Source organism: Ruditapes philippinarum, unplaced genomic scaffold (assembly GCF_026571515.1).
Source record: "Ruditapes philippinarum isolate M1 unplaced genomic scaffold, ASM2657151v2 ctg683_1_1_1_1, whole genome shotgun sequence".
Taxonomy (NCBI): Eukaryota; Metazoa; Mollusca; class Bivalvia; order Venerida; family Veneridae; genus Ruditapes; species Ruditapes philippinarum.
In genome coordinates, this window is record NW_026861864.1 from 468,936 (window position 1) to 613,114 (window position 144,179).

At 33.1% G+C, this 144,179-nt stretch overlaps 8 protein-coding genes across 10 annotated transcripts in view; 2 read left to right on the top strand and 6 right to left on the bottom strand.

Annotated features, from left to right (window-relative positions):
- Nucleotides 1-2,890: 2,890 nt before the first annotated feature.
- LOC132717171 (NF-kappa-B inhibitor alpha-like) lies at nt 2,891-4,372 on the bottom strand. Its single transcript, XM_060700595.1, has one exon. The coding sequence runs from the start codon at nt 4,319-4,321 to the stop codon at nt 3,290-3,292; it is 1,032 nt and encodes a 343-aa protein (XP_060556578.1). The 5' UTR covers nt 4,322-4,372; the 3' UTR covers nt 2,891-3,289.
- Nucleotides 4,373-20,822: 16,450 nt separating this feature from the next.
- On the bottom strand, nt 20,823-43,699 carry LOC132717151 (uncharacterized). Its single transcript, XM_060700558.1, has 9 exons — nt 43,577-43,699; nt 26,948-28,573; nt 26,235-26,694; nt 25,378-25,497; nt 24,508-24,680; nt 23,170-23,340; nt 22,562-22,744; nt 21,363-21,591; nt 20,823-20,967 (listed from the first exon to the last, which is right to left on the bottom strand). The coding sequence occupies exons 1-9, from the start codon at nt 43,608-43,610 to the stop codon at nt 20,823-20,825; spliced, it is 3,141 nt and encodes a 1,046-aa protein (XP_060556541.1). The 5' UTR covers nt 43,611-43,699.
- Nucleotides 43,700-46,728: 3,029 nt separating this feature from the next.
- On the top strand, nt 46,729-53,573 carry LOC132717172 (transcription factor EC-like). Its single transcript, XM_060700596.1, has 5 exons — nt 46,729-47,178; nt 47,791-47,983; nt 49,680-49,755; nt 51,419-51,566; nt 53,223-53,573. The coding sequence occupies exons 1-5, from the start codon at nt 46,867-46,869 to the stop codon at nt 53,487-53,489; spliced, it is 996 nt and encodes a 331-aa protein (XP_060556579.1). The 5' UTR covers nt 46,729-46,866; the 3' UTR covers nt 53,490-53,573.
- Nucleotides 53,574-54,385: 812 nt separating this feature from the next.
- Nucleotides 54,386-71,025, bottom strand: LOC132717173 (uncharacterized). The gene is made up of 9 exons (XM_060700597.1): nt 70,711-71,025; nt 67,964-68,202; nt 66,857-67,017; nt 65,129-65,332; nt 64,545-64,726; nt 64,128-64,299; nt 56,946-63,770; nt 56,518-56,691; nt 54,386-56,125 (listed from the first exon to the last, which is right to left on the bottom strand). The coding sequence occupies exons 2-9, from the start codon at nt 68,173-68,175 to the stop codon at nt 55,968-55,970; spliced, it is 8,088 nt and encodes a 2,695-aa protein (XP_060556580.1). The 5' UTR covers nt 68,176-68,202; nt 70,711-71,025; the 3' UTR covers nt 54,386-55,967.
- Nucleotides 71,026-102,695: 31,670 nt separating this feature from the next.
- On the top strand, nt 102,696-112,719 carry LOC132717174 (NADH dehydrogenase [ubiquinone] 1 beta subcomplex subunit 9-like). The gene is made up of 4 exons (XM_060700598.1): nt 102,696-102,855; nt 104,972-105,111; nt 109,558-109,613; nt 112,346-112,719. Exons 1-4 carry the CDS (start codon nt 102,740-102,742, stop codon nt 112,484-112,486), a joined length of 453 nt encoding a protein of 150 aa, XP_060556581.1. The 5' UTR covers nt 102,696-102,739; the 3' UTR covers nt 112,487-112,719.
- A 4,646-nt stretch (nt 112,720-117,365) lies between these two features.
- On the bottom strand, nt 117,366-130,924 carry LOC132717176 (PSME3-interacting protein-like). 2 transcript variants are annotated; one of them, XM_060700599.1, is made up of 7 exons: nt 130,797-130,924; nt 127,875-128,061; nt 127,045-127,143; nt 125,963-126,084; nt 120,646-120,767; nt 119,795-119,860; nt 117,366-118,293 (listed from the first exon to the last, which is right to left on the bottom strand). In XM_060700599.1, the coding sequence occupies exons 2-7, from the start codon at nt 128,011-128,013 to the stop codon at nt 118,074-118,076; spliced, it is 768 nt and encodes a 255-aa protein (XP_060556582.1). In that variant the 5' UTR covers nt 128,014-128,061; nt 130,797-130,924; the 3' UTR covers nt 117,366-118,073. The 2 variants fall into 2 exon arrangements, with proteins under 2 accessions (XP_060556582.1, XP_060556583.1); XM_060700600.1 differs by having other exon boundaries at nt 127,875-128,015; nt 130,797-130,905.
- A 2,851-nt stretch (nt 130,925-133,775) lies between these two features.
- Nucleotides 133,776-137,863, bottom strand: LOC132717177 (protein mab-21-like 3). The gene is made up of 4 exons (XM_060700601.1): nt 137,504-137,863; nt 136,473-136,680; nt 135,368-135,756; nt 133,776-134,853 (listed from the first exon to the last, which is right to left on the bottom strand). Exons 1-4 carry the CDS (start codon nt 137,693-137,695, stop codon nt 134,620-134,622), a joined length of 1,023 nt encoding a protein of 340 aa, XP_060556584.1. The 5' UTR covers nt 137,696-137,863; the 3' UTR covers nt 133,776-134,619.
- A 2,341-nt stretch (nt 137,864-140,204) lies between these two features.
- LOC132717178 (uncharacterized) overlaps nt 140,205-144,179 on the bottom strand; it is an 8,244-nt gene continuing 4,269 nt past the window's right edge. For both annotated transcript variants that reach the window (XM_060700602.1, XM_060700604.1), the window contains 4 exons: nt 143,796-144,179; nt 143,090-143,450; nt 142,075-142,475; nt 140,205-141,097 (listed from right to left, as the gene is read on the bottom strand). The exon at nt 143,796-144,179 is cut by the window's right edge and continues 222 nt beyond it. In XM_060700602.1, coding sequence (XP_060556585.1) covers nt 140,861-141,097; nt 142,075-142,475; nt 143,090-143,450; nt 143,796-144,179 — 1,383 coding nt within the window. In that variant the 3' untranslated portion in view covers nt 140,205-140,860. The remainder of the gene's footprint in view (nt 141,098-142,074; nt 142,476-143,089; nt 143,451-143,795) is intronic.

Genomic DNA, 144,179 nt, shown 5'->3' on the forward strand with positions numbered 1-144,179 from the left:
GACTTGTTGAACGTGGGTTGGTACGTAATTGCGTCAAAATGACATTATATTTGTATAGGCTGCAAGAAAATACGTGCATCAGCTTTAACGTCAATGATTTGATGATTTTACTCATGAATAACTTAATTTTTTTAGTAGTTTTTCGCATCCCAAAATTGTTATGAAAATTTGTCGAATTTTAAGTTTTAAAGTAAAATCATACCTCAGACTGTGATAATGCTTAAATTCTTAGATCTGCATGCTTATTTGCTTACCATTTCTCTCCACTAAGACTTTTTTTAACATACATGTATTTCTAATAAAGTACTACATGTGCTATACAATGGACAGACTTATAATTGCATACTATCTTAGAGTCATTCTATTTCTTTTTCTTCTTTATGGTTAAAAGCAGATACCTCAGAAATGAATCCATGTTTTTTTCTTCTGAGGAAAGGACAATTTTGTACAAAACGTAAAAATGGTGGTATTTCGATATCCGTACAAAGACTTAATCAATATGCCAAAAAAAATAGATAATAAATAATAAAAAAAAATTAAAAAATAGATAAAAAACATTTAAAAAGTGACTCATTTTTTGTCATTATTTTTTTATATACATATGTACATGTATTTCTAAAAGTACTACATGTGCTCTACAATAAACAGACTTGTTAAACTTCACAACAGCAGGTGTCAATTGCTGTGTGGCAGCTGTAAAAAGTTGCCCCGTACTTCAGCTTCAGTATTGTTACATTTTTCTGGTCCTTCGGGATCATTGATGCCAGCACTATTAAGTGTTGAGAATAGAGTAACGCTCAAGCCGGTGCAAGGGCTTCCGAGGGATCACTTCGTTTCCAGATCTTTATAATTGCATTAAAATATCCTAAATTCATTCTATATAGTTCAGTCATATTAAGCATTTTTCATATGACCGGACTTGCACACACCTAAATTAATGAAGTTTCCCGGATTTACGCATTAACGTTTTACTAAGCGTGCCTGAGTGTCAGTGAATACTTTTTTTTTTGAAACTGTAGCAGGACACAAAAAATATTTAAGCTTTTTAGATATGAAAAAAATATCGTTTTGGGAGCTTAACGTAGATCTTAAAATTTAAGTTCGGGTTAAACAAAACAGTGAATTTGTTTTATGTATGGTGTAAACCAGAGTACGGGATCACTTGCAGTCAAATAATTTTGAAATGTTTCATGTAAGAAAGGTATCAAACAAGGTAACATAAAATTGAATGTTTCTTCTGAGGGAATTATACAGAAAAAGATTGCTAGAAACGACAACCGATGCCTTCCTCTCCCAGTATAGCTGGACTAAAAAGAAAATGGAAATACAACATGTCTGTGTTGTATTAAAGAACGCCTGTAAGGAGACGACTACCATGAGCTATTGAAGCTCTCGGTCCATTGTTGCAGGAACCCGTCATGGACAAAGCTACCGTCGACGCCCCAATTAAGCTTAATTCACCATTAAAAGTATTAACATGTGATGTTTTCGATTCAGAAACATCCGCAGCAGTGATGATGGAACCTTCAATGTGACAATTTGTGCCGTTCCATGGAAAATCACTTTATAGCATAGCAACAGAGTGCAACACAGATAAAAGACATGTACATAACATTTAAGACCACCACATGTGCATAAATGAACGTAACTTTTCATGTCCATTATGTACTTTAAAGCAAACAAAGTCATTCTGCACGTGATCTTTGTTCTAGATTAATATTACGATAAAAACAGCCGATACAAAAGGTAAATTGTTTACAACAGGAAAGCAACGTTCCAGTTTCATAAATTAAATATCCGGGTTTAAAATAAACCTCTATATTATTGGAAAAATGAGTGGACAAGTTGAATCATATCAGCCAGTATTTTTTCATATCATCTCTCCTTCATTTACTGATCACACTTTATTTCCTTTACATTGTAAATACCCTTCGGTTTATTATTTTCGAGTAGGTTTCGTTTACTGACAAAGAAATATTTTCCTTGAATCAAACTATCAAAATAATGATGTAATTGCTATGTGTCTATATGCTTGTTCAAATGTAAGATAATTAGATATAAATTGAACTATATTTAACGTATACAATGATACAAATTATCATTTTTAAAAATTTTTGTTTTAGTTTCGTGTGTCCTTAATTATAGACACACTCAGCATGCTTATTGTTTGCTTATTGATGAACTTAGTATTCATAAGTACAGTTTCCCGACACACATATAGAATACATGTAGTTATTAAGTTTCTTAGCACGGGTTTAGAGATGTCATGCATTTTTCACATGACCGGACTTGCACACACCTAAAGTAATGAAGTTTCCCGGATTTAGACATACAACGCATGTATGTTTTACTAAGCGTTCCCGAGACCGGATGTAGGTCAGGAAGTTATTAGGTTTGATGTACTGAATTGTACACACATATAACATGCATACAGAATTCATTAATTTTTATGCGGCCGGACTTGGACACACCCCGTATCATGTCGTACCTATAGGTTACTTTGGGTTATGCACTTTTCCTGCTAGCATGATCATGCTGGTTTGCTTAAGACCGTCTTGTGTATTTCACTTTGTTGTGACAGAATGATAAAACTATGTTTTAAGAAATGCCTAGCTATAAGAAATATATGATTTCTGGAAAACCCTAAACTACGGACTTTAATTGACAATTAAAGTCCGTACCTCAACCAAAGCGTCTAGGTCGTAATTTGTCAGCTTTTGAAAAGGCAGGCCCCAGACATAGTCTCTGACTCAGTATGCACAAATGAGCACAAATGAGGACCGAGTCTGCGTTGATATTGATGTACTTGCTTGCTTATGAAATATGTAAGAAAATATAAAGACAACAACACAAAAAGATCACAGCAAAAAAAACCACAATTAACTCATGATAAGGATTTTAGATTTCTTTTAATTTTCACGTCAAAGATATCCATATACTGACATTTTCAGTAATTAAATATATCAGTATCTATTGCTCAGAATAAAACAAAATTGTAAATATATACATGTACATACAAAATCTGTATACATAGTATACATGAACATGGTTAAATGATTTATTTAACACAAACGATACCATTTCTGCATGGTCGTCTGCTTTACTCTGCAAACAGTTAATTATCTTTATTAAGTGTCAATGAGATCATGGTCCAATCACTTTACCCGTATATTTTTCACCTTGTCTTGCCACGAGAATAATCGTTCATCTAAATTCCGCTCCCAAAGCTGGAATCGACGATGCCGGACAACCATCTAAAACCACAGGGGGGCTTTTTCATGTCGACGGTTCAGACGTAATTATCATCATCAGACTCTTCAAAGAGATCATAACTGAACTCAGCACCTTTTGACACCAATTTTTTCACAATGTCTTCAGCGTTTCTCCAGAACGCTAGAACAAGGGGTGTTTCACCTTTAAAAGTTTTACAGTCTACGTCAATGTTACGGTGTGTGAGTAATTTTGTCACAGTGGCCATGTCTTTGTTTTCAGCTGCATAATGTAAAATAGTCCTTCCGCTTTTTGCATCGCCAATGTTGACATCAGCACCCTTAGCGAATAGATGACCCAAAATGTAAAATTCCTTGTATTGAGACGCGACATGAACGCAGGTTAATCCTTCACAGTTTCTTACCGCAAAATATTCTTTTCGTCCAGATACATCGTCACCAAATGATTTAACAAGGGCCATAACCGAGTCTCTATCTCCCATTCTGCATGCAATGTGAAGAGGTGTATTTCCTTGCTGATCTCTGAGAGTAACATTTGCTCCCTTTTCAATCAAAGCTTTCACAATTTCAGTTTGTCGTGTGAGCACTGCTAAATGAAGTGGACATTGATGAAGATAGTTTTGAATGTTCAAACAATCACTGTCAATTGCAATATCGATAAGAGCAAGTGCAGACTCGGACATGAGACTGACAATAGCTACATGGATTAAAGTGTCGCCGTCCTCATCAGTCGCGTTGAGGTCGATCTCTATCTCTGCAGGTTCTGGCTCTGGTACAGAGATCTGGGAACTCTCACTGTCGAATGATTTAAAACTTTTCATTGACAATCCCTCGTCATCCGCAGAAATACCGATATCCCTTATTTGATCACTAAGTTGGTTAATGTCCGAACATTGCACTGGGCATTTATCAATGCTCACCATGCTGTATACTCCAGAATCCTGGAAATTGCTTCTGAATTCATGTTCTTTATTATAATGTGGTATTTCATCATGAAATATGTCCTTCTTAAGCATTGGATTTTGAATCGCAAAGTCACATTCCAAATCATTGTCGTTACCAATGTCAGGACTGATATTTTTATCCGCCATTTTTCTTTCTTTTGCAATGCACTGTTGTCAATAACTTTGAAAAATGATTGCTTTACCAAGTTTTATATACTGTGCAAATGGGGATTTCCCAAGAGCTGTAAATAATACAGTAAAGTTTTTATCTCCGTTGGTTTCAAACACTTCACGCAAGCGTTAAGTGTAATTCAAGGTCATAGGATTTTACACTGGGAATTCCCATACAGTAAGGCCAAATAAACAAAAAGTAGAAAAATAGGTGACTGATGGAAGTTTACATTATCTATCAAACAATTATGGTCAAAGTTTATATTTTCTAATAAATCGAACAATTTTTAACTGACATATTTTTTTTTCCGAAAATAAATTGGAAATCATGTTTCAGGACGATTAACGAAAGAAAAAAGGAAATTTAAGAGGACGTATACCACATTTTCCCGGCAAACCGATGTGTAAATTTTATGACAGGGTCTTAATTTAGAGCTTAATACCCACAATTTTACTTTTCATTTAAATCAACCCCCTGGGGTATTTTTTTAAAAGTCGCATTATCATTTCCACGTAAAATAAGACGTAAATTTTTATATGCATTAAATTTGTTCACAAAAGACATCAGTAGAATTTTGTTTGTTATGGTTTTCTTATTAACAGCAGGGTCTTTCAAATTTCAAAGACCCTTTTAACAGTAAATGACTTATGACTGATTAAAAGGTTTTCCTATGCATTGAATTTGTTTTTGATATTTGTTCATATCTGTATACTGAATGAAATACTTTTAATATGGGAATGGTTACATGTATTTATTAACAAACGATATCATAAAATATGAAGTAATCAATATCGATCAAATAAGAAGTATTTGAATGCACGGTCTGATTTAGGTACATGTATTTTTTTAAAACGGAGGAACGCTACCTTTATAACATAGTAATGGCCTATTATTACTGTCTGAAAGCTATTCGTATGGACTTTTAAATAAACATGTATATGTATGACTTAAGCATTTCCTCAACATTGTGTTCATTTCTTTAAAAGTAATACGAAAGTGGTCTATACTAAACTGGTCCGGAATACTAGCATGTTTAATGAATTATTTTCCCTATACGTTTTTTAGTAATCAAATTTGTTTCCTATTTACTTCCATTTTGTGGTATTTCAAAGAAAATGTGATGTGTTTACAATAACCATTGAAACAACTCTTATGATTATTTTGTGAAATTTGACAAGGATTATTAACTGCATGTATGTATACTTAAAATGATTGTAAAGAATATACGGTATTCCCGGTTGAATAAAATACGTATTACATTCAAGGAGCTGAAGGGGCTAATATTCAATTTAATTGTTAAAAACTTAGTGGGTTTGCGACCAGCAAGGGTCCAGACCAGCCTGCGCATCCGCGCAGTCTGATCAGGATCCATGCTGTTCGCTGTCAGTTTCTCCACTTGTAATAGAGTTGGAAAGCGAACAGCATGTCGCAAACCCACTATGTTGGTTTTGTCGTGACGCGGCTTATATGTTGAATATGTATTAAACGTTTTAAAAGCAAAGAGTTATCTTGTTTCGTTGCTCATACTTCCGTATGCAAAACATTCTTTCTTTCTCTCTTTCTTCTTTTTCTTTCTTTCTTTCTTTCTTTCTTTATTTATTTTTTCTTTTCTTTTTTTCTTTCTTTTCTTTCTTTCTTTCTTTCTTTTTTGTTTCTTTGTTTCTTTTCTCTCTTTCTTTCTTTCTTTCTTTCTTTCTTTCTTTCTTTCTTTCTTTCTTTCTTTCTTTCTCAATTAAAGGAGGTCAAGAAGCCTAAAAAGATCAAAATTGTTTTTTTACATAAATCAATTGAAGCACTTAAATGGAAAAATGTGCACGGGATAATTAAGAAATACCCAGAATCAAATTAAATATTGATTCTTTTGTGCGATTCTTAGCTCGATTTTGTCAAAAGCGTTGCAACGCTTTTCATTCGTAGGTCATTTTGCACTAAAAAAATATCAGTCTGGAAAAACGGGGTGAGGGTATGATCTGAAAATTTAAACACAAGTTATTGGTCAATATCTACATTAAAAGGTACACAAATCTCGGAATATGTGCCCAGTTCCATCATAACAAAAACTTCAGTGCAGTCCGATTACAAAATAAATGAGCCGCGTCATGACAAAACCAACATAATGGGTTTGCGACCAGCATGGATCCAGACCAGCCTGCGCATCAGTGCAGTCTGATCAGGATCCATGCTGTTCGCTATCAGTTTCTTTACTTGTTATAGGGTCTGTAAGCGAACAGCATGGATCCTGATCAGACTGCGCGGATGCGCAGGCTGGTCTGGATCCATGCTGGTCGCAAACCCATTATGTTGGTTTTGTCGTGACGCGGCTCAAATATTATTTTCAGTTTCTTGAAATACGTGTATGAGAACGAGAGTAAAATAAAAATAAGCAAACATAAACTAGAAACTATGAAATACACAAGAAAGAGTTTTATAATTAAGTTCCCCATGCATGAATCATATCCTACTTTATAGACTAATTGAGGAAGCTGGTGCATTATATGTTTGAAATTTTTACAAAAACTTAGAATTTACAAGTTGTAAATCATTGAGATTTCCCTGGTTATTAAATGATGGTGTTTAAGTGGACGATATATCTATATATGTACAATAGTTTTTGAACTAATTAGGACGTATAAGCTCCCCTCTCATATACACTTTCTCGGTACTACTCGTATCTTAATGAGCGTTGAGTTTTTAAGTGCCTACCAGTATATATATTATATAAATAATAAACAATGTTTATATAGCACTTTACACAGCATCACGCGGATATATATGTTTGTTGACACGTTGCCATCGGTAGCTTAAGCCCATGTAATATTAAATTAGCTACGGTTTGATATTGTTAAGCAGTATCAGTGATTAAAAAAAACTTGTTTCGTTTAGAGGGAATAGTAAGACTATACGACACCAAAGAGAGAGCAGATCTGATGCATCATTTAAAGTTGCATGCCTCCAGATGTAAAAAATCAACTTTGAGAAAATGATTTTCAGAAAAAGCAAAACAATTCACAATACAAGAAATAATTCGAATGTTGTATTCAACTGATGACTGATTTTGCAGTATTTATTATCATATTTCTACTGCGTTACTTACGTAGTAATGACTATTTTTGCATATTCTTATTTATTTTTGGCAATTTTCGCAGATTTTAAGTGATGTTTGCAATGTGTAAATTACTTTCTTTATTCGTACAACAAAATTTTAATTTTTAATACGTTTTATTTTTTTATGAAAATAAGTAAGGGAATATAAGTATAAGAATCTGGAGACAATCTGCTTTAAATAATCCGAAAGCATCTCACAAGCTAATGTCGAGATAAAGGTCGGCAGACTGTTTCGTTAATGCACTTTCTGTATTCATTTAATATTCTTTGCAACATCATCCAATATGAAGCATGTAGAGAAAAATCCCACTTCTAGTTGACGTGACTTTGTTTCATCACAAACAAGGTATAATTATGACTATTAACGTATCGACTCATGGTATCCGAGACGTGAGTCATCTTGGTTTAAAATTGGTGATGGTTTAAAAATATACATTATACCGTTTTTAAAAGTCACTTTATATAAGATAGAGGCTAACTGGTTCGTAGGGTTATTTCCATTTAAAGTATGAATTACGATTAATATGACGCATGTATATGCTTCACAAGTTTTAATATCTATACTTATGCAATTATTCTATCCTCACAGAAGAATATCCTTAAACATACATACACCTTAGTAACTGTGTTCAAGCACCTTTAAACAAACAGTCGAAATAATATTTGATTGAATATTAAGATGATTTCATAACGATGTCGCATTAATGGCCCTATAATTCACAGCCAGAAAAGGTCATACTTCTTGAATGCATAAATAGGAATTTGGAAAGTTTCGTGTTGTTTATTTTAGCCCAAGATAAGATTTATGTTATATTTTATAGAGGTCAAGCAGGTAATGTTACATGCCATATATCTAAGCTCTTGACATAGTAGTTTCCCACAAGAAAAGCTTAAATAAATTTGTTTTTTAAAATACATAGGAAAGGACCAATTTTTGATCACAAGGGCATGTATTACATGCATATAAGGTTTGCAGAGCACCACAAGGTGATACTAGCAGCTGCAATGAGTCCGGTAGTTCCGGAGAAATAAATATTCAAGATATTTCTACTATATAAATACGTATACACGGCAGCTGCAAGGAAGGCCTTAAAACATACATGGATACCTTTTGTAGAGGTCCACTGGGCGATGCCACATGTCAATTATCTTAGCTCTTGACCCTTACTGTAGTCTTACATAAAAAGACTTACATTTTATTTCTGCAGAAGTCTATATAAACTAAATGATCCCAGAGTGAGACCAAATTTGAACCCAAGGACGGATATACCTTTGTGTAATGCTACATGTATACTTAACCTCTTTACGGGGAGAGGATCATGTGATCTACTTGTGCATCAAACTGAAATAATTTAATTAATTTTTGTTGAAGGCCACCAACCCAAGAATCTTTCTTCTGGATTTTGGTAAGAATCTATCATATTATTTAGGATTTAAGAATCTCTGATAACAACCGACAGACATCAGTGGTACATCAGTCAATTAAGGTTGTTTTTTTTTTGCTTCTTGTAAGGTAGAAAATCTGTTTCAACTATTAAGAATAAGCTTGCGTTTGTTAAATTTCGTGTACACATTTTGTTTACTGGCGTTATTTGACCGTGACAGTAAAATTTTGTAAACAACAACAAGAGGCTATTTATAGAAACACATATCTGCTTACGTATTTTAAATCAGTACGGTTTTTTATTATATAGATTGTTGATTTGTTTACACGATACCATATCATAGATAGTACAACACTGGGTAAATTGATACTTAGATATTTAAATTTGCATAAATAAAAAGAAATCTCGAGTATTGTTCCGGGTTGGTATACTTGCAATTTTATAATATTTTCTTGAGCCTATTTTTGTGTGTCTAATAATGAAATAATTATTTGTATACGTTATGCTACTCGTACATTAGTTATGTTTATTTTGTTTATTTACGAGATACGTGTAGGCAATATGCCCATGAGTACAGAGAAATATACCAGTATAATATATACAGAAACTTATGTTAAGGTCAAGATATTTCTAAAGTCATCATTGTATTTGTTTGCATGAATTGCTTCTAATTGTGTAATAGAACATGTTGTGCTCTAATAATATTGGTTGTTGTCAAAGATGTACTTTTTTCATAAAATAGTAATACATTATAGTGTACAAACGTCATACAATGTTACTGTCAAACCTGTGCTTAAGACCGCCTGTGAATAAAGACTATCCTGTAATTAAAAGCCACTCTTCAACAAACCTTCATTTGGTTTGATAGAACAGAGTAGCCTCCAAATAAAACCCACTTTTTCTTTTGAGGCAAAGTTTGGTTTCTATCTTGGAATACCTTTATTCACAAGTCTGACTGTAATAGTGATTGTATTTAAAGTGAAAAATGTAAATTAAACCACTTTGATGCCGACGTCAATAATCAGCTCTGTTGTTTCTCCAAAAAAATGCAGCTAAAATAGTACATTTCTGAAAATATGTTGTGAGTTCTAAAGGGAATGCGCTAAGTTTACACCATGAATCATATCACAGGAATGAAAATATATTGTCGGGGAATTCATGTAAAATGCAAGAAAGTTTAAGGGAATTTATCTTACAAAATAGCCAGTGATTCTGCTAAAACCCTAATCTTCAAGGGTTTACATGGGATCCCTGATTTCATTATCTTCATGTAACACAGAACAAAATCACGACGGAAATTCCATATGAAAAAAAAACACTCTATATTTTTTTAATTTCGTTCTATGAAGTTGTAATATATAATTATTTTATATATAAATTTTACTATTACAGCCAGTTAAATCAGAAAATATGCTATGCAAACAGTAATATTGTTTTGAATAGATTGATACATGTATATGGTAAAACACAATATTTATAGAGAAATATTAATCAGTTTTTATATTTTTTCTCAGGATTGTTCCTGCGTGGATGGCGGATAAACAAAATGTTCCATTTATAATTGGGTCATTTCATTTTTAAACAAAAATAAGGTCATCGGGTGCTTTTAGCAAAACCAGTCCGGCTTTATAGGCCCGGCTAAAAAAACTACCAGCCGTAGACAGTAAATCGTTGAAGTTTCTAAAGATGAAATCGTATCCAATCTAAAATTTAATACAAAAAGTAAAACTTTTATATACGCCAGATTTAAATATACATTTACCAAGTTTCGGTGTGTACGTACCTGCTTAATAAAAAGTTACAATATTTTAATATCACTGACGTGTGCAAAATATCTAAATATGGAACGTACAGTAATGTAATCTATTATATAGATTTAATACAAGGACAACATACTTGTTTAGATATTTGAACATATACATAATTATAATATACATGTAATTTATAGTTGGCGTTTGTGTTGTTTTTTTTTCTTCTGGTTCCCTATGATTTTATCTCTCTTCTTTTGAAGTATTTTGATGTTTTCAGCAAATTACAATAACAACTTTCATTATCTCGTTTGTTAAAAATTTTGTATTCACCAAGTTACAGAATAATTTTGAATGACCACACATTAGTTTCTATAATAGTTTCTATAACAACCAACATTTAAAAGTAAGTGTTTCGTTAAGATAGTGTTTAATCTGTATCTAATTAACGTCTGTAAAATTTATTTTGATAAACAAAACATTGGAAAACTGTCAGGTTTGAACTTTTATGTGCTGGGGGTTATGAGTATAGTAAGGCTTTACCGAGTATCCGCGTGCGTGCACTCCCTTCGCAGAAGAAAGTGAACGATGTAGTGTAATATTCGACCGATGTGCAAGAGAGTACCGCGTTCGGTGGGTATTTCAATATTCATGACAATATTTTAAACATAGTACATCATTTAGTAAAGCATACGAAACAATGATGGAAGAAATCGAAAGTATAAGAATGTTATAATTTGAATAAATTTATCTTTATGGTAGGCACATGATCATTCAAAGATACGTCTTTAACGATCAATACATTTCCTATTGCATCATAAAATTAGAATCCAATATTTACCACATGGCTACATATTGAATAATGCCAAATATGGTTAAACCATCTGAATAATATAGCCTGTCAAAATTTTTAAATAGAAGCATTTGTTAAATGCAAACTAGATATATGTATATCAAATCATTTATTCAAATATTTTTGTCATTTGAATGTCGCCCATTTGGGCTTCCGATTCCAGCGGGTTAACGTTTAACTTGATAGTGCCATGGTGTTATCTTACTGTACTGGTTGACGTGCGCAGAAAGATATTTACAAATATCTAAATATGGAACGTACAGTTATGTAATATAGATATGATTTAATAAGAGGACGAAATACTTGTATAGATATCTGAACATATACATAATATACATAATTATAATATACATGTTATCTATAGTTGGCGTTTGTGCTGTTTTTTCTGGTTCCCTATGATTTTATCTCTCTTCTTTTTGAAGTACTTTGATGTATGTTTTCCGCAAAATACAATAAATTTCATTATCTCGTTTGTTTCGCCAAGTTACAGAACAATTTCGAATGACCACGGAAATAGTTTCTATAACGAAAGACTTCCGAAAAGATAGTGTTTAATCTGTATTTAATTTACATGTGTAACATTTATTGTAATAAACTAACTTTAAAACATTGGAAAACTGTTAATTGAACTTTTATGTGCTGGTTTATGACTATAGTAAGGCTATACCGGATATCCGCGTGCGTGCACTCCCTTCGCAGCTCACGTGACTTCTCAAGAAAGTGAATCGACCGATGCACAAGAGAGTATTGTGTTCGGCGGATATTAAAATATTCTTACATAGATGTTACTCCTAGTACATCATTTAGTAAAGCACACTGATGGAAGAAATCAAAAGATATAATCTGATCCTATTGCTTTGAAAGTCAATATGGTAGGCACATGATCATTCAAAGATTCGAATGTTTGTGTAAATTACGTCATAACGATCAATAGAAGACGCATTCCATTTCCTATTGCATCATGAAATTAGACATAGCTACATATGGAATAAGGCCAAATATGGTTAAACCAACTGGTTTATTATTGCTCAATAATATAGCCTGCCAAAAATTTTAAATAGAAGCGTTTGTTAAATGCAAATTACATATATATATATATATCAAATCATTTATTCAAACATTTTGAATGTCGCCCATTTGGGCTTCCGATTCCAGCGGGTTAACGTTTAACTTGATAGTGCCATGTTTATCTTACTGCACTGGTTGACGTGTGCAGAAAGATATTTACAAATATCTGAATATGGAATGTACAGTTATGTAATCTATCATAGTAGATATGATTTAATAATATGACGAAATACTTGTATAGCTTAGATATTTGAAAATACATAATTATAATATACATGTAATCTATAGTTGTCGTTTGTGTTTTTTCTAGTTCCCGCTCTTCTTTTGAAGAAGTTTGATTTATGTTTTCAGCAAAATACAATAACAACTTTCATTATCTCGTTTGTTCGCCAAGTTACAGCGTAATTTTGAATGACTGACAATTGTTTCTATAACGACCAATTATTAAAAGTGAGTGTTCCGTAAAGACAGTGTTTAATCTGTATTTAAAATGCGTAACATTTATAAACTAACTATAAAATATGGAAAGCATTGAGCGTCTTTTAATAATAAACCTAAACGTTGTTATGTCCAAATAGGAATATATTGAGTCAAACTTTCCTGATACAATGTGCACTCGTGAATATATTATGCGGAACAATCCTGATCTATAGTCAACTGAACAATATATGATGTCAATATGTCTTTTTATGATTATAAGATGTGTATTTTTGAATATATTATGTGGAACCATCCGTATAAGGTCAAATAACTATATGTTATGTAAATATGTCCTTGTATGATGCCATGTCAGTCTGTCATTATAAGATGTCAAGTTATGAATTTATTCAGTGGAACCATCTTTATATAGAGTCAACAATATATGATGTCAAAGTTTCTTATATCATGTCCGATGTGCATTTTTCAGTATATTATGTGAAACCATCTTTAACGCTGCGGTCTCACTTACTCCCGGCAGAGCCCAGGACCATCCCGGTAAGTTATCGGGATGATCCGGGACGATCCGGGTTGAAATTATTGTTGCAGTCACACTTACCCCGGCAGCACTACGGTAGTTCCCAACTAACCACACATGATGCGCTCCGGATCATCCAGGCAGAGCCAAGGTGAAGCTACGGTTCATGCCGGTGCTTACCCGGTCCTTCCCGGATGACGCCGGATGAGCCCCGGTTGACCCAGGCAGAGCCCCGGTCGATCCAGGCAGAGCTCCGGCAGAGCCCAGGACGATCCAGGCAGAGCCCCGGTAGATTGAAAACGCCCGAAAATGATAGCATTGATATATAGTATTTATTTAATATAATATCTATAGTTACAGAATAGTTATTCATGATGGTTTTCTGAAAAATCCTTATGCCATACTGGATAGAAGGGAAATGGGAAGGGTTTTAATACAAACAAGTGCAATCATCGCAAGTGTCGTTATTCTTTTGAAATGATCCGGGCTTTGCCGCGGCTCTACCGGGATCAACCGTAGCTCTACCTGTAATTACCGGGGCTCTGCCGGCATATACCGGTGCTCTACCGTAGCTCTACCGGCTATATACCATACCCCGGATCATCCCCGGTTTGTGCCGGCAGAGCTACGGTGCTTCCCCGGTATCACCCCGATCGTTCCCGGCAGAGCTAAGGATGAAGCCGGCAAAGCTATACCTTCCCGGATCATCCCGGACCACCCCGGTGATATTCGGATAGTGGAATTTAACCCCATCAGTACAATGACAAAAGCACATGATATAATGATGTTTGCATTACATATAAAGCAGCGGTCATATAATAATAGATTCACATCGTATACTGAAAGATTGACATAACATATTGAAGAGTTGGCATTATATAATTATGCTGCCACATAATATTTTCATAAATGCACATCGTATAATAATAGATTCACATCAACCTGAAAATAGATATAAATCAACAAGCTGAACACAAGTCTATAATAAATCATTTCAACAAATTAATCTTAGATACATGATAATCTGTGAAAAGTTTTGTATCAAATACACAATCATTTTCAGTTGATGTTGAGCTAATAGTCAAGAAAAGTGAAACTTGGTAAATTTACAATCAACATAAATTCTATTTCTCAGTAGAGACAAAAAATTATCAATTATGTCGTATTTTGAATTAAACCTATTATGATCTTTAGCTCACAAATCTAGACATGGTTAAAATAATCAAAATGTTTACTTAAATTTGGCAAATCAAAGAATCGAAATCCTTTTTTCAGAAAAAGATATTTTCTTATCACTAAATATTTGTAATAAACTTAGAACAATTTTGTTTAGAGGCAAAAATGCAAGCATTCTAAAAATAAATGAGATACAGTTTCGATATTATTACAGAAGTAACACTTCGTGAATTTGCTTTTTTTGCAGTACAAATAATAATTTACATAAACCACATCATGTACTAAACGAAAACATATATTTCTATGACACGGTTCAACAGAATTGGAAATTTATGTTACGAAATACAGTGGAAAAATTTATTTGCGGGAAATTCTTACACATTTTATTTGATAATGGTAACGGTACCTTACAATGATAGGAGCATCTTAATGCTTGAAACAACACTGGCACGGACGCTCTGTCTACTGCACTATCAAGGCACATAAAAATACGATTAAACATTTTACTTTGTGTTTTATGTTTTTGGCTTCAGTCTGCCTTACATATTTTTCGCATTGTTATAAATGTGTATGCAAACAAAGGCTCAAATATTCGTCCTGTGACAGTACTTTAGCAGAAATGCCCCCAGGTTAATATTTGAAAACGAAGTGTGAAATATATAGTGTGTGCATATAAAACGTTTTTGAAACGTTTATGTTTGCAATATTAAAAGAATTCTGTTATATACATAAATTGAAAAGTTAAAAAGAGTTTAAAGTCAAAAATTTCCAAGAAGTTATATATGATCCTTTTAAAATTCCATAGCGGACTTAAAAAGACGCTAACTGAAAACCCGCTTGGTTTGCGTAAATATTGTTGTATATAAACCAATTCAGGACACAGCTGTGAAAATTAGCCTCCTTATCGATAGCAATAAGGCAATGGCTTACTTTTTAAGTCTGCCCTTCCATAAAAGGGCGGACAACTCTTTGTCCCTTTCTCGTAAGAGAAGGGGAATCCTGTGATGCGTGTATGTGGTCGCACGGTCACTATCCTTAAAATATATCCTCGATGCATGTATGTGGTCGCATGATCGAAAATTTCTAATATATCAGTTACCTCTCTTTAAACCCTAACAACATTGGCAATGTTATCAGGGGTGGTCACTCTAACCGGCCCTATTTTTAGCGCAATAGTAGCCTCCTTTTAACCATTTGCAATGATATCAGGGAAGGCCACTGTTATCGACTCGATTTTAAACTCAACATTAACCTCCCTTTGGAACCCTACCCCATTTGCAATGTTGTCAGGGGAATTCACTCTTACCGACTTTATTTTGAGCGCAACAAACAGTAACCTACCTTTGAACCCTTACGCCATTTGCAATGTTATCAGGGGAGGTCACTCTTAACCGAAACTATTTCGAGTGAAACAGTCATCCCCCTTTAGCCCATTTGCAATGTTATCATGGGAGATCATTTTAACAGAATCTATTTTGAGCGCAACAGTTATCTCCCTTTGAATCCTCATGCCATTTGCAATATAATCAGGGGAGATCACTTTAACAGAATTTAGTTTGAGCGCAACATTTACTTCCCTTTAAATGCTCACGCCATTTGCATTGTTATCAGGGAAGACCACTCTGACCAATTGTATTTTTAGGGCAATAGTAGTCTCCCCTTGACCCGTTTCACCATTTGCAATGATATCAGGGGAGGTCACTCTTACCAACACGATTTTAAGTGCAACAATAACCTCCCTTTTGAATCCTCACGCCATTTGCAATGTTATCAGGGGACGCCACTCTAACCGTCTAGATTTTTAACGCAACAGTATGCTCTCTTTTGAACCCTTATGCCATTTACAATGTTATCAGGGGAGGCTACTCTAATTAACTTTATTTTGTGCGCAACAGTAATCTCCCTTTGAACACTTACCCTATTTGAAATATGTTTTAAATTTGCCTATCTATTTAGTTTGAAAACGCTAATTTGAATTTTCCGTAGCTTTCGGCCTTTTGGCCTTCATTTTTTATTTATAGAAATAGATTCAAGCAAAACAAGGGAAGTTACGTAACGTCATTGAGCGACAATTGATTATTATATAGCTATATCTTAAAATAATTTATTATCATAAGAATACGTAAGTTTTTGTGACTTTTTGTTAAAAAAAATGCCGCATCTCATCGGAAAAGGGTTATTTTTAATCAAAATTCACGTAAAGTAAAGCTTGCACAGGAGCAGGCTCCTGTAGATGTTGACTTTGAATCCATAACATTGATTTACTCGAACACAGTTGGGATATGTTAAAGATAGATAAATACTTACTGTCTGTCAATTATGTTTTTATACCTACATGTATATACAAGTATGGATGTCGACGCGTTGAACGGTTGCCTACCTATTTGATTGGAGTAAGGCTATATCGGGTATCCGCGTGCGTGCGCTCCATTCGCAGCTCGGTGCATACATCCACGTTACTTCTCAAGAAAGTGAACGATAACGTAACATTTGACGATGCGCAGGAGAACCGCGTTCGGTGAATATTACCACTCATGCCAATATTTAAACATAGATATTACTCCTAGTACATCATTTAGAAAAGCATATCTAACACTGATGGGGGAAATCAAAGTAACTTGAATGAATTTATCTTCCTGTTGTTTTAAAATGAACAATGTTGGCGTATGAACATTAAAAATAAACCAGTGTTCTATAACGATCAATAGAAGACGCATTTCATTTCCCTTTGTATCAGTATTTATTCACATATTCTGTCATTTGAATGTCTTCCATTTTCATGATCATTTTTAAAGACTTGTCCAACACCTCTGTAGGTTCGAATTCTCTCATGCGAGACAGCTATCCAACTAACATACGGAGCATCTGTGGTTCTTACTCAGACACTCACTTGTGCCTGAAATAATGCATAGAGGAGCACCTCAGGTCTCATCCTACCACTTATGCTGGAAAGTCGCCATATGACCTCTTTTGTGTTGGTGCGACGTAATCCCCCGCAAAATAAACAAAAAAATAAAATAAGAAAAAAAGTACTTAATAATCATGATTATTCATGGTTAGTAAGATATATCAGAGTCGAAAATCTCTAAATTAGTATTGGTATGCAATGCTTTATCACATTTTCTGATTGCATACTCTTTATGCATGCATATTTAAAATCTTATTGTTAAATCAATGTCTTATTGGCAAACGATTCAATGGATTCATTATACTGGTTGGCAGTCCCTTTTTAGTGCATAAATATTTTAAACTGACGTATGTTTTGGAGGGCGAGAATTATAAATGTACATAGAATTTTTTAAGAAAATGCCAAAAATTTGTCATTAAGTATCGGTGTTATCTCTTCAACCAGTACAGTAAGATAAACTTTGCACTATCAAGTTAAACTTTAACCCGCTGGAATCGGTTAAACTTTGTCACCAATATATAGATCCATGCCAGCCTGCGGATTCATGTAGTCTGAACAGGCTCTTTATTTTTGTATTTTAGTTTTGCAATCCCTTAAACTTTGAATGGACTGTTCCATAATGAAAGCAAGGAAAGTCCATTATATACAAGGTGGATGGTTAAGTATCATGTTGACTTCAATTATCACAGTGGATAATAATTATCATTAGGATATATTGAAGTTGGCCAAGGTTACACATCAACTGTCGGTGTAATGTTATCTTTGTTTATATCTAGACTTGTCAATATCATATAGTTGTTTCATAACAGATGATATCAAGTATTGTTTTTAAACTGCGACATTTTTATATATACTCAATATTAAAAGTTATTGTAGATATTTTTTTGAGAATCAATCATTCAAGGATTATTAGCTATTATTTTTGTCTTAAAACTGCATACTTTCAGATGAGCCAAAGAATTCAAAAATACAAATTTTGAGAAAAAATTGTCCTAGGAAGAAAAGTTAAATACTCACACTTCAAGAAAAGATTTACATCTTATATGCAATGAATGACCGGTTTTGCAGTATATACACCGTATTTCTACTGAGTGACAGACGCAATAATGGTTATTTCTGCATATTCTGACGTATTTTTGGTAATTTTCGTAGATTTTAAGTGCCGTTTGTAAGTTGTAAATTACTTACATTATTTGCAATATTTTTTAATCAGGAATCACTTAACACGGTTATGTGATATATAACTTTAAATGCACATTATGCCTCAGAAACAAATGCTTTTTAACTTCTTTAACAAGGACAAACATGAACATTATGATGTTTAAATAATGGTTTTAGAGAATGTAAGATGCTTACAACCTAAAGAAAGTGGAGTTAAATGTGGAATAATTTGTCATTAAAGAAGCAAAATTTAAACGAAGTAGTATTTTGACTTCGATACAAAATATTCACTTAATCACTTTTCTGTTTATATTGCCACAAAGCAAACCGCCTCCGTGGTCGAGGGGTTAGAGTCGATGACTTCTAATCCAGTAACCTCTCTGACGTGGGTTCGATCCCCGGGAGATGCTTTGGTAGTTTAGCACGTAGGTAGGTAGTCTAGTACTGGTGTAACTCTGCAGGAACGATGGTTAGGAAACTACCCGCCTATATGACTGAAATATTGTTAGGAAAAGGCGTAAAATGAAACAAACAAACAAACAAACAAACAACAGTTAAAATGATGGTTCAGGTAATTTGGGGAAATTGGTCAAAAAAGCCCAAAAAATTTTAAAAAATTTAAAAAGAAAAAAAATTTAAAGCTTTTCTGAGGCTTTTTTGGGGCCTTTTAAGGAAAATTAAAATGAAATTTTTTAAATTGCATCAATGCGATTAAACAACAAAAACAGTACAAAAAAACTGTTTCCACCCTGAAAAAAGTATGGGTTTGGATAGATACAATGATTAGTGTATGTACTGCATGTAATAAAATTTAGGTAATATTTCACTGATATCAGGTTTTATTTATATTCATATTACATAAAAGTAAACGATAAGTTTATAAATACAAAATTTACTAAAACAATACATTTTTATCACTTGAACATAAAGTTTGACATGTTGATTTAATCAGCATATACGCGGTAATGTTTAAAACAAAATCTGAACATAAATATAAGAAAAAACTCTTTTGTATAAAATCACGAAGCACATATCATATTGCAATTCATCTAAAAAGGAAGTAAACCATGGATAAAAACAGATTTTATCACAGAAATTTGTGCACATTGAAATATCACAGTAGGCTATCACACTCGTCTTCACTAATACGTACAAGACAGTAAGAGTTTTCTCCCTTATTTTAATATAAGAACAGCTTCAAATGTTCAATTTATATGACGAAAAATATAAGTTCTAAACATGTATATTCAAACAAAACAATGTATACATACTTTTCTAAAGTATTATTAAAATTTGCAGTTATATCTTAATTTTTGCCAAGTTTATACTATAATATCATCGCATATGAGCAAAGATAAACTTTGTTTCCATCTATGTCGAAGTATGATAGTATATAGGCTCAGTTTAATAGATTGACCTTTGTTACAGCTGATGACCTTGGGTTTTGAAGTTTTGTAAAAACTACATTACAATTCTGATTCCTATTCCCAGCTAACTTATCTATATTGCTTCCTAACGGAGGTAAAATTGTTGGACTTGGCACAATTTTGTTAGACCCCAATTTAAAGAAAATGCGTTTCGGAAAACCTATTTTTTGGTTGTTGTTTCATAAATTTTTGTCCAAGACCTCTCTGGGGAGTACATTTAAATTGGGGTGTTTTTTTAAATGGGCCCAAAAACACAATGGGTGAAGAGATTGGGCCTCGACTTTTGTGGGGGCAATTTATATCAGGAAGGGTTTTTCTACCCATTTGGCGAAGTGATGGGAAATTTTAAAGATCTGGTTTAAATTTAAATTTTAAAAATTTAGCAGAAAATTCAAATGCAAAAATCTCTTTTTTCATTTTTTTTTTAAAAACAGAAAAATTTTTAAATTTTGACGTATTTTGAAAAATGCTTTGTTTCCCCTTTTAAAAAAAGACTGTTTCAATTTTAGAAAAATTTCTTTTTAGTTTGTCATAAAAGTTTAGAAGAACATTTCACTAAATATCCCATGTCTGACGTAACTTTTTACGTAAATTACACAAAATAAAGTAACACAAATTCCTGGTTCGAAACCTTTAACATTTTAAATACGTAAAAATCTGGATAAAGTGTCATCCTTCGGAAGGACCATACTAAACAACAACGTTAGGTAACTTTATCACCATTAAATAAGTTTTTACCTTTTTGCACTTTTTATCTATCTCTGCTGCATCTACCTCAGTATTTTCAAGTGAACACACTAATGATTTACTGTCTGGGCTATTCCAGGAATATAATCTGGAAAAAAAATTGAATCTTAATTTAAACTTATAGCAGAAATTGCATTTGGAAAAAAACTTCCTTTTCAAATGATTATTGTTACTAACCTAAAAAAATTTTGCCACTTGGAAAGACAGTCTTCCTTTTCTTTCACTTTCCTTTTAGAAATTTCAAATTCAAAGGATAAAGTAATAATTCATATGATAAAATATATAGTCACATAGTATTGTATGAAGAATATGTACATATATAAATTAAAAGTCAAGATAGAGTCACAAGTAGTGAATCCCGATGCAAAGATTTCTTATATAATGACAAAACTATCAGCCAAATAACAAACCTATTACTATAAAGTAAAACATATAAACAACCTCAAATATACACTGTAAAACACACACACAAAAAATTGCAACCTTTCTAAAATATCTTCATATTCCTTGTCACCTCGAGCAACATTTCCAGTCACAGCTAATTTGTTATCTTTTTCTAATGCTCTTAAGGCAAACAGTGTTTCAGTAAGCCTATCAGATCTAACATCTCCTACAAAATGACATACATCACCGCACACCAGACGCTTGACTAAACTGCTGTAACTTTCTAAAACTGATTTAGACTGCTCTTTTTTCTTCAAGTTCAAAACATCTGCGAAAAAGAAAAAAGTGCTAAGAAAAAAATTCTTAGACAACATATAAATATAAAAAAGATTCATTAGAAGAAAAACACAACTTTTCTTTTGTAGAATAAAAGAAAGTCCAGAAGTCTGCTGATCTGCGTGAATGTTATAAAATTGAGCAAATGAAATTATGCACCAAAACGAATACTTTATATTTTGGAAAAAACTGTTAAACCTCTAGGATTCTTTTAGTTTGCATTCTTATGACACTAACAACCAATTCTAGCTCAGTCTATCAAAAATTGTATCATGGAAATATAAATATAATATAAAGAAAGATAAAACCCCTATATCAAAGTCTGAGACATGAGTACATAAACATTAAGTTTAGTTGGACTGCAAAAATTCTAAAAGTGGCTTATTCAGTAATTCACTATTAAGTCTACTTTGAGTCAGCCCCGTTTGTGGTCTTAATAAATAGAGAAAATGTACTGTATGTGGTGTTACATTTCGGTCTTGTTCTATAAACATATTCACATACATAAATTACATACGCAATAAGAAATATTATGGCAAGAAAATAAAACAACAACCCCCCCCACAATCTAAAAAAAACACACACAAAAGACACGAAAACACCAACAACTAAGTCCATGTGTTCATTCGTTACGTTGAATTGTCTCAACAATGCGTTTTTCAAATGAAACAGATATGCAATAAACCTTGTGATCTGACATTATGCTAAAACAGACAATACTCTAACTACTTTGTTGATATTTTGTCAATAAATAAGAATTAAAGTTAAATATGTACTTCCTATATCATATTAATTCTTATTTATCGGCAGAATACCATGCTCCTGTGATCTAACTATATGCTAATGTAACAATATGCAATACGTCCACTGTAGAAGTAATAGGACAGTTGTACAGTCTGTATTTCATTTAATTACAATGCAAGATAATGTACCAATTATTAGTCAAAAATAATAGAAAATACCTTTTACGTTTTCTTTTTGGTCCTGAATCTTTTCAAAAAGTAGTTTTCTGTAGTTTGCGTTACTATCGATGTTCGTAACGCGTTCCTCTTTCTTCTTTTGTTTATTTTTCTTTGATTTATTTTTGGATTTTTCTTGCAATTTTTCTTTCTCTGCTTTATTCTTGTTCTCCTCAACTAGAGCTTCTGTGAACAAATAAAACGCATCCTTTTTATGGCAATAAAATGTAATAATCATACTTTTGGATATCTTTCTTATTTAGAAAAAGAACATATGAGTTTTTTTTTGACAAATCTAATCGCATTTTTGCTTATGATACACAATTCAAAGACATACCAGATATAAAAAATGTACAAGGCGGGTATTGAAAATATGCAAAGCGTACAATTAGCATAAGAAATCAAAACAGGTGTATTCTATATCTAAATATTTTCTTTTTAATTTAAGCCCTTTCAGTTAGTAAGCATTATAACCATTACAGGCGTCATATCCGGAGCTCATAACCTGCCGTATCCATATTTTTAATTTGGAACAGCCAATTTCTTAACAATCTTATGGATACTTAAGATTTGAATATACTTTTAAACGTCTAACATTGTCATTAAGTTACCTTTAAATGTACTGATAACCGTGGAGCAGGACTCAGGAGATACCTCGTTATAAAAGTTCAGCCATTTCTTTATCTCGCTCATCTGTAATGCTGGCGTTAATTTCTGGAAATTTTCAACAGAACACTCTTCTGTGTATTTTCTTGTAGGATCGGACTCACTGTTGGAGGAATCTGAAATATATTGATTATACTGGAAATGTGATCTCTTCACAATGTTTTACTGAACCTAGCATCATAAATATGATAATCTCTCAAACAGTTCAGGAGTTACTGAGTGGAAACAAATTGTTCACCCAAATATTTGACTTTAAACTATGACATTGACCTTTATGCGACCTCTGCACATCTCAGTGACATTAACATATGACTTAAGTATCACGAATATCACTTAAGTTGTTCAGATAAACTTATAGAAAGTGGACAAGAAAGTGTTGAAGCACAATATGAAGGACAGCCAATAAAAGAATTAGGGCATGAGCATTCTACAAGTTGTCGTAACATAAAGATATGAGCCGCATCACGACAAAACCAACATAGTGCGTTTGCGACCAGCATGGATCCAGACCAGCTTGCGCATCCGCGCAGTTTGATCAGGATCCATGCTGTTCGCTATCAGTTTCTCTACTTGTAATAGAGTAGGTAAGCGAACACCATGGATCCTGATCAGACTGCGCGGATGCGCAGGCTGGTCTGGATCCATGCTGGTCGCAAACCCATTATGTTGGTTTTGTCGTGACGCGGCTCACATAAAGATTTGTCCAAAAGTTAAACAAAAATAGAGTGTGCACCAGTAATCAATGATCCAAAACTTTGGGCATGAACTGTGACCTTGAACTGGAGCATTTGAATGTGGGTTTTGCATGACATATGAATGACATTCAACTGTAACATTTAAAAGCCTAAAATGTGAAGTATGCTTATCTTCTAAAAAACTTAAGTATCATGAATCGTGATAATCCTTCAAATGGTTTCAAAGATATAGAGTCGGCATAAAATTCTAATGGACAGACAGGCGAACAGAAGAACAAATGAACGGACTTACCACACTGGAGATTACTGACATATCTTTGATTTTTTGTGTCATTGGTACATGTAACCAATAAGATAATTCCACTCAAACTGACCGTCTCATTTTTATTTAAGATCAATGAAACCATTGAGTGTTGGCACATTTTTTTTCGCTAAACAGTCTAAACTTCAGTCTTTAAAGAACCCTGCACCAGAAATTTTTTGAATTTTTTGCAGTTATGCTTGGCAGATCTAGATGCTGCTGAAAACATAAATGTTTATACAAATTTGACTAATCTTCCACTTTTGAAAAACAAACAAATAAATTACCTTGAACTCGTCTGTTTGAATGTCGGTTTTCATCTTTGATGGCGTCCCTTGCACGTTGGAAGTATTTCAGTTTCTCTTTTTCTGACAGATTGTCCCATTTCCGGCTAAGTTTAGCATCCAGTTCACTCAAAGTAGCGTGAGGGTTAGACAACTGCATGTGCCGGCGATTTTCACTTATAAAGGTACAAAACATTTATCTTAACGTATTGGAAAGTAAAGTGAAAATGCATTATATATATCACTCTTACAAGTTATTGCGTCTTTCTTGATATACAATCAGTCTATGTGGCATAACTTTACCCCAACAACGAAGAATATACTAGTATAAATAAATTAATAAAGTTTTAAAATCTATCTTTGTTTTTTGTTTTCACTTATGTTTGTTAAAAAGACAGTAAGTGAATTAAATTGCTGAAAATCATAATACGTATAATTTGAAATTATAGCTTAAACATTTGAAAAAAGGGTATAAAGCTACACGTAATGAAATATTTTATAGAATTTATAAATGGTGAAATTTTGTTGCTCTCATATTTTTATGGTGGATTTTCAAAAAAAAAAAGATGAAACATAAAAATCATTCTGTTATTTAACACAAATAAATAATGTACATAAACAGGATGAACAATTCCAGAACAAAATAATTATTTTGCTGCTACTTTAAGTAGGGTTTTGACCGTTTAGCAATAATCACGTGCATGCGCCGTCCGCTCTTAAGGAAGTATACTATTTTTCATACAGGTATTTTAGATTTTTCCTTTCAAAATAAAAAAATTAAAAAAATGAAATAAAATAAAAAAAATGAATTTTTACAATACAGGCAACAGATAAATAGCTTCATAGTCTTCAATAGCTAAACTTTGGACTCACCTAGACCATAGTACGCATGCGTGTTTGTTCAACATTGGATTGGACAGAAGACTTCCGGCTGCCGACAGACGGCGTTCACTGTTAAGCCTCAACGTGATAGTACTTGTTGCTACTGGTGACCTTTATAGTACAAAAATGTTAAACTTAGCTTTTAGATGTATTCATAAAATATATAACATTTAGGTTAATGAGTATTGGGTTATGACTCTTTTTGACAACATATACAATTTATGTGTATGAAACAAACATTTGAGCCGCGTCACGACAAAACCAACATAATGGGTTTGCGACCAGCATGGATCCAGACCAGCCTGCGCATCCGCGCAGTCTGATCAGAATTCATGCTGTTCGCTTACCAACCCTATTACAAGTAGAGAAGCTGATAGCGAACAGTATGGATCCTGATCAGACTGCGCGGATGCGCAGGCTGGTCTGGATCCATGCTGGTCGCAAACCCATAATGTTGGTTTTGTCGTGACGCGCCTCATTTCAGGATGATTTAATGTTGGTAGGTCATCGTAGCCTACATTTTTTATCCATTGCATAACTTTTTATTTACATAAACTAATAAAAAAAGGAAACTTTATGACATATAAAATTTTATTGCGTTCAAAAGTTTAGTATGGCGACCTGAGTTATTCCTAGAACGTGTGCGATAACTGTTATAAGTTTGACAATGGATATCTAAAAATAGATGACAGAAAAAATTAACTTTTTGCCACATATATAATTGAACTTACACAATGTGTATTTATCATCAACTTTCGTATGAATAACGTTTCTGTGGAAAAGTTTAATATCAATTAAGGCTTGAATTTTTTTTTTTAAAAATCTAGCACTTTTTTAAATTTGTATACCATTTTCGTTGTTTTGTTGTTTTCTTTTTCGTATTCTTAGGCGTAGCAACCTCTTTTTCCGAAGACTGTGAAGGGCGTATTTTTGACGAAGACTGCTCTCTGTCTAATGAAACGATCTTCTGTTCCCTTTTATCACTTCGCCTTACCTTTTCTTTGTTGGCATTTTTCTGGTTTGTTTTTGACACACCTTGACCCTTCAATTTGCTATTAGTGGTTTGCTTTAACTTAATTCTCAAAGGAGGGACGGTTTTAGCACATTTCTTTTGTTTCTTCGTAAACAATTTGTGTTTAGAAGATGCAATTTTGATATTTGTTTCACTAGTAACAGATTCTTCTGCTAATTTCGTTGGTGGTATTTCATCTTCTATTGTATCAACGTCAGAAATTATTTCATTGGATTTTCTGTATTTGCTGTATTCATCTTCCGGTGTATCATTATCTAATTTTTCATTTTCAATGCCTAAAACAGCAGCAAAGGAAAAAATACCCTCCAAAACAGTGTTTAGAAATACGTAATTTATATATAATTAAAATTTAACATAGAAACAGAACAATACCCTTGCAAAAATTATAACAAAATATTCTTACACCAACAGATTTTGATAATTTGTATCCGGAAAATATTAACCTTTTATGAAGTCTAGATCCTAAACAATTTTATTCAGTAATTACAATTTGATACAATTTGAAACTAAACTGAGCATAACTATTACCTGAAAGTCTTTTTGAACTTCTTGTTATTCTTGATGGATTTTCTGAGGTAGATTCAACTCTGGCAACATCCTTTTCATTACTTTGCCCTTTCAGAAGACAACACGGTTCACTGATTTCTTTAAAGATATCATTTATTGTTTTTGAAATGCTTGGTGCCACATCGGTCAGTACTGCCGTCGATAGTTTATTATTTACTTCTATTGCTTCATTATCTTTGCCCTTTTTACCTTGATCAATTTTTTCTTCCGACATTTCTTCTTGAAATATATCATATTTGTTGTCGGCTGACAAGATCTGAGATAATGTAAGGGTTAACAAATTCTCACCGGGACAGTCTTTAGCTTTTTTGCTGTCACAATTCTCTGCTTCATCTTTATTTGCATACAAAATAGTTTCATTCAATTCACTATTTGAACCACAGTCTGTACCATCTTCAAATTGTGTTTTTGGACTTTTATTTACTGGTTCAAACGAACAATTAATACGTGTAATACTAACAACCGGGGAATGTTCTTCAGGTGGAACATAAGAAGTTTTGCTTTTACTTGGGGTTCCAGCCAATTTCTCTTTTAAACGCATACTTCTTTTACGTTTAATGCCTGTTTCAAAAGCTTGTTCTGTAGAAGAGATGTCCGTGTGTGTAGAAACTCGATCCTTAACAGGTTTAGTCAACGGTATAAGAATTTTATCATCATCTTTTTCAGCTTTGTTTGATTTTGTCTCCCCCTCCGGTTTGTTTTCACTGGCTGTTAATGTTTGCACGCTGTCCTCACCCGTTTTAGCAGCTGACGTTTTTGGTATTGGTGCTAATCTTTTAAAGGATATCGTTAGCGGGATCCCTTCCCAAAGTTCATCCTGACTGACTTCACTCCGTAGTTTCTTTCTTGGTGGAATATAGTCATCATCATCCGAGTCACTAGAGTCGGTGTCTGCTACATCATGTTTTGCTACACCTACATCATTTGGTTCTACGTCTTTTTGGCAATCTTTTTTATTTCCATCTGTTTTAAATTCATGAGTCACAGTCTTTGAAACTGACTTAGTTTCTTTCTCTATTTGGAAGGTTTCATGTACATCCTTTAATACTTTCGTATTATCAGAACATATTTTCTTATTAAGAGTTGAAATATTGGATTGTACACTTGTATGACTGTCATCAGTATTTGGAGTTGTCAGCAGCAAGCCCGGTATCGGAGATTCTGGTAAACTTTTGTGCTCATTACCAATGACTGGTTGTTGAAGTTTCACATCATGTTTAAGTGTTTTTGGGCTTCTTTCACGAAAACAATCCTTAATATTAAAAATCACTTTTCTGGTGCTCCTGAGTCTTGGCGAATCTTCTTTTACAGGGTTATGTCTCGTCCAATAGTCTTCCAATTTCTTCAGCTCCCGTTGGGTCGATGAATTTTCAGGTGTTGAGGTCAAAGATCGTTGACCCCTTGTTAACAAACCTGGAGAATTGGTCTGTTCCGATGTTGAGGTTACTGGTTTTCGATTACTTAATATTGGACTTGAAGAGCCTGGGCTGACTGTGTGCGATCTGCGACCGTTTATATTACCTGGTGAAACATTTGCTGAGATGGTTTTATTTTGCCTCCGCACGGGTGTTTTCGGATAACCTCTATCTGAAAGATGTCATATATAAAATTTATTATTAAATTCTAGTAAACAGTTGATATATTTTGGACAATAAAACTGAGAACATTAGTAATCAAAACACTAAAAATGCTGTTAACAAACTATTTAATGTAAAAATGAACTTGACACAATCTGATAAATGCACTTTTTGCAAAGAAGAAAAAGAGACTTTATCTCATTTATTCTGGAATTGTTCTGATATTAAAACTTTTATTTCATATGTGCAATAACTGTTAAAAGGTCATAATGTTGATTGGAAGGTTGATTGTAAGACATTTATTTTAGGGTATCAAAAAGGTGACCAATGTCAATTAATATTTTTTGTCTAGAATTAAAAAGTATATATTCTTGTGCAAGAGGAGAGAGTGATTACAATCAATACAAGGCGTTGTCTGCAGTTTAAAGCTAACATCTTCAAATTTTATAGTTAGTTATACAAAAGTTTAAACATCTATGTACTCATTTATTGATATGATAGCAAATAGATAGTATATTTTTGAACCAACTACTTATATCTCCTACGAGATAGTCAATTGTCGCATTATTGTAATTCATAGATACATTTACTAAGGTTTTGAATTTATTGCTGATTTCAGAAATATGAAGTTACGCATACACGCATGAACAAAGTTTTGAAACGAAATATGTCAATGGAGAAGCGCGCTGCACATTTTAATTCTCAATGCACATACACCGAAATTAAAGTAGAGAAATTGATATTTCATAAAAAAAGCATACATAGTCAAGCTTAATTCTGTTTAAGCTTAAAATATTATTATCAAAGTACAAAATTCTATATAATGCAATGGTATCAACTGTCTTAATAAACCGTAAAATCAAAGATTAAAATATTCTAAGAAAATATTTATCAAACCCACACTGTATTACCGGTGTAATTGATTACAGATTGCTGCAGTTCTGACACAAATTTACTGCAGGTAGGTTATTAACTTATTATGATTATTTATATTACGCAAATTATAAGGTCAATATTATTACTATAGACTAACTGCCCATAGACTGGAGATACTTCTTAATAATATTGGACACGTTTCCCTAATCAAAACAATATAAAGTCTGGGTATAATGTCATTTACATAAATAATTGAACTAGTATTACTATAGTTTGAGGTATATAAAATTAACCATTTTTCGGTCTTGAAATAACGGTGTTCCGTTAGGGCCATCGCGTTTTCTCTAAGAACGAAAACGCGAACATGACAGTACGATTATGACAATACGACAGTACGATGACGAAGCAGATAGCACGATAGTGACAGTCCGTCGTACATCGTACTGTCATCATCGTACTGTCGCCATCGTACTGTCGTACTGTTACCATCGTACTGTCGTATTGTCACCACCGTACTGTTATCATCGTACTATCGACTTCCTTTTATGCATGCGCATAATTAAATAAAAACACGAAAGAAAACGTTGATCGTGTAACAAAGTCTCATTTCACTGACGTTCCGTAAGCTAGCTGGATAACCTCCTCAAATGAAAGAATCCAAAGTCCACGTCGGGATTGGAACCCACAGCGGGGAGGGACAAGTGCTTTCAATCATGAAGACTCAGTCATAAAGCTCTTTATTTATGAAGATAGATATTGATTCTGTTGACTTTCGATTTTTGATAGAGTAAAGATGTTTTATTTATAAAACGCCGGTATAAGTCCTAAGTTTCACAAGCCATGTTGAGTGAATGTGAAATGCTTCGACAATGACAGTACGACTGTACGATGGTGACAGTACGATGATGACAGCACGACAGTACGATGGTGACAGTACGACAGTACGATGATGGAAGTACGACGGCACGATGGTGACAGTACGGCTGTACGATGGTGACAGTACGACAGTATGATGGTGACAGTACTACAGTACGATGATGACAGTACGACGGCACGATGGTGACAGTACGACTGTACGATGGTGACAGTACGATGATAACAGTACGATAATATCATGGTGACAGTACGACGGTACGATGGTAACAGAACGATGGGCTGTCATCATCGTACTGTCGTGTTTCTCCATCGTACTGTCGCATTGGCATCTTTGTGCTGTCGTACTGTCATGTTTCGCGCATTCCGTTCTCAGAAAAATAACGCGCTGGCCTGTAAGGAACCCTGTTAAAAATTAATTGGCTGTTTTAATTGTAAGAACGAGATATTTATGTCGTGGGAACGATTAAAAATTTTGTAAGTACAAGACAGCTTTCTCTCACGTTAACGAGATATTAAGTCGTTCCCTCAACATAGCTACCTTGCATTATTCTTTTTCATATCAATTCACATTTTTTTTTCAAATGCAATATTTTTTTAAACTGTACTTCTTTGGTTTTTTTTTATCTCGTTCCCATGACTACTTAACGAGACATATTATATCATGAGGACGAGATAAAAAAAAGAAAATGACATTTAAAAAAAAAGAAAAAAGAAAAAGAAAAGTTGTACATGTCACCTCTTTGCCACCGTAAAAATGCCTCGAGGTTAATATTTGCAAACAAAGTGTGAAATAATTATATCCCCCATATTAAATGCATAAATAACGTTTTTGAAACGTTCATATCTTGCAAAAATAAACTAATTCTCAAATATACATCACATGAAAAGCAGAAAAAAATCGTAAACTCAAGATTTCCCTAAAAATTATAAATGATCTTTCAAAAAATTCATAGCATACTAAAAATGACGAAAAGTGACAACCCGTTTGGTTTGTGTAACTTTAGTTGTATATATGTACCAATTTAGGACACGTGTGAAAAGTAGACAGTTCTTTGACCCTTTTTCCGTATGAGAAATGGAATCTTGTGATGCGTGTATGTAGTCGCACGGTCATTTTCCTACCATTATGTCCTCGATGCGTGTATGTGGTCGCACGGTCGAAGATAGATCTCAAACAAAAATGACAACACTTTAAGAAGTGTCTTGGTAAGGAACTTCCTTAGTTTAATGTTCCATGAACAAAAAAAAAAAAAAAAAAAAAAAATAAAAAAAATAGTAATACAAGTCTAACAAGGACTACGTCAAATATAAACTTATATAGGACTTTGTTATTTCTATAAATAAGGAAAAAACAAAAAACACTTACTGCAACTCTGTCATATTCAAGAATAATTAGCATTTTTACCTTATTAAGAAAAAAAATAAGCCTAGTTAATACTTTTTTTATTATTGATAAGGAATTTTTAAACCCTAATTAGGAGAAATAATAAGACTTTGTATGTTATACTTAGGAGTTGACAAATCAAATCTTAATAAGGAGAATCTAAGTCCTAATTATGAGCTAGGACTCTATAAGACCTAATTAGAGATTCAAAAGCCTAAATAGAATAAATAAAATCCGAATTTGAACTTCATAGCTTTTAATTATTTACAAAAAAATCCTTCTTAGGCTTATATTTCTCTTATAGAATTTTTAAATCTTTACATAAGACACCAGACAGTCCTAATTAGTTTTTTTTCCTCTCCAAATTAGGACTTTATTTCTTATAAAAGGAGTAATAAATTATAAATTGGACCATAATTTCTCGTAAAACGGCTTTAAGAAATCCTTTATCCCTTACATCTAGACTTCAAGAAATAGTAGCCTTCACACATTAAGATTTGCTTGTACATCTTAGTTCCCTGCGGTCTCCATTCCCTGCGGTCTGGAGACCGCAGGGTATTGGTACGCGTTTAACTTTTGAGGCATGGAGGAGCACGTGACCTGTTTTCGGTACATGGACAGTGATTTTCCTACTAATATAACAGACTCCGAAAAAAGGCCTCTTCCCAATTGAAATTTTCTTTAAAATCATGCAGTTTTCCCAAAAATCTGAACTTAATCCAGCTTTTTTTCTTCCCAAATCAGCTATTTTAGCGATGATTTTTCCCAAAAGCAAGAGGCTAAGGCCTCTTCCCATCTAAGTGAGAAAAATTACTGATGGAGGAGCATGTGATCTGTAAACCGTACATGATTGGTTAATTGACCTTTTCGAAAACCTGGCTAAATACCGTTTACCGGTACCTGACGGATTTACCTCTAGGGAATTAGTCAGAGTGACACCTAATTAAGAACAAAAAACTATTACGTGATATTTCTAATTTTCTATAATTATTTTACCGTTTAAGGTGGAAAATTTGAATGATGCGTTTGAAAATTATCAAGGTTTCTTTAATATGTATCTCAATTTTACAAACAATAAATTGTTTATACTGAAAATCTACAAAATTAAAATATTCGTAGTGGCATCTGTCATAATAAATAGAGACATTTTCTGCGTAAACTTGTGTGTTTACTTTTTTTTGCTCGGAATTATTCATTAAATGGTAGGCCTATTTAATCATTTTCTGAAAAAGAAATAATTGTTAGGAGTAACAGTTCCTTATTAGGCTATTATAAGTAATAACGTCTAATTTAATTAGGATTTTTTTTCATAGAACAAATTAAAATATTCTATTTTCTCACTCTAATTACGACTTTGTAAATTCCTTAATAGGAATCATGGGGGTCCTTATTTAACTCCAAAGTTGTAAATGAAAGTTAAGAGATTTTTTCTTCTATAATGGCATTTAAAACTGTTGATTGGAACTTTGTTTATAAAGACCTAATACGGGGAACTAACTCATAATTAGAGTTGTCAATCCGGCAAGGACACAGGTAAGGACCAACTTACTATATAAAAGTTTCTTAAGCTTTAATTGAGCCGCGTCACGACAAAACCAACATAATGGGTTTGCGACCAGCATAGATCCAGACCAGCCTGCGCATCCGCGCAGTCTGATCAGGATCCATGCTGTTCGCTTACAGACCCTATAACAAGTTAAGAAACTGCTAGCGAACAGCATGGATCCTGATCAGACTGCGCGGACGCGCAGGCTGGTCTGGATCCATGCTGGTCGCAAACCCACTATGTTGGTTTTGTCGTGACACGGCTCAATTATTTTATCAGCCTCTAAATGTTTATTCATATAGAATTAATGGTTAAATAAATAAACGCTGTTTAGGGCGTTTATGCGAAATAGACTGCATTTTTTTTATATTCAGATATTGTGATTGGACGAAAAAGCAGAGGACGAATAATTTGGCGTCCAAGATGAAGAATAATGAAGAATTTGATAATTTAAGTAAGTAGTAAGTATCCAGTAAATAATGGCATGAAACACTAACAGCATTTTGAAATGATCACAATTTTTGACATCATTTTGAGTTGTAAAAAAGAATAAATATGCGCAGGGGATTGTAAGTGTTCCAAAAATATTCTCAATTCTACTGTTCAAGTGATAGCGCGAGTTTGATAACAAGTAAATGAATGCAAATGATTTGTTTGGGGTGATAAAATAGAGAAGATGAAAATCCTTATTGAACACACAAAACGACAAAATTGAAAATGTTACAGGGTCGGTTTGTTCAAGCTACCATACACGCCCCAAACATCGGTTTAAATAGGAACAACATTTAACATGGCATGATATAGTAACATCCGCAGATCCGCAGATGTAGTCATACTGCAGTTACCATGGAACCTCAATATGACTTATATTTACTTTTTATTTAGCCATAAAAAGGGTGAATCGAATAAATGGGGACCAATGTTATAATATGAGGTCTGAATATCACAGACAAGCTGTCAAATGGCAGTAACGCTGACACTGTAATAGTTATATTAAGAATTTCAAATTTTACTGATTGACGAAGACATCACGTGCCCCACTTAGCATTATTTCAAGCACGAGCAAAATGACTACTTATGGTATTACAAAATATTCACTATAAAACCAACGTTGTACATACATGGTGGCGGGAACTTTTTTTTTACTTTTTAACGTTTAAAGTTGACACGCTATTAAAGACGTAGCCTCTTGATACCATCTCTCGTCGTGAGCAGATATCTTTTAATGTGCTGTTCTGTGTAAGTATTTCACCTACATGAACATACTGCTTTTGTTTAAGCCTTTCAACGATACAGTTGATTCTACCATAGGAACTCTGTAACAGCACCGCATATTGCGGCGCATAAATCCGAATCCGTACCGGCTTTACGTATTGTTTGTCCAGCCTTTAAATATATTTTCATATTATGCAAGCGGGTGGTCTTTAATCATCTAATCTCAATTTAATATAATCTGCTAATTCAAAAATCAGTCAAATTTACGGTATATTGAAAAAAGAATAATACCGTAAAATTTGACCAGATTTAAAAGAGACAGATTGGGTTTATTTGATAATATATTTTTGAGGCCATATACTAGGATATTACTAAAAGATATTTAGATGTAGCAGAAACGTTTTCAAAAAACCCTTACACGATCGAAAATATGCGCCGCAATCTGCGGTCCCGTTCTTGAGTTCCTATGGATTCTACTTTGAATTCGATCGAATATACATGTATTTTTAGATGAAGATGTCGGTGTAATAACATTCCCTCCAAAATGTAAAATAATTGTATGAGCAAAAAGAGAGTTTCTCCAGTTACCGTCATTCGAAAATTCATTTCTGCCTTTTCTCTAGTTTTGAAGCCTGAAACATTCTCAAGAAAAAAAATAATAGGTTGACATTTAGCAAGCATGAGCCTACTGTAAAGTTTTAAACGAAATGGAGAAACGAGTCCAAAATTACCAGATAGTATCCCAAGTCAATGGACAGTAAGTCTTCTGTACTGAGTATAACAATTAAAGTGTGCATATTTGCGTATGATAATTATGTAGACAACAATAAGCCCGTCTCACACAAAACACGGTTGGACACACGATTCCCATACGGTATACTCGGTTATACACGGGTTGACTGGTACGAGTTTTGAGCTCCAGCCGTGCTTGTGGATTAGTTGGCACGAATGAGACTCGAATATAGCACGAGTATGTACGAATTGAGCACGGAATTACTCGGTCAAGCAAGGTTTGAACATGATTTTCATACGAATACATACGACTGTTGTACGGTTCCAAGTACGGTCTAGTACGATCTGGTACGGTTAAACACGACTTATACTCGATTTACTCCGCCGACTTTTGTTCGAGTTAGGCTCGAAATATCACACATTTGTGTATGTTTTGATATAAATTAACCCATTTTGATGACTTTGCTTCATGAATTTTCGAAATTTCAACGAGAGTAAACCTATATATAGATCATTAACATCAATAAATGAATAAAAAGGTGAAGAAATGTAAAATGAATGTGTCTTTTTTCTGTGGTGCAGCGGTTGCTGGAGGGTCCACCGAGCTGGCATTTGAGTTTGAATCCCTGGGAGACATGGTTATTGTCGGTTGGTCCTCCAGCTTATCAGAGTCAATAAGTTGGAGTGGTCGGTGGGCCTGGATGGCTTTTCTTGTATTCCTTCTATGCGTCCAAACCTTCTTCTTTGGATACATTCTAGTGTGATGCAGCAAGTACTCTTGGTAGGGTGGCAGCAGTTAGTTGTGTTTTTGTAACGTTCTTGCTGAGGCCCTGTTAGAACGTACGAGGCCGTGTGAGACCCTGTATACCCGTACTTTACCGTGTCGGCCATGTATGTTTCGTATATGAACCGTATTGGTCGTAAGAAACCGTGTGTGCACTCGTTTGAATCGTACCGTGATCCTGTGACATTCGGGTGTTAATCGGGTGTTGGATGTAGGACTTGGGGACGGTCTCGAACGATTCCATACGATTTATATACGACATTGATACGGTTGGGCTCACTCGTGGAGTGGACTTCACATACGGCTGTATATACGGTCTCATACGGTCTCTTACGGTCGCTTATACGGTCATACACGGACATGGCATCCGTACCAGTTTTTTAAAAGTTTTAAAAATCATACACGGCTTACACGGATACACTCGAATGGCCCGAGTGTAACTCGGATAACGCTACGGTAAGTTCGGTTGTATGTACGGTTTACACGGGTGGCCAACCGTGTAAGTCGTGTGTCCTGTGTGAGATGGGCTTTATAGCATGATTCATTTTGTTTTATATTGAACTATGGGTAAATAGATGGGGACAGATATATACAAAGTTAATAGGTAAATAACATGTCAATAAATTTAACACAATATTTAAAACTATGTAGACCTTGTTATTAAAAAAAATAATATAATTATCTGTAATTTAAATGGTAAATAGGCATGTTGGGAGAATTGGGGTACGCACGGGTAAAGCCTAATAAGAAAACAAAATAATGTTAGGAGAATTGGATCACGTGGAAATCGTGATCAGGTAAGGTATTTCATTGACTAGTGGATATGTTGGGAGAATTATACCACGAGACAAAACGTATGTCATTGACTGGGGTATTTTATAAAAGGTAACAATGGATATTACATACTACATGGTATTTAAGTGATAGAGAAAATAAGTAATAGTTACCGCACGAGGAATAGGTCTGCATAGTATTTACAGACCCGGGTGGCGATTTGAAGACCGAGAGAGCGTAGCGATCGAGGTTTTTTTTAAAGGCCACCGGGTCTGTAAAAACTATGCAGACCTATTCCGAGTGCGGTAACTATCTTACCTACATGCTCTTTTGTTTTTCTATCCATACATAAGTTTTTAGCTCAGTATTTATTAATATTACTCTCAAGAAACATATAACTTATGTACTTTATCATGTTTAAGAAAGCATTCCAAAGCCAAGCAAAGATACCATCCGCTACGCTCTTGTAATTCATTCGTTCACAAATCAAGTGTTATTTGAATATTCTCGTGATTGTCGTGAGTTTCATTATGTAATAAGGCCAGGTAATGTACTTGTTGAGTTGAGTCACAGAAAATGAAAACAGAACTTGTCGAGTAGGGAAAGGTAAGATCATTATTTTGATACATGAAAACATAACATATTAAAAATATAAACAAATACTGAGGAAGATAAAAATGTTTTCTAATCATACAAACGGAACACTTTATCTTTATATATAATAAATTTTATGGTAAATAGATGATCAGGCTATTTCTTATATAATTAAATAATACGATTTTTTCAAAGGAAAGTAAAAGACGGGGTTCTATGAATAAATATTAGTAATACATGTAGTTACACCGTTATACACGTTGGGTTTTGTTGTTGTTGTTTTTATGATGGCTGATTTTAAATGTTCTTAGAATTTAATCCATGTTTGAAAGAATTTTTTTCCGTGTATTCTTAATTGGATTTAGCTCAATACAGGATTGGAGCTGTACCTCTAGACGCTTGCAGAAATCATGATCACAAAATAGACAAATATCGTTTTTTTTCACCGATTTTTACATTTTTCCTTCATTATCGTACTAAATTCGGTAAGAAAAGATGAATTAGACCTGTTTAAGTTCATTCCGTTGGGTAAAAAGGCAAGATTTTAGCATTTTATCATTCAAGCGCCTTGTCCGGTATATACCGGAATACGGTATTTAGTGTGGTGCTCCAATCCTTTTTTTAGTCTCACTCTATATAGCATCATCCGTTATAAGACCGCATGTAGAATGGGAGCGCAAGTCGTATTCTTGGTACTGGTATACAAAATACAAATTGTAATGTAAAAATAACTGGGGGAAAAATGAGAAAAACGGTCTTATCCTTAAGATGAACTATACTCTCACTGAAAGTAATATTTTGGGAAAGAAAGATGCAGAAGTTGACTTTGATTCGATATGCACCAATAACATAATCGTCGTATATATCACATAATGCAGAATTGTTAAAATAATGCAAGATAGTGCAAATTCAGACATAGTTGTGGAAATAAATACCGAAAACTAGTATCTTATGAAGCTATATAGCTCGGCAAATGTGTTAGGTATACCGAAAAGCAAACTTTAATGAAAGGCTTAATTAATGTGCGTTGTTATACTCAATAATATCGGCGAAACACAAAACTTCAACGCCAGAACAATAGCCAGTTTGTTTTTTTCACAAATAATCTGGAATATAAGTTATGAGGGTCCTTACAGCCGTATGCGCTAATTCATTTCGATTAATCTTTAAAATATATATCGACCCTTTTTCTTATTCAAAGTGGTCATTATTCCCCCCCCCCCCCTCACAACTCAGCGTTCTTTTACGATGATATTGTGTTCTGTAATGCACGAGTTTCTCGACTTCACATTTTTCCTATTGTATTGAGAACAATAGAACAATGCCGGTCGGTATCTATTTGCAGACCTGTTAACCGGTCGGTAAGTGATTTACTAGACCGCTTTTAACAAAGGAGCCGGTAGGTAAGTAAACATTAAATGACAATAGTAAGTAAATAAGTACGAACGATAATGAACTGTATTATAAAAAAAAAATAAATAAATAAAAAATACAAAAAAAAAAAAACAGTCTGCTTGAGATTACAATGGCGAAAACAAACATGGATTTAAACATGCATATGATACCTGGGTAAGTGACTCAATAATAATATTCTCTAGGGACAAATATTTCGGAAAAAAAAATATTATCAAGTGTAAGAAAGTACTCAGATTAATAAGGACCACTAATGATTCTGCGGACATAAGTTCCCTAAATTTGATTACATTTGTCCTTTTATAGAACCTTCTCGGAATATATTTCATTCTTTCATCAGTAAAAAAGGGACATTTAAGAAGATAGTGGAATTCGTCACTCACGTCATTTAGTGATCATAACATACACTTTCTGTCTTCATATGGTAGTGTACAATTTCGCCACCTGCCTGTTTCTACTGGCAATCTTTGATTACCTGTTCTAAAATGGAATACTGTTAGTCTTTTATTTGGGGGAATTATATTTAAATATGGTTCAAATTTAATATCAGATTTAAATAACCTATAATTTGTTCCTTTCGAGGAAATTGCTAAATTCTCGTTGAATTTCTGTATAAACTGGTCAAGTAATGTTCTTTTTATTAATTTGCCTACGTTCTTTAAAGTGAAAATTTTCTGGCTGATCCAATAGTTAGTATTTCCGGTAAAATCAAGAATATTTTTTACATAATTTAACCATTTGTAATTAATTTCTGAATTCAACATAAACTCATAACATTGCCTTGAAATTTTAGACTCACTGCCCATAAGAAGTTTACACCAATTTTTTATCATGTATAGGTTAGAGTGCATATTGGGTGTTCTTTGTAAATAAAAAAGCTAAAAAGGAGCGGAGCTTGCGAAGCGACTGTAGCTTTCTTATTTACGAAGAACATCCAATATGCACTCTAACCGGCTTAGTGCTCCGCCCACTTGCGTTTTATAATATAAAACGTCCAGTTTATATAAAATCTGTTCTATTAAGATTTGCAACCTGAAATTTGAAAAATCCTCGTCGGTGATTGGCTTAAAAAAATTGGCGAGCACTAATCTTGTTTTAATGACTATTTCAAGCGGATAACGACAAAGCTCACCATATAGCATTATATAAAATTTTTTTTGCTGTTTTTTAATTTTTCAAATTTTCTGAACCCTTTCATTAAAAATTTAAAAGCGCATATTCAAGAAAAATTATGTAAAAATAAGGTACAATTGGTTTAAAAAAGTTTATCTTATCAATGTGTATACTTAATATTTTATATGGTGTCTTTTTCTTCCATTAAAATTTAAATTTTGGTCTATGAATGAAAACGAACATTACAAGAAAACCAAAATAAATTTCCCAATTGCAAAATTTTAATCCGAAAAAATAAAACCAAAAAGCGAGGTGAAATTCAAAGGAATGACAAAAAGGACTTTCTTAAAATTTTTCTTTTTACCGGCGACATTTCTAGGGCCGTGGGGAAAAACATAAATCTTTTGAAGGGGCGTCTTTTTTTGCTTTTGTTTTCTTGCGGGAAACGGTACCCTTTCGATTAAATATATAGGATATGTAGTGCCTTTTAAGCTTGAATTATTAACTGTTTTCGCGCTTTTAAAAAAACTACCCGATGATGAAAAAAGAACGCCCAGATATATATATTCTTTAACAATTTCTATTTTTTCGCCACTTAAGGTAATTTCCAAGTCTACTGGTGCCAAAAATAATGATCTTAGTCTTTTGCATATTAATTGTCAATTTCCAGTGTTTACAATACTGGTGAAAATCATTTAACATGTTTTGAAAATTTTTTTCGTCTTCACTTACAATAACAGTATCGTCTGCTTATAATAGTACAAAAATTTTCAGATACACATCGATGCTTCCATGATTTCGTTTAAGTTTTAAGATATTCTTCAAGGTCATTTAAATATATTGAAAAGAAAACGGGGCCAAATTTTCCCCTTGACGTACCCCACACATGCTTTTGAAAAAGGGGGAAATATTACCGTTTAAAGATACACATGATTTAATATTTGCATACATCATTAAATAGTTTCCCGTTTATTCCGTTTTAAAGCAGTTTGTTCCATTATCCTACACGCCAAATTTTGTCAAAAGCGGCCGAAAAATCTATGTACGAGCAAAACAGTTTTTTCTTTTGTGATTTAAGGGTGTCAATGAGAAAGTTAAGAGTAAAAATGTGGTCTGTGATCTGAAACCGGCCTGATTTTGTTTAAGGATATCTAATTTACTTAAGAAAGAGTTTATGGGTTCGTTTAATATGGCAGTGAATATTTTCCCAAGGCAACTTAATATTGTGATTGGACGATAATTTCCTGGGTCTAATTGTGAACCTTTTTTCTTGTAGATTGGCATTATAGTGCCGATAAGCCATTTTTCAGGTAAACTCCCACTATCAAAAATTTTATTAAAAAAAATATAGTAAATTGGTGTCAAAATGGACTTAGTACTTTTAATATATTCATTGTAAATGAAATCTTGCGGTGAAGCTGCTTTTGAATTATTGCATTTGTTTATCATTTTTAATATTTCAATTTCTGTAATGGGCGCGTTCAAAATACTGTCATCTATAGTTATATTTAGTTCCGCTTGATTAGTTTGTATACAATCATCATAATCGGGGTCGGAGTTTACTTTTTTAAAGTGATTATAAAATTCGTTGATATCTGGCGTAGTATTATTAGGACATGACTTGTATTATTCAAATTGTTCAAAATTTTCCAAAAATCTTTCGTTTTTTGTGTCGCCTGTACGGAGTAGTGGCGACATATAGGGATCACTTCTCCTTCGACTGTCTGTCCGTCTGTCTGTCTGTCCGTCACAAAACTTGTCTGGACTACTCCTCATAAACTACTGGTGCAATTTCATCCAAACTTTACAGGAATGATCAGTACCTAGTCTAGTTGTGCATATTGTCAGCATTTTCCGGTTCAATGATTTTTGTTAGAGTTATGGCCTTTTAATAATTTTTATTTTTAAAGTTTGTCCGGACTACTTCTCTTATACCACTTATGCAATTTCTATGAAACTTTACAGGATTGGTCTGTAGCTCAAGTCCTTGCGCATATTGAACGGGTTTTCCGGTTGAATGATTTTTGCTGAGTTATGGCCCTTTGATTAAAAGGTGTTTTTTTCTGTGTGTTGCCAGATACACAAAAGCTTGTCCGGACTACTCCTCAAAAACTGCTGCTGCAATTTCATCCAAACTTGACAGAAATGATCAGTATCAAGTCTAGATGTGCATATTGTCAGTATTTTACGGTTCAATGATTTTTGTCAGAGTTATGGCCCTTTAATAATTTTTATTTTCAAAGTTTGTCCGGACTTCTTCTCTTTTACCACTTATGCAATTTCAATGAAACTTTACAGGATTGATCTGCAGCTCAAGTCCTTGCGCATATTGCACGGGTTTTTTGGTTGAATGATTTTTGGCTGAGTTATGGCCCTTTGATAAAAAGGTGTTTTTTTCTGTGTGTTGCCAGACAAAAGCTTGTCCGGACTACTCCTCATAAACTACTGGTGCAATTTTATCCAAACTTTACAGGAATTATCAGTACCAAGTCCAGTTGTGCACTGTCTGTCCGTCTGTCACAAAACTTGTCCCAACATAAAATTGGCTATCATGAGGCGACACATGTGATTACTGATCGCTCTTGTTTAGAATGCATTTCTCTTAATTTACGTGCGTTTCGTGTGTTATGGTGACGTATATATGTATTCATTGTTTGTTTATAAAATTTAGCGGCACGATTTAGTTCAGATTTATATAGGTCATTCTTATGTAAGCTGTACATTTTTCGTGCGCGGTTATAATTACGTCTCACTTTATTACATTGAGGCCCGAACCATTGGTTTGTTTTTTGTTTGTTAGATGTTTTTTTTTAAAAAAAATGATCATTGTTTCAAGGAGGTTTTGACGGAAAAGTCTTAAAAGCCGAATGATTAAAGAGGTCTGCATTTTTTTCTGAAATCTTTTGATTTGAGTTTTTGATATTTCACCGTTTAGTTCATTTAAGGATAGTTCAATCGATTTGAGGTCTTTTTCATCTAAATTTAGTACAAACTCAGAAGAGAGGTTATTCCTCCATTTCGGCGGCTTTATAAACTGACTTGACGTTGTTTTATTATGATCCGTTTCTGTACTTTGGCTATCAAGACACGAAAAATGTATTTCGACTGTTAACAATGTCCATCCGAAAATAATGCATCAACTTCTTTAACTTCAAAATCTGTTAGAAAGGGAAACAAGTGAACTGAGCCTGCCATGTAATCTATATAACGGAAGTATTTCTAAAAGTGAAGTTTCCCTTGTTTCGGTCTTTACCTACTCTACCATTTAATATGTATAAATTATTACATTTACATATATCAAGGAACTTATGCCCGACAGCATTGTTTTTCGTGTCCATAGAAGTTCTTTTAAGCGGGACCTTACATTTTTCATTTTTCGAGTATTTCGAAAGAGTTAAATACACTCATGAATTGTTCATCAAATTCGAACTGTTCTGATAGAAAATCATCTATAATGACAAAATCATCAGCGGTAGAAGTATGGCCATTTACATCCCCTAAAATAAGACAATATTTGTATTTTATACATGTAGTTGAGATTTCATTTTCAAGCTTGAGAAATTCATACTCATACTGTGCGGATCGTTACAGTATGTTACTTTACAAGCTCTTTTGTTTAATTAACTGATATAGCAGTAATAGATATAGGAAGCAAATCATGAATGATATACAATAATTATAATAACAATTATAATAATTATAATACCTTTTAGATCTTCAGCCTTTGTATTCCTATGCATATTTAAAGCTCCGCACAAAACTGTGTATCATGTATACATGTATGCTACACGTTGATTTGTTTTGCAAATAGAATTTTCAGATAGCTATGACGTCATCTGCTTACGTCACGAATATGACATCATCAGTGTTAATTGAATTCTATATGTTTTTATTTCAATCACGAGTAATGCGACAATCAACAGAAATGTTTATATAACCATAATTTTGGAATGAAAAAATAGAACTATTTGAAAACTTTTTTTTGCATATAAAGATAAAAGGAGTCGTACTTACTGGTGTTCAAGTAAAGTTACCTTTTATCATCTTGAATAAACATGTACGCAAAATTAGATGGCTTCAACGAGCAGCGAAAATTCCGCTGTACAAGTAGCTCTACTCATAATCAATTAGTATAGGTTATAGTTCATATATTAGAAAAAAATACTTGAAAAGATTTATTTTCATATATTAGAAAAAAATACTTGAAAAGATTTATTTTCCTTTAGATAACTTCACTGTCTAGTTCACGAGTATACTGTCTATGGAAGAGGGGTACCATTAAAAGGTGGAAAGCTAAATCATAAAAGGTAGAAAGCTAAATCAAATGAAATTTTTGTAAAGATTAAAATTTTTAAACGGTAAAAATGTGTTAATTCAAAAATATTGTAATTATCAAGTTGTAACATAGAATAGTTATGTTATTTAGTTAACACTCATGAAAACTATGCACAAACAGAATAAATTTTTCCGGAACAAAATATCATTCCACTATTTCAAGTAGTTTTTTTATCCGTTAAGCAATAATTTCGTACTTGCGCCTTTCACTTAAAATAAAATAAATAGAGGATCTATTAATGCATGATTTATTTTCATCGAGTGGTATGAAAATAAATATTTCATGAGTGGCGGTAGTCACGAGTGAAATATGATAATTTTCATACCACAAGATGAAAATAAATTATGTACTCATAGAAACAACTTGAATTTTCTGCTTATTATAAACATTTGTCTTTTTTGACATTACAATTTTCAATTTGAAAGACTTTCCCTTATATTTTGTGTACTGGCAGAATTTAAAAGAAAGAAGTCCGGCAAGACACTAGTGAAAATACGAAAAATATGTTTCACTGCATTGAAAAATATTTTTTACAGTTAAAATACGGAAAATGAAAGTACGCATTTTATTTCATCAATATTTCTTTATAAGTATATGATAAACCCAGGTTTTTTTTTTTTTTTGACTTTTAAACAGAAAGTTTGGAAACTGCATGCTGAGATATACATGTAACTTTATACATAGCTTATAGCTATAGTCCTTACATAGTGTGCCTTGTCTTGTATTATAGACTTCATCGCTTCATAGATTAACTTTCTTTTTTTAAAAAAAAAGAGTATATGTTATAGATTTTGTATGAGTTTTTTCTTTCATAAGCACACATTCTGTTCAAAATGTGTTCTATTTAGAGAAAATACACCAACCCCCGGAAGCGCCCCTATGTCACTTTGTAATCGTTTCTGGTCAGTCAGTTGACATCACATGCGGCGTGTGCGTGTATAAAAATTTAGTTCCTTTATAACTGTACTATCATCTGCCCTAAAACCACATGCAAAAACCCAGCAAACGTTTCACGTGACAAATTATTTGCGTTTCATATTAAACAACTCATGTGACTTAAATTAAATGAAAATAAACAAAATAGCATGATAAATAAGAATAGAACGTCGCTATTGTTTTGGTTTGTAGCGTACACAAAATAAATTAATTGTTTGGACAATAATAGAATTAACAGCTCTATATATATTCATATTCATATGATCAAGGAGCACAAACCACATTATGTTTTTGAATAAAGCCTTATATTGTGACCGTTTTTATTTGTTTGGGTCGTCAGACCAAACAAATAATGGTAGCGAAATTTCAGACTCTAATTCTGTTAATTGCAAGTGCCGAAAGTAGTCCGCTTTTTTAAGCGGTTACTTCCCTTTATATGTAAACTAACGCCGAAAAAATTCAAGGGAGATCACTGCGTAAAGATGGTCAAATTACAGGCGCATTAATTTTCAAGCAAAATAATTCCCGAATGGTCGAAGATTTTTAATATTGTTTTATTCTTTATAGATATACATGCTTATAGTAAACTCCATGATTATTTACATCTGTGTTAAACAACAGTTAGCGTCGTTACAAACCCTAATCTAGAATAATATTGTTTTCTTCAGACTTTTAATATATAAATTCACCGTGGCCGAGGGGTTTGCGCACGAGAGGTCTGTAGTTCAAATCCCAGTAAAGGCAACTCATTTTTCTTTCAAATTGTTTAAGTCAAATAAACATTGGATTGAATATCAGTGTTTAAATGAGTTTTAAAGCCAATTTACTACAATTAAAACGCTGGAAAGCATTGGTGGCATTTCACAAAAACAAGTTGGTTTATAGTCTCACAACCTTCACCTTTCTAACATTCTGAGACCCAAACAAATTCAGCGCCTTCTGTGTGTCGTTTTTAATAGAACTGATTGGAAGATAAGACTCGTACATATCTACATAAGCCCGCGGGGAACATGGTGATTTTCTTTGTACGCGTACATTTGAGCCGCGTCATGACAAAACCAACGTAATGCGTTTGCGACCAGCATGGATCCAGACCAGCCTGCGCATCCGCGCAGTCTGGTCAGGATCCATGCTGTTTGCTATCAGTTTCTCTACTTGTAATAGGGTTTGTAAGCGAACAGCATCGATCCTGATCAGACTGTGCGGATGCGCAGGCTAGTCTGGATGCATGCTGATCGCAAACCCATTATGTTGGTTTTGTCATGACGCAGCTCATTTTACTCTGCCAGGAATACTTAAAGGCCACAGTTATATACAAAATTTAGTTAATGACGTTCCTTAATTAGTTTTCGGCAATGTTATGCTCCTTTTTTATGCTTGCGAACAGAAAATCATGCTATAGACTTAACGGATAAAACAACTAAAATCAAACAATGAAATACTATGAATGCGTTCTATTACATGGCAAGGATTAAACACATAAAATTTTATGGTAGCTATTTTTTAGGACACGTGTACGTTCTTAATATAGGTCAGCACATGGTTGCTTTTTACATAAACAAACTTATATAAGGTTTGATAATTGTAATATCTTATTTACATATAAAGGAAGGTTAATGATACTCTTGTGATCACCAGAGCGAAACAATTATTCAACTTACAGAACAAAACAACAGGCGTTTTCAGGACAATAAACACATGCAATTCTTTTACGGACAATCAGCATGTCTGATTTTGTTTCTTATAATGAAAATCTGTTATTTCTTTTGAATGATGCTTCGTGTGGCGATAAGAGTAACTCTAATTCACGGTACCGGGATTGGACCCATGGACTAGATACACAAGTAAAAAATCGGAGCGAAGGTCCTAGACAGATATATCAGCAGCAAAAAGGAATGTATTGTCCGCTAAGTGCTCTTGAAAGTGAGGTAAAAGATTACCCGAGGCGTCACAGGGATCCTTACCTGGATGAGTTCGAGAGAATTTCGTCTAGCATGATTCGTTTATTGTGCGAGGCAAAGCAACGAACTCTGAAGGCAAGTGAATTTCATTTATCATACAGTACCTCGCTAATATAAAGCTAAAGCTTATAAAAAACATATTAAAGTTTGCATACAGTGTGCACAACAATACTTGTCTTTATGAAGTTACAAGCGCAACCTTCGTCTTTCACGAAATCGACTTTACATAATGAAAAACGGATCAGTTAAATTTTCAGAATTATTTCTTACTTAAGTTGTTTGCAACTCTATCGAGTACAAATATAGAATATCAAAAATCATAATGTAATATATGCGCTGTTCGTATCAATTAATAACAATTTCAATATGCTTGTCATTCTCAAGATAGAAAGAGATAGCTCTATTAGTTTAGTTTTACCATATTTTATTGTCTTTATACATGCAAATAAACACACAAAAGAGAACAATAAAAACAGAAGCAAATGGGTTGGGCAACATTACATGAGGCCCTTCCCAGCCTTGTTGTTAACCAAGCGTGTAAATTAATTAAAAGATATTAACAAATTAATGATGGCTTCTTCAGAAATTCTCTCAATCAAAATAAAAAAACTTAACACACAGTTTTAGAAACAATTAAACGTAGTATTTTCATATCCTTTAATGTTATTAAAATATTTTTTTTTTAAGAATACATCTTTGTCGGGCCTTGTAGTTTGCCCGAATGATGAAATTCATGGTGGAGATGTTAATGACGTACAAAGGCCTAACGCAACCGGAAGAAGAAATAAAGTTTTTGAAACAGGGAGAACATCTCAACACATAACGAAAGATCATGCATCAACCGATAAGGACCGACAGAAAAAAGAATCACACAATAAAGGTCCATTAATATACTCAACTCAAATAATTTCATTGGCATAAAACAAGTAACAAGTTTATAGCCATACAAAATATAACTAGTTCAGTGATAATAGAAAGACATGCATGTTTATATCATTTACAGAAGAGTACTGTAAAGACAAATACATAGTATTTTTCTAAACATTTACGAAGTAAGATTTTATGTGATAACATAAACAATTACAATACTATACGGCGACACTGTGTTAAATTTAAACTATAGAGTATAATGATGTGTATTGATGTATATCTCTGTTTACCTAAAAAAAGCAATTCATATAAATAAAGTTATGATTAGGAGACACGTAATTTTGTTTCAAAATATATAAATTTCGATAAACTTATAATAGTTGCGTTTGATGTAGATGACATAAGATTTTTAAATTTCGTTAAAGTAGGCCAGTGACAATAATAGTTCTTCTAATATTTACGCCTTAGTTCTCTATATTTGGGGCAAACTAACAGAAAATGGTATTCATTCTCTAATATATTCATGTTGCATGATAAACAGACCCTTTGATCTCGCGGCACATTGTTATATCTTCCGATTTCTATATTAAGTCTATAAGAAGAGGTTCTGAAGCGGACTAAAGCATTTTTAAACCTTTGGTCAGTTATAACTTCCAAATACCGTTCTCTTTCGAAAGCGTGTTTAAATAAACTATATGTTTCTAAACGTCTAGAATTAACCCCCTCTGAATACCATCTTTGGAGAAAATTTGGAGAAAATTATCAATTATTTGTTGTTGAATCTCCAAAATGGGTATTTGTGTGTTTGCAACCAAACATAGAGAAACCAGTGTTCTTGCAAAATACTCTTTATTTAAAACGTCCGGCTACCCACGTTAACATTACCTAGCTCGCAATCAGTTTTCAACATTAATATGTAAACGAGTTTAGAAACCTAAAAAAAATGAAAATTTTAAATTTTGATGACGTCAGATCGATAACTCGTGTGATTTAAATTGATTAACAAAATATTCCCAAGAAAAATAGAAGAAATCCATTGAAAATCATATGTTTGTGCTATTCTTAATCCGATTTGAGTGAAAAGCGTTTAAACACTTTTCAATATTGGGTCATTTTTCACTATTATAATAATCATTCTGGAAAAACGGAGCAAGCTAATGATCTGAAATTTTGCACATAAGTTATTAGTATAGATCTACATCAAATGGAGTAATAATCTCAAAAAAATATTTCCAGACCCGTCATTTCAAAAAACCTCAGTGGAGTCCCTTTAATATGTAAACAGTTAGAAAACCTGAAGCTAACAAATGACACAATATTTCGAAATTTAATGATGACGTCAAAGTCGTATATACTCGTGTTGATTTCAATTGTCTTTCAATTCTTGTATTCTTTGTAAAATATTGGCATTTAATTACGTTTTTATTCTGATATTGTTGTACATTTTTGTGTAGTTTAAATACTATTTCACATTTGTCGGATAACACAACGAGTTTTGTGACTAATAATCAAATGTGTATAAATATTTCATTTTTCGTGTTCTAATGGTAATTTTTATTGCTGATTTGCCAGCAAAGAGAATGTTAAGATTATGTCAACTGCTTTCTTATTAACTTCATTTAGGTATTTTTTTTAATAATGATAATTTTAATATCTATGGATGCCAGTTATATACAAGGTACGTTTTCATCTTTAATTCTATTTAGTGGAAAGAAGAAGAAGGTCTATCATAAGTGACAGGATAAAGGAAATAAAGTGTCTTCTTCCGGAACATATCAGTCGGTAAGCAAATTAACGTTCATTGTAATACAATAACTTCCATATCAAACAATGGTCTCAAAGTGTTGCATTTATATAACCTAATATTTATCCTTTCAATGAATGATGGCCTAATATATACTATATTAATGAATGAAAAGAATCTTACTTTACTTCTTATGACTTAAAAGTGGAATAGTGCTATAACATACTCGTATATTTTTAAAAAATGAAAAATTTGTGAATTTGAAAATTATTTACCATGAAGCGACATGTGCGCCAGTTTTAAATGAAAACTATTTCATCATTTACGTATTTGAAATGAATATCTTTCCTATGTTTTAGTTTTGAATTACTTATCTAACATAATGTTAATAAAATAAGCTTATATAAGGTTTTTATACATTGTTGAATATGATACTGAATTATATTAGAGAAGTACATAGCTGTAAAAATTATTGAAAATTAGGCGAGGCTGAAATATCTAAAATATTAATTATTTTCCATATTTACAAACTTGTAAATATTAATCTGCACCACAATGTATGTGTGAAACACGTCAAAAGTTATACTTTAATATAATATGGTAAACTCACATCAAAAATTGGAAACATGCCTGTATCGCTATGAAATTCTTGGCCAATTTTAATTCATATATTAAGTATACTTAATTTTAGCCTCCAAATGTTGGCATGGAAGCAATCCAATATTGTTCCAAAGTACATATAGAGAGACGTCCTCGATACGGTGCATGTTGTACGCTACTGATATAGCTTTAAGGTATATTAGAACGTTAAAATCTCCAACTGCAGCAATTAAAAATGGAAGACACAAGAATGCAAAATTAAACAAAGTTTACCGCATGGTTTACAAGTTATGGAGTTATATCTTAAGTAAAACTTGGCTATTAGAAGGGCTCTTTTTCAGAAATGAGAAACTCTACATATTCTATTTTATAATCATTATGAAAAAATGTTTTCCTATAGAACATTTATAAGAAACAAATAATAGCATTCAGCTAACAAATGACCCAGCAAAATTATTTTTTCTACTCAAAATGTTTGAAATATGTTAATATATTTTACCCTACCCCACCCATTTTAAGTAGTTGTTTGATCATTTTTGTACTGGGGGGGGGGGGGGGGGGTCTTATTCAAAATGTCCCTAAAACTTACTCAAATCAGGGGCTGTTTAAAAATTTTCTTAAAAGTATATTGGTTGTGCTTGTCAAATATAAAATACTTTTACCGTCTAGTTTAGATTTTATTAGACTCTGAAAATATCATGTACCATATTTGATAATAAATTGGGCACAATTTAGCCGATAAATACCAATAGTAATTTCATAATTAAAATGGAATACTTTTTTCTCAAGAGTGATGTGAGAAACACAAATAATGTTCAAAGAAAATAAAAAAGAAAAAAAAAAGTTGTCTTTTCTGGAGCTTGAACCCGCGCCCTTCAGTTACAATGCAGTTGACAGTAGTTCTAGCCTTTTTGAATACTCTTCAAAGTGGATGTAATACATTAGGTGGATCATACCTTAAGTGTTAAAGCTACTTTCACTACCAATGTCTGTTCGTCTGCTTGCCGAGTTACAATTTTGTAGTTTGTCATTTTATAAAGCAGGTTATATTTTTCTTTGATATTTCCCCCTATTTTTATGTTACATTTATTTTTATAACAGAGGTGTATGCCAAAAGAAAGGCTCAATTTTACAAGAAGCTATTTGCTACATCAAAACAATGCAATCAGACCTTAGTCGGGTGCAGCAGCTAGAAGAAAAAATCCGTGAAATGGATAAACATATCAAGAAACTGAATACAAGAGTTGAAGTATGTATAAATTATAAATTGAAGTTTAAATTTCCTTGTTTTCTTTGCTTAAGTGATAGAAAAAGCAGACGATAGTTTGAACCACTTTCTTAAAACTAACCTGCATGGCATCATGACCGTAATCGTCTGGAGGGGTAGAATTTATGCTCCCTTGTTGTAATAAAGGCAATCTTTCGTCAAGTTTATATATTCCAATGACAAGTCAATTAACTTAGTTTTCAAAGTTTAATTCATCTTTTTATCACACACCCGTGCCGATTTTGCGACTCCGTAAATATGGTATTGCACGGCCGTGCATATATTTTGACGTGACGTCATTAGCGTTATACAAACAGAGTGTAAAGACGCGCTAAATGTTAGCGTTATACTATAGACGCGTCAATGAAAAATGACTCATATTTCACTTTTAACGGTCTTTATTTTGGGTATGTGATAAATAGAATATTAAATTCGTGTAAGTTCATTACTGAATTTATTGCACTCGTTGAATAAAATAATATTATGCTCGCCAGAGGCTCGCATAATATAATTTTATTCAACTCGTGCAATAAATTCAGTATTGAACTTACACTCATTCAATATCCTCTATTACATATCTTACTGTTTAACTACCCAAGCTGGTGATGTAAGAATTTCAGATTTTATGCTTTTAGGCTTTTGGACCTCCCTGGAATTCTTTTTTAGGTCAAAAAGCCTATTTTTTTTTATCTCTTTACATAGATCAACAAAAACAATGACATTGAAATATCTTCAAATGCTCGTTATTAAAGGGAATAAAGCTATATCTTTTAAAATATTTTGAGCCGTGTCACGACAAAACCAACTTAATGGGTTTGCGAACAGCATGGATCCAGACCAGCCTGCGCATCCGCGCAGGCTGATCAGGATCCATGCTGTTCGCTATCAGTTTCTTTACTTGTTATTGGGTTTGTAAGCGAACAGCATGGATCCTGATCAGACTGCGCGGATGCGCAGGCTGGTCTGGATCCATGCTGGTCGCAAACCCATTATGTTGGTTTTGTCGTGACGCGGCTCTTTTATAAATTCATCAACCGTAAAATCATTTGGTGTCAATAATACATTTATTTTGATCGATTTCAGTAAGAGTTGTAGCATATAAAGTCTTTGTTATGAAATACATTTTTTTGTGAATATTGTACGTATACAGAAAAAATGTTAGGAGCAAAATACTATGCTACAATTAAAAGTAGGTTTTAATCGTTTAGCGATGATTTTGTGCATGCGCCATCTGATTTTGAGGCAATATACTACCATATTTATACAATCATCTGGAAGTATTCCTTGTTTTTGAAATTCAAACAATAATTTTTAAATGAAATATATGACTTTATATATCTTAAATCGAACATTGTTCTTTTTTCTTGTACGATTCTGAGCTTGAGTTGAAAGCATTGCATCGCTTTTTTATTTTTTGCTTATTATGCACAATGGAGTTCTTGTAATAACATGTAGTCTATATTTAATGAAAGACATAGCATTTTCTACATCTATTACAACTAAGTAAGATTAAGTTAACAGAACACTGCTGCATGAAAAGATGTGAATATAATCAATATTTTTACTGAAAAGGTGAACTTGGTGCATTAATTTGTTAAAAGAAAAGTTTTTCTAAATATTACAATTTCTTTTGAGCAGCGTTTAGAATCAAGCATGAAGACCGATAACATCGACTGTAGATGGGTGGATCTGCAAGCACCTGCGGCGGAAGCAAATACAGCCGATATAAACCCAACGTCTTCAACGTTCAGAAAAGACGATCAGAATAATAACCGGGCAGATGTTATAACATCGATGTCACAAAATCTTTCTACATTAAATGAATCTTATAACCTTTCTACAGCTCATTCTGTTTCTAATATGTCACTGATTAGTGACTTCAACATGGTGCCAGATGACTGGTAATTTCATATCTCGCTCATTTTCATTGAGTTACACATTATATCTTTGCAATGTATCTTTGACCAGAATAAAGTGTATATTCTACGACTTGAGGCTTGTTTGATTTAGAAAATGATGTACATTCAGACTTTGAGAAATGATCGCTTGAATGTTTTCAGGTATTTGTAAGCAATATACCCTGTAGGAAGTTGAAAAGTCACTGGTATCTTGCCCGACTACATGTTTTTAAATGCAGCCAATACACAAAAGTAAAGGGGAAGACATCGTAAGGAAAGAACAGTAAGGCTAAAAAAGAGAAAAAATAAAATATTTAACAGAAAATTCAAGTATTTTTTTCTATAAATACAGGATTTATTTTATCTCACGGTATGAAATTTATCATATTTCATTCGTGGCTACCGGCACTCATGGAATATTTATTTTCATATCACTCGATGAAAATAAATTCAACATTTATAGACAAGGACGTGACTACCTCTTTAAATTTATGTATAGTTATCCAATGTCATTGTAGATTTTCCATGAAATATTGAATTTTGAAGTAAGCTGGGTGTAATACATTAATAAGAACAGTTAATAACCTTTTATAGACCCAAACAATGCACTTCTTTTTACAATATTATTTTTTTTCTGAATCTTTTTATCTTATTATGGTTAGCCACCGTACACACCCAAAATATGTACTTATCTATAATCCCGAAATTGTATCTTTATTTTTTATATAAATATAGTTGTATTAAAGTAAAATCAAATAATAAAGCCATCCTTGTGGTGTTTTGCATGTTGGTGTTTTTACAACTGTATGTAAAGTTTATTTTCGCAACTATTAGGCAGCGAATGGTTAAGTTAGTATATCTATGGTACACCAAAGAAATTAAAAATAAAAACAATAACAACACTATGTGCAGTTCTTTTATTATATTCAATGCAACTTTCACAAAATTATAAGTAAGTGTACATGAAGTAGCACTAACCTGAAGTTCGAACCGAACTAAAGGTATGTAAAACAAAATTTGATTTCTCAAATTTAAAAGAAGGAAAAGTCTATTGCATTAAAAAAACGTGATCTTTATAGATATCACGATATCTTCTTGTAACGCATTCGGACATAATGTATCACATTTTAAAAAAAGCATTAAAATATAAATAACATAATAAAAAACATTATATTGTGTTACAAATAGTTGAAATAATGTGCGATCATTGCTGTTCTTCAATTGTTTTTTATTACCTAAGGCAATATCAACCTTTAGTATATATGTGAGCCGTGTCACGACAAAACCAACATAGTGCGTTTGCGACCAGCATGGATCCAGACCAGCCTGCGCATCAGTTTCTCTACTTGTGATAAAGTTGGTAAGCGAACAGCATGGATCCTGATCAGGCTGCGTGGATGCGCAGGCTGGTGTGAATCCATGCTGGTCGCAAACGCACTATGTTGGTTTTGTCGTGACGCGGCTCATATAATCTTATCCTTATTCAACATAGAATTAATGTATATCATAATTATAGCGATACCCGATATGCATAACATTTTAACATAGCAAAATACAAATATGTTTTAAAAGATATTCAAAACAATGTAAACACATGAGCAGACAAAGCGTGTTTTAAGAATAATCACATCATATCTATTTTTAATAACATTATGTTAATAACATTTTGTTTTTTTGTTTCGTTTTTTCGGCGATGAAAAAAATTCAAAGGACAATTCATACATGATTTTTTCAGTTGCCCATTCACTGAATGCAAACAAACGCTTAAACTGTTATTTTTTTGTTAATTGAATAAAAGATATGAGATGTAACCATTAAATACACGACAAAGGTTTACATTATTACAAATATAAATTTGGTAATAACGAAATAGGCAAAAAAAACAATACGTATTTTGTAATTTGGTACAAACAAGTGTAGAATAGAATTATTTTGTTTTAGTAAAGATAAGCATGTAAGGTTATGTACAAGTCCGTAAAATGAACAAGGCTAACATATTCATATCGATTTAAATTAAAAGAGTATATATATGTAAAACTAAACATAGTTAAGAAATATGTATATATCACTTCCAAAGGTCGCTCACGTACATATTTTAACATATTAAAACTTTATCATTTGCTCATATTTCTCTATGACATGTCTAAATTCAATAATTATATACAAGCATGTGATATCAGACATAAAAGTTTAACATATGATATATCAAATTTAGAATACAAAGACAAAAAACAATAGAGAATGTCACGGACCTGAGCTTGCTAGCATCCAGTCACACAGGACCTGTATAACTATATGAAACACATTATTATAACTTAAAATATGATATATTCAAAGTCTACCCGGCTGTTGTTGATGTTATAATTTAGCTCATTAAACACGACCATATAACAATAAGTTTACCACAATGTCTCCTATCTCCAGTGTTCTGCGGATTTTATTGTAGCATCTTAAACTTACACTTATATTGTAAAATTGTTTTCATTTAAAGATGGCAGTGTTCCTCGTTGCTGTTTCCGACACTCTTGGAACTTTGAATTGCTGATTTAAGTTGATCAAACCATGATCGAGCTTGTGGGTATGTCTTTGCATTAAACTGGAGCCAACCTTTCACACCATTTTTAAGAAGAAGACAATATCTACCTGAATTCAAATGAAATCAGATGTAAAAATTTAGGTAATTGTCCTACAATAAAAAAAAATATGGGCCCATACTAACTGTAACTGATGATAATAGTATTGTGATCAAAAGCTACAACCTAAGTCAGGTTAAAGCAGATAAAACTTGTAATCAAATCTGTCAAACTAATTTTTACAAGCAGTTGACAATGTTCTACATGCACCTCTAAACAATTAGCTTCAATTTAAATTATACATATTTAGTAAAAAGCACTTCAGTTCTGTTATAAGTTTCCAGAAAATAAAGCTTTTGTGAAATCTTATCAAATTAACTTAGACAATGACGTAACATATCATTAGGGTCTAATTTACCGACGAATATTTAATAATTAATTTCACAAAGTCGGACAAATTACCTCCCATTTTCTTCATGTGCATTTCTGTTATTGCGTCCAAACTAATCAGTCTATCATTTTTCAAATATGTCCAACAGAGGTAATATTCCGACTTCATTTCACTTGTTTTCATTTCTTGTAACGTAGCTTTAATATCATATACGTTCCCAGTGGCTGACTGTTTCTCAATATCTCCTAATAAATATAATGTGTATCGTATCTGTATATGGTTGTGAATAGTATGACACGATAAGAAATTGAAAACGCGGTTAGTATTTGAAAGTTAAATAAAATATCAATATGTTATGCTTTTCAAATTAGCTTAACTAGCTTCGTTTTCTACTATGCATAAAATGGTACACATTTCATTCTAGTACTAAAATAAATAATGATTGTTTTCTTCTTAAATTACGATTCTCAATTCATATATTTAAGATTCATATACATACCAAGCATGATTGTTTTCGTGGAACCATGGCTCATTTCTGTATTTTTCCGGCTTTTTTCTGTGAATCTGTTTGAAATATTTGTATGCGATGTTGACTTACTTAAAAAATCTTCAAAAACAAAAGTTTCATTTGTCTGATTCTTCTTGCAATCCGTGATTATGTCCAACGACTTGTTTTCAACCCGTAATAACTCCTCGACTGAGATAGATAAGTCGCATGATGTTAGTTGATTCATTAAAAACTCTAACCTTCCTAACATAAGATGTGCACGAGACATGCTAAATGATTCCGAATTGAACCCCAAGTCAAGGCTTAGTGTCTTTCCTTTCATATTATGATAGACAAATAAGCATGTTTCATAGTTATGTCGTCGGTGACGAACAGCAGTTACTTTTACTGTTACGTCTTTTTTGACTGACTGCATTGATACGTTTGATATATCATCAATGATGAATCTATGTCTTCCTATATTTTGTTGGAGGTTTTCGGATTTTATGTTTTGTCTTATTAGCTCAAAAGGGTATGCACCATGTTCCGTTACCATATTTAATTGCAAAGCCATTTCTTGTAAATATTGAGAAATAGTGATCTTTGATTGTACCCTGCCTATAACAGGTACCTCATTAATACATCTTGATAGTACATTTTCTAGCGCAGGTATAAAGCCCCTGATATTTGTATTTGTTATCAACGGTATATATTCACGACCGGTTAATTCATGAATACACAAAAAATACACTGACAAAACACAATTGTACAGTGTAATTTTTTCATTCCTGGTAAAACTTATGATACTATCGAATTGATCATCGGAAAACACGTGTCCGATCTCGCGCCAATTTTCTTCTTGTAATGTCTTCAATTCATATGAAGAAAAGCTAAACGGCTCCACACTCAGCGAAAACTGCCGTTTCCAAAATGATTGCATGTCTTTGAACATAGGGGTCAGAGCTAAACGAACTGTTTCCGCAACGTGATTTCGTTGATTATCTGGAAGTTCTTCTCCTAGAAAATGATGCCGCGCACATATTTCAAGATCACGAAATAAAACATTGATACTTTGCATATCAACTACAACTGCATGAAGAAATAATTTCATTCTTGTTGTGCGTTCTTTGCATGCGAGATGAAATTTGACTGGAATATGATTCCTTGGGTCTAACTGCTCTGGATTTGACTGCTCGAATATGTTCTCAAATGATACAATGTCAATAGGAACATTGAATTTGTTGATTTCAATCTCTTTTGCCTGAAACCTTTTTTCAACGGGGTCCCAAAAGAATATTTGTCTCAGTCCAGGGTGGAGGTTAAGGAGAGTTGTAATTATTTGCACCCATTTTCTTACACTTGTCCTTTTCAATTTGACTTCATAGCAGATGCTGCGAATGAAATTTTCAGGTTTATCAGTATCAAGGCAGTTAAGGATACTGCCCTGCATAAATGTGACTGACCCATCCAAAATGTCATAATTTATAGGTTCCTCTTCTAACGTATTTTCATCGACGCCACGAGCTTCTAATTCACGTAGAAGAAAGGACACTAAGCCTTCTATTGATGTTGTGTTAGATAACAGGAAAACCACCGGAACGCGTATTGAAGTGTATTGATGAAGACAATTACTTATACTCATTGCCGACATGGAATCAATACCTAGTTTATAGAGACTAGTGCCTGGAAGAAGACTTTCTTTTTCAACCATCAGCGACTCTGTCAATGTCAACTGTATTACATTTGTTAGATTTTCTTTTTTCTTTTCAGACGGAAGCTTATGAAAATCATCTCTCAGAATGATATCTGAAGATTGAATAGGTTTTTCCTGTTGAATTAAGCCAGTTTCTTGAAGGATTCTTCGGAACTTATAATGCGCTGAAGTATAGATAGGGTTTTGAATAAATCTCTGCCAGTCAAAAATGCCGAACATTTTCTGAATGTCTTTTGTGAGAACTATTTCGTTAAAACAAGTTCTAACATCCTTGTCATTAAGAATATGGATACCCTGACGACGGAAACGATTTTCAAAATCTGGACCGCTTTCTCTTGCCATTCCAACTTGTAGAGCTCCCCAATTGATGCTTTGAGCGCACAACCCATGACTTGATCTAAAAAAGGCAAATGAATCCTGAAATGAATTTCCGGCTGCATAGTTGCATTGTCCCGGATTTCCAAATATTGCAGTAATGGAGGAATGTGTGACAAAATAGTCTAATGCAAAATCCTTACTTACGCGATGCAGATTCAATGTCCCTAACACTTTTGGTCGAAGAACTGTTTCCAGATCTTCGGTTGTCATTTTGTTTAGAAGCGTATCTTTCAGTACCCCAGCTCCATTAAAAATACCTTTTACCTTTGCATTTTTGTTTCTTAGAATATTGAAACCATTTTGTAAAGAATCTATATCTGTTATATCTGCTCGAATGTGTTGAATATTACATCTGTATAGACTTTCTATTCTTTCCATCTCAGTTTTCTTTTCTTTGGTGAGACCTCTTCTGGAAAATGTAACAAGATTACCCGCACCTAATTGTGCACAATATTGCAATAATTCCCAGCCAAGACCACTTGTACCGCCTACAAATATGTAATACCCATCCTTTTTGAAGCAAGATGACGGATAGAGAATAACTGGAATCTTTGTTTCCATAGATATCGATTGTACATCAACAGAACTGTATAATACGCTTATAACTGACAAGCTCCCTTCAGTTAATTCTCGCGGCAAGGTTTTTTCAAAGAAATCTGCATCCGTTTTCAAATATTTCAACACCTTTGGAACTAGTTTCATGCAACATTTTTCACTCAAAATATTTTCCGATCTGAGTGTTAGTACATCCGCATGTACTATATTTTGCATAAAGAAAGATGCTGCATCCCAAGGAAGCCAACTGTTTACACATATTACATTTTGTAGACCAATTATGCTGTTAAGCATGCAAATATTGCTTGTGTTTTCAAACTGAAGTACGACGGCATGTGAATATCTTTCATTGGTAGAAAGAGAAGTGAGTTCTTGCCAGGAAGCAATTTTGCCTTTTGATTTATGATATTCAAAAAGCCTGCTTAGTATTTTTGCTCTCCAACAGTTTGTATCAGATACCACTATTAGTGCATTTGAGTTTGGTTTGACTTGTTTGCGAATCTTCCAAAGTATTACAGTTTCGGAAATTAAGCCTGGTGTGTAAAAAGGAGTATCTTTCAAATTCAAACAACAACTTGTTGGCACTGTCAGTACTGTGGAAACGGTAACTGGAAAACATACAACATAAATATCGTCATCTTTTTTTAAATTCCTGTCTTCTTTTTTCCCTCTCTGAATCCAACCCACAAACTCATTGGTTTTGATCTCTATTCCAGGATTTGAAGAAAAAAATGATATGCTTGATTTTGTTGTCATCATATCATTTCTGTTTATATACACTGTTGAAACTTTAATATTCACATTATCTCCTTGAACTCCGTTCTTCTCTAATATTCGATAGGCAGCTGCAAGAAATGGATCAGAAACACCATCTGAAGAATTCGAGTATAAACTTATCGGCGTTGAACATTCGGATATACTTGTTTGAATAGTTGCAATGTCTTGCGTAATTGATGGACGAATTTCATTTCCATAGATGTAGCCATTCCTTATCAGAGATTCTAAAACTATATTTTCCGTGTTTACCACAAGGGAAACAAAAGGCTGGATGCTCTCTACTTGCAAATCTACATCGATGAGGCGTATATCTTCACTTGGCATTTCTGTCATAGCTGATCGTGTAAATCCCCATAATTCTGCCCCTAGAAAATTCGTTTTCTCTTGTAACTTGGGCGACAACTGCTGTGTCATTTCGGTCACAACAAAAACCGGGGTAGTGTCCACAGACGATTGCTTGATGTTGAAAATGGTTTTCAAGGAATTTGCATTTGATTTGATGATGTTATAGACATCGACATTAACCAGATCAAGAATATCGTTGCAATTCATGCACGGGGCAAATACAAGTTTTTGTCCCTTTTTACAGTGGCGTAAAACTTCCGTTGCTTCTTGTTTGAACTTATTTTGATCATCAGGGATTTCATGAAAGGTAAATGAAAAATTGCCTTTTGAAATCCAGCGTTTAAATCGTTTTGAACCAAAAACAATCATTACCTCATTATTCATGTCTGTGTCTTTCCACATAAAATCCTGTGACATTTCATGCTTGAACCAGTTGAGATCATACGAAATATAATCATTAGGAATAGATGTGTCCATCGTTCGTATGATTAGGTCAGTCATTTCTGCAACTATCGTCCCTTTCTCAGTACACAGTATGGATGTATAATAACTATTTTTTCGAGTCATTTTTGTTAGTTTTGTATAAACAAGCATATTTTCTTGCATTGCAGTATATACTTTAAGAGTTTTGAAACCTTTAGGAATCCCTGCAAATGATCTTGAATTGACATCGTTAGATAAAACTCCCGAAGCTTGTAACATGGCATCCACAATTGCAGGATGTATCGTATAGTTTTTGACATCATGTCTGATGCAAGTTGGAATATGTATGATAGAAATACATTCGTCCCTCGTGAAGTAACATTCTTTTATAAGGCGCAATGAATCTCCATATGTTAAGCCTATCTTCTCCAAAACATCGTATATTTCATTTGACGATTTAGACTTGGTCAAACACATTTTCAATGCTTTGACATTTATTTCATAATATTCAATAGGTTTTCTTTCACTAACGTGGCCGTTACACAGAGTACGTTGATTTACACTCACATTGTACTCTAAATACTTGTTTTCTTTACCTTTCATTTGTTTAAATGAAACATTAAGCACAGTCGTTGGCCCTTTTTCTACCATACAAGGATTTTCAAAGCTAACTGAGAGTTCTAAAATGTCAGGTGGACTTTTTAGGACTTCACTAGAACTGGCTATCACTGCTTCAACATATGTTGCCCCAGGCACAGTCACATGGCCTAACAATTGATGGTCAAAAACAAAAGGTGTAGTTTCCTGACTAATGAGTATTTTAAATGACTCTTCATTGACTTTTTCAACATAATGCTTTGCACCCATTGAGTTTGACAATCCTGAAAGGTACTGTTTACTTAAACTTGATACAAAAAGTGGGCAGGTTCTGTTAAAATGGTACCTGGGCAATGATGTCAATCTACCTTCCTTTGGCACTAACGTTGATAGATTTATGTCCATGCCTAGTTCAAACATCGCAGTAAGCGAATTGTACATGCAACTCTCATCGTTGAGATTCATAGATGGAAGACAAATGTACTTCTGCTTATCACCAAGTATATTTGGAAGATGTGTTCTAAGGACCTGTCTTGGTCCTATTTCTAGGTAAACGTTTCTACAGTGATCTTTTGCAGCCATACCTATGGCTTGCATGAACATGACTGGTTTGCGAACATTTTGTGCCCAATATCCTGCGGATATTAATTCCTTTGGTTCAACCAGTTTCCCTGTAACTGTTGAAATTTGTGGAATATCTGTTTCAATACTACTTTCAAGATTTGTTAATGCAGAAGTTATATCTTTCAAACAATCATCCATAAATCGACTATGATACGCACAAACTACGTTTAAGGAACGTATGAATGCACCCTCGCAAGACGACATATCTCTCTCTAACTCTTTAACTGCAGTCTCTGAGCCTGATACAGTACAGGAGGAAGGACTGTTATATACAGCAATATTCAAGGAATCATCGTATTTAGACATGAGGCAACGGTTTTCAATCTGCGATAAAGGCACATTTCCGATAACAGTCATTGCACCACCTTTCATTTGCGCTAATATTTTTGATCGATGATATATAACTTTCACGGCTGAAGATAAATTTATCGCCCCAGATGCGTATGCGGCTGCAACTTCTCCGACAGACTGGCCGATTATTGTATCCGGAACTACGCCTAGGCTTTTCCACACTTCGTAAAATGCGACTTGTACAGTGAATATCGCAACATGATTCAGGAAAGGATCGCTGTAGTTATCAGTGCAGGTCAGTATTTGTTCGACATCACAATTTGAATATATTTTCATATAATCGCTTACCTTTTTAACTGTCTGTTGAAAAACTTTATGTTTTTTCATCATTTCAGCTCCCATTTTTGGCCAAGCTGTTCCGACTCCACAAAATACAAAAACCAAGTTTTGTTTTTGTCCGTGTACTGATTCGCTCGTTTTATATGACTCAAAGTGTGCACTTCGGTGTATATCATTTAAAGTTGTGCCATAAAGAAGAGTTCGATGTTCATGTTTATCGCGATATAAAAGTGAAGTATATGAACAATTGTTCAGTTTTTCTTGGAACGTTTTTGTGTCTTTTATAAAGCCTTCTACGTTTCTAGATAATGACGTTTTATCCCTTCCAAATATACATACAAAGTGAGGGATGTAAGAGCCTTGAACAGCTTCTTCATCATCTTCATGTACATCCAAACTCTCACTGCATTGTTTTATCACAGCATGCCCGTTTGAACCCCCAAACCCAAAAGAATTGACACACCCAACTCTATTTCCGAATTGATTCTTTGGCCATTCTGCCGTGCGTACAGATATATCTAGTATCGTATCCTCAAGCTTAACTCTTTTGTTTAGATTTGATTTGTCTTCTTTGATATGTAAACTTTTGATAATCTTTCCGTATCTCATCATGAGCAAAACTTTGATAATACCTGCTACAGCAGCTGCGGATTCTGTATGACCTATATTTGTTTTCACAGAACCCATTAAAATCTTCCGTGAAAGATCATAATCGTTTGTTTCCTGGAGTTTTGCTTTGATAAATGTTGATATCGCATCAATTTCAGTAGGATCCCCAATAGGCGTCCCTGTACCTTTAAATGAAAAATGAACCCTAAGCAAATATACCCCGAAAAACTGATGAGCATAAACTGACCCAATTAAATTGAACCTGCAATATTGTTAACTTTGACTTGATAGCCGACTTTTATTAATTATAAGTTGCCTAACCGTTGACATACCTTTTTATAGGAATTATAACTATGAATGTAGCTTTAAAGATATTGCCCTCCTGTCAACTGTTTTAACATTTCTGTTTCTATATCTAAGTTTGAAACCTGCACAAATTGAATCAATAGATGTATACGGAATACAGAAATATGAAGAGTTCATAAGTAATATACATGTATATATATTCTTTAAAATATTTTCAAAAATCTGCAAAGCCTTACCATGAACTTCAATGTAGTCTAAGTCTTTTGGATTCACCTTATATTTCCCGTAAACACTGTGTAATAATTTCTGCTGTTGTTTACTAGATGGTGCCGTCATAGGCGATGTTGCTCGGCCATCTTGGTTTATACCAGTTTGCAATATACCCCATAAATTCTTGACTTTTGTAGGCTGAAGCAGGATGGAAATTCTTAAAGTAACCAATTTAAATTGAAACCGATGTATTATCCATTTTCTTCTCATGAATCAGTTTAAATACCATTCTGTTTCTATAAATTTCTCTTTCTAAATGCAATTTTACAAATTCTGCCGGGAATTCATTGACTTTTTTTCTAAAAATTAACCATTGCTCATCTTATTGACTACAAGACAGAATATATTTACACATAAAGAAATGAAAAAACACAATATTATACCCTCTTCGTTGACTGTAAAATAACGATACCGCAGCCTTCACCTCTGGCGTACCCATCAGCCGTATCACAAAATGTTTGACATTGTCCCACCTTTGATAACATCCTTGCCTTGCAAAGGGGAAGAAACATATCAGGGGACAATATACTGCTGACACCACCACATATTGCTAAGTCACATTCACCTGCAAATATAACATGTATCTTTAATTACATATACGTGTCTCCTACGAAGATTGGAAAGATAAATTAAATTAATGTCTTAAAGAAAGATATATTATACTCTAAAATTAATTTGTGGGAATTAAACGTAAATACGTATCGAATCGTACATTGATTTAATATAATAAAGTTAAAAGTCACAATATTGTATATGTTTTAAACTTGTCATTATCATCTGAATAGTAAATAAAGATGTAAGGCCACCAGGGCATAAAACAAATTTGGCATAAATTTCTAAATGTTTGATTGGAAAACTAAGTATTTATCTAGCACTGACGTCCACCCAGTAGGATTGTCATTAAATATCTTTGGTACTTGCTCTCTTGAGTTTAACTCATAAATTTAATGCATGAGTCTTTCTATACCTGCACGTATTGCTTGGCATCCTAAATGCATTGCCATCATAGCAGAAGAACATGCTGTATCTATTGTCATACATGGTCCATGAAGATTATACACATATGAAACTCTAGATGCAATAACCGTTGTACTTAGACCTGTTGCTGTAAAATTGGTATCAGCGCTGTGATCTGTACCCATCAAACTTTTATAATCATCATTCATAACGCCTGTGTACGCAAAATAAGATATTAATAAGATATGCAATGTTCAACAAGAAATATCAATAGGCCTCTTAAAGAATATGATTCAGTTTAGCTCAATAACATTATGATAGTTTACATTTAATTATTGTGGAAAGTATTATTGTCTCTATAGATTTAAGTTCGAAAATAAATCTAATCATCCGTTAATTAAACTAAGTGATTTTCTTACCGAAGATATTTCTGTGTGCCACCTTTACCGATTTTAATACTTAAACTAAATTTCTAGTTACAAAAATCATCGATATCTTACCAATAGCATAAGTAACCGAATGTCTGATACTAGCTAAAATTACAGTTACTACATACATATTGACAAATCATGTAATTTAAGTTCACATTCGGAGCATTCTGCTATATCGAGTGACTAGAAATTTATTCAACTATAAACATTATTATCTGTTACTTATTTTACTTACTCAGTAACACAAAATGTATAATTAAAAGGTGTAAAAGTCTTTTAAATCAGACAAAGCAATGAATTGGGATCAGACAACTAGAGTCGCTTGTCACCTATGACAGGGAGTCGTATAATTCAGACCATTTATAAAGGGAAACACGTTGGGAGGACTGAAACAAGGTCGGATATAAGACAGGGAGTCGTTGAAATCAGGGGGTCCCTCAGGCAGTCTTGACTGTAGTTAACAGATGAATATTTTTAAGTGATAAGTTTTAGTCGTGTTAGGCACTCTTAAGTGTTTTCTACTGAAGTAATATTAAGTGTATAAAAAACATGTATCTGATGCCAATAGTTTACAACAACAAAACATAAATAAATAAATAAATAAGAAATAAAAAGAATATTAAAAATTATCCAACACTCCCAAATAACATGAAATAGCGATAGACATATGACTGTATATTCAAATGAAAGTGAATAGCGCATGCATGAAAGCCTAAATTAACAATTTAAACCCTATTTTAGATAGTAGCATAATACGTTTCAGCGAAATATTTTGTTAAGAAACATTTAATTTATTCTTGTAAGGTAAATCTTCATGTGCGTTGAATAGCATGGACTTTCAATGTTACAAATATTTCAAAAAGGCAACACAAGATAGAACTAATGAGCACAATATCATTTTAAATAACGTTTATCAATTTTATAAAAATATTACTCAACATATAGTTTTATTCTAATGTTACTGTTGGCAGAAATATGCCAACATGGAGGAGATATCAAATATTTTATGGTTATTTATCGCCTTATGTCATCTAAGAGTCTAAAAGAAGCGAACGGTAATTTTCAAATGTGTATATTCTAGACATGTATTACATAAAATAAACCTTATGCATCCGCCATGCATATTTTGTCGATCTGTGATGATTGTGAAATCGCAGGACCTCCGTCAGTGCTCCGTTACGTTTTTACATTTGAAAGAGAACTGTTTACTGAACTATTTATTCAATAAAAAAATAGTGTTACTGAATGCTTCTTTGAAATGAATATCATTTTATATACTGACAAACATAAGCCTGAATTCATCTCACCTATAAACACTCCTGTGTTTGTACCGGATATCTGTTCTCTTGTAAAACCTCCGTCTTCTAATGCCATATGTGTACATTCCAGAACATAACGTTGCTGGGGGTCTATCCTGACACCTTCAAGGTCACTAATACCAAACAAACGGTTGTCCCACTTGTCATGTCTTTAAATTAAGAAAATATTACACATGGTTGATAACTTTCATTTCAAACAAGTTCACATCACATGCTTTTTAGAAAAAATATTCAGTTGCTTGAAAATTTGAATCTGCACATAGGTTACGAGCACCTTATCAAAATAAGTTGACGTTTATCAAGAACTTTGTTAAGAAGAGAAAACTTACAAATGTTTTTGTAAATAATTAAGGCAATTAACTGACTACGTTACTAACCACAATTTCATTTTTGAAGAAGACTGCCTTTGACCTACTGACCTCAGAATTTATAAGGGTCTTCAACCCGGCATGACAAGCCTAACCATTTCTATAATTAGAACTTTAAACATTCTCTAGTTATTCTTCGCACAAGCTTTTTGTTATCAATGTCACACTGGCATTGACCTTTAATATATTTACTTCAAACTCGCAGGCCTTGTTCAAACGTTAAGACTTTGGGCAAAGTTCTACTCTACTTATCTGTTTTCGACTTTTAATTTAATGCAAGTTATCATATAAAAACAATGTTGCTTCATCAATAACGAAAACAAACTTTCAGTATGTGACCAATAATGCCTCAATGTATTTCAAAAATGCAGCTATGTAATCTATACAAATATAATTGTTAAAACCTGGTACTAAAATGAAGCAGGTTCTCATATCAAAAGAAAAAAATGTTTCTGTAGTTTTCATCGACAAAAGTTTGATTTATGGTCTTACCGACCGAAAAAAAACAACAATATATCAACTTCCTCTATGGAGGCATTATGATTGAATGTAATACTTATTAGTTTACTTAAAATATTCATTTAGAAAATTATTCTTATATTCCATACAAGACATTGTTATTTTTTGATAAAAAATATTGAAAAAATCAAAACAAAAATCGATTAATTGCTTTTCCCCCCTCGTTTAATAGATATAATAGAATGGTGACACTTTGAACATCACTTACTCTGTCAACAGCCCAGCTTTCTTGACATAGATCTTTCCAGGTTCGTCAAATGCCTCACTGTAAATTTTGTCATTGTCCCATCTCTCCTTTGGTATGTCTTTAACATGGTTTTCACCATTTTCAAGTAGCTTCCAGAATTCATGGATATCATTCGCACCGGGAAATCTACAGCCTATCCCAACAATACCTATCTCTTCAACATCGGTCGCCATCTCACATGCTTGAGAGTGACCTGTGTACTAAGAATGGAAAATGAACAGTTAAAACAGTTGTTGCTGCACCTATCTACATCTTATAGTATATGAAGGCATTTATCAAATGAAAACAGGCAGCGTTTGGGTGCAAATTTTAATCACTTTAACGCCTATTCGTGCCGTAACGCTGGATATCAGTCGTAGTTGGAATTCAAAATTCTCGACGAAGGTTGTTCGCTGTGGGTAACAAAGACTTTGTCTATTATGTACTGTGGTGCATCGACAATGTCAAACTCTATATATCTGTATTCGTTTAGGTACAGTCTTGCTTTTTACTGTGTGCAAATTATGTCATTTTTAATATAAGCGTAATTATTATTACTCCGAGTTGAAACCTACACATGTTTCTTACTTTAGTGCCAGAGGCACGAATTTAATGTGACAGTCGAATATCGTATAATTCTGCCAAATCTTAAATCTTTTGAAAAAAAAAATCATGATCTTTTGAAGAAAAAAAAATCATAGAAAAAAATGTGGTGTTTCAAAGGATTATTTATTTTACTACTATTGAAGTTACATATTGTACTGAAAATGTTGTAAATGTGTGAAAATTGTGTTATTATTTGAGGAAAATAGAAATTAAAGCAAATTGGCAAGTTATTGTGTAAATGGAAGATCAACGGAAAAAAATAGTCCGGAAAGTGAGAGAATGAAAACAAACAAACGAAAGATGTCATGTTTGGTATTTTGTTAATGAGGTATATTTGAAGTGCAGCATCGCTCACGCACCTCTCACCGGCTTAAGTTGTATCCAATCTAATTGTTTTCAAGCAAACCTTTCTAGTGGATTCCCATATTTTATGATCTTTCAAGAAATAAGCATTTTCTTCAATTTCAGAATGAAATATGCTTTGTGAAATTTTATGAAGATTTCAGTTGAAAGTAAGACCATGTTTTATTATCTTATGTTATACATGTACCTTTGTGCAATATAACTTTCTTTTATATATGAAATAAAGTATTTTCAACAATAGAAATTTAACAAATGCAAAGCCTTTTCATCCGCGATAATTTATTTTACGTCTACGCTACAAAACTGTTCACCTTATTTCTTATATTACACAATTCTAATAATTTTCTTAAGTTTGTTTTAAAAGATCTTGAATCCGATACAATTAAAAGGAACCTGTTTTTTTTTCAAGAAAAAACATTGCCATTACGTTTGTAAAAAAAGTACTTATATGTATCATTTTTTAAAGGAAATGGACATAACAAGTTTGGCAGAATTAATATATTAGAAAACATACGGATCTAAAAGAAAAACCTCTATCATCCTTGCTCCTTTTATGTACAATAAAACGCATTCTTTATAAACTGCATAAGTAATTCGATGGATGAGATAAGTTAGGTTAAGTACGTTTGTAATGTGACAACCTATGAATAATTCTTGCGCTTCACAATCACTGCATGAGTTAAGACTACTGTGCACTGTGACGCACGACTTTTATGGTAAAACACTAACGCCCTCCGTATTAGCAATCAAAGATCCTGTATGCTATTATTGTGGTTGTAACCACACTTAAGTGAAACTTTATATATGTATATAATTATGCTTAAAAAAGCAATTTTCAAACATCAAAGAATATGTAAAATACTGCAAATATTTGTCCACATTATATGTAATCATTTAAATATATGCATTCATTTCTTATTGAAAAATTTGACTTAGACTTAAAATATTTATTACTGAAAATAAATGTGTAATTACCTCCCTTTATTAACGTGAAATGTTAATTCTGTAATGTTTTTACAAATAATGCTTTTTGGAACTTTCAGTATTGATAAATCTTCATTTGAGCATTATATTTCTGATATAAAACCACAACAAATTGAGTTACAGGATCTTTAAGCATACAAAATCCTTTTTGAACGAAAATTATTTCAATCAACACTCATCTACATCATAAGATATTTACCTGTCCGAAAAAAGGGCGTTTTTGATGATGCAAAATAAATTCCTTATTTCTGAGAGCAAAGTCAAGGTTGCTATGTGGTACCTTAAAGTTAAGGGGAAAATCGTATATTTAAGGAAAAACTTATTATAAGATGTTTATTAAATATCACTTAAGATTTTTCTTTAAAAAACACCCCAAGAAACACTGATTTTAAAATTTCATTATTTATAAGGGCATATTTAAGGATAAGGTATATTGAATTATTCATAATTTCGTATTTTTCTTCTAAACAAATTATTTTGTACTTTCTACTGAACACTAGCTGTAGTTATAGATTTTGAAGCATCATTAATAAAGCACACGATCTGAAAGTTTGATATTAATTTTCGAAATTTCTAAAGCAGCTAGCATTCTGTCTACGCTGAAGTTCAATTACAACATCCCTCTCACTTTGTTTATAGCGGAAGAAAAGGAAAAAGTTGTTTAAATTTGTCAAATAATTCTTTCAAGTACATTTGTAATACGTTTTATATGCCATTTTATTTTCCCGACATAGCGTTAAATTGGCTAGAAAAATATATAAGTTAAAACGTCTTACCTTAGATATAAACCAGTCTGTGGCAATCTGGTCCTGTTAACTGTTTACTTTTTCTAATAATTTACAGTCCTATTTATAGGCCATTTTCCTTGTACGAGTACATTAATTATTCCATGCCTTGACTTTATGTTTAGGTCGAAATTTGGGTTGAATGTTTGTTAGAGACATAAATATTAATTTAATTTAATTAAATTAATGAATATTTATAAACGGTAGTTTTTGTTTAGAAAATATTAATGACATCTATAATACATAACTCATCATTGTGAGAGGGGTGTTCAAAAAGTTAAACATTCACGTTATTACGGCTTTTGGTTCACGTTATAATGCCTTTATTTTATTTATCACTATTTTCAAAAATAGAAATTTAACAAAGGCAAAATCTTTTCATCCGCAATAATTTTTTTTAAATCTATGCTGCAAGACTGTCCATGTTATTTCTTATATTACACATATATATTGACACTACTGGAACATAATTATTGAATACGCATTCCAGAACTTCTTTCATTATATGGCATTTGTTTTTTTCTCTACCAAACCGTTCCAAACAATTAGCTGAAGATAAAATTCCTGTTGGACAGAGGGATGGATTGAAAGATGAACGGACGGACGGCTAAGTGAGTTTTGATATTTTTCTTTATCTTTAATTTTAACGATCTTGATATATTAAGAGTGTTACCATTACTTACATTTCAAAATGAAAATATCATGTATACAATTCAGTTATTACCGGAGGGTTATTTCTTTACCAGTTCTACCTACCGAGTCGAAAAAAAGGAGTCGAAAAACTGTTTGTCTTTCGCTTCTTCAAAAGGTTTTAACATCATGCCGCGAGGTAAAGGAAACAGAGGTGCCGATTAGGCAAATGATGGCAGAAAAAGAGCGAGTACTCATGCGAGGGTAGTGGACAGCCGGTCTCAGAGGCAAAATCAGGAACCCGTTGCTGTTCATTTTCCACCACCACCATCGCTAGGTTTTAGTCAATTCGACGATTTATTTTCCAATCCGAGACAACCAGCCACCTCTCAGTTTTCTCCTGCAGCCACCTCCCCAAGTTGTGCCCTACCCCCTACGGCTCAAATTGTAATCCCTCCCGCTGTCGTCCCACATCCGGACATAACCCATCCTAGTGTGTTTATCCCTTTAGGCAGTTGTGTTCCCCAGAAGATCAAAGAAAAAATCTGTTCAAGTGAATTTTTAGACTTGGGGATCTTACTCAAATCCCAACGTCATTTGAACGAAATTTCAGAATCTGGACCTGCTGGCGAAGTTCAATTTAGGGAAGGAAGAATTTTTGTCAAGCCCCATGAACTGGAGAGTTCAAAATTGTCAATCGATCAGTGGACTTCGGCTTTTATCATGTATACCAACATTTTTTAAAACGATTTCCAATGAGGGCCCAAAAACTACTGAAATATCTGCGGGATATTCGTTTGGCATCTACTAGGTCACCCACTTGGTGGCAATACGATGGTCAGTTTCGCCACTTGCAAGCTTCAAATCCTTCCAATCATTGGGGTGTCATTAATGTGGAGTAATTGCTTCTATATGTTTCAGGCTCTCCAGCAACACAATATCCAGTAAGGTTGACCACATCCACTATTTCTAGCACTCAACAAAAATTTGTACCTAATAAATCCCATTTTAATGTAAGCCCGTCATCACTTACTTTTAATTTGTTCAATACTGGTCGTCATTGTCGCTTTACAAATTATAGGTACAAGCATGCATGCCAACTCTTTGGAGGTAATCATCGCCGAACAGTATGCCGCTCTAGTCGGCATCAGTAAGGAACAATTACTGAATCAAAAAGGCAAAACACCCCTTAACGTTACAAAGTTACTATCATATTTAAATCTGTACCCAGACAACAGTGCTGGGGAACTTAAATATGGGTTAATGAATGGTTTCCCATTACATTATGAGGGCCCTCGTTACTTCAGAGACTCACCCAATTTGCTTAATGCAAAACAGTTACCTTCAATATTACAAAATAAGATAATCAAAGAAATAAAGGTTTGCAGGGTAGCTGGACCTTATCTGTCAATACCATTTACTACCATGCAAATTTCTCCTGTTGGTCTAGTCCCCGAAAAAGGGGGAGACTTCCGCTTGAAACACCATTTGTCATATCATAAAGATGGATATATTAATAGTTACATAGATGAACAGTACTGTTCAGTTTCTTATTCAACAATCAATCAGGCCACAAACATGGTTTTTTCCTTAGGTGAAGGTTTCCGCCTATGTAAATCAAACGTTAAGTCGGTCTTCCGTTTGTTATCAATTTCCCCAAAAGATTTTGACTTACTAGGTTTCAAGGTCCAAGTGAGGTCACTAAGTGGACCGGTCACTTACTATTTTTATGATAAGATGCTACCATTTGGTGCATCCATCAGCTGTGCTATCTGGGAAAAGTTCGCCACTTTTGTACACTGAGCTGTAGTTGAAAACAGTAATAACCCTAATATTCAACACTACCTTGACAATTTCCATTTTGGGGAGCCAGCTTTAAGCTGTGAGCATGATCACACACTGCAGTCCTTTAAAGATTCTTGCCAAAAAATTTGTATCCCAGTTGCACTTGATAAAACATGTCACCCAACTACTTCCATTGTTTTCCTAGGCATTGAATTTGATACAGTTAAAATGGTACTGCGCTTACCAGAAGAAAAACTTGTCGAATTAAAGAGCAAATAACACAAATCCTTAATGCAAAAAAGGTTACTTTGAAAGTCGTGCAATCTCTGATAGGCTCACTCAACTTTGCTTGCAGAGTCATTGCATCAGGCCGTGAATTTGCAAGAGGTCTATAAATTCCACCATTGGTATTAAAAAGCCATATCATAAGATAAGGGTATCTGGTCAAATGAAAAAAGATCTGCAGCTGTGGTTACAATTTCTGGCTGCATACAACGGAATAACATTAATAACTGACACTTGCTGGCTGTCGATATACTGGCTGTCATAGATCTACAGCTGTACATAGATAGTGCAGGGGTCCTCTTGGGGGCTATGACATTTTCTTTGCAGGTCATTGGTCTCAGGGGGTTTGGCCATTACACTGGGTGGAAGAAGGTCTTTTGTTACATGGACCAAGGTGTTCAGTAACAAGAAAGTTTTGTTCCATATAGATAACCAAGCAGTAGTTCATATAATAAAGACACAAACTTGCAAATCTGAAAGAGTCATGAACCTTCTGAGACATCTAGTCATGTTCATGTTCACACATAATTTTTCTGTCAAAGCAACCTATATTCCTTCTAGTCAAAATATGATAGCTGATTCTCTTTCTCGTTCACAGTGGGGGAAGTTTAGACGGGCAGCACCCGATGCAGACATGCAGCCAACAAAGATTCCATCACTTCTATGGACCATTAATAAACACAGCTCAGAATCTTTATTTTAATTCTTTAGCAGCTTCAACCCACAAGACATATGCTTCCGGTGTCGAAAAGCTTGAGTATTTCCGGCTCACTTATGGCCTGCCACAATCTTGGCCCATCCCTTTAGAGCATCTCCTACTATTTATTGCATATTGCTCAAACAACGGCCTTTCTGCATCATCTGTGGCTACTTATATATCAGTCATTGGTCATTCTCAGAAAATACGAACATGTCCTTTTTAGTGCAGCCTTTTCTGTTGCATTTTTTTTGGCCTGTTAAGGGTAGGAGAATTTACTACGCCAAGTGCAAATTATTCAGGTCAAAGGCTATTGATTGTTAACGATGTCCACATCTCGGATAATATTATGCAATTATGCATCAGATGGTCTAAAACAGACCAATATGGAATGTCAACAACCATAAGTATACATGCCACAGATTATACTGCCCTTTGAACAACATGCAAATATATCTTAAAAATCGTACACACTTCAGCAATAACCACCTTTTTGTTCACTTTAATGCTAAAAGCCTTACCAGGTATCAGTTTACATCAGTTTTACGCAAAACATTGCAGTTTATTAATGCCCCAATGTTCATCAGGTCACATAGCTTTCGTATCGGAGGGGCAACATATTTTGCAAGTCAGGGTGTCTCAGACGAACAGCTTAAGTCTATGGGCCGCTGGAAATCCAGTGCCTACACTAGATATATTCGTTTAACAGCTTAACTATCCAGTATTGCTATCAATCAGTTCAATCCCTAACCATCCCAAAGTTAATTTCAGGTCAAAAACACATCTGGATAGTGGGCTCCTCAATAGTGCATTGGGCAAAATCGGCTGCATCAAAAGATCTTCAACTCGGATTCACCCATCGTAATATTTCTGTTCAGTGGCTGGGAAAAAGGGGATTGAAGCTGGCTGAACTACATACTATAATGGACTCAAGGAAACATGAGATCGACTTCAATGTAACTGAAAGACCAGATTTTATCATGCTACATTGCGGTTCAAATGACCTAACAGTAGAAGGTATCACGGGTAAAGACATAATAGAGCAAATAAAAGAATCTCTATTGAGATATCAAGCCCTTTTTACAGGTGCCATCATTATCTGGTCCTCTATCCTCCAGACGTTATTGGCATTATGCACCTTTAGGCGCAAGTAAACTGATTGAAAAGAAAAGGAACCGAGTCAATGCAGCCGTTAAAGCATTCATTTTGTCAAATGGTGGCAAATATATAAACAATGACTGTGACATTCATGCTAAAGAAGTCAGTCTCTTCCACACAGGTTGTACCCACCTTCCAAATTTTGGCAATGATTTCCTTCTAAAAAACTGGAAGTTGGCACTAGAAATGTATGTAACCACCGACGAAATTTTGTACCCAAAACTCAATGCTAACTAAATAGGAAAATAACAATGTGAAATATTGGGTCACACACATTTACGAGACCCTTTGTATGCTTATAAGTTGTTTGATTTTTGTTGTGAATCAAAACGTAGTTACATTGCTCTCAGGTATAATTGTAGTAAGAATTTTATCATGGGGGAATACATAAAGTATTCTGTGGCGGCCCGGGGAGACAAACAAGGGTGGTTTCGGGTTTAAGAGCCTGGCTCTTTCTCCTAGCCTGACTTGCTTTAAAGCAAGCAATCATGGTTTTAATGTATTTTGTTGTGGTCCACTCCCGAGTAACGGGGGCACCCCCTCCACCTCACCTCCCTGTATGGAGGGGGCCTAGGGCAGGGTATGTCCGGGACCGTCTGTTAGGAGTTTGTAGTAAACCAGGCTGCCCAGTCGCAACCGTCTTTTTCAGGATGTGTGCATTAACTGTAAGGATGCGAAACTAGGTTTCATCCTAGGTCACTGACTTGGCCATTTTACCTTGTATAGGAAGCAGTCAGTTGTCTCCCCTGGACTGAGTAAAATTCTTTGGGCAGTCCATCTCTGTTGCCAGTATTAACGCCACATAAGATATTAAGGTATTAACATCCTAATGCATTACCTCCGCTTTGAAGAGTATTCAATTGGCTAGAACTACTACTGTTAACTACATTGAAAATGAGGGCCCCCTGGGTTCAATCCCCAGAAGGGTCAACTTTATTTCTTTCTTTTTTTTCTTTTAACATTATTCTTGTATCTTTCATATCCCATTTGGAAAGAAAAAAGTGTTTAAATTTGATTTTTTAATTTATATAGGTATTTATTGGCTAAATTATGCTAAATCTAGTAATAAATATCGTACCTGATATTTTTAAAGTGTAATAAAATCAAAACTAGACGGTAAAAGTATTTCTTATTTTAGAAGATCAACCAATTTACTTTAGGGAAACTTTGAAAACAGGCACTCATTTGGGTAGATTTTAAGGATTTTTTAAATTAGGCTCCCTAAGTAGGAAAATGGTCAGACACGTGGTAAAAATGGGTGGGGTAGGATAACATTTTTATACAGATTTCATAAATTTTAAGTAGAAACCATAATTTTGCTTATGTGAATTGTTAGCTGAATGGTACTATTTGTTTCTTACCTTACCAAAAATTAATGGGAAAACATTTTTCATTAGAATGTTATTGCAGATTATTTAAAGGTTCCTCATTTCTAAAAAAGACCCTCATAACATCCTAGCTTGAGTTCAGAAAAGTGGCCATAACTTGATTTCCGTACGGTAAACTTTGTTTAAATTTTGCATACAGGTGTAATTTAAGGTATATTTCTTATAGTGCCCGTTAGGGTGGTAATACCTTAAGGGAATAATTCGATCCTTTTGACGTTGAGAGTTTCAAGCAAGAGTTGTCAAAAAAGTTACCACAGGGATAACTGGCTTTAACATTTGTTTTTATGCTTAAAATGTAAATCATAACATTTTCCAGGCTGCAAAAGGTAAATGTCAAATTGTGATAGTTTTTTGTCTGGCCACTAAGGTCCAAATAATTTGTGATCTCCCTTTGTCTCTCCATTCCTAGGTATGTGATTAAATATATACACAATATAATCGCAAAGTGGTGATATACATTGAAAACGTGTCAGCCTATGAATGTAAAGATTTCTGTCTGCATTTGCTGGAACCCTGTAATGGGAAAGCCGTTGTTTCCTTAAGCAAGAAACTTTAGACTTATTGATTAGTTTTCGGAAGAGCATCTATAAGCTAATGGCATACACAAATGTAGGACAAAATCACAAACGTCAAAACCCCACACCTCAAAATTTTATAGAGTGGACAAAACCCGACACTTAAATTTTTTAGAGTGGACATTACCCGATACCTTCTTATTATTTGCTATAAAACCATACAATTCATATGATTTTAATCTTGTTAGTAAAGAACAAAACAGAATATTTCCTAAAGTTTGATATAGTTACTTTAGTTATTTTACATAATTCCTTTGATCATGATAATTTATATTTATATTTTATTACAATATGATTTAAAGATAATAGACTTTACAAATAATACAAAGTGTTAAATAAAAATAAAAGGGTAAGCATTCAAATATTACAAACTGTTATATAAAAATCAATGGGTAAATATTCATTAATCTTAATTAACATTGATTATTCAAAATGTCAACAATGTCACTTATTTTATTGTCAGTCAAAGGTCTCTACATATTAGTAATAAAAAGTGTGGGGTTATATCCACTCTATAAACTGAAGGTGTGTGGTTTTGTCCACTCTATAAAATTTAGATGTGGGGTTTTGTCCACTATATAAAATTTTGAGTTGTAAGGTTTTGACGTATGCGGTTTTGTCCGTCTTCCGGCATACACAATATAACTAAAATTGTTTCTGTTTAAACTCAATAGTAATACATTTGATAAATTTAATAATAAAAAATAATAATAAGGAATAATAAATTGTTATTTTCGGATTCGATTTTTGGGCTGGTGATTTATCGTTAGACCATTATAAAAATTTTCGCGAGAGCATGCATCTTACTCGTTTGTAGTCGCCTATCATGCATATGATGCAACTTACAAACCAGCGAGATTTTCTGCCGAAATCATACAAAATGTCGCAGGGAACGTTTAAACCTAAATAAAACCTCAATATTTGTTGGAAACAGCAGGGAACATTTTGACTGCGGTGGCCAGTAGCGTCCATGGTTTGACTATACATTTTATCCCTCGTTTGACTTTAAAAGTTCGAGGGAATGATTTTTTTTCAAGTGTTGTAGAAATTCACCAAAAGTCGAGAGGAAAAATACAACAGTCTCATAATAAATCGTGGCGAGATATAGCTATTTTTTAGCTTCCACTTTGAAAGAAAAGTCGCAACCTTTTAAAAGAGACACTTCCCTGCATATACAATTGAGGTTTACCACTCAAATAATTTTTACAGGACATGCATCAAAAACAAAATATCGCGGATTACTAGTATAATGAACGCAATCGGCTACCTAAAGTAGGCATATGTTTGCGTGGCCTTGTCTACTATGTAGACAGAAAATGTCGCGGTTTCCATTGTCAAACTCGACTTTTTCCGACAAAAACTCGAGGGTTTCTATAAGCCGCGACATTTTATATAATTTCGACATAAAATCTCGCGGATTGAAAAGTTGGTCGCGACATTTTATAAACTGATGGCCTTAAAATAGACGCCTTCGGTCATCTTAAGTTCAAACAAAAAAGTCTGAGTTTGGAATCTAAATGAACAATAACCTAAGACAATATAAAAAGGAGGTAGCCCTTAAAAGGGCAGTTATGCCAATAAAGGGCCTGCCTTAAAACCGTCACTCTCTGTGCAAGGGGCTCGTGCACGGTAGCACACTTTCCTTCGTGGGGCCACTCCCATCGGATTAGATCAAGATATAGGCAGCTGGTCCGCAAGTACATTTTTCGTCGTGGCAAGTTCTTCAAATCTTCCGCAGATGCCCTGTGCCTCCTCTACGACGTGAACGTACCGAAGGGAAGTGACACGATGCCATCATTTTGTTTTATTGCACCTATTTAAATTGCAGAAAACATTAAGTATAATATCGCTGTCTCGATGTGGTTACAGCGCGATATTAATGAGAACTTTAAACAATGAGATGAATTATATTATTTGTGCATATCCTTTTACTTGTATTCCTTTTTACCTAACTTAATCTTAATCTCTTATAATGAAGATAAACGGTGACGAAAACGAAAAAATCTCACAAGTTTCATGCAGATTTTATGAAATTTATAACGCTTAAACGTTAAAGAAACAATTTAAATACTTTTTGAACACATTATTTTAGTGTACATCATCGAAGCGAAGTTAGTTATAGACTGACATTAAATACACTTAATGAGTGTATTTATAAAATTAAAAAGTCACGCGCTGTATTTTTAATGTGTGATTATTCATGTGATGCTCTTGTATTCGACACATTTCCACACACAGGTCACGTGCCGCTTATATTAAAGAAATCATGTGACTTATTAATATTAAACAAATGAGAAGGAGACATCGCGCTATAATAATAATAATAATAATAATAATAATAATAATAATAATAATAATAATAATAATAATAATAATAATGATAATAATAATAAATAATAATAATAATAATAATAATAAATAATAATAAATAATAATAATAATAAGCACGTCTAAAAAATTGATAATAGACGTTCGAGTTTGAGTTTGTTCAACCTCAACACCGAAAATTACAATACATGGGCAAACAACCATGCTAGTACACGTGAACCAGTATCAAATGAAAATATCTTATATTATTTTCTCGAGAAGATTAAAATACTTGCAAGCTCCGATGATAATACTTTTAGTATGTGGCTAAACACGCGATAATATTTTTTCTAAACTCGAAACAATTTCTGAAAGAAAAAACGCGGGAAAATGGAGAAACATTTTTTATGCTTGATCGGTATTTCGATTCCATGTTGTTGATATGTGATGAAATTTTAAATTTCAATTGACAGTATTACCTTTTTAAGGCAAAATCTCACAGTTTAAAATGTTGACCTCGAAACAGAATTTTTTTTTAAGAGTAACCGAGAAGCAAAATGTAAACCCTTTCTGTTGAAATTCATCAAATTCAGACAGAATATTTGACTTGTTTTATTATTAAAATTAATACATCATAACAATTGTGTTAGAAAATATAACTGCATCATGATATGGGGGTACTCATCTGGCAAAAAACGCCATTCTAAAGGTCAGATAAAATATAATGCTGTAGTCGGTTTGATTCCTACAGAATGAGTTTACTTGTAGATTGTCTTATGTCTTGCATTAAAGGCCTAACAGCATTAAAAAACAACCCTCTCCAAAAAAAAAATAAAAATAAAAAATAAAATAAAATAAAATAATAATAAAAAGAATGCGTAGACAGATTTTCAGTAGTTTTAAGTGTCCAGTTGCACGCCTTCAGCACCCAATGTATACGTCGGTTAACTAATTGTATAGAAGTTTTAGTCAAATCCATTTAGCATATTAAGCATATTGAAACCCATGTGAAAGAAGTGTGTAAGGTTTTAGACAAACACTTTCTGTTGCTCGACTTTTATAGACAAACGATGGATAAATTGTAGAGTCAAATCATGAACGCTACCAGCTACTGGAGTCAAAATGTTCCTTACTGTTTCCAACAACTGTTATAAAATATCGAGTTTTATAAGTTTCCCGCGACAATTTGTACGATTTCGGCAGTAAACCTCGCGTGGCAAAACGAGGGTTTGAAATGGCATAAGGGACGATTGTATTTTTTTACTTTCATCATAAAAAAGGAAGAAAAATAACTTACTTACGCAGTTCTAATTTTACGCTTCTCAGGGTAGACAGTACTGAAATATGCATTGGCGAATAGTAAAGTTCTTTGAAACCGAAATACATGTAAAGATTTTTAACTGAATTGAATTTTACATGTCATATGTTTGGTAGATAAGATAACAATAACAATAAAAACATAAATGTACGAGTAATTGTTTAAAATGTGTAAACTGGCTTTATTGGCGGTAAACACTAATTAAATAAGTTGCTTTCTGAAGTAGCATTAGCCTTAAGTAACATAAAGATTTGCCTAAACTGAATAACATTTTAGCCATCCATCAAAGTCAAAAGTCACGTGCCGCTTATATAATGTGACATCTACAAAACATGTAAGTTATGTAACACTTTAAAATGCTAAAAGTCACGTGCCATAAGATTATATAAGTAACAATATAAAAAAAAATCATACGCCTCGTTAAAGTGATATAAATCACGTGCGGTTTTAATAATATGACATATGCCAAATACATAACGTCTTCTAAGGTGACTGTGTCGTAAATTTAACATAAATGATACCGGTTTTATGCAGAATTACCTGACAGATTATACTTTACTACAATAAATGAGATGTGTGCAGAATTTCAAAAACTGTCAAACCTGTTTCAAAGACCACCTCCGAAAAAAGACTAACATGTAAAACAGACTATTCTTTGACAAACCTTCATTGAAAAAGTACAATGTAATAATCTGCGAATAAGGAGCACTTGTCTTTAGAGGCCATGTATGGTTTCTTCTTTCGACGGCCTTTATTCACAGGTTTGACTGTATCATAAATCTTAAATAAATCACAAAACAATAGATTAAAAACCATTTTCAAAACTTTGGTGAACAGGTGCCAGTGAACGAACCACCACGCTTCGATATACATTACGGTTTTATTCATTAAAAGTGAGTGCACATGTAAAAGTCCAAATAAGTTCAATTTTTTTATATTTTAAAAAAATCCAAGTGACCCACGGATATTTCTACAAGTTTCGTTCGGAATGTATCTATAATGTTTTTTTCTTTAAAATACTGGGACAGCCATTTTATGATATAGGTAGTTATTATATTTTATCCTTATAAATGTTTAATCACCATTATAATAGTCAATCTCTTGAAATATATTACTAGTTCAACTTAACTTGACAGAGAAAAATTAAACATAATTTCACTTTAAAATTGTGTTACTGGCTCACAAAATGTGGAATTGATTCCATACAACTTCAAATATATTGCAAATGCATGCTGAAGATCGAGAACACTCAACCACTGAAGTCCAAGACCGATTTCTTGTCTCCACCAAATATGTGACACAACAACAATACGCATCGACTTGGAGAATGTTACCTTGTGCGTATAAATACACAAACCGTTATAAATCGAAATTCAGGGTTGGGACCACAACGGCCTACAATTGCACCACATTTACACGGCAGCATGTTCAAATCCGTTTAGAATGGACACAAAATGTTACAAGGACCCAAAATGATTGGGCTCCAGTTCCTTTCACAGATGAGTCAAGTTACTGTGCTGCGGACTTCATGGACAGGTGGGCTTGGGTTTGAATAATGTCTATGAAGTGCTTGCACTCTGCAGTATGTGTCGCAGAGCATTCATGATCGTTGTGGCGGAGGTTCAGTGATGGTATGGGCGGGGAGTGATACATCAATGGAATTTAGGATGTTTATGTACGACCATACGTATAAGTGATGTTAGTGATGCCCGGCCACACAGGGCCCGCATCACCAACTCATATCTTAAACACGATGCAATTATCTTTATGGATTAGCCCGCAAGATCCCCTGACCCAAGTCCCATAGAACATGCTTGGAATTTGCTACAGAAAGCAGTTTCTTCCCGTCAAGTCAGATAAGTGTTCACCAAACACGCTTTTGAAGTAGTTTTAAATCTTAAATGTTTGAATTTCCCGACATCTGTTGACTTTTATCGCCCGCATATTATTTCATTACCAAGGTAATGCAACTTTTATGATCATTTTTATAACAAATAAAAAGCATACATACTAACGTGTCCTTTATAAGTAACACGTAATCTCTCCTTTAAACACAAAACATGCAAGTTAAAATGTGATCCTTGGCAAATTTTGAATCATATATCATAATAAATTAAAACAAGAAGTATGTTTAAAAAGATACTCGGCCGAAGTCAAACTTGTTAATTTGCAAAGGATAAGCTGCTACTTACCATGCTAACCATTTTATTCGTCCTCAATAGTTTTATTTCAGTTCATTTTTACCCGCAATGTTTTTCCCCATTAATTTTCATCTTAGATTTAAAAAATATTGCGTACATTATTTGATTTTAATCAAAATGGAATTTCATTTGAATAGGAATTTATAATAAAACGAAGATTTAGTAGATACTGTACACTTATTCCACGGAGAATTTTGTAAATTAGTCGAAAGTTCGTTTCAATCGTCTTATGCCCGGTTCGAGAAGTAAAATATAATGACTAGAACAGCTTAGAAGAGAAACCCAATCGAACGCAAAAGTATCAAAAAGGCGATCTGTCATATTTCATTTCATATATTTATTGAAAAGTTTTTAGAAACATCTAGAAAATATCATTATTGTGTTTTTATATTTATTCTGACTTTTATCTTTTTCCAACACTTCTTGCCATCGCGCAATCGAATAGACCTCTACCTATAACGGAAGCTCTTCTAAAGTATCAATCGAACAGGCTATCAGTGTTAAAATGACCAATGAAAATTCTGCCTATATTCATTTCTTCACTGTTAATTTTAGCGGAAGTCAAGATAAAATCAGACGGCATTTGGCCGAAGAAAACAACCTTTGGCTTTTATTCCATTTGAGAGATAATTCAATATTCTGTGGATTGACATACCGTAAAATAAAGTGTTTAAATTGATTTATTATAGATATCGATGATTGTTCCCCAAATGTGTGTACGATAAGATAAAAAAAGACATTAAGTGAAAAATATTGATTTCCAATTTTCCAGCCTAAACTGTCAAAGAAATCAGTTATAAGCGTTCATTTATAAATGATATCCAACGTTTCCCTTATAATAATATATTCATTAAAATATATCATACATGTATTAGAACATGGTACACTTAGGGTTCATATTAATATCGTTATTTTGAACAAAATTTAAAATTCAGATCTTGTGTAAAATGAACTCATTAAGATCTTACATAAAATAAATTGTTCACGAGAGATGAATGCAGTATAAAATGGTTTGTAGGAGGAAGTATTTTTAAAAAGGATTTAAATATCCGAGCACATTAACTAGAAAGATAAAGAAATATCCTGTACATTTTATTCTAGAACTATCCTTAACATTTTATTTTATAACGGCAAGAAATATAGTTGACATTTTAGTTTTGAACTACTTTACAAAGACAAGAACTATTCTTCACATTTTAATGAGATTCCCAGATTTCATTTTGTAATTTTAAAATGACCAATGAAAACTCTTCGTATATTCAGTTTTTCCGTGAAGTCAAACTGATCTTATAAAAAGAAGCGCCTACTGTTATGGTTTTGTTGGGTTATCTAAATATGGAATTGAATGTAAATTTTACAGGAGTCAAACTGGTGCGCCTACGGGCCACCCTGTTATGGTTTTGTCGGAATTTTATATAAAATTGAATATTATTTTCATGTATGAAGCTCAAAACCATAGTGTAGGCTACTGCGATGTAAACGAAGAAACACAAGGATGGATTATATTTCGCGATTTTTTTCGATTACCCCGCTGAGCGGCGATTCCTAGTATTTTTAAGGTGTTCGAGTGCTTAAAATTGTTTTGCTGTGGTCGGTGAAACGTTTGAACGCACAATCATATTGACGGTTCGACGATGTCACTATATATAGTCTTAACATTGTAAGTTTTCGCGTTGTGTAGTCGAAATAATGTGGCCACATTTGGCGTCAATACCTTTCCATATTTGAACAAATAATTCTCTGTAATCATGAAAGTGCAAGCAAACTTTACAACGTTAAATTAATTAAAAAAATAATGCAAATTATTTAAACTTGGTTTAAGGCGGCCAAATTTCTTTTTTAAAGATAATTCCATATTTACATAATTGATTATGCATTAATTAAATTTTACCTTTCATTTAGTTATCAACAATAAATCATCACGAGTGAAGACATCTTTGTGTCGCTATTTTCATGTCATGCAAATATAATCAAATACAGAGATAAAAGTTTCAAGTTCAAAATAAAGTGCCATATAAAACAAATAAAATGAATAAAGACTTTTAAAGTCATATTTGCATCAATTGTAATAAAACTAAAACTCATGGACAACAGGAAACTATAAATTAACCAAAATACGTAGACAAGTTCGTGCAAAAGTTAGTCGGTCATTTTTGAAAAGCGGAACTATATTTTTGAATTGTCACGTTGAAAAGTATATCTCCTTGAATATGTCTGACTGGAAAGTTCATAAAATCATTTTAACATGGCAAGTTATTTGTTTATTTCATTCGTAACCTAGATAAAATGTAAGTTAAAACAAGAGGGCCATGATGGCCCTGAAGTCGCTCACCTGTATATAGGCCCCAAGAGCGGGGCCAGTTTAAACCCCAGGGCTTTTGTTTGAACAAACTTGGTAGACACCCATTAGAAGATATTTCATGCTAAACATCTAAGGTTTGGCTCGTTGAGTTTTTAAAAAAAGATTTTTTTAAGATTTAACTATACACATATAGTTAAAAGCAATGACACCCCTAGGGCGGGGCCAGTTTTGACCCCATTTGACACTCACTAGAAGATGTTTCATGCTTAATATCTAAACTCTAGCTATTTGGTTTTTTTAAATCAGATTTTTAAGTTTTTGCTATACACATATAAAGAAAATCAATGTCCCCCGGGGCAGGACCAATTTTGACCCTAGGGCTTTTATTTGAACAACCTTTGAAGACACTAACTGGAGGATAATTCATGCTTAATATCTTAACTCTAGCTATTTGGGTTTTTTCAAAGATTTTTTTAAAAGTTTTTGCAATACACATAAATAAAATCAATGACCCCCGGGGCGAGGCCAATTTTGATCCAAGGGCTTTTATATGAACAAACTTTGTAGACACTCACTAGAAGATGTTTCATGCTTAGTAACAAAACTCGAGCTATTTGTTTTTTTTCGAAGAAGATTTTTTTAAAGTTTTTGCTTTACACATATAAGAAATATCAATGACCCCAGGGGCAGGGCAAATTTTGACCCCAGGGCTCTTATTTGAACAAATTTGGTAGACACCCATTAGAACATGTTTCATGCTAAATATCTTAGCTCTAGCTCTTTGGGTTCTTTTAAAGAAGATTTTATAAGTTTTTACTATATGCATATAGGGAAAATCAATAACCCCCTTGAGCGGGGCCAATTTTGACCCTAGGGCTTTTATTTGAACAAACTTGGTAGACACCCATTAGAAATGTGTTTCATGCTAAATATCTTAGCTCTAGCTCTTTGGGTTCTTTAAAAAAAGATTTTTTAAGTTTACTATATGCATATAGGGAAAATCAATGACCCCCGGGACGGGGCCAATTTTGACCCCAGGGCTTTTATTTGAACACACTTGATAGACACTCACTAGAAGATGTTTCATGCCAAATATCTAAGCTCAAATTTTTTGGGTTTTTTTAAAAGAAGATACTTTAAGCTTTTTCTATCGGTTGCCATGGCAACCAGAGTTCCCAGGGCGGGGCCAAGTTTGATAATAGGGACAAAATTTGATCAACTTTGGTATTGGACCTTCAGATAATACAATTTACCAAATATGAAAGCTCTAGGCCATTTACTTTCAAACCAGAAGATTTTTCTCTAGAAGAAATTTTCACTATATGTATATAATGAAAATCAATGACCATATAAAATAAAGTTTTTGCTTTACACATATAAGAAAAATCAATGACCCCGGGGCAGGGCCAATTTTGACCCGAGGGCCATTATTTGAACAATCTTGGTAGATGTCAACTTTACATTGTTTCATGCCAAATATCTAACCTGTAGCCTTTACAAATTCAGAGAAGAAGATTTTTTTTTAGGTTTTACAATATACATATAAGGAAAAACCTATGACCCCCAGGGCGGGGCCGATTTTAATTCTAGGAACAAAATTTGAACAACTTTGGTTTTGGACCTATAGATGATACCATAGACCAAATATCAAAGCTCTAGGCCATTTACTTCCAGACCAGAAGATTTTTCAAGTTTTCACTATATGTATATAATGAAAATCAATGACCCCCGAGGGCGGCGCCAATTTTGACCCAAGGGCCATTATTTGAACAATCTTTGTAGAGGTCTACCACACAATGTTTCATGCCAAATATCTTACCTGTAGCCTTTGCCAAATCAGAGAAGAAGATTTTTTTAGATTTTACTATATACATATAAGGAAAAACCTATGAAAAAGCATTGCTCAGGTGAGCTAAAAAATGCCGTTTTTGTTGGTTCATAGAAAGCTGAAATATAATTGAGCCGCGTCTTGACAAAACCAACATACTGGGTTTGCGACAAGCATGGATGATCCATGCTGTTCGCTATCAGTTTCTATACTTGTAATAAGGTTGGTAAGCGAACAGCATGGAGCCTGATCCGACTGCGCGGATACGCAGGCTGGTCTGGATCCATGCTGGTCGCAAACCCATTATGTTGGTTTTGTCGTGACGCGGCTCAATTTTGTTTTCGGTTCTGTTCGACTTCAGCTTTTTCCTCCATTGTTTGATTATTTTGTACTATTGTATTGTTTTATGTAGTGACCTACGTTTTGATCGTTATATTTCTTTTGCGGATAAATACATTTTTTTCTACAATACTTGTTTTTTGATGCTTGAATATTTGTTTGCCAAATATCTTACTGAGAAGTGAAGAAATGCAATATTTTCAAAAGCGCGTAGCACGAGCGAAAATATAGATATTTTCTCATTTCGATGTGAGAACAAATTCAAACAAAACAAACACATATTCTGTATATATGTTACTATTTATATTGTCGTTTTGATTAAAACGACGACAACGACGACAACAACAACAACAACAACAGCAGCAATGGAGGAACTGCAGAAGACAGCAAACTTCATCGATGTGGCCGGCCTAAGAATGTAGCGGTGAACGAGAAGAAGAAGAAGATTATATTTCTTACATTTCTAATAATGCTTTTTCCCCAAACTTAACACAACTGCATATCAACCTTTGTTCAAAAATATTCTGTCTCATGCATTTGTAACTATTTGAAACAAAACTGGTCAAATAAAAAAAAGATACATAAAACTGTCAAATGTAATGGTACCTAACTATAATACGGGAATCTAATTGCATGAAACAACACTGACACGGACGCTCTGCCTACTGCGCTTTCAAGGCACATGAAAATATGACGTTTTACTTTCAGTGTGGCAATACCACGTGACATTTACGTCATTTTTGGCATCATTTCCAAGACAAATATTGCTCGATTCGGAAAAGAAAATAGCCGTAAATATTTTATTTATGTACCAATATCTTTGGGATATGCACCAGTCTACGGGGAAAAATATAAGCTTTCCGCAGAATATTGGATCTTTGTCAGTTTATAAGCCGTTTTATCAAACACTTTGCATAACCTTGGAAGTTGCTTGTATTAGAGCGGGCTTCGGTTGCAAGCTATTTCGTTTTCTAGCGTTATTTGGTCTACGCCATGATTAATAGGTCAGGTTTACATCAACCGGGGGTACAGACAGCAAAATCCTACCTTAATATGTTTATATGTTTATTATTTATGGCGTAAATCTTGCCATTTTCTTCAATTGTCAATTCTGGCACCAGTTCCAAGTCGAAAAAAAGGACTACAGTTTAAAGCAGATTTTAGAATCTGTTGCAAATGCAAAGCAACATGCCTACCGTTCTCTTTCTACAATTTACTGTTTCATTGTTGATCTTTCAAAGAGATTGTGAAAAAACTGATTGTTCCTTAAAGCAATAACACTTACTTGTATCGCAATAGTAGACCGAAAAATAATATTTTGGTTTCGTTTTGAAGATGTTTAAAGTATTGCTCATCTTATCCTATGTAGTAAAATGTGATTTATTCTATTTCACAATGGCGAAATTGATAAGAGATAAATGTGCTCTCAGTGAGAGAAAGAGTTAAAATAAAACAATGCTACAGAAAGGGTTACACTATAACGCGAGTGTTGTAAAAAGGCTTAAGGTAATTTTTTCAGTCTATTTTTTGTAAAGAGTAACTGACAAACACTGACACTCGTGAAGGTGACGAATAGGTTCTTCTGTCTTCAAAAGAGAGACTTTGAAAAGGTATATATTTTTCTGGAATTGCCGTATAATAAATTTCTATAAAGTTTGATAAACAAAAATCACAATTTAGAATTAGAATCCTGAATCTAATTGTCACGCGCATTAACATGACGTTCACATTTTATGCTTATTTAACTATAAGCATATTCATCATCAGTCAGATTTTGTTCTTTGTGTAGAACAATTTTAAATAGCATTACATATAACTTGGAACTTTGCGTGTAAACCTGATAGTATTGTTACTTAGTTGCGTTACTTATGATTCTCTATTTATCAAAAAGGCCCAAAATAGCCCTGAGTCGCCAATAAAAAAACGAGAATGGACGCCATGTGGAGTAAACAAAGTAGGAAATAGTAAACAGATAAATGATTTTACAGCCATCGATCAAAGTCAAATTTCTTGAAACAAAACATTCTAAAAGTCGGACATAACAATGATTATCAATAATTATATAAATATTTACATTAACATATATGTAATAGCAACACGACTGGGGTCCATATATGACACTGATGCGTCCATTGAATTATTGATAGCTAACATAAGCTAAGTAAAATTACGATTACATTTGAAGAGTATATTCAATTTTTATTCTTCAACTGTCAAATTACTTACTTCTTTATTCACATATCAGATAATTCATTTATTTGGCATATGCATTATGTTTATCATGTTTTAGATTTTAATATGTGGTCCTTCTTTAAATCTTAAAATGCAACAAAAATCCTGTTAAGGACATCTGCAGGTCATGCCGCGTGCAATAATCCATGCATTTACATCCAATGACCACATCGATAAGAAATAGTCCCAAATAGCCCTATCGTTTTTATTCAGTTGGAAGAGACATTATTGTTAAAAATTCTACTCGATACCATAAATATTCCGTTCCCTTCCTCTCTTTACAATGTGTATTGGTGAGCTCTCTGATAAAGCTCGATTGACTGATATAATTAACTAAATTTGTCAGATATGTAGTTTATCATCAGAAGTAAATGCAATAATAAAATAAATAGTGTTTAGTGTTCTTAAGTGAACGAAGTTATATCCAGTTCACGAAAAACGGTTACCGTGGGTATGAAAACAGGATGTAAAATATTTTTTATCAACGAGTGCCACAGTATTAAAAAGCTGAATCTATTATACTTAAACATTGCTACAGGTTTATAACATTATGGTTATACGTATAAATAACTCTTTACAAAAGAATACCCTTTGACTTTGAAATTGCCGCGTTGAGGCATAACGCTTTACGGCATAAAAATGGAAGTGATCCTGAATGTGCACGTTCATTGGACATTCTAGCTAAGTCAATTTTGCCGTTTTGGGTTTCTGTTTTCTCTCAATTTTGAATACGTTTAGTATTGCTACATGACACATATAGATTTTTCATAATCATTACCGTGAAAGAACAATGATTAAAGAGCAAATCAATTTCTTTACAAATACACATGTACAGACAACAATTTTACGACTTTTAAAATCACTTATAGCGCAGCAAGTAAAAATCTTTTGCAGCAAGTAAATATCTTTTAAATATTCATTTGTGTTTATGTAAATCGTACAGTAAATAACAAATATTTTTATGGTTAACATAATTATAGAGAGAGAACGGTAGGCATGTTGCTTCGCATTTGCAACAGATTCATAAATCTGCTTTAAACTGAAGTCCTTTTTTTCGACTTGGAACTGGTGCCAGAATTGACAATTGAAGAAAATGGCAAGATTTACGCCATAAATAATAACCATATAAACATATTAAGGTAGGATTTTGCTGTCTGTACCCCCGGTTGATGTAAACCTGACCTATTTATCATGGCGTAGACCAAATAACGCCAGAAAACGAAATAGCTTGCAACCGAAGCCCGCTCTAATACAAGCAACTTCCAAGGTTATGCAAAGTGTTTGATAAAACGGCTTATAAACTGACGAAGATCCAATATTCTGTGGAAAGCTTATATTTTTCCCCGTAGACTGGTGCATATCCCAAAGATATTGATACAGAAATAAAATATTTACGGCTATTTTCTTTTCCGAATCGAGCAATATTTGTCTTGGAAATGATGCCAAAAATGACGTCAATGTCACGTGGTATGGCCACACTGACTTTGTGTTTCATTTATTAGGTTTCAGTCTGCTTTACCTTTTTTTCGCATTGTTATTAATTTTTATGTAAACAATGGCTCAAGTTATCGTATTTTGACAGTACTTCGACAAAAATGCCCCAAGGTAAATAAGTGAAAACAACGTGTGAAATATATCTCCAATATTTAACGCATATAAAACGTTTTTGAAACGTTAATGTTTTGCAAAATTAAAATAATTATGTTATATACATAAAATGAAAAGTAGAAAAAACTTTAAACTCAAAATTTTCCAAGAAGTTATATATGATCTTTCTAAAATTTCATAGCGGACTTAAAAAGACGTAAACTGATAACCCACTTGGTTTGCGTTACTAATGTTGTATATAAACCAATTCAAAACATATCTGTGAAAATTAGCCTCCTTATCAATAACATAAGGCAAAGGCATTTTTTTTAGTCTGCCCTTTAATAAAAGGGCGGACATCTCTTTGTCGTAAGAGAAGGGGAATCCTGTGATGCGTGTATGTGGTCGCACGGTCACTTTTTTACAAACATGTCCTCGATGCATGTATGTGGTCGCATGGTCGAAAATCTCTAATATAATGGCGTTTTCGTCCAACTTTTGAAATTCTTATTAAAAGCAATAAAATATTATAAGGAGTTCAGAAATAAAATCCTATTTAAAAGGAGCTACTAAATAAAGAATAAGAACGTTTGTTAAACAGTAACCTCCCTTTTTAATCTTTACGCCATTTGCAATGTTATCAGAGGCAGTCACTTTAATTTACTCTTTTTTAATGCAACAGTTACCTCCCTTTGAACCCTTACGCCATTTGCAATGTTATCAGGGGAGATCACTCTAATCAACTCTTTTTTGGAGCGCAACACTGACCTCCCTTTGAACCTTTACGCCATTTGCAATTTTTCAGGGGAGGTCATTCTTAGAGACTCTTTTTTTAACCAACACAGGTGTTACCTCTCTTTTGAACCCTTACGCCATTTGCAATGTTATCAGGGGAAATCACTCTAATCAACTCTTTTTTGGAGCGCAACACTGACCTCCCTTTGAACCCTCACGCCATTTGTAATTTTTCAGGGGAGGTCATTCTTAGAATTTTTTTTAACCAACACAAGTGTTACCTCCCATTTGAACCTTTACGCCATTTGCAATGTTTTCAGGGGAAATCACTCTAATCAACTCTTTTATGGAGCGCAACACTGACCTTCCTTTGAACCCTTACGCCATTTGCAATTTTTCAGGGGAGGTCATTCTTAGAGACTCTTTTTTTTACCAACTCAAGTGTTACCTCCCTTTTGAACCCTTACGCCATTTGCAATGCTTTAAGGGGAGGTCATTCCAACCAACTCTTTTTTTAATGAACACAACAGCAACCTCCCTTTTGAACCTTTACGCCATTTGCATTGTTTACAGGGGAAGTCACTCTAACTGAATCGACAGTCACCTCCCTTTGAAATGTTATCAGGGGAAGTCACTTTATGTAGCGCAACAGTCACCTTCATGTGGAACCTTACACATTTGCAATAATATCATGGAAGTCACTAGTACTGACTTTATTTTTAGTGCAACTGTAACCTCCCTTTTAAACCCTTATGCAACAGTCACCTTCCTTTTGAACCCTTACGTCATTTGCAGTGTTATCAGGAGAGGTCACTCTGACCGACTCATTTTGTAACATAAAAGATACACGCGTCTAATTTTTGATGGATCTTAAGGAGTCTGGAAACGGAATATCTAACATTACATTCATAAGTTCTTTGATTATCAATTTAAACATATACCGTACACTATATGCTTAATTTTTTTTTGTATAATTGCTAAAGTCTCTTTGTATATATAACATAAACACGTTTTGACTTGATACAAAGTAGATATGTCATGAACGCAGCTTCTTATACATAGTTTATTAAGTCTTTTATTCAAATTAGACATATTTAATAAAACTTTCATTGGTTTCAATAAATTTCTAGAATTATTTAAAAAAATTACTCAAGGATGACCTTAGTACATCTGTAAATTTCAAATACTTAAGTTCTGTTTAACCGCCTTCTCCTACACATTATAAGTTCTATATTTTCATGTACTTTACAGATTATTTCACGCTGTTTTCACGATCGAGTTATAGGAGGCAGTACACAGTTTCGGCTGTTTAGTTTCGAATTGGCCAGGGAATTCACAAATAAGAGACAGTTTTGAAATTGAAGTGGATATTTGAGGTTCTAAATGATTATAGTTACTATATTTCAAGTTTCAATGACCAGTATTGTGTTTCAGTTATTTAGTAAAATTGAATTTAGTGGCGTTGACCCTTGTTTTTATGAGAGAGTACCTGTCGGATGCGAACGTGTGGTTTCTGGAGCTAGCCGGTGAATCAGCTCTTCAATTTGAAGGGTATGCAGAAGACTTAGAATAGTGAAAAAAGTAGGTGGATGGCACCCCGTTTGGATGTTATTTTCAGATTGTGCATGGTTTAAGAAGGAAGAAACACTATAGCTTGTGATTTAAGTTTTTGACGTTAATATATTGTTGTATTTTGCGTATAGGGATAATCCGCTTATTTTGTCGTTGATTTTCGCGACCAAAACAATGAAAAACACAGGGCTGTGTGCCAGAAAACTAGAAGGTTGACATGTATTTTTAATTGTTTGCTGTGAGATACATATATATATGTTAAATATGAAATGCATTTATTTCAGGTGTGTGATTACAGACTTGTGTGCGAGGTTTTGATTGTGGCGCAGTCAGTTGTTTGCCGAGAAGCCTTGAAAACTGTGTATTGCCCCCATAGCTAGATTTTGTCACACATTAGTGAAAAACCACCACTATCAACTTCGTCAATTTTCCCGTTTACTCATGCACATGAAAATAACGAAAAGCACACAAGAATACTAATTTATCTGGTATTATCAGTTATATACAAAGTTTATAATTTTCATGTATTTTACATATTTATGACGTATTTATTTAACCACTAACGATTGAATGGTTTAATTAAATGTTGCCAAAGTATTTTAGATCAGAAGGCTCTCTTTCCGTTCTTTTTTGGATTTTAGATTTCTTTCGTTATTTCCAAAGGTGTTGTCATTTATAAACTTTCAATTAAAATTTCGATTGGAACAAACTTCAATAACTTAAATGATTTTCTTTGAGCTAAAAAGACATTCACAATAATAGAAATAAAAGAATTACATGACGGTAAAAATGAACTGAGACGAAAAAATTGAGTACGAAATAAATTGTTTTGTTTGTAGTTCTTATTTACTTCTTCTTTACTTTTAAAGGATTTACTTCAGACTTAAGATTTTGTTTCTATTTAAAATACTTTGTATTTGCCAACATATGCATATGATTTTAATATTTCAAAAATTTAAACGTAAAATTCAATACTAGGCTCAACATCATAATTCTTATGATTCTTTTTCCATGTTTCCTAAGATACGATATGCAAATAAACCAGTTTTAGTTCTTTAAAGATACCTCTTGTTACCATTACTTTCCATAGCTTAACAAAACTGATCCTGCAACATTTCATAATTGTATAATTGTGCTGAGACTTAAAATATTTTTGTATTTAAAGATTTACAGTTATGACATTATTATTAAAGGGATGAGACTTGCATTTAAAGTTATAAATGATAATACATATATTGATTAGTATACAGGTTAAAGGTTGGCTAATATAGAGTTAAAGGAATATTGTAAAGGGTGACTTAGCCTGGATGTTGTGGTTTATTGTTATATTTGGCAGGTTACATAATGTCCAATCCAGAATTGAGGTTAAATAAGTGTTCATTTAGTACTAGTGATCACTGATGACAGGGTCCATGGTGTAATTCCACTGGACAGGTGCATGGCAATATATAGATTAATATTTCACACTCTCTGTGCTAGAAGGTCAGTAATGGTCTTTAATTAGGGAGTAAAATGTCCCTAAAGCAATATAATTTATAAAGTGTCAAACATATCATATTCTGAATTGTTATTTTAATTTTTTTCTAACATGTGCATAGTTTGAAAAGGACAGCTCCTATCTTATCGTTTTGTAATGGAGGGACACAGGTCTCAACCTCCGGGTCTCGGACAGAGTCAACCCGATTACAGACTTTTTATAGAGTAGATTGTCTCTTGCAATTGAATAAACTTGTGCACTAACTTTTATATTGGGTGATTTATGCCACATGAAAACCGACAAAGTACAATTACAAAAAGTAACCAGGTGCCAGATGAAAACATGAAAATACCACAAAGTGGTTTGATTGTTTGTTGTATTTTCATGTTTTCGCCCGGTACGTTACATGGCACAAATCAGCCTGCATAAAATTTCTTATCAGTTTTTTAATCTGTAAAAAAGAATTAAATATTGCTCATGTATTAGTACAGTTATGTTTACTTTTAAATGGACCGGGTATAAATAATGGCACAATCAACAACTGTCTAAGCCAGTTTTTAGTAAAAATGATTATAACATGTATAAATTGTTATTTTAATTAAGACTATGAGTATGTAAGTTTTTCTTTTTCTTATTTATATTAATTAAGAATTAATCTGCTTGTTACTTAAAATATATGTAACAGTTAGAACTGTTCACTTTTTAGGGGAGAAATTGTGTAAGCAGCCAGCTCAATCGCTACAGCCGCGGTTCATTATTCTGTGGCTCACAGGTTCGAGTTCTGGTCAAGCTGAAAGTTTTTCTCATCCTGTGACTGCATATTACCCAGAGTTTAATTCACTATATGTTCTGTAAACATCAGAAATTCGAGGACAAATATCAATATAGTGGGGAAATATGGTTTAGAACTGTTCATTATTAAAGAGATAATATGTAGCCGGCCGTATATATCAGTTGATTTTTCTGACAGTCATCGGTTCGAGTCATGCTGGTCAGGCAGTTTCAGTCAGGATTTAGAAGTGGTTTTTCAACTGACACATGTTTGATTCATTTAACAGATTGTAATAAATTTGAAATAGACAAAGGCAGTATTGTATGCATGATACTTTTAGATCTATAAAAGGCATTTGATACAGTTGACACAGGAAACTTCAAGCATTTGCCATAGGTAATGACATTCTTATATGGTTCAAGTCTTATCTCTGATAGACAGCAGTTGGTGGATGTGTGGCTGGTATTCATTCTTCTACTGCTTCCAAGTACCTATTTCGGTCCTCTTTTATGTCTTATATATGTCAATGACATGTCTGCAACCTTAAGCAATAAGTTTTTACTGATGACTCAGGTATCCATGTATCTGGTAAAATAAATTTGAAGAAATTCTGTCTTATGGCTTGAGTCTAATAAGTGATTGGTTAATTGGCTATGAATTGTCTTTGTATGTCTATACTTTTGGGTTGAAGTGTCAACTTAAACAGGGTCCAAGCCTCCAGGTCACATGAAATGGTACTGGTATAAAGTACGCATCTTCTGTTAAGTATTTTGGTGCATTTCTTGATCAAATACATTTTGGCGATGCATTTGATGCTTAGCATCGATGCTTTTCTTGTTTTATATTTAGCTAGCTGCAAGGTCCCTTAGACAGCATTAGCTTGTATTGGTTCATTTTATCTGGGCTTTCCATTTGAAACAAAAGTGAAAGGGCACAAGAAAGGGAAATGCGCATAGTATTTTTTTAATATGTTTTATTAACAAATAATGAAAATGGGATAAAATTAACAGTTATAATATATGAAACTTGTAAGTTACTGGGGTATAACAGTGGCTTGGTGACATCTGACGCCCGCGACATTTTTTTTGGCAGAAACATCCCTCGATGTCGCCCAAGCCACTGTTATACCCCCGTAACTAACTCGTTTCATATACTATAAGTATAACTATTACATATCTGGGGTTCAATAATATCTAGTCATGTACGTGATAATTAACTGTTCGTGATTTTTTCGGTCATTTAAAATTAGAATATGTATTGAAATTTAGAATTCTGAGAAGGGAGATTTATCACTCGAGCAATGACAATGCTCATTTTAGAAACGTTAAATGGTCGTCAAAGTACAAACAAGTACAAATGTTGCTGCAATGCAGCAATTGAGAAGCTCCGCGCAAAAAAAAAAAATGCGCACATTACAGAAACCTTATCAAATCATTCTATTGTACATTATTCAGGGTATATTGTAAATCATTTTTGCATAATTATACTTATCGTCTGCACTATCCATGAGAGAGGGGCCAGATATTAAATTAAAAAAAATATGCTTTTTAATTTTTTCTAACATGTGCATAGTTTGAAAAGGACAGCTCCTATCTTATCGTTTTGTAATGGAGGGACACAGGTCTCAACCTCCAGGTCTCGAACAGAGTCAACTTCAACCCAAAAGTATAGACATACAAAGACAATTCATAGCCAATTAACCAATCACTAATTAGACTCATGCCATAAGACAGAATTTCTTCAAATTTATTTTACCAGATACAAGGATACCTGAGTCATCAGTAAAAACTTATTGCTTAAGGTTGCAGACATGTCATTGACATATATTAGACATAAAAGAGGACCTAAATAGGTACTTGGAAGCAGTAGAAGAATGAATACCAGCCACACATCCACAAACTGCTGTCTATCAGAGATAAGACTTGAACCATATAAGAATGTCATTACCTATGGCAAATGCTTGAAGTTTCCTGTGTCAACTGTATCAAATGCCTTTTATAGATCTAAAAGTACCATGCATACAATACTGCCTTTGTCTATTTCAAATTTATTACAATCTGTTAAATGAATCAAACATGTGTCAGTTGAAAAACCACTTCTAAATCCTGACTGAAACTGCCTGACCAGCATGAATCGAACCGATGACTGTCAGAAAAATCAACTGATATATACGGCCGGCTACATATTATCTCTTTAATAATGAACAGTTCTAAACCATATTTCCCCACTATATTGATATTTGTCCTCGAATTTCTGATGTTTACAGAGCATAGTGAATTAAACTCTGGGTTATATGCAGTCACAGGTTGAGAAAAACTTTCAGCTTGACCAGAACTCGAACATGTGAGCCACAGAATAATGAACCGCGGCTGTAGCGATTGAGCTGGCTGCTTACACAATTTCTCCCCTAAAAAGTGAACAGTTCTAAATGTTACATATATTTTAAGTAACAAGCAGATTAATTCTTAATTAATATAAATAAGAAAAAGAAAAACTTACATACTCATAGTCTTAATTAAAATAACAATTTATACATGTTATAATCATTTTTACTAAAAACTGGCTTAGACAGTTGTTGATTGTGCCATTATTTATACCCGGTCCATTTAAAAGTAAACATAACTGTACTAATACATGAACAATATCTAATTCTTTTTTGCCGGCTCGCCGTGGCGAGCCGGTATTACGTTAGGATTTTACTGAAAAAACAACCTAAAACTCCGAATCCATCCAAAAATTTAATCGAAGCTTGGCTTCCAGCTTTCTACAAAATTTATCTATCAGGGCTAGGATCCAAAATGATTTAGCCAATCAAATTTAATCTAACATAGCGTCAAAAAACCTTCAATTTTCACGCCATATTTAAAAAGCAGCAAGTATTATTTTGAGCGCCAAGATATAATGATGATTAAAATGTTTGTTTTCATGAATTCTTTTCAAAAAATCATATTTACACTGACTTTTGTTTTAGCGATCTCACCTGTTCCTCTGTAGTAAGTTTTCGTTTGGTTAATTAACATAAGTGTACATCTGGTTCTGTGCATTTTTTTCTTTTTCCTTTTTTACGGTAATTTTATCATTTCCGGTATTTAGTGTACATATTTACTGGCCGGGGTCCGGGAGGCCCGGACTGGCCGGGATCCGGGATCGTATAAGATATAGAGGAAAAACTAATAAACTATAATTGTGTTGATTATTGTCGTAATGAAAGGACATTAAACGTTAAGGTTTTTTTATTGTATGTAATGAACGTTAAATTAATTAAACTTAGGATATAAATATATTTAGAGCTATTTATTAACAAACTTAAAATGCGGAAATCCCAATACTTATCATAATATGCCTATTTAATTGGAAAAATCAAATAATACATTCTTGAATTGGTCAAATCCCGGGATCCCTTTATGTTTTAATGCGATCCCAGCTTTTCTGAAAACTATATTCTTGAACTGGCCAATTCCTGGGATCTCTTTATATTTTAATACGATCCCGGCTTTTCTGAAAACTATATTCTTGAACTGGTCAATTTCCGGGTTCCCTATATGTTTTAATAGGATCCCCCTATATGTTTTAATAGGATCCCGGCTTATCTGAAAAAAATCTTAGACTGGTCAATTTCCGGGATCCCTATATTTTAATAGGATCCCGGCTTTTCTGGCTGAATTGATTGACAACTTGTGTTTACTTTAGGACTTGTGTCTGTCACTCATTCCAATACTAAATAACATATTACAACTTAACTTCGTATAAAGAGACATCTTTATGAATTCTACCTATCTAACATTTATTTGGTCAAGGTCAACAGGCCATACAGTAAATGTGCATAGACATAGGGACTTCATTCTATCTGTTTACATGCATCTTCATATATACTCATATTCCTCTTTGTTAAACTGAGAGAACTGGCTTCCATAACTTTATGTCACTTTTATTTTGATGTTCGCTGAAGTCTCTTCAGCTAACAGAACTGTCATTTTTACATTTAAACGCACCCCTGGAAGAAAATTACGAAGCGAGTCGCTACTAGCTTTTTTAAAAGCTAACCTTGTAACAGAGTTATACTGCTTAGCGTGAAATTTAATTGTTCCCGTTCTCATTCATTAATATGACATGCTGTGAATCACTGAAATAAGGGGAAAACAATACATGTATATGACTTTACATAATAGAAATCGGAAGGAGTTTTTGATTGCGAATTTATTTTTTTTTACTGTAAATCGAAGGGATTATTTGATAAAAATCGGGCCCATGGACAAAAAAAAAGTCAACACAAATAGCCCCGCGCCTGTGAGCAATCAGTGTCTACACTCCTGGAGCTGGTTAAGGCTTTGTCAAATCTTCTGTATTATTTGTAAAAAATGTCAACAAAATACTAGAAAAATAATGGAGTCCTTTATATCTGGCATATGTACAGAATCCTGTACTCAATTTCTAATTAAATTTCAATCAAATTTCGCGTAAAATTAGATCTGCAAATCACGCTGTATGTTAATTTATACATAAAATTACCATACAAATCGCGTTGTCACCTTCGATTTAACGTGTTTGCTGGAAACGAAAATGGCCAGCCTTTGCTATTAGGCAAAAGCCAGGCAAGTCTATCCCTACATTTTGACCAAGCATTTAACTATTAGCAGCTATTTTTTGTATCTTAACATCTCATAAAGTTTAAATGAACTGTTGCATATTCAATGCAGGGCAAAGCCATTGCACAAATTCTTTAATTCGGAAATGACCTTATCGAAGTTCACTAGAGGAGTATTTATAATACATCAAGCATTTAAGCATACTAATTTGTATGCCTTTTTTACTGACCTAGATCAAGTCATTTACCTCCTTTACAAGGGAAAATAGCCATCCTTTGACCATACATACAATATGCAAACAATTAAACTGCACAAATTTCGTGTTGTTAGCACCCGCTCCGGAATAAAACGGAGTAGCGTGCATATAATGATAATGATAAGTATATACATGATATAGTCTCTTATAATTCTATTGTAGAATGGTCATATGTACTTTTTATCAATTTTTAATATGTTTTATGTATATATGTATGCATATGAAAGAGACTGAAATAAACTAATAAACTGCATATATAGAAAATATTAAAATAATTTTATCATTATACAGAAAAAAAAACAATTCAAGTAAAATACTCGATCACCATATGTGGATAATAATAATAGTAATAAATTGACAACGCTAAACAACGTTTAAAATTAATTTCGACTTAGTCCCCTAGGTCCCGTTCTTCACTTTCAGTGTTGCTTATAATTCTTCTTCTGCACCGAGGGATAATTGATTCCGGCACGTTCGTGTTGAAGATTCAATACCGCTTAAACCGGTGCTAGGGGCATGAGAGGTGTTGCACATTACATTTTCCCTCAAGAACAGACTCGGTCAAACTGAGTCTGCAATTTTCATGTAATATATGAGCCGCGTCACGACAAAACCAACATAGTGCGTTTGCGACCAGCATGGATCCATACCAGCCTGCGCATCTGCGAAGTCTGATCAGGGTTCATGCTGTTCGCTATCAGTTTCTCTACTTGTTACAGAGTTGGCAAGCGAACAGTATGGATCCGGATGCGCAGGCTGGTCTGGATCCATGCTGGTCGCAAACCCATTATGTTGGTTTTGTCGTGACGCGGCTCATATATTGTTGTTTTCATTACTTCCGAATGATCACCCCTTTTCCATATTTTTCAAGATTTTTTTTCTCACTTTGACGGCGGACTCTTTTTAAATAGATGGCCGAGAAGTTCTTAGGCCCATATGAGAATGCATGGGATATGAGTCTTCTAAAAATTAATCCAAACAAATTGTAAATAATTGACAAATGATTAATTGCATGATGGAAGGATATTTTACAGCTATTAAATGGTTTGATGTAGACTGTGGCCTCATCTCGATTATAAAATGAAAATAAAGTTTTTAATTGTTGATGAGTGTTGTTATACCTATTGTACTATAACTTTTTTGGAAGGCAAAGCAGATGCATCTGTAAACTAGAGGGCAGCATATTTTAAATCTTTGCATGTTAAAAGACAATAATAATTGAAACAAATTTATGCAAAAATGTGTTAACCATTTTACATGTACTAAAAAAGTTTTGCCTCTTCCATCTCGTTATAAGGGAATTAATAAAGCCAAGTCGGATTTTTTTCCATTGTTCTGTTAGGTCTCCCTACCAGAGGGAACAGAATGCTGTTTATTCTCTGCAATAATTTTAAGGTTTTTCAATAACGATTTATAACTTAACCTGAATTAATTTTGAAGAATTTTCCAGAGAAGAGGGCATGATATTTTAACGACGTTTTATATCATTGTACATGCAAATGGAGTATTTATCTAAATCTTCCCTCAACAACACGATATATAGAAAAATAATAGAGTTGCATGTACATAGGTATAACGGATCATTTGGCTTGTTCTGGTAATTTGTTTAATTATTAATAGTCTTCTTTATTCACAATTGTCAATAAATATGCTTTTAATAGTTTCTTTATGTTACAATGCCTATATTAATGGTCTCATTTATCATAATCACGGATTTATATTACAATAATGTAATGTAAATCCGTGTCATAATCAAGTTTTTTGTATGTAATGTTTAATTATCACGTGCAATTTATTCTATCTAACCAGCAATTAATTAGAATAGAATTGTGATCCTCGCAAAAACATTCAAGGATTTAATTAGGCGTATACCTTTTGCAAGGAAGCATCTCACGGTACTGTAAAGCACTCAAAACATAAAGTACGTAATGACGATGGACGAAAAGCCATTATTCTAAAAGTTTTGGGTGCGAATGGCGTAATTCCCAAAATGTCGACTAACATTCTTAGAAGGCCTGCATATTCGCATGCAAAGAAAGTGTGCATGCTTTACAAAAAAGGATGCAGGGCAATAGAATCAGAAGTATATCACCGAAAAGATAGAGTGTAAACAAACTTGCATAATTTCTTGTTATCGTACAATTTTTCATTTTGCTCCTTTGTGTAAGGGTGGGTGGGGTATCTAAAAAATTACAAGGACTTATCGGACTTAATGATTTAATTTGGATATTGAAATAATCAGATTTAGTGTATTTCTAGTGTATTATGTACTTGCTGGTGCATTTAAAAATGTACCCATTGCTAAACAAATCGTCCATGTTTGTTGTAACTTTTTGAAAATTACCCAGAAGTTTGTTTGGAAAGAAAACATAGAATTTAGAAAACAGCTTGATATTTAAAAAAAAAAGTAAATTCTTTGTGTATGCCAAATTTCTTGAACATACGCAAAAATAAACCTGAGGTTCTCTTCTACTCCTGACCAGTAAACGCTGGAAAGTCACAATAATATACTCGAACCCCATGATACCGGTGACTCCACGGTACCGGTATATTAACAAATCTCCTGATATTTTTGTCAACACCACCTACCGAGTGTTTATATTGGCATGCTCCCAGTAATATTGGCTATTTCAAAGTTTTTAAACATTTTCATGAGTTTCTGAAGGAAATATTTCACATATCCTACCTTATTTTTATTTTACTATCCTATTTTTCCATTGCATAAATTAGTCTCTCTACAAAACACATTTTTTTCCAAGAAAATAAAAAATGACAGGTGCTGACGTCATTCAACCTCCATTACATGTCACTTGACCTTTGGCATCATTTTCGGCGGGAAAAAAATAATCTATGGAAAGCCATTAGTGCATATAAAATAGTTTATGAAAATTAAAAAGTCAGTTTCATTCAGTCTTTTAAGGGAGCCTGTGTAAAGTGCCATATTGATATTTTATCTTCATCATATAGAAATAAAATTGATTCAATGATACAAAAGGACCAGACAATCACAACAACACTTAAATTAAGTGAAGGGGAATTTTGAATCCAGCCACATGGTATAATATACACCTGTAATTGGGAGGAAAAGGTTCTAAAACAGAGATCCCTTGGGAGTCATAAAAGATGAACAGTAAATTATTGAAACACACGTTTTAATGTTGTTTTAAAGTGTTTTTTTTTTTCCAGAAATGAATACAAGAATGCTAAAATGATATATTTGCTATTAAAACTGCAATGGCTTTCCATATAAATAACATTTTTACCAGTGCACCGGTAGCATGAAGGCTGTTTAACTACGTCATACAAAATGGTCGACCATTGTTTAATTACATTCGCAATGAGCGAGAATTTCAGAGTAACAGAACTCTGTAATGTAATTTTAAGAGGATTAAATGTTAATGAAGTTGTTTATTCCTTCTTTTTTTCAAGTCAATAAATTTTTATATGAAAAACACCTTGTATAAAATATGTACACCGGTATCGTGGAGACCCGGGCTATAACCTTTTATACAGGGGATGCTAAAGAGACTTCAGCGTACTGGTTTTATAGTACTGCTAGACCTGTTTGCTAAAGCCAATTCCATATCGAAAGTCAACCAGAACCGTGACATATTTATGTCATGTTGTAATTCAATAAATTTGCATGATCAGGACAAAAGCTATTTTAACACAGGTAGTTAGATACATTTGGGACACTTCAGTCTATATTTTTGAACACAGAACGTTAGATTGATGAAATAATGCCTCAAAGTTTATCAGTGGATTCACATCTCATAAAATTCACTGCCATTGCTGCCCTAATTATCACGTGACTAGCGGGAATTTAGGTCCGGATACCTTTGCATGTCATTTGGTGACCCGTGACCAAATTGACTATGCCGCGTTCGCGAGATATTTATTTTCATATTATATAGTGGAAATTTTCAAGAAAATTGCGGTTTTAGCAAAATTTCAAATTGTCATAACTTTTTTATTTTTCAAAATATTTTAAAAAGGGAAACAGCTCTAATTAGGACCTATACAACTGTCGTATAAAATAACATTTTAAAAATGTTGAAAAATCAGCTGGGGTTGCTAATTATTTGGGTGTATTTGGGTATTTGTGCCGCCGCTTTACAGTGACGATGTGACTTAATTGAAACCCAACAGTCTAGCATTAAACAAGTTAAACAAAAAAATTAAAATGGTCCATGATATTAATTTTATTTCTTTTCTATTACAGTTTAGAGCAGCGTTATCTTCAGGTTTTACTCAGAGACAGGTTTGATAAAAACAAACAGCTAGCAAAGTTTGATGCTATTAAGGCTTACGAGGATGGTTTGAGGGAATTGCACAATTACGCAGTTCTAAAGCCAAAACAATGTAAGTTAAAGGCTTATAGCTGGTGTGTTATATGCCGTAAATGTCCTAATTGGTGCAACCTGTGCATTTCTGTTGACATCCTTAATAGTACATATCACCTATTTTTAATCTCAGAACTGTCATAAATGAGCAATCTGTGTTGTTATTACACCAAACCACAAGAAAGAATTTTTGGCTACAACTACTTGTCCCTCACTACTGTGGGTTTTAATCCCAACAGGAACTTTGGATTCTTTCTTGTAAGGAAGATTATCAGAGCTAGCTTACAAAACGCAGTGGTTCTACTCAGGTGCCTGTTTGTCTCCAAAATGCATAGACTGGCACCAGAGGTCTTCTTCTGCCAGTAAAGCTGGAAAGTCGCCATATAACCTTAAAAAGACATGTACCTTCTTTAGTCTTTATTTCAGATAATTGCTCACATATTAGGTGGTGCAATATTGTTCAACATTTGAGTGCTCTCTTGAAACTGATTCAGAAATATGTTTACAGTCTAACTTGCCCATGCGACCACGTGTATTAAGCGACCTTTGTCTTAAACGACCACTTTAAATTCCCCCCGATCATTTTTAGCTCGACTATTCGAAGAATATGAGAGCTATTGTAGTCGCCCCGGCGTCCGCGTCCGCGTCGGCGTCTGCGTTGGTTAAAGTTTTTTGTAAAGTCAAATATCTCAATCATTACTTGAGATATTCAATTGAAACTTACAATACTTATTTATAGTAACAAGGTACATCAGATTGACAAGTTGGATAACTCTGCCTACAATATTGACAGAATTATGCCCCTTTTTAACTTAGAAATTTTGGTTAAAGTTTTTTGTAAAGTCAAATATCTCAATAATTTCTTGAGATATTCAATTGAAACTTACAATACTTATTTATAGTAACAAGGTACATCAGATTGACAAGTTAGATAACTCTGCCTACAATATTGACAAAATTATGCCCCTTTTTAACTTAGAAATTTTGGTTAAAGTTTTTTGTAAAGTCAAATATCTCAATTATTGCTTGAGATATTCAATTGAAACTTACAATACTTATTTATAGTAACAAGGTACATCAGATTGACAAGTTGGATAACTCTGCCTACAATATTGACAGAATTATGCCCCTTTGGAACTTAGAAATTTTGGTTAAAGTTTTTTTGTAAAGTCAAATATCTCAATTATTGCTTGAGATATTCAATTGAAATTTAAAATACTTTTTTATAGTAACAATGTACATCAGTTTGCAAAATTGCATAACTCTGCCTGCAAAATTTGAAGAATTATTTGCCCCTTTGAAACTTAGAAATTTTGGTTAAAGGTTAAAGGTCTTCAAAGATATTTACTTGAAACTTTACACAGTCATGCACTTAGGGTCATAATTGGAGGGTCATAATTGTATGTCACTGACCAAGTTCCATAACTCTATCTTGCATTAAGGCTGATTCATATCCCCTTTTCTATTTAGTCTCTTGGTTAATGTTTACATGCAAGTTTTACATATCTCAATAACTATTAAAGATATTTAAAACTTCACATATGCATTTAGGGTCATAATTGTAGGTCACTGACAAAGATCCATAATTCTATCTTGCATTTAGGCTGATTTTTCTCCCCTTTTTCAACTTAGAAATTCATGGTAAAGTTTTGCTTGTAAGCTGTTATCTCAATTACTACTGAAGGGTTTGTGCCTTTTTTTGGGACAATTTTATGCATTCATGATAATAAAGCAGTGATTTACTTGATAAAACATCTTAATTAGAAGCCTTTGTACCTTTTCTGTCAAATTTATGTATTCATAGGTAATTAGTATTATTATACTCAATAAAACAACCTTGTGACATTACCTTCCGAATAGTCAAGCCAATACTGTATAATTAGACTCTCTCTAAGGCCTATAACATGAATTTATTAAAAAAAAATTAGACCTTTTGTGATCTTAAAAAATTTAACATTATCAAGGCTCTTTTACTATCAAGCACTTAGAATAGTCGAGCGTGCTGTCCTACCGACAGCTCTTGTCTTTCTATATCTTTAATGTATTAAGCGACTTTTGCTCAATGCTACCAGCGACCGCTAATTAGTCACCTTATTGAGATAAATCTTTTCATTAAACAACCACTTTTACCTGTCAAGTAATTGTGTTTTTAGAGAACGCCACCTCGTAATGTCATAAGTGTCAACAATCTGAATCAAAACACAACAAATAAACGTGTAGAAAACTCTATTTCCCCAATCGTTTTAGCGTATGAAGTTAAGTGACGTTTATTATCCAATAATATCGGATAAACAATGCAAGGCTCCACCCCTACTGAGATGGTGTATACGCTTCGCTTGTTGACATTTAGACTGCATTGAATTGACCTTGAACTTGATCAGCAATTAAATTAATCTTTACAATTAGATGTAGTTTGTATATTTCAAATGAAAAAAATGCACAACAGAAAACATCTTCACTAATAAGGGTTTCGTTTCGGAATCAACGGAGAAGTTAAAAAATTCTGGAAAATTGTCAAACATGTACGTAATGGATCAAAACTGTTTTGTCAATAAATATCAGAAAGTTATTTTTAGCTCACCTGTCACAAAGTGACAGGGTGAGCTTTTGTGATCGCTTTTCGTCCGGCCGTCCGTCCGTCGTCCGTCCGTAAACTTTTATTTTAAATGACATCTCCTCATAAACCACTAAGCCAATTTCATCCAAACTTCACAGGAATGTTCCTTTGGTGGTCACCTTTAAAAATTGTTCAAAGAATTTAATTCCATGCAGAACTCTGGTTGCCATGGCAACCGAAAGAAAAAACTTTAAATATCTTCTTTTAAAAAACCATAAGAGCTAGGGCTTAGATATTTGGCATGAAACATCTTCTAGTGAGTGTCTACCAAGTTTGTTCAAATAAAATCCCTGGGGTCAAAATTGGCCCCGCCCCGGGGGGTCATTGATTTTCCCTATATGCATATACATGTAGTAAAAACTTAAAAAATCTTCTTTTAAAGAACTCAAAGAGCTATGGCTAAGATATTGAGCATCAAACATGTTCTAATAGGTGTCTACCAAGTTTGTTCAAATAAAAGCCCTGGGGTCAAAATTGGCCCTGCCCCAGGGGGTCATTGATTTTCCCTATATGCATATAGTGAAAACTTAAAAAATCTTTTAAAGAACTCAAAGAGCTAGAGCTAAGATATTTAGCATGAAACATGTTCTAATGGGTGTCTACCAAGTTTGTTCAAATAAAAGCCCTGGGGTCAAAATTGGCCCCGCCCCGGGGGTCATTGATTTTCCCTATATGCATATAGTAAAAACTTAAAAAATCTTCTTTTAAAGAACCAAAAGAGTTAGAGCTAAGATATTTAGCATGAAACATGTTCTAATAAGTGTCTACCAAGTTTGTTCAAATAAAAGCCCCGGGGTCAAAATTGGCCCCGCCCCGGGGGGTCATTGATTTTCCCTATATGCATATAGTAAAAACTTAAAAAATCTTCTTTTAAAGAACTCAAAGAGCTATGGTTAAGATATTTAGCATCAAACATGTTCTAATAGGTGTCTACCAAGTTTGTTCAAATAAAAGCCCTGGGGTCAAAATTGGCACCGCCCCGGGGGTCATTGATTTTCCTTATATGTGTATAGCAAAAACTTAAAAAATCTTCTTTGAAAAAACCCAAATAGCTAGAGTTAAGATATTAAGCATGAAACATCTTTTAGTGAGTGTCTACAAAGTTTGTTCAAATAAAAGCCCCGGGGTCAAAATTGACACCGCCCCGGGGGTCATTGATTTTCCTTATATGTGTATAGCAAAAACTTAAAAAATCTTCTTTGAAAAAACCCAAATAGCTAGAGTTTAGATATTAAGCATGAAACATCTTCTAGTAAGTGTCTACAAAGTTTGTTCAAATAAAAGCCCTGGGGTCAAAACTGGCCCGGCCCCAGGGGTGTCATTGTTTTTAACTATATGTGTATAGTAAAAACTTAAAAAAAATCTTCTTTTAAAAAGCCCAATGAGCTAGAGCTTAGATGTTTAGCATGAAACATCTTATGGGTGTCTACCAAGTTTGTGCAAATAAAAGCCCTTGGGTTAAATTGGCCCTGCAATGTTGGGGATGGGGGTTAGGGGGGCCTATATACAGGTGAGCGACCTCAGGGCCATCATGGCCCTCTTGTTTACATTTTGCATCCATTTAGATTATCGGAGCGTACTTATTATTCAACATGTATATAAAAACGAAGTTGAAAAACATTCCCACCGCATAAGAAAGATGTCATTTATAAATTTTAACTTTAACTTTTATATCATGCTGACTGTCTTAAGAGACCGTTTCATTAAGCGACCGTTTTGGGTGTTTCCCTTGCTCGGTCGCTTAATACACGTTTGACTGTATTTTGTTTTTAATTTTTTCTCTCATAATTTTGTCTTCTCCCGTGGACTGTTTCTTCTGACATTTCTTGTTATATTTTCTGTTTACAGTTCCCCATTCCCCAGGTGGAGTAGCTTATGGAAGAGAACCACCAGATCCGGACTATGTAAGTGTCAAGATTTTCTAGCAGAAACAATTTTAGCTCGACTATACAAAGTATATGGAGAGATGTCCTACCCGCCCTGGCGTCGGTGTCCGCGTCCAGATTTCAGATTAAAGTTTTGGTGCAGTAAAATATTTTTGTGCCCCCACTTTAGTGGCGGGCATTTAGATTTACCATTGTCCGTCCGTCCGTCTGTCCGTCCGTTCACTTTTGTGTCGCACGTAACTCAAAAAGTATTTGACCTACAGTCATGAAACTTTACAGGAATGTTGATCAGCATGTGTAGTTGTGCACCTGGGTATTTTCGTCTGGATATTTATAGTATTTTCAGAGTTATTGCCCTTGACTTAGTAAAATTTTGCAATTTTCAACTTGTGTTGCACGTAACTCAAAAAGTATTTGACCTACAGTCATGAAACTTTACAGGAATGTTGATCAGCATGTGTTGTTGTGCACCTGGGTATTTTCCTCTGGATATTTATAGTATTTTCAGAGTTATTGCCCTTGACTTAGTAAAATTTTGCAATTTTCAACTTGTGTCGCATGTAACTCAAAAAGTATTTGACCTAGAGTCATGAAACTTCACAGGAATATTGATCAGCATGTGCAGTTGTGCACCAGGTATTTTCGTCTGGATTTAATAAGTATTTTTAGAGTTATTGCCCTTGACTTAGAAAATTTTTGCAATTTTCAACTTGTGTCGAAAGTTACTCAAAAAGGATTTGACATAGAGTCATTAAAGCTTATGGGCAGGTTGCTCAGCATATTTAGATTTGCACCTGGGGTTTCGCTTGTGGATTTATCCAGTATTTGTAGAGTTATTTCCCTTGACTTAGTAAAAAGATTGACAGAACAGTGGCGTGGTTGGGGCACCCGTGTCCTAAGGACACATTTCTAGTTCACTTTAACTTTGTCATTTCTAAAGGTATCAACTTCAAACTTCAAATATATGTTCCTTATCATCAACCACATCTTATGTGACAAGGTTCATAACTAGCACCAATATTTTCAGATTTATCTCCCCTTGAACATAGAATTTTCCTTAAAAATACTATTTATTACCGTTACTTCTTTATTTCTTAAGGGATCAACCTCATTCTTCAAATATATGTACCTTATCATCATCCCCATCTTATGTGACAAGGTTCATAACTCTAGCACCAATATTTTCAGATTAATTTCCCCTTGAACTTAGAATTTTCATCAAAAAATACTATTTTTTACTGTTACTTCTTTATTTCTTAAGGGATCAACCTCATACTTCAAATATATGTACCTTATCATCATCCACATCTTATGTGACAAGGCTCATAACTCTAGCACCAATATTTCAAGAATTATCTCCCCATAAACTTAGATTGTTTTTACTAGAAAACTGTTATTTTTTACTATAACTTTTTTAGTTTTAAAGGTATCTACCTCAAACTCCTTATCATCAATTACATTTTATGTGACAATGTCCGTAACTCTTATAGCAATATTTACAGATTTATCTCTCTTTGAACTTAGGATTTTCTTTAAAAAATATTGTAACTTTTTTTACTTTTTAACGTATCTACTTCAAACTTCAAATATATTTCTTATCATTACACACATGTTGTGTGACAAGGTTCATAACTCTAGCGTGACTATTTCTATAATTATTCCCCTTGATTTGGAATTTATGTTAACAAATGTTTTTTTGTTACTATAGCTTAACACATAATTATATATAATTGATTTTTCGTTCATAGTTTTGTTCTCCTTACTGCGTCCAGTATTTTTATAGTCGAGCTTCACTGTCTCCTGTGACAGCTCTTGTTATATTGTTTATTAAACTACATGTAACAAATAAATTTTTAGTAGTTGTGGTACAGGGAAAATTTACTGCCATAATAATAGTAAATATGATTTATATACAGTTAGTAACTCAAGTCCCACCCATTATACATGTAAGTCTTTTTTTACAATTTCTGATTTTCAACAACAGCAACAAATACTTTTATTTTGAGTAATCAGGCTTCGGTTTCCTAAGAAAGAAAAAGAACTGTAAATAAGGGATGGATTGTCTTCATACTTATTGGCATATAAGTTAATGAAACTTTGTTTTCCTGGAATACTATTTGCCATCAGTGAAGAGCCATGACAGTCAGTACATCCATGTACACTGTTACACACTTGTAATTTTTAGCTCGACTATTCGATAAGAATAAGTAGAGCTATTGTAGTCACCCGAGCGTTGGTGTCGGCTTCCGCGTTACCACTTATGTAATGTTTAAGTTTTTGTAAGACCTCAAATATTTTCAAAGTCCATTGACATATGGCTTTGAAACTTTGCACACTTGTTCACCATCATGAACCCAACCTTTAGACAGGAGGAGGTAACTGTATCAAGCATTTTGACAGAATTATGCCCATTTTTCAACTTAGAATTTACATTTAGGTTTGCATACAACCTCAGATATTTTCATATTCTATTGAAACAAATTGAAATTTTATACTCTTCTTTGAGAGCATAATAGGACTCTCTCCAAGGCCTATAACTGAAACATGGATTTAAAGAAAATTTTTGTCCTTTTGTTATTAACTCAGAAAAGTTTACATTATCAAGGCTCTTTTACTATCAAGCACTAAGAATAGTGGAGCATTGCTGTCCTACCGACAGCTCTTGTTCTTATTACTCTCTTGTAAGTTGTGAAGAGATTGGTTAAACACAGAAGTTTAATATATTTAAATGAAAACTTTCTTTTGTTTAGATTTTTGATGGATGGCATCCACTAGAGAAGGCTAAGTACCCAGAATACTTCGCTAGACGTGATGTGAGAAAGAGGGAATTTTTAGAACGTGAAGCAAAATACATAGAAGAATATGAAAAATCAAAGAAAGAATTAAATTGAAAACTCTTAAATCTCTACACCGTGTTAACAAAGTGCTTTTATTGAACAGATACAGTCTAACATCTTTCTGAATAAATCATTGATATTAACATTCTTTCATTAAAAAAACAACAACAACAACTACCAAATAACAATTTGATAGAATTGTGAAGGGCTATGTGAGCTGATAGTGTAAAACAAATGTGTGAGTGTCATTGTGTTTTTGAAGTTATTGATTAAATTATTAAAATTGACTTGTTATTGCTTGTAGACTCCTTTTTAACCAGGTTTTCCGAAGGAAAAAACTGGTTATTAGATTGAGGTATGTCGGCGGGCTGGCGGGCGGGCGGACGGGCGGGCGGGCGGGCGGGCGTAAACAATTTCTTCTGTGCGCAACTCCTCCTACATTTCTCAACGGATTTTGACCAAACTTTCACAGAAGCTTTGTCATCAAGTGCCCTGGCGCATATTGTCGGGTTTTGCGATTAGATAATATTTGACCTAATTATGGCCCTTTGTTTTTTTTCCTTATATAAAATATATAGTGAACAATTTCTTCTGTGCGCAACTCCTCCTACATTTCTCAACGGATTTTGACCAAACTTTCTCAGAAGCTTTGTCATCAAGTGCCCTGACACATATTGCCAGGGTTTTGCAATTGGTATATATTTGACCTAATTATGGCCCTTTGTTTTTTTTCCTTATATAGAATATATAGTGAACAATTTCTTCTGTGCGCAACTCCTCCTACATTTCTCAACGGATTTTGACCAAACTTTCTTAGAAGCTTTGTTATCAAGTGCCTGGCACATATTGTCGGGGTTTTGTGATTGGATAATATTTGACCGAATTATGGCCCTTTGTATATTTTTTCCTTATACAGAATATATAGAGAACAATTTCTTCTGTGCTCAACTCCTCCTACATTTCTCAACGGATTTTGACCAAACTTTCTTAGAAGCTTTGTTTTCAAGTGCCTGGCACATATTGTCGGGGTTTTGTGATTGGATAATATTTGACCGAATTATGGCCCTTTGTATATTTTTTCCTTATACAGAATATATAGTGAACAATTTCTACAGTGCGCAACTTCTCCTACATTTCTCAATGGATTTTGACCAAACTTTCACAGAAGCTTATTCATCAAGTGCCCTGGCGCTCACTAAATTCCCATGTTTCTTCCAAGACATCATTCAAGTATTTTTTTAGCTCGACTATTCGAAGAATATGAGAGCTATTGTAGTCGCCCCGGCGTCGGCGTCCGCGTCTGCGTTGGTTAAAGTTTTTTGTAAAGTCAAATATCTCAATTATTACTTGAGATATTCAATTGAAACTTACAATACTTATTTATAGTAACAAGGTACATCAGATTGACAAGTTGGATAACTCTGCCTACAATATTGACAGAATTATGCCCCTTTTTAACTTAGAAATTTTGGTTAAAGTTTTTTGTAAAGTCAAATATCTCAATTATTACTTGAGATATTCAATTGAAACTTACAATACTTATTTATAGTAACAAGGTACATCAGATTGACAAGTTGGATAACTCTGCCTACAATATTGACAGAATTATGCCCCTTTTTAACTTAGAAATTTTGGTTAAAGTTTTTTGTAAAGTCAAATATCTCAATTATTGCTTGAGATATTCAATTGAAATGTAAAATACTTTTTTATAGTAACAATGTACATCAGTTTGCAAAATTGCATAACTCTGCCTGCAATATTTGCAGAATTATTTGCCCCTTTGAAACTTAGAAATTTTGGTTGAGGTTAAAGGTCTTCAAAGATATTTACTTGAAACTTTACACATGCACTTAGGGTCTAATTGGAGGGTCATAATTGTATGTCACTGACCAAGTTCCATAACTCTATCTTGCATTAAGGCTGATTCATATCCCCTTTTCTACTAAGTATCTTGGTTAATGTTTACATGCAAGTTTTACATATCTCAATAACTATTACAGATATTTATTTAAAACTTCACATATGCATTTAGGGTCATAATTGTAGGTCACTGACAAAGATCCATAATTCTATCTTGCATTTAGGCTGATTTTTCTCCCCTTTTTCAACTTAGAAATTCATTTTAAAGTTTTGTTTGTAAGCTGTTATCTCAATAACTACTGAAGGGTTTGTGCCTTTTTTGGGACAATTTTATGCATTCATAATAATAAAGCAGTGATTTACTTGATAAAACATCTTAATAACAAGCCTTTGTACCTTGTCTGTCAAATTTATGTAATCTGATAGGTAATTAGTATTATTATACTCAATAAAACACCCTTGTGACATTACCTTCCGAATAGTCAAGCCAATACTGTATAATTAGACTCTCTGTAAGGCCTATAACATGAATTTATAAAAAAAAATTTGCCCTTTTGTGAACTTAAAAAAATTAACATTATCAAGGCTCTTTTACTATCAAGCACTAAGAATAGTCGAGCGTGCTGTCCTACAGACAGCTCTTGTTTTAAAATTGTGAACATACTTTTCTTGATATCGCACAAAACACCACACGCCAATATTGTTGACAAAAGAAAATGACAAGAGACGCAAAAATGCAAAAATTAAGCAAAAATAAAGTACTGTTTACCTTTCTAAAACATTTGGGAAAAAAAGGCGAATAGACAACATAAAATTTCTCAATCATTTTTGTTTGAGGAATATTAAAAAAGCCATAATTCCTCCTAAAAGTTCAATTAAAAACAAATGCCCCTTCATGACAAAGCTTCTGTGAAATATTTTGCTGAAAACCTGGTTGCATCGCATTGCGATGTTCCTTGTCTTAGACGTTTTACTTATAGCTGGCCTGATCAAGGAATTCTGAAAGTCCTCTTTAGATCTTAATTATTTTACACTTTTATTGTGTGTTGTTATTTGTTTAAACAATATCTCAGCTTACACTGGGTCATATAATAACCAAATTTGCTTTAATTGATGCTTGGTAGGCAAGAACATTATCACATCTGTTTCATACTAAGTATGACATGTGAGGTAAAAATAGTGGTTAAAGCTGCATGCCTCCATATGAGCCAAAATATTTCAAGAAAATCAAACTTGAGAAAAATATAATATGATTTGAAAAAAAGTTTAAAGATTCAAAAAATAATTTACATATTATGTACAATTAATGACTGATTTTGCAGTATTTATCACCATATTTCAGCTGCATTAGCAAGGGCTATTTTTGCATACATTGTATTATGTAATTTATATGGATTGTAAAGTGCCATTTGCAATGTGTAAACTACTTTTTTGTTCACTTAACAACATTTTACTGTTAAATACATTTTCAAAATGAAAATTAGCATGAATCTGGAGGATGATATTTTAGAAACTTGTCAAGAGACAAGATTTTTAGATTACTTATTTTGCAGCTTTCTGATGTTCTTAACAAGTGTTAAACTTCACGCTGATCGAGCCAACATTGTCATTATTTTATGTGTTTACACTAAAAGAATTTGTTTTAGGTATCTTCTTTAAAGTTCAACATCCTTGAGTTTAGATGTTTAGTATGTAGCTTTGTTCAACAGTAAAGTAAACCACAAATAAAATACTGTTACTTGTAAAATACACTTCAGTAGAACCACCGACATTGTAAAAGCTAGCTGGATAGTTATCTCTTAGGCAAGAGTCCAAAGAAGCTGGTATGGCTCGAACCTACACAGGTGGAAATCAACTGGTTTTAAGTCAATGACATTAAACACTCGGCCACAGACACCCTGCATAGTAGAGATCTTTGTATCTGAACTTCTGTTGAAGACCACTAGTTTTATTGTTTCAAAGATTTATATGCATTTTGAAAGTCTTGCCTATGTACCAAGAATTTGAAAGTCTTGCCTATGTACCAAGAATTTGTAACAAGAATTCCTAACGTCCTCTGCCTAAGGGAAGTTTTACATAAAGCACACAATAGTATTATTTCAAAAGTATGAGGGATGAATCTAAACTTTCAGAGCATAATCTTGATGAATGATAGATATGCACATGCAACAAAAAAATTATTGAAATATGATTAAATAACTCCTGTATATGTGCCAGTAGAAGAACATTTTATCCTTAATGATGAGCACATAAAGGGAGATAATTTGAGATATTTAAGACAAAGTTATGGTTCTCTTGCAGTGCACTCCCTTGCACTGTCATTTATTTATATTTAAAACTTAGCTGGAAAATCTAATACTTTTCTAAGTTTTCTCTGTACAAGGAAAATACAGACCATGTTAAACTTTGACCTTTAAGTGTGACCTAACCTTGGTGGACGAAGTCTGGGTGTTGTGCAGGACACATGGTGAACATTTGTGCAGAACTTATTTCAAAATCTTCAGATAGGAAAAGTTGTAGAACTTACACAAATCAGTCCCTATGACAGACCCTCTTATTAAAGATGTGCCCTTAAAGTGTGACTGACATAAGTAGAAGTTTGGGTGTTTTTAACCCCCCCCCCCCCCCCAGTATGGGAGGCATATAATTTTTGTAGCATCAGTCTATCTGACATTCCATCCCACCCATGTCTGGTTTATCACTTTGTCATTTATGGATGTGATAATAAAATAATTTTGTATGAATATGTAGCACATTGAGAATATTGTGGCATGCCAGATCTAGAACTGTAGCTCAAAGGTCAAGGTCACACTTTGACTTAAAAGGAAATTCATCATAGATTGATGTTTATGCTTGGTCAACAATTGTGTCATCCCTGGATAGATTTTAATAAATTTGCATAATTGTGATGGATAGTAATGAAGTGTGTGTGTTTATGTTTTTATGTAATTTTGACAAAGGACACGTGGGGACGGTGTAGGGTTTTAAAATTGATTACTGAAAAAAAATCAGGACTGCAAGCATACATGTTCAAGGAAAAACATGATCTTGTTTCTAATTGAAAAACAAACAGTTGGTTTTCAGTCAATTTATTCAAAGTTAAGGAATAAGTAAGAATTTTAACTTGTAAATTGCAACACAGTTAAAACTTACAACAGCATCAACTAGATTTAACATGCATCTTTAATTATATAACTATTTCATTTACAAAAATACTGATATTTTTATTATGTGCGATATATATGAATATCGCAACAACAAAAATACTACATGTAAATGCTTTATTTCTTCTTCAAAATTTCTCTAAAACGCATGTGGAGTTTTGTATATATTACGAAATTCATTTACAAATGCACATTTCTAATCAATATTGAAACTCAATAATGTGTATTCTTGTTCCTTTTTTAAACACAAAACTATTGGTTGAAAGTTGTTCACTTCTAATAATTTATCATAAAGTTAATCTGATAGTAATGGACAATGCACGAGAGTAAATCTTCTAAACAAAACTAATTTCTTAGTTCATAAAATAACATAACGGATTAGCAATTCCTTTTGTTTTTTTTCAGCTATGTATGAGTAAATGGTTTTCCATATTTTTCTATTATTATGGTCACATGATAGTTTCATTGTTACCCATAACCTAAGTTACCTAACCTTAGTGTAACGTAACACAGTATTTTACATACAGTTTTGTATATAAAAATTTGTCTTATTCACTGTACATTTAAGTATTATTCGTAAAGCAAGTATACCACCAAAATCTTAAATACTAGATAATTCACTGTTGCTGTTGTTGAATATGTTGTTTAGCTATCAAGATAACATTATTTCTGCTAGACAAGGAAAAATCTGGCTCAGAATCACTGCTACTAGATATAGAGTCACTAGAGTCATCATAGTCTGTAAGTCCAGGTAATGCACGTGGTAGAACACCTATAACTCGTGCTAACTGTGAAGAATTGCTGCTGGAAGTTCTCTTTTCTTCAGTTTTCTGTGACCTACAGAAATAGATGTAAACAATGTATGAGATTTGGTGTACAATATTTGATTGCCTTTGTTATAAATACATTAAAAGGCACTTTAATACGGTAAATATAACTAGTATATATAACTGTATTACAGTCAATGTCTAAAAAAAAAAGCTAAACTAACTCGTGCATTACATTGGATAATTACTAATCAAGAAGTCCATGATAGCCCTAGAGTGCTCTTCTGAGATTCATCACCAGAAATGGTCAATACAGAAGTCACATCTGGGCATGTCATATTTAACCCAGCTTCCTGATTGATCAACCTGTGATCTCAATCAATCAATCTTACATTCAAGGAAATAGCTATCAAGATATATAAATAAGTAATTATTAGCATCTATAACGAGAGAAGAATTATATTGTAATCAAGTACAGTGCAAACCGTGGTAATGATTTGAATTTTATATAGTTAAACTATAACCAATTTATCATTAAAGTGACATTATTCTCATTTTTTCTGCTGTTTAGCTAAATTGATTATACAGTAGAACTTCTACGAGTTGAACCTCGATTAGTCGATTTTCTCGATGTGTAGAAGTAAACTGAAAGTCCCATTTTTATTCCGCTATTTCTTGCTAATAAAAACCTGTTTATGAGTTGAAAATTTATGTGTCGAATTTTTCGATGTGTCGAAATTTTTTTGTGGTCCTTAAAGAATAAATCGCGTACAATTTACCACAAATAAGTCAAAATGCTCTGATAATTTTTACACCTTCTATCTTGAGACATTTTTCACACATTATCTGGCCGCGAAGACAATTTCCGATAAACTTGTGTGACAGGTGTAACTTAAACTGCCGTGTCTTCAAACAGCATTTGTATGCATTTAAATGTGTGAAAAAAAAATTGTTACCATTCAAATTGTCTTAGTTGTTATTGAAAGTAAAGAGTAAAAACTACTTTCATTTGAAAACTTCCATGACCCGTTGTCGCGTGAAAATCACAGCAAAAAATTTACTAAAAGCTGGTTTAGTTATCGCCCTTTCCTATTGTTACGCCTTTTGTAACATCCTTGTATACTTTAATGGGTGGAAATTTTGTCTTGAAATTGAAACCGATTCATGAGACGATGTCTCGATAGTCGAAGTTTTTACGCAAGTCCCTTCAACTTCGACTAACTGAAGTTATACTTTATATCTAAAAAAATTACTATATATTGTCAATGATAGATAAAAAATAAAGGCCTAAAAACAGAATGTCCCACTCTTCTAATCAACTGAACATTAACGAAACATTCCTCAAGATATTTATAGAATTTTCTCTCGAGTCAGGTTGGTTTTTGATATTTTTTTATACACATGAACTAGACTATAAACTTGAAAGAAATTATGGCAATATGTAAAGTTATTTTGACTTTAACCAGTACACCCACCATGTATGATTTAAACTAAGATGACCATAATGTAACTGAGATGACCATAATGTCACTTTAATAGTTCTAGCAACAATATATTGTAATAAAACTTACTTCTCTTGTATAGCATCATCAGCACTTTCTGTCTTTGTCTTTTTACTGACAGAAGTTTCTTCTGACCTGTTAATAACATAATGAGATTGCTAAATATCTTTTAAGAAATTGGGAAACATTTAAAAAAAAAATGTTTTCTTGTTAAAATGGTTTAATTTGAATGGAATTATTCAAATTAGATTGTTTACAACAAAATCAAATAATATTACCTGCACCAAAGCCGTTTATGTTGAGTGTAACTTTAAAGTTACATAATCAAGGGTAACACAAGCTTCAAAATTTACAACACTAAAAGTTTGCAAATAATAATGATAAAATAGATTTATTTTAATTAAAAGCCACAAAGTTCAAGTTTGAATAACTTTTCAGAAGTTCTGGGCTATGACTTATAAAGTCAGGATTTTGATAAGTTTGTAGAACGCGGTATTTTTCTGTACATTTCAACATTTTTGTTCCTCATTTTTATGCAATATCAACCTTTGTCAGTTGAATAATAACAGCTTTGTTTGAAAACCTATAACAATGGACCTTTCCAGTGTTTACATTTTTATATACATTGGCTAACTTGTTATCCAATTGCTACACTGAGATAATACATAGTCACTGGTTGACCTGGTTTGCACAAAAGAACATGTGGTTATGTTTGTGATACTGTTTGTGAGCAGTTGACCTGGCAATGAATGGAAAGGGTGTGGCTAAATGTTCCGCTACGAAAAACCGGAAAAGTCCATAGGCAAAAATGGGAAGTCCTCTCCTCCTGTCCTTGTATCTAAATAGACCTATAGAATTTCTTTCAGTCGGACCTTCTCACTGACAAACTTAAATCTTATAGAAAGACACAAAGAAGTTACCCTCTTCGTTTGACTGCTCCAGCAAGGAGGGACATTTGAGATTTTTTACTTTGCTGCTGTACTATAGGTCGTGATTTCTTATCGTCTGCTTTATTTTCTGTCATCTTTATCACTTTAGCATCTTGGTGAAAGTCAAGAAAAATAAGCAATTTTAATTGCTAAATATACTGTACAGCCAAATCGTTTTTAAAAGAGTATTAATAACTGCACATTTATACATGTATTGTAAAAAAAGTCATCAAATACAAAATAAAATACATATATATTGCATCGAGCTGTTCAGATAGGGTAATCCACTATAAGTGGAATAGAGGATTTTTGAAAAATATCAAGAAGCCAGGAATGCATATACTTGTGCTAAAACCCATGGTTAAGGACATGTTATACAGTAATTATAGAATGAAGGTAAAGGTTGCAAACAAACATTAAAAATTTCATAGTAATATTTCCAAGGAAAAATTGAAAAGTTTAAAGAAATCAAAATTTAAATGAACAGCATAATTTTGAAGATATCCTAATAAAAGTTAGTGCAATATAAAATATATCTAGTGCAAAAGTGAACCGATTCTCACCTGAGTGAGCTGGCTTGGTGGGCTTTCGACATAGGTATGAAACTATGAAAGATATTAATATCAACAGTACACATCGAGGGCTCGGCGCAAGACTATTCTAACTTGTATTTTGAAAAATTTTCAGGAAAGGGAAAAAATATGTTATTTTATTTTGATTTCATTTTTTTAAAAAAAATTCACAACCAACCTTATCAAAAAATAGAAGTAAGTTGTGTACATGTTCATTTTTTCAAGAAAAGTGTAAAATACGCATTTTATTGCCTACATGCTAACATAGCCTAGTATTGCACTAGAAAAGCTACTTTTTCCAGAATATTTATTGTGCAAAACTATTCTATCTTGAGTTAGAATACTTTAACACTATAAAATATGTCCCTTTGATTTCTAAATCTTGTGCAAAACTATTCTATCTTAAGATAGATTACTTTTGCAATAACTTGAAAGTTAAGAATATCTTTTATCTATCAAGTTAGAATATATGTTTACTTTTTGAAAGTAAAATTAATTTCTTAAATAATATTTTTTAAGGGATATTTGAGCGTTTCGGGCTGTTCTAAGACCATAATATATAACTATAATTTGATATTGTTACATATTTGCATAATTATAAGTAATTTATACCCTACTAAAATATATAGTAGGTACAAGTGATAGCAACCTTGACTTATTATCTCATACAAACACACAAATCGGGTAATAATTTTCATTCTAGTCATATCTTTTGTGTTTATACAAATTCTTAAAAGTGAAATCTGCAGATTCTTAACATTGTGCTAGAAAGCATTGCATGCATGCTTGGGCTGTGAATGCATCCTTGTTGATGCACAATTAAAGGACTGCTTTAACCCTCCATTATAACATTTAAGCTGCATGCCTCCAGATTTATGCTAATTTTCATGAAAAATTTGAAAATGTATTATAAAGTAAAACATTGTGAAGTGAAAAAAGAAAATTGTAAACAGTACTTACAACCCGTGTTAATTACCAAAAAGAGGTCAAAATATGCTAAAATAGCCCTTACTGCATTAGTAATGCAATAGAACTAAGGTTAAAAACTACTGCAAAATCGGTCATACAATGTAATTCACACATAACATGGAAATTATAACTTTTATCTTGAATCTTTATACTTTTCTTAAAATCTGAATACTTTGGTTTGGTTTGTACTTTATTGAAATATTTTGGTTCATCTGCAGGCATGCAGCTTTAAGTCTCTTATTATTTTTAATTTAAATAGGTACTGGTAAAAAATACCGTACATGATGTTATTGAAAGTTATTTACTAACACATTAGACATTTTGCAAATTTAAAAGATATATCATAATACATGTATCATTAATTCAATTTATTGAAAAATTGTTTTGTGACTATAAACTAACAAATATATTATGATCTTGCATGATAAAAAAAAAAATTCTATTCATTCCATGACCTTTTTTATCGGTTTTAATCTTTTTTTACTGACTTTTGCCAAATAACAATATGCGCTCTCATTAATGATGTCATAAAATCATGATGTCACATAGTTCTTGTTGAAAAATAATCCTGTCACCTTTTACGAAATTATGATACATTTTTGAATTGATATGACTATGTAGATAACTAGATATTTATGTGTTTCTCGTATTCAAGCACATTTTACTCATAATGGTGTGTATTCGGTATTTTTATGTATTTTAAGTTATATTCTTTTCATCCGAATTCAGATATAGTCTGGCTACTGTGATAATGATATTTTATAATTTCACTGTCCACTGAAAAGCATGCGATAAATGGAAATATTGTGAGAAATACACTTAAGTTATAAGTATAATGTGATATATGATGAGAAGCACTTTAATATTTGCACAAATCAAACGAAATTAATGAAATACTACAGAATTAGTTTTTGAATATAAACATAATGTGATAAAGTAATATATAAGATGATAAACTGAAAAAAATCAAAGTGCCTTAACACCAATAAAAACATATGAAATAAATGTAACATTTGTTTATTTTGCATGTAAGGTCAAATAATATTTCATTTAATTTATTTGTGAACACCAGCAGTGTTATATTTTCACTTGTGGCTGTGTCAAAATATTGCATTGGGTGTTCATTTTATAATAGGTTTCAATCTTATCTTCTAATATACTAAACCCCACTTTAAAATGACTGAAATATTTTATGTAAGGAAACATTTTATTCTTTTAACATAATTTTTGTACTGGTAATTTATGTATATATTTTCAATAAATGATCGACACTATTGAAACATATAATAAAATTGACAATTATGCACCAGGAAAACACTTTTTGATTTTACAAAGTTTGCCAATCAAAGATTACAATTTCTTAGAAACTGACATTTTAAAAGTGTATTTAAATACAAAACACAAAATTTAATGAAACTCTTTAAAAATTTAGAAGATACATTTTAGTAGTGATTAATTTTCATAATATTATAGTATTACTTAATTGTCATAAATGTAAAAGAATGTGCTTTGGTAAAAACAATCCTTGTTTTAAGAAATAAATCCTCAAAAACAAAATATTTTTTTACTATATTAATAAAGGTTGCTGAAGATACATAAATTCAGTGAAAGTTTTGGAAGTTTTCAAAATTAAAAATTAAAAAAATTCAACATTCATAAGCACATAACTCTAAATTGTATTTCTAGATTATCAATCTAGTATTATAAAGTATACTTTTGTAAATACAAAGAAAGAAAACAATTATGTACAGGCTTGTAAACTTAAATTATGCTATTTGAACTGGAATAATATGAATCTTAAGGATGTCCTGATTAAAATCAGCTTCTAATTAACACTACGCTGCGTATGATTAGGATCTGACGACCACCAATTGGTTGTCGCCTTCTCATAACCTTTCAAACAGCCAATCATCAGCAAGCTTTTACAATTTTGAAAGCGATATGGTTTCTAATTTCAATGGCTGGAAAACCATTACTGAGTAGGTCATTTTCACAATTTCGAGAACAAACATGGTGTTGTCCAGATAGCCAGCAGGTAAACTGCATGCCCATCATAAATTCAGTCTTTAATTTCCAGTTCATTTCACATCACTTCAACAATCAAAAATCAACAATACTTATGTTTACTTTAACAGAAAATGATATTTTGATACTTCGTCTTATAAATCCTATATGTAAAGGACGGTTTGATTTCATTGCTAAAAATAGCTTTCCTGGGAAATCCAAATCACAATGAAGATTAAACAAATAAGGGGGCAATCAGATCTACATGTAAGAAATAAGTAGATCAGAACTTTAGTCAGACTGGAAAAGACTTTTCTATAAAAACTGCATGCTTTCATAAACACTGATTGTCAGAAAATATTATCGCCCATTTTGCAAACTTTATCCCGGGATTTAATATTATATACTGTTTTAATACTGTTACAGGCATATTGTTGCCATTTTGGTTGTTCCTTTTTCTTCTCCCATATGCGTATTTAAATAATATTTTGAAAACATCCCATCACATAAGTATTCATTGCACAATTGGTATAGATGAACACTCAAATGTTCCACATACAGAAAATATGGGAACAAGGGGACTCAAAACATACACCATATGCATGTGAATGATTTCTGTTTCATCACTGAGGTAATTTGCCCTGTTACCTATTTGTTGTGATTGTCCACACACACACAAATAATTTGAAACAGTGTATTTTGGTCAAGATATGGGTATTTTACAGTGGTCTCCTTAACTCAAGTAGGGTTGAACGGTTTAATACAACTCAAAGCTTCCTAAATAAAGGTTAATAATTTGTGCATACTGGCAACACTTCATTCAAATAAATATTTTTTTCTTTATTTTTGAATTGGATTTAATTCAGAGATGATTTTTGCATAATTGTATTGACATAAAGCTTGTTTTATTCTTCTGTTGTTTTATTGAAATTTACTGAAAGCCAGTACTCAGGAGCACTTATCACTTTCTCCATCCAGTGAACTTGATTGGCGATAAACCATAAATCTTTAAATGTAAGCAACTTATATTCATCTTTACTATAAACAAAGACTAAAAAGGGAAAATTTCTTCTAAAATTGTATAATACTAAGTTCTGATTTTTTTTATTCTTTGTACAGAGAATTTGAAATGCCATGCAGTCAGTAAAATAAATTAATTACAAGTGTTTGAAATTGATTACACTTGGTATAAATATTAAAATGAGGAATCAAATTGTCTTCATCTTGAAAACAATGAAAGACAGGCAAAAACACATCAGAATATGTTTTAAAACTGTAAAATTCTGTAAAATATGATAAAAGAAAAAGTGTCATAAATATTCTTGTAATTTATGACATCATCAAAGCTTGTGATGACATCATCAAACTTTGTTTATTTTCAGTTAGAATAGTTTAAATAGCAAAAACTCCTGTTAACAGCATCTTTTATTTCGCTAGACTATGCTAACTTGAAGTTAGCATAGTCTTGCACAAAAGAATATCAAGCTTTTAACTTAAAAGTGATTGTCAAACTATTCTAACTTGAGTTAGAATAGTTTTGCACTGAATATATTATATCACCAGATAGAATATTTTCTTAAAATGTGTAAAACTTAAAAATTAGTGGGAAATTAATTATGTCTTTTTAACAGAACATGCATTGAAGGAATTTATACAAGAAAATGTCAAAAAACCATTTTCTGAAAAATATTGAGTTAGAATAGTCTTGCGCTGAGCCCTCGACATTATGTTCAAATATCAAATTGTAAGTATATAAAGGATATTTTCATCTCTGAAATGATATTTTCTTCCTCTTGTTTACGCTCCTGTATTATTTCTTGTTGTCTTTCTGTACAAAAGTCCAGAAATTCTGTTTCATCAGCATCTAAACGTGCCACTTGATTTCCTGCAATTACAACCTCCTATTCAAGCTTGTTCAATTCTATAAAGACAGTAACTCTAAACTTTTCTTTAATCCCAATTTTTTTTTCATTTATTTCAAATGAACATTTATTATGTCATAGTCTAAGACCTGCATGTACTGCACAATCATTTTTATTTGTGGGGAACTAATTTTCATGGTTTTTCGTGGATACATGTAGGACTCAATCCACAACTTTATGATCCAATGCAATTTATTTTGTCTGCTGTAAAATTATTCTGCATCTCATTATTTACATTTTACAAAAGCCCCTTTAATTGAAATGATAGGCTGGACAAAAAATTATAAATGTATGTTAATTACTTTCTTTTCAATGCATTTAACATATTGATACCATAAATATATATTTTTCTTATTTCACATTGACATCAAACATATCTTTTCCATGTGTATGCTTGATTTGTTCACCCTCTACACCAGACTGAAGCATGTAGGCAAGCATACACTTCATTCATAACTGGCTTTATTGTGCAGGTGTCTTAAATTGTTTTTAAAATTATATATCAGTGAATGATTTTACATGTGAATATGATGTGATTACTCAAATATGAACAGTTAGGATGAAGAATAAGTATAAATCAACTTAAATTACAGAGTGGAGACATTTATATAAGGTTCACATCTCTTATAACAGGTCAATAACTTAAGTTACACTGGAGGGTTTTGTTAATCCTGTCTTTTCACGGAACCACTTTTGTCTGCCTTGTCATTTTCAGTGGAGCCAAGTGAAGGGCTTTCATTTTTGGACAGTTGAGCTTTTGTGTAGAATCACTTTTGTCCTACACTTGACAGAAACTCAAATTCCTGGAGAAAAGCTAACCATTTCCTGGAGAAAAGCTAACAACTTCACGGACAAAGTTAACCACTTCTAGGACAAAAGCTAACCACTTCTGAGTCCAGCAGGTTAAAGATTTATATACATACTAAAGGCAATTTTTTCCTCAAATTCTTCATCTTTCTTCAATTTCTGTTCCTGTAACTTGTCATATAAACATCTATTGTCTACTGGTGCTTCAGGACATTCTGAAATATCAATACCACATGATTTAATTTCAAAACACATTAAAATATTTTTCACCATTTTTTTACTTGACAGTGAGAAAACTTTGACAAGATATGGAAATATTTGAAAAAGGGGATGGTTTTACCAAAAATGGTTTTGAAATATTGAAAAGCATACACTTCTTTGTATGTTCTTGCACTGTATACCACTGAAGTAGACAAACTATCTTCAAAGGGAGGTAACTATCGAAGAACAAAAGAAGTTGCATACATTACAATAGTCCTATGAATATCATAATTATACCTCTGTGAGATTTTAATTCAAAGTTAACCATAGTCTTTTTATCCTTACCTCAAGTAAAACTGGGGTCATGGTTGGATTATAACTGTTTAAGATGTACTAAACACATGAATTTCCCCCATTAGACCAATTATTCATAAGCAGAAATACCTTAAATCTTAGGTGTTTGAGAAACCTGGGACTCTGAGTAATTTTGGGAGTTAAACACTTGGATGTTTATTTAAGTTGCAAATATAAGCTACCTGAATCACTTAATAATCTTAATATTATAAAAGTTTTGACAATGTTTGTCCATGTAAACAACATGACTTGGTGTATGGATTAAAATTTCTCAGGACAGCTCGCTTTTAACTGAAACTGCATTGTTTTATTTATTTTTTTAAGGGAAAAATAAAGAGTTTAGAAAAACCTTATTGCATATTAATCTGGTACTGTTTAGTAACTATTTTACCTTCTGGATCATCCGGTTTTCTTACTTTCTCCCATTCTTCTTGCCTTTTCTGCTTCTTCTCATCCACTTCATTTTGAGATTCAAACTTCTTCAGAGTAATTCCGGGCACCGCACTTCCAGAAGAGCTGCTGAAACTCATCTCTGCATTTAGTCAATGGATGTAAGTTGTAAACAAATTCCTCTTTCACTAAGTTTTTTTTTTTTTTTTTTTTTTTTTTTTTTTAATTCTTATTAATTCTAAGTTTATAAGCACACAACAATAAAATACAAATATTAATGCATATGCATATATTAATAGTTACCCGAGTTTTGGCCAAAAGGACAAGGCATGAGAAATTTTATATATGTATATAATTATGTTTCTAAAATAATTTTCAAACATTGAAAAATATCTAAAATATGTACTGTAAAGAGGCGTCTGTGGCAGAGTGGTTAAGATCGTTGACTTCAAACCACTTGCGCCTCACTGCTGTGGGTTCGAATCCCAACAGGGACTTTGGATTCTTTCATGTGAGGAAGCTAGCCAGCTAGCTCATGGAACATTAGTGGTTCTACTCAGGTGTCAGTTTATGCCTGAAATAATGCACGTAAGGGTACCTGAGGTCTTCCTCCACCAGTAAAGCTGGAATGTCGCCTACTTTGTCGGTGTGACGTAAAACCCAATTAAACAAACAAACAAAATACTGCAAATACTTGTGCACATTATTTGTAATCATTAAAATATATGCATTCATTTCTTATTGAAAAATTTGACTTCAAATTTATACAAAATAAATTTCTTATTACCTCCCTTTATTAGGATGAAATGTAAATTCCGTAAAATCTTTACAAATTATGCTTTTTGGAACTTACAATATTGATAAATCTTCATTTGAGCATTATTTTTATGATACAAAACCATAAAAAAGTTACAGGATCTTTAACTATATAATTATTGAATATATACATGGCTAAGCACTGTCAATTCAATGATGGAATTTCCTTTTTCCCTCTATTAAAGAAAGTTTGCTGTATCATACGTTAAGATGTTTTAAAGATTCCTGACAGTTTATATGGACGTATATAAACAGTTTATATAGGGCCATATAACCTGTAAAAAAATCTTTATATAAACTAAAATTTAAGTAAAAATATCTTGATATGCTTCACTTTACCCCATGGCATGCTTGAAGAATGAATATAAGGGTGTCAAAATACTCAGGCATGATTATTGGTGGAATTTTCCTTTGGTGTTATGTTCAAATCAAGCTGTAAATACCGGAGTGACAACACGGCCATTATCAAGGCTTTGAACGAAATGAAACGAAACAATGTATCCCTTTCTCTTGTCACTCGTCAAATTAATTTAGGACTCATTATTTACTCTTATCTTAATAATGAGTAAATAACAGAAAAAAATTGCACCTTTTAAATTATGCATTTTGATTGGATAACTTAAGATTGTCGAATTGGACGTCGGCTAAAAACTTGTGTAGTTTTCGGATGATGTATGTCCTTGCAAAAGTGTTTATACCAGATATTTATGAATTGATGGGAAGTCACAAATCCTGTCTACTATCAGAAATGTGTGCTGATGTTATGTTTCAATGATGTAATATATCTAAGTGTTTGTCAGCTGTAAATTGTTTTTCATGTTATGTTTTATTGCATGTTAATTGTAAATGAATGAAATAAATCATTACATGTTTTATTTGTTTCTGAATTATTTACTAAAAAATATTTCCTCTTAGAAATGTCTGTAAATTGTCCTTTAATCAAAATATTTTTAATCAAATAATTAAAAGCATTAAGTTGTTGAGTTATTTTTTTATAGAAAAAAAAAAATTGGATGAGGGGTGAAGTGTTTTACTGACTTTAGGGGTGACTGTGAGGGGTGAATTTCTTCAAAATTTGAGGGGTGAAGTGTCTTGCTACAGGTACTGACTATATCCTTGAATAGACCTCAGGGTCTAAACCAAGAGTATATATAAGGTTCATTCCGTTTTCTTTAGTGTATTATATACCTGTATACGCATGATACAAGTTTTACTTCTGATATATATACGTTCATAATGATACTACCACAGAGGGGTTTAATCCAGGAGATTACCGATTTTCTGATACAGGAGTATGCTCAATATGTGTTTTCAAAATATTTGTAATTGAGAGATTAAATGATTCAGCTTCACATCATCAAGCACATGTTGGTTTTTTTCAAATTGAAGTGATGAACATATAATCAAATGTGGTAGCAAGAATTTAACAATTGTTCTACATCTACATCGTACGTCAGGGCAATCACACTTGATTTTAACGCGAAGGGTGGTGCTAGGTCAAGAACAATATACAAGAAATGATAGAAAGTTAGAAGAGGTTGGATAGGTGGGTTACACGACTTAATAAGGTCGAAAGGAATAGATATAGGCAAAAAGTCTGGCCAGCTACATTTCGCCTAGAGCTTCAACCCAAACCTCTCCGGTTACAGTGGCTGCGGCCAGCACAGCCTTGGATATCACTAGTGGGTACTTGTAGCTGGGCCCCTAAGGCAGATTAGAATGTGAGGGCTGATAGCACCTGCTTGAAGGATTCCAAGTCAGGGGCCTCTGCAACGGAGGCAGGTATGCTGTTCCACGTTGTGGCTGTACGAGGGAAGAAGGAGTTCTTGTAGTTGGAAGGGAGTAAAGCCTTATCATACTTTAGTGATTACTTTCGGATTTTCTAAGCACCCTGGGCGGTAGATTGGGCAATAACTTGCGGTGATTTATTTATTCAAATTTACTATCCGTAAAAGATTTATCCGAAAATTATACCAAAACACGTTAAAAAGATATAAGTGAGAAAACTACGCAAAATTTTCACTTGTCAATTTAACTGATAGCAAACCCTCATAGATCTTACTCATATAAAGTTTATTTTTCAAAAATTTCAAGCATCTGTGTTTACCTTGTTCAAATTTGAAAAATGTTAGATTTGCGTTCAGCTGTGATCGTGTATTTTGATATTCGTGACAACCACTTCGTGACAAGCAGTTCTAAGCTGCTGACGAATTGGCTGAACAAAATACACTCAAGAGACTTTTATTGCAGATATTATGAATAAATATTACATGACACGTGTCATTGTTTTGTGCATAAGAGATATTTTATAGCCAAGTTCCCGAGATGTTTGCATCATAAATGCATAAATATCATGTCGGGTTTCAATTGGAACTGTAATATAAATACACATGATAATCACAGGTGCTCGTCCATATTAAAAAAATGAAATAAAACAAAACTATTCTGGGTTGAGTCACGGATTTATATTAGGCCTACAATGTAAATCCGTGGTTTAGTGAAAGAAAAAAAATGAAAAAAATGCCCCCCCCCCCGTATATACCAATACTACGAATTACTACCATTCTAGTAATAGTATATATAGAGGAAAAAAATCAATTTCTTTTCTTGCACTCAACCCAGAATACATGTAGATCTACTTGTTTTTTTTTTGTTTTTTTTTCATTTCAAATTTTTTTTACATAGGCACCAAGACTGGACGAGCACCTGTTATGATAATTACAATATACAGCTTTAATTAATGTTGACTTTTTCTCAAAAATTTCTTTATTATTTAATAGATTTTTCCCCTATTTTAAAGACACATTAATTGTGAATTTGTTACAATCATTTCTAGTTTAGGCAGATCAGGGTCTTTCAAATAGATTAAAAGACGTACCCTGGGCAGATGTAGTTAGATTTTCTGTTCGTTAATCTAATATTTGTATTTCATAGCGGTTTAGATCTGCATCAATAGATAGAGGATGTTCAAGTTTTTTTTCCATAAATTCATGATTTATTTTTCATCACGTGGTATGAAAATAAATATTTCACGAGTGGCGGTTGCCAAGAGTAAAATATGATAATTTCCATGCCAGAAGATGAAAAAAATCATGTATTTATAGAAAAAACTTCAATTTTCTGTTTATTATATACATTTTTCTCTTTTTTTTTATATTACAATTGGAAAGGCTTTCCCTTAAATTGTGTGTACTGGTATAGTTTTAAAGAAAATAGTCCGGTAAGGCACCGGTGAAAATACGGAAAATATGTTTCACTGCGTGAAAAATATTTTTTTTACAGTCAAAATACGGAAAATGAAAATACGCATTTTTTTCATCAATATTTCTTTTATAAGTATATATAAGAAATAAGTTTATTATTCCATACATACCTCTATAAATGTAACTATCAAGAGTAGATGAGTAATGAGGAATGTCACCTATGTGTAACTTGATTGTAAAAATTAACAAGTTCACTGACTATTCAGTTAAAATGTTAACTATTAACTTTTGATATATATTTATAAAAATTATGGACCTTTATCAATTTCAGAATTACATCGGTCAACAGTTACTGTTCTCTGTAGCATGTCGCGAAGCTAGAAGTACTTTCCGTATTTCACAGTGACGCATAAATCAAGGGCAATATAGTTTTCTTAGCCACACAATGTGTAATAGCTATAAGTTAATATAATACTATAATTAAAGGGCAGACAATATAAATATGCCATTTCTTTATTATTATCATTTAGGACGCAAATTTCACAGATATGTATATATGTATGTATGTATGTATGTATGTGCGTGCGTGCGTGCGTGCGTGCGTGCGTGGGTGTATGCATGTATGTATGTATGTATGTATGTATGTATACAGCTTATGCTTAATGACGGTCCATCCGCCCTCCGCCCTTTCAGACAAAAAATGCAGATTTTGCTGTCGAGTACGGACCCCGGACATGTCACCAGTCGATCATGCCTTTAAAGAGTTAATATTAAAGCACAAAGTGGTGATAATTTACCTCCATGCAATTTCCACGGAGTATTAGCATAAGATATGAATTTTGAGCAAAAAAAAGGTCACTGTAAATGTACAGTAACCTGACACAATATGAAAGGGTATAACCCTGAAAAGGGCTGTTGGTGCCAGCAAAAGGCCTGCCGTTCAAGCCGTCTAATCGTGCTAGGGGCTCACGCACCCAAGCACACCATTCTTGTCGCCTCAGAGCCTACTTTGTAGGGCCACTCCCCTCAAACAGGCAGTTAACTTCATGCAAGCTAAGTCGTGCTACCTTCAACGTTACCCCGAGCTGTAGTTGCCGTCTTACACGTGGCATTGATTCTTCAATCATCTGCCGATGCCCTGTGTCTTCTCAACAACGTACACTTACCGAGGGAAGAGACAAGTGAAAAAATTTCACAAACAATTCTTAAATAAGTATTATACAAGTATAGTTACGCAAACAAAACGGGTTATCAGTTTTTTTAAGTTCGCTTCGAAACTTTAAGTAGATCATATATAATTTCTAAGAAAATATTGAGTGTACAGGTTTTTCTACTTTTAATTTTATGTATATAAAATAATTATATTGTATCTGCATGAACGTTTCAAAAACGTTTTATATGCATTTAATGTGAGAGATACATTTCACACTTATCTTTGCACATATTAACCTGGGGCATTTTTGCCATTTCTGTACTCGGCGTATCGTACTTGTACGTGTAGGTAATTTGATGGGCTGCAAGAAAAAATAGACCACTTAAATCGGCCCCAAAACCGTATAAAAATCTATAATCAATTTAGTATCGGATACATTTACATATTATCTCTTGCATAGTTTTCTGTGTCAAGAGCACCATGCAGTTGATTTATAAAAATAAAATCAATTTTCATATTTTCAGGGCTCAACCCATTGAAGAAAGGTTCTTTTTTATAAAGTATTTTTCTTCAGCAATTCATTGCTGTTGTTGCAGGGAAATTCCGGACAATGTCCAGGAAATTAATTATCAAAAGGGAACAAAAAGCTGAGAGAATATTTAACAACAATCTATTTGTAATGAACACTTCTATAAGTAATTCTACAACTGAGAAATTTGACCATAACATTTGAACAATAAATGATGCAACACAAAATATAAAACGAAATCCTAATGAAAAAAGACACTATTATATGTGCAGACTTTGATTTAAACTTAAGTACCAACTTAGATTTAGCTTTGATTGAAAAATTATTTATCTAATATTTAATAACAATTTAACAAACATGTTTACCTTTTAAAGGGAAACAACCCTTTTTATACTGTATTACATAATTACTAGAGAGTTATATCATTTATTACATAATTATATAGTCAATTAAAAAAGTTGTATTGTAACTATGGAAGTGTAACTGTAAGAAGATAAAAATAAATATTGTATTTTTTTAACTTTATATTGAACAACAAAACATAGTTAAAAAGGAAGCAATTGGTGTATTAGTATACATCATTATAGCATCTTACAAAGTTTTATTCAGTTATGTCTGAATTTTTACTTTGTATTTTCAAATAAATTTGCTCAGACAAGTTCGTTAGTGAATTTGCGATGTTAACTAAAGACTGATAAGAAAAGCTGAAACTGCTTAATGTATGTTCGTGACAAAACCTTGGTTTTACACATATATATATATTTATGAATATTTTCTTCATTCGTATTATTGTTTTTCATGTTTGACATGCGATGAAAATGAATCAACATAATCGATTTGCGCTAAATTATTATTACTCTATGATACTATAAATTCAAATAAACATTATTTACATATTCAATAACACAACGAATAAGTTATAATGTGTACTTGTAATTCATCATTTTACTGTGTAAAAGTAAAGCTGGAAGGTTGTATATATTCTATTTAAACATTCCAAATTCCTAAACGTTTAGTTAGCATTATAACAAACAAGTTATTCATATCACATATGTAATAACTTTTCCTTTTCTCTCTTAAAATGACCACTCAGTTCCCGAAGAACTCCAGGATCTTTCCCACGTAGAATGTTTTCAGAATTACTGAAGTAATTTGGAAGTTTTCCTCTATCAAGGGCTGATGCCATATCCCCCATGGTATCAATCAGGCAGTTATAAATGTTGCCATGTTGCCAGTAATTTTGATCTGGACGTTTTTCCGCAGACCAAAGAATTTGATGCTAAAAAGAAAATATCAAAAACAAATGATATTTGAAGTTTCAGAAATATATATTATAGCATTCGATATGTTGCAAACACAAAAAAAACGTACTTCACTGTTACTTTTGCAAAAGGAGTTGATGGATTACTTTGGTATTGCTAATTTATCATACTACTGTTTACCGCAGCAATCATAGGACATTTAGCAGTTGATAACGAAAGAGATAAAACACTTTCTTACCTGCATTATGAGATACAAATGTATCCTACATTTATATGGAACGGAACTTATGACAGTGAAATAAATTTTAAGTACATTTTAAACGATCATTGACCATATCTATTTACTCAATATTTTTTTTGGAAAACAATTACAAAAAGATTAAACTTAGCCAAAACGAACTTTATTTTTTCTTAAAAAATGCTTGGACTGTGTTTAGGTCAATGTGTGAGATTTATGAAATGGTAATTGAAACTACATTACTATCGTTAACTGAATAAAATACAAAAGAAACAAACTCAAATAAGCTTTACTTTTATCAAATGTGAGGAAACTCCCGGAAGACCATCTTTCGATCGAGATGTGCAATCCTGGACGTGCTTCTTCATTATTCTATTGACCTCTCTCCGACAGCCATTTCCCTCATCAATCTTTGAAAGAGCTGCTTTTTCTGCTTTTGAATATGAAACTGCCCATACGTTATCGCCTTTTGGAACTAAGTGTGTCCCGGTGGTTTTAATGCCATCAAGTACTCGGCTATCGAAAGCTTTACGTGTATTCGGACGAGGCCAACCGTTATCTGTCACAGGTACCTTGCACGGAATTGATGGTGTTATATCGACACTTATGTCATGAAGACCTTGACCTTGATGTATGTTCAACGTCAAGGCAGGTCCGTGGGCGTTACGACTCACATCCACATCTGCAAAAATCATTTTCATCTGTTCTTCCGTTTTGTTAAAAATAATTGAAAATACATGTATTAAACTATATCTAAGTGCATTTTTTATGTTAGATACATCTAATAGTTGTTTGCAACATAATTATATTTTACACCATCACTTCTTAATTAACATTTTATGTTGCAAATCACAGGATACCGTTGATTCATTTAGCATTAAAATTAAAGTTGTATCTACATTGAAATGAAGATTTAAATACTCCTACGTAAATATCTGAATAACCACCACTTCATGTTTTCATTTTGATATATGAAACACGACATTGTGAAAGTCAGGGTAAAAATCGGAATCGCAAAATTCAAAAATTGATGTTTTATGCACAGCACGGCTATTTCTCAATTTTTGCTGCATTTACATATGCTATAAGTGTAAAACCTTTCTAGATGTAGAATTTTCTTTTTTCAACCCTCCAATTAATGGTCATCTTAAACAGATTATACTGTAGATGAAAAAAGGTAGATATACATTTATACAGCCTTTAAAAGGTAAAAACAGCTGCTGCAGTGTTAGCTGCACGCAACGAAGCTATTTGTCCCCCTTCTTTTTCTAGAGGTAAATTTTTTAGTGATTTATCACGTTTCTCTGTCTTTAAGTATAGTACAACGTTTATGAGACAAAAATGTTTAATTCAAATCGGCATTTTTAGACTAAAGTCCTGGATACTTTAATCACTTACTTTTCATCCCTATATCTTTGACAGCAGTTTTAATTTTACCATAAAGGTCTTGTTTTACTTCTCTTGGAACTAAATGTCCATTGTACGTAAGTTTTGCAGGGACGGTGCCGTCTTTAACTGTTACCACTGCGTATCCCATCGGTATTTCTTTGCCACCAGGAATGTCTTTCAGGTTCATCTTTATATTCATATTGTTCGATTTCCCCATCTGTGAGAAGAAATTAAATCAGCTCAAAATAGATGGAAATGATGACACCACAGATATGATTTTATTTAACCTAAATTGGATAAACGATCATATTACCAATTTTTGATTTATAATAAGAATACCACTTAGTAGATCTGTTTAGAATTCAAATATAATGAGACGATTTGAAAAAGCCATGATGGCCCTGGATCGCACCTGAGATATATTACTTGACAGGGTCACAATTGTTCGATGATAACAGTCAGTAATTAGGTCACAGCATTATTTACCAAAGCTGCGTAATTTTTAAAAATGTGCACATGTCCGCTTGGAAATGCTACATGCCAAATAAGTTAGCTATGAACAATGCAATTTCACTCAAGAAGGCTTTTAAAAATGTGTTTTCCTATATCACCCTACATAACATAAGTTATCCGGGGGCGGGGTTAAATTCAAGGCAAGGGTTACGAATTACGTAATTTTTGTAAACGACCACACATTTATTCTACATGTATTTTATATCTCAACTCTTGGTAGTAGAAGATTCAAACGAAAAAATGTTTAAGGCACGTCTACATACAAACTATATGACCATGAGGACATGACCTATATAACTGTTGTAAAGGTCATCAAGACAATGCTACAAGCCAAAGACGATATCTAAGCTATCGTAAGATCATTCCTGTGGAGATTTTATCATATCCAGCTACCAATAAAGAACGATAAATGACAAACGACGATCGACGGACGACTTGTCGTCACAAAAGCTCGCCACTGAGCACTCTTTGGGGGCTAAATAGGAAAATAAATAAATAAATAAATAAATAGATAAATAAATAAATACCCTTTCGTTTAATTTCTGGTATTCAAAATCAACCTTTCCGCGGGTTTTTGTATTATCGGGGACAATGTTACAAACAATGTTTGTATCAAATTCATCAGGTTTTCCAATCTTAGTTTTCACAGGAAAACTGCCAGCTCTTACCACATTTGGGCAATAAAATTCACCTCCCTCTGCTTTCTTCACATGGTTCATAATTGGCCGAAGTATTCCGTCAACACGTTTAACAGATGATTTCTTATCCTCCTTACTGATAGCAACTTTGCTCTTATGAAAATTGTCAAGATATTCTTTTCGCTCGGAGTTAGGTTTTGAGCTGTGGCCAGTATCTTTTTTTATGCTGGTCAAGCCTGCTTTTGTCGAGAAACGTCTTGTCGCCCCACGGCATGTTTTGTCCGAAATTCAAATTTTGCAGCTATATCTCTCTTGTGATCTGCATATGCACTTGCTGACTTAAAGCTTTTACCACATCGGTCGTCACAGAATACACGATTAGTTTCTTTTTGAGCATTTTCCCTTTCATCATTCATCCAGTGATTTGTGCTTCTTTTGTGTTGATACATGTCATCTTTGTTTACAAACGATCGGCAACATCCTGAACATTGCTCGGGTTTTGCATTTTCCTGCATCTGCTTTTTATGATTATCCAAACTTTCCTCATCCATGAACTTTTTGTTACAGGTACAAGAAAATAATGCGTGATTTGTAATGCCATGACAATTTAGTTGTGCACTATTTCCAAACCGACTTTCTCCACAAATATTACAAGACATTTTAAACCTCACTTTCAGATTTCTTTTCCTGATCAGAAATGCAATACCGATTTTGATTTGGTTAAAGCCACGTATAAGTTTCTAAATTTAGATATGACTTTATGTAATTTCCGTTATCAGCATAATATATATGCATGTAAACATTCAAACCGAAAATAACCAAGTATTGAATATTTATGTATGTGCTAGACACAATTAGTTTTCTGAAAACGCTACTAACACAAAATATCTATGTAAATCGAAAGTAAATTGATTTAAATCGAAAGTAAAGATTTTTATTGGATGCATATCACATGCATTCGGCTCATATATTTTGTCGCTCATCATGAACACATTTACTATCCAGCATCCGTTTACGAGATGATGATATTTCATACTTTCATACGTAAAAGCTAGCCAATAACAATTTTTCATCATTTTAAAAGATCGGGTTATTAAAGTCGAAATGAAGTCAAAATAAAAATCGGTATCCATGAATTTTCTATCTGACAGATTATGAAAATCTCATTCATTTATTTATTTATTTTTTAGATTTATTTTCATAATTACTTTTAGTTCACACGGACTTCTTATTGGGTAAACTTAAATGTTTGTATTTAATAGTAAATACAAAACATCAATGAATGGGGAAATTCATATACAAATATGTGCTACCTTTGCTGACAGACCAGTATATCGACTCCATCATATATGCTTAACTTGAATGTTATATGAATTGATGTTTTTTTGTTAAGAAGTAAATATATATGTCAATTTCTTCAGTTACTTAAATAGAAGGAAGAACCCATATCTCTAGTCTTTAATTGAATAAATTAGCTGGGATCACACATTATGTACACCCTCAAAATATATACGGTGAAAGTATTACCTTAAACACACACACATAGTATATAGATTAATTATGATCAAGAAGTTAGCCAATATAGCACATTTTGTATACAAATGGTTTTGTATTCTGATCAATACATCAATTTTAATTATTTACAATAACAGTCATTTTGTGTTATTTACAACAAATATGCAAATTTTAGTGAAACATACCTCGCCTTTTATGTAATATTGTTAACAATCAGATAAGCCTATCTGTACTCGGGTGTTAATAATGATCAAAACGGTTTAACCCATTACTTCATGAGCATTTTGTGAAAAATGGCTGTTTTCATTGAAAAGTCTCCCGTTACAAGTTCAAATTGCTATAATACTATAAAAACTGCTTCAACACTAATCAAACTTGGCAAAAATGTTGACTGGACCATTGCCCTTGCAACAACATGCTCAGGTTTAAATTTTCTGTTACCATGGAAACGAGGGGACATCTCAAAATTGCCAAAAATCACTATTTTTCGATGATTTTTTTCCATCAAAATTGATTTCAAAGTGTTGCAACTTCTCAATGCTTTTCAGCGTTGGTTACACGTTACCTTATGATCAATCTGGGTCATTTATAGCCTCCCACAAGTCCAAAATTTTCTTGGCGATGAGGGGGACTCCGCCCCCCTTCAAACCCCGCAAACAGAAGGGGGCACATCCCCCCTGGCAACACCCTGATGTATCTTTTGGTTGGGGGGCCGTGCCGAAAAAGAGGTCACTTTTTTGACAACATTCTCAAACAAAAACAAGTGTTGGGGCCTAAATAAGGCATTTTTTCACCATCTGAGACAACAAAAAGGGGGGGGGGGGATCGCGCTCAGTTACCTTCTATCGTTACAGTGTTATACTGGAAACATTAAAATCATAAAGATGTACATTTCAAAATGCGTTTAAAATATGTTTACAAGTATATAAAAGCAATGTATGCAACTCCAATTAATATTATTCAATTACATGAAGCGGCAATTCATGTCATTTGATAATCAAAAATGATTGCATAAATCCTGCATAAATCAAAACATCCATTAATTGTTTACACATACAAAAACATTGTTTTTCCACTGAAAATATAGGTTTACCTTTACATTTACGTAGCTGTAATTTGTTAGATTATCAGAATCTTAATAGTGATTCTATAAAATTAATGAATTCATGTAAGATACATGTCAATCTTACAAGTATCATTGCCAAGTAAGTGAAAATTACATTAAATCCTGGGGTGTAATGGGATTCCTTGAAATTGAGCATACAATCAATGCTCATGCTTTGCAAAATTTGAATTTTATAATAGCAATTATTAGTTACACACTTTAGATAAGTGACCAAATGAAATAACATAACTTTATGATAATATTTAAATGTCAATAATTCATTTATATCTTAAAAGGATGTTTTAACAAGAACATTTTAGCTTAGCAATTTGCAGTATTGTGAGTTTGTACAATCATAATTCAATTTAACTCTTATTATGCACTTCATATTTAAAAGGAATCAGTCAAGTGATTTGTATCTTATGGCAGGGGATATCTATTTATTCAGCCAGCATAATAATTAGCTTGTTAAAAATGTTTCTATTATAACTTTGGATTATAATCTTGTAGTCCAATCTAAATTTACATTGTACGTAGGCCTTGTTATATATTGTTATTTATAAATCGTCCTATACCGTTTAAAAAATACAAAACCTCTAGTATTACCCAAGTTCACTTCTAAACTTCTACATGTTTAAAAGTTCTATTTGTCTTCTCCTCATAAAAGACGATAGCGTGTTGAGTACGCTGACATCTTTGTCTTGCAGTATATTTATACCAGAGTTGAAATATTCTGGCAGCCATCTTGAATTCAGGTCATTGATGAACTCTTCCAGCGTGTTAATCAAACAAACATCTCTATTATAATAGCACCAGTACGATGGCACGTTGCTGTGTTCTTCACAAGACCAGAGGATTCGTGTCTGAAAAAAATAGTTCAATTCGCTGCATTACATAAGCACACAATCCATTCAGTTTATAGTTCGATTGTTTTGGATGCTGGAAGCTTATTGGAACACTTGCGAATCATTTCCAGGAACTAACCAGTAATAAGTAAGAAATGTACTTTCTTGCTCAAGGAAACGACGTTTTGCCCCTGACAGGGTATGAACCCACGCGGTCAGTAATCTTAAGATTACTAATCCGATGCGTTCACCACTCGGCCACGCTGCTACTCTATCCATTTGAACCGAGTTAACAGTAATATTAGAAGAAAGCATAGAAACATATTGAATTAACAGTTATGTTACATGGAGGCATAAGATACATTTGAATCGAGTTTATTGTTATAATACATAAGAACATTTTTGTGATGTCACATAAACAGGTGATGAATATGATTTAAATTTGTAAAATCTATGTGAATATAATTTTTTTTTATTCTGAAGATCAAAATAATATAATAAGATTATCCCACTCTGTGTTCAAAACATTGAATCGAACGCAGTCAGTTTGCACTTTTAGAATAATTAAATAATGCATATTTCAGGGTACAATACCAAATGAACTAAAGATGTCAACAGAGCGTGTACTTTATAATGATTTCAATTGGTAGTTATAAACACAAGCAAGAAAGAAGTATGGAAGAAAGAAAAACGACAGAAAGAAAGAAACTACAGGTGACATCGATTTTAAGTTATTTATATTGTTTAAAAAAACGTTAAATTTATCTGTACAGTTAAGCGTAATTACATGTACATATATCATAATTTTGTTTCCACCCACTATCGCAAATAACAAGTTAATTTTGTATGACGTCGCTAACTTATACCAATTTTTAATTATGATACATAAAATGAAATAAAATACTATTCATAAGTTGTATCTCAAATAATGATTATAATTACATTTTAATCGGAGGCTAACCGTCAATATTTATGAATCAATGCTATGAATGTACCTTTATTATATGTGAGGAAATTCCAGGAAGTCCATTGGTGGACTGTGAGCTACAATTCATCACGAACTTCTTCATTATCTTAGTAACATATTTTCTGCAGCCGCCATCTGTATCCAACCGCGATAGAAGAGCTCGTTCTGCCTTCGAGAAAGATATCGCCCAAAATAAATCTTTCTTTGGTACAAGATGTATTCCTGCGTTCAAAACTTCATCTATAACATCCCGCTCAAACGCTTGTTTTGTTTTTTCCCTCGGCCATCCAAATCTCGACAGAGGTATATCGCACTCCAAAGACAGGGTAATATCCACGTTAATGTTGTGCTTTACTGGTGAACCTTGAAATGGCACCAACGTCATTGTCAATGCCGGTCCATGAGATACTTTAGAAATATGTACTGAATCTGATAATAGAAAGCAAACGGTTTGCTTGCCATAAAGATAAGATATTTGTTTCAAAATGTCGTGTCTAAAATGATGATATAAAATGTAACGTAATCGCACTAATATCAAAGATAAGTTATTATACACCAAACTGATACGCGATTTGAAGGTATAATAACAAAGTAAAATAATATATGTGTACATTGTATTACACTGTGGACCAAACTAAAGCGTGTATAATTTCAACAAAACTCGTCTTATAACCAAATACTTGTACACGGAATAAATAACGAATGATGGAGTAAGGAAGCTCAAATGCATGCAGTATTTCCCTTTTTAAAATAAAGTCAACCTTACATCGACTCCATGTAACAACACTTTTACTAGTGACATTAACAATTTTTTATCAAAGTAGGATAACAGTATTGTGTCAAGCATTGTTAGAAAATGTAAGATATTGCTTAGTCCTCATCAAAGAATCTGCATTTTTGCGACGAAAGGACAACTTACGTTGAACTTTTATCTTCCATAGAACTATCTGAAATATCAGCTATGTTACTTTATACCAAAATAAGATTGAAACAATCAATAGTTATTTCTACTTTGAAAATGATATATTTGTTTTTCTACTTACGTTGATTCCATGGAAAAGATGTTGCACTTTGTATTTTCTCAAAAAAATCTCTCTTAACATCAGCTGGAATGAGTTCAATACGGTCTTGAAATTTTGAACTTCTGTTTGATCTTTGTAATGGATCCATGAAGCCAAATCTACGATATCTGGGGTGGAACATGTAACGATGTGGAGCATCCTGCCGAGGTATTGGAAGACCAATATGTAAGAACTTTCTCGGAAGTTCATTTCTTTTTCGTGACAGGAAATGATAACATCCTCCAATAAACATTTCTACTTCAACAACAGCATAGCCCGGAGGAATCGCCGTTCCTTGATGATTAAAGAAAAGCTGTTTCTCCAAACACAAACTTAGTCTTTGCTGAAATTGATATAAAGCCAACAGTGATAGCAAAACGTAGTCCTTGCTGAAATTGATATCAAGCCAACAGTGATAGCAAAACTTTAGATATACATAATCGTTTGCTTCAACACTTATTGCCTGTTTATTCATCGTGCATAAATAGTTATCTTAAAAATATAATTACCAATTGAGCAATTTTTAATTGTGAAGTTCAAACGTTAATGCTTACGTTAATATTTTTTCGCAATAAAGTCGACTTCAAGAAAGGCTAAAAGCGAGTCATTTGTATTTCAAAATCTATTATTGATTAAATAATTTATTATTAAAATTCATGACACAATCTAGCAAGGACAAGAAACTCACGTCTTTGAAAACGTAGTTCACATTGCCAGTGTCTCGAACTCTTTTTACGTCAATGTTGAGAGGTATATTGACGTCAAATTCATCAGCTTTGTTTATCTTCAGTTTCACAGGATAGCTTCCAGCATCAATATATTGACGTCTGTAGATTCCGCCACCTTGAAATCTATCAAATTTTGAAGTAATTGATTTCAGTGTTCGATCGACAAGGCGCTTAGAATGTTGTCTGTCAACCTTATCAAGTGCAATTTTTTCAAAGATATTATCTAGTAAGTTCTTTTTCCGATTAGAAAATTCGCATCCAGTTTTGTTTAATGTTAATGATCCGGGAGAACATTCTGTAAACGATGTGGCTTTAGATAATCCGCTGTTGTGGCTATGTTTGGT

What these genes read in the sequence shown, in the direction of transcription:
- LOC132717173 (XM_060700597.1), bottom strand. Translation starts at nt 68,175, where the DNA reads ATGGCGACCGATGTTGAAGAGATAGGTATTGTTGGGATAGGCTGTAGA. An exon ending in AAAGCTGGGCTGTTGACAGA is followed by an intron (nt 67,018 to 67,963) that starts GTAAGTGATGTT and finishes CTTAATTTAAAG; the next exon opens with ACATGACAAGTGGGACAACC. An exon ending in CACGAAAACAATCATGCTTG is followed by an intron (nt 56,692 to 56,945) that starts GTATGTATATGA and finishes TATATTTATTAG; the next exon opens with GAGATATTGAGAAACAGTCA.
- LOC132717176 (XM_060700599.1), bottom strand. Translation starts at nt 128,013, where the DNA reads ATGAGTTTCAGCAGCTCTTCTGGAAGTGCGGTGCCCGGAATTACTCTG. An exon ending in AAAACCGGATGATCCAGAAG is followed by an intron (nt 127,144 to 127,874) that starts GTAAAATAGTTA and finishes TTGATATTTCAG; the next exon opens with AATGTCCTGAAGCACCAGTA. An exon ending in TGAGGAAAAAATTGCCTTTA is followed by an intron (nt 126,085 to 127,044) that starts GTATGTATATAA and finishes TTGTAATTGCAG; the next exon opens with GAAATCAAGTGGCACGTTTA.
- LOC132717172 (XM_060700596.1), top strand. Translation starts at nt 46,867, where the DNA reads ATGTCTGATTTTGTTTCTTATAATGAAAATCTGTTATTTCTTTTGAAT. An exon ending in AAAAGAATCACACAATAAAG is followed by an intron (nt 47,984 to 49,679) that starts GTCCATTAATAT and finishes AATTCTATTTAG; the next exon opens with TGGAAAGAAGAAGAAGGTCT. An exon ending in AACTGAATACAAGAGTTGAA is followed by an intron (nt 51,567 to 53,222) that starts GTATGTATAAAT and finishes TCTTTTGAGCAG; the next exon opens with CGTTTAGAATCAAGCATGAA.
- LOC132717174 (XM_060700598.1), top strand. Translation starts at nt 102,740, where the DNA reads ATGTCGACTAACATTCTTAGAAGGCCTGCATATTCGCATGCAAAGAAA. An exon ending in AGTTCTAAAGCCAAAACAAT is followed by an intron (nt 105,112 to 109,557) that starts GTAAGTTAAAGG and finishes TTCTGTTTACAG; the next exon opens with TTCCCCATTCCCCAGGTGGA. An exon ending in AACCACCAGATCCGGACTAT is followed by an intron (nt 109,614 to 112,345) that starts GTAAGTGTCAAG and finishes TCTTTTGTTTAG; the next exon opens with ATTTTTGATGGATGGCATCC.
- LOC132717151 (XM_060700558.1), bottom strand. Translation starts at nt 43,610, where the DNA reads ATGCATAGGAATACAAAGGCTGAAGATCTAAAAG. An exon ending in AAAGGCTGAAGATCTAAAAG is followed by an intron (nt 28,574 to 43,576) that starts GTATTATAATTA and finishes GACATCTTTCAG; the next exon opens with ATAGAGGTTATCCGAAAACA. An exon ending in AAGTTCAAAAAGACTTTCAG is followed by an intron (nt 26,695 to 26,947) that starts GTAATAGTTATG and finishes CTGCTGTTTTAG; the next exon opens with GCATTGAAAATGAAAAATTA.
- LOC132717177 (XM_060700601.1), bottom strand. Translation starts at nt 137,695, where the DNA reads ATGAACCATGTGAAGAAAGCAGAGGGAGGTGAATTTTATTGCCCAAAT. An exon ending in ACCAGAAATTAAACGAAAGG is followed by an intron (nt 136,681 to 137,503) that starts GTATTTATTTAT and finishes TTCTTCTCACAG; the next exon opens with ATGGGGAAATCGAACAATAT. An exon ending in CAAAGATATAGGGATGAAAA is followed by an intron (nt 135,757 to 136,472) that starts GTAAGTGATTAA and finishes TGATTTTTGCAG; the next exon opens with ATGTGGATGTGAGTCGTAAC.
- LOC132717171 (XM_060700595.1), bottom strand. Translation starts at nt 4,321, where the DNA reads ATGGCGGATAAAAATATCAGTCCTGACATTGGTAACGACAATGATTTG.